The sequence below is a fragment of the Salvia hispanica genome, chromosome 5, assembly GCF_029641045.1.
Source record: "Salvia hispanica isolate PSC_SH4W2 chromosome 5, Shi_PSC_v1, whole genome shotgun sequence".
NCBI lineage: Eukaryota > Viridiplantae > Streptophyta > Magnoliopsida > Lamiales > Lamiaceae > Salvia > Salvia hispanica.
This window is the reverse complement of record NC_142696.1, coordinates 37,247,086-37,370,613: the sequence shown is the minus strand read 5'-3', so window position 1 is coordinate 37,370,613 and position 123,528 is coordinate 37,247,086. Positions and strand designations below refer to the sequence as shown.

Here is a 123,528-nt window from a genome sequence, read left to right as displayed (position 1 = left end):
TTGACCCGCTGGGGGAAAATCCTAACGAAATGAAAGTTCTTGGTTTTAAAAACAAATCTCATAGTTCATGGGAAAAAAACCGGAATTCAGGGAAAGGTTTTGGTTTAAAAAGCCAAAAACCCATTTTAAAATGTATTGAAAAAAAAACATATACACACGAGAAATGACGATGGGCATGGCATGCGTGAATACTGAAAAATGATAGTGATCTTAACGATGGTAATCGAGAGAGGCGAGATTCTTAATAGTAAGGCATAGGTAGAAGACTTTTTTTTTTTTATTTCTTTAATATATTTTTCATTTATAGGTGTGAATATTTCTTATCTATGGAAACACAATTATTTTGTAATCAATCTATTCTAGGACAATATGTAATTGTACCAATCCTAGTCAATCAATTTATTCTTCACAATTATTCTCCAATCTTCTCTCCTTTTATTATGCTTTGACACACCCCTCAAGTTGAGCAACTGTATCTCCGATGCTTAACTTGCCCAATATCTCTTTGAAGGCCTTTGGGTGAACTGGTTTGGTCAATATGTCTGCAAGTTGGTCTTTAGAACGGACAAATGGGAATTCAATAATGTCTCCTTCTAGTTTTTCTTTGATGAAGTGCCGATCAACTTCCATGTGCTTCGTCCTGTCATGTTGTACTGGATTTTCTGAGATACTAATGGCCGCCTTGTTGTCACAGAACAGTTGACTCTTCCGAGTAGGTGGGAAGCCAATTTCTGTGAGCAATCTCCTTAGCCATAGGATTTTCATGAGTCCACTTTTCATTTCTCGAAACTCGGCCTCGGCACTAGATAGAACTACAACATTCTGTTTATTACTTCTCCAAGTAACCAAGTTTCCCCCGATGAAGATAGAGTATCCTCCTGTGGATTTTCTATCTACTGGATTGCTTGCCCGGTCAGCATCAGTGTATCCTTCAATCTCTAAGTCATCTCTCTTAGCTAGAAACACTCCATAGCCTACTGTCTCTTTCAGATATCGCACGATCCTTAATGCAGCCTCCATGTGATTGGCTTGAGGTCGGTGCATAAACTGACTCACAATGCCAACAACGTACGAGATATCTGGTCTGGTATGTGAGAGATAGATGAGTTTTCCGACAAGTCGTTGATATCTTTCCCTATCTGCAAAATCGGCCCCTTCTTCCATCTTTAAGCCATGGTTGGGAATCATTGGAGTGTCTGCGGGTTTGCATTCGAGAAGACCCGTTTCTGCCAGCAGGTCTAGGACGTACTTTTTCTGTCTAAGGAATATTCCGTGTCTAAATCTCAACACTTCTATCCCCAAGAAATATTTCAGTGCTCCTAGATCTTTCATCTCGAATTCTCTAAATAAGTTTTCCTTCAGACTCTGGATTTCTTCTACATCATCTCTAGTAATGATCATGTCATCAACATAAATAATCAAACATGTTACCTTGTCACCTCTCCTTTTTGTTAAGAGTGTGTGGTCGGACTGGCTTTGCTTGAATCCATGTTTGAACATTGCTTGGTAGAACCTTCTGAACCAGATCCGTGGAGATTGCTTCAAACCATACAAAGTTTTTCGTAGTCGGCAGACTTCTCCTCCTCTAAATTCTTCAGAGAATCCTGGTGGAACTTCCATATACACCTCCTTGTTTTGCTCTAACTCTCCATGGAGGAAGGCATTAGTAACATCGAACTGATGTAGGGGCCAGTCTTTGCATACTGCCACAGACAGTAGGGCTCGCACTGTATCCATTTTCGCAACTGGAGAAAAAGTTTCTTCATAATCTACTTCGTATACCTGGGTGTATCCTTTTGCCACAAGTCTCGCCTTGTATCTCTCGATTGAACCATCTGCTCTTCTTTTTATGGTGAATATCCATCGACATCCAACTGGCTTCTTCTCTTTAGGCAATGTGCATTTCTCTCATGTGCCATTTTGGACCAGGGCATCTATCTCCTTTTTTCATGGCTTCTCTCCTATGTTTGTGCTTTCTTGCCTCTTCAAATGATTATGGGATTTCTTCCTCCTCATATAGGGCAGCTTCGAAGGCCCGTGCTATTTCAGAAAGATGGCCTTGGGCAATGTTTGACACTCCATATTTCGTTTTCCTTCCCTTCCAGTCTGGCAAGTATCTTTTAGGTGGAATTCCTCTCATTCTCCTGGTAGGCAACTCAAACGGTTCTCTCGTATCTCCACTTCTTCCACTAGTTCCACATTCTTCGTTACTGCCTCTATCAAGATTAGTGGGTTCTGAAAGTATATCATCAAAATCTGAACTGTTTACCTCAGGATTCGAGGAAGGGGTTGACGGTTGGACAGGGTCACTCTGCTCCTCGTTTTGTATTACAGGGCTTGTGACTCGACTTATTTTAACACAAGTAGTACCCGTAAGTGTATGGGGACAGTGTAGCAATTAGCAAGCAAGAGTATCGTATCCCATAAAGACAAATTTGTATCAACTTAACTACCACGAACAAATGTTGACTACTATCTAGAGAATCAGGAAAGGTTTGGTTGTTTTCTAACACTAATAAAAGCATATAGTAAGCAAATAAACAAGTAAAAGCAAGTAAACACGGACTGAAAAGATAATATGGAGAAAATTGTAGAACTCAATGATCCGATGCACAATTCCAAGCTCTTATCTAATCAAATTGCCTTACCTTTTGGTGTCTCTAGAATTACTAAGTCGACCACAATTATAGATTAAACCCCCTCCCAATGTGAGAAACCTGCAGATTAGGTGCTAGGATTGAAGTCCCCTTCTAATCCTAAAACTCCTAACTCCCAAAAGCTCGATTAGGTCAAAGACCTCACTCAAAACCTCAATTCTCCCGAGTTTTATTGCATTAATGTGTGAATTATTCTTATTTCCAGATTAATTAGTTCATCTCCCGATTAATCTAATTAATCCTACACAATCAAGTGGTGATCAAGCAATTGAAAGGAATAAACTCAAGAATAATTAAATAACTACAAGAGCAAGGTAAGAACAAAATTAATTAGATAAAAACCATGGAATCAATGCATCATCACCAAGAATTCTACAAGAAATGTTTAGCTACTCATGTTCTTCATAAAAACCATGTTCAAAACAAAAGATTCTAAGAAATACATGGAGAAAAGATTAAGATACTCCTGTGAAAATGAATCTATGGAATGGCAACTTCAATCTTCCGATTGAAGTCTTCAATCTTCAATTCCCTCTCTCAAAGGTGTTCTTGGGGGTGTGTGTGAGTGTTGGAGGCGGTAAGTGTTGAATTATGAAACCTAGGCGTTCTTCCTTTTAATCCCCCATAAAAAATCGCGTTTTTGGCATAAAAATACGCCAAAATAGCGTACCCGGCCGGGTGGAATTATAAAGAGTAATATTCACCCGGCCGGGTGGTCATTTTGGACCACTTTCTGATTGTTTTCGCGCATAAAACCGTACCCGGCCGGGTGGTTAATTCACCCGGCCGTGTGGAATTTTTTGAAACGCGCAGTGTTCTTATAACGGCCATAACTTCTTCTACCAAACTCCGATTGAGGCGTGCGAGATACCAACGCGAAGCTCTTTCGAAGACGAAGAGATTGATATGCATTAGGGGCTGATTGGACTTCAAAATCTCCAGTTAATATTGTCTCAAACCAAGGCTGCTGCACATCCATATATTTTGTACCTTTTTCTACACATTCTTAACAAAATGGTCAAATACCAAAATAATATAGAAGTAATCATAATCATATCCGATAATAGAAGAAATGTGATCAAAACCATGCAAGATTACTCTCTAAAACCAAGAAAATCCGAGTATGTCAGCTTGACTGCTGATGTGAAATTTTTCGAGCTTTATATCACTGAACTAATAACAAACAAGTATATCAAAAAGCTCTAAAATTACAACCTTTCTGCAAGAGTACAAATGTAGCTGTAGTAAAAGAGTGTCGAACCACAGGGAGACGTATGATTATTTAACAAGGTTTGACAAGATTTATAAACTAAATTTAAAAAACTAAAGTACGAAAATAGAGAAACTCAAGAGATAAAGAACATTGCTCCTAACAACATTCGGATGAATACTATTGTATTGATTTTATATTCAAGTTCATAAGCTATTGAGAACGATGTATCAATTTACACTCTAAAAGTACTGAACATACTTAAAGAATTATAGTACTAGTGCTAGCTGAACACATAGCAAAAGTACCTACTCACTAGACTATTATTTCCGTGGAAGCGCAATAAATACTAGACTAACTTCTCAAAACCAATAAAAATTATGGTTAGCTGAACACTTACAACATAACATCTTCTCATCAAACTAAACTCCCACGGAAGCATAGTAAGTATTAATTCAACATCTTAGACTTTTTACCATCAATATTCACTTATGCATTTTTCTCTGAACAAGGTAAAATTCATAAGTTTTTCATCTATGTTATCATCCAATTTCCAAGTTGAAGAGATATTAGAAAGAGGCAAATAATATACTACATTAGATGCAGATGCATCAAAACATAGCATATATAAAATGCAAACCATAGACGAAAACCAAAGCGAATGATTAAATATAAAATCTCTACAATCAATTCATCCTACTAGTGTTAGGAGCAATGAAGACAAACTAGCCACACATGCTAAAGAAGAAAAACCGTAAGACTAATGGTGTTCCTCGATAGCCGGCGGTAGTCCGTCTCCGAGATGATGAAGATTGGATGCCGGATCCTACCCCCTTCTTCTTCCTTCTTTTCTCTCTAATCTCTGTCCAAACCGTCACCCAAAGCCCCCAATCTCTAGCTATTTTTTTGCGTAAATACTCCCCAAGTCTTCCCCACATAACTGTCATTCCTCTCTCCTTTTCCATGCGTGAAACTGCTCCAATAACTACCCAAAACTGCCGATAGTTCAAGTGCTACAATTCTATCTCCCTTTTTATCTTTTCTCGCATGAATAGTCTATCAAGAATAAGAGTATTAGTTAGCATAGATAATTTAGCATTAGGCATACTCACAATTCTTTAATCTTAAAATACATTAGGAACTAAAAATATTAGCCAATCCATATGAATTCATCTTCCTTTTCCGTCTCACATTCCACATATTAGGCTCAAAAATAGGAGAATAAATATGGAACATTTGATTCGCATCAAATACCCCCAAACTTAAGTTCTTGCTCGTCCCGAGCTAGATTAACTTTTAAGCACAATAGTTCAACAAAGCTTACTCATAAAAGTATTCCACATGTTCATCACAATAATCAAGTCAAGCTGCGAATGACAAAAACTAAACCCTCAACATTTCCAATGAAAATTTCCCACTCTCAAGAACAATCACTCATCCACCTAGAACTTCAAGTCAAGTGCATGTCAAAGTAAGTCCAAGCATAAGATCTTACAACTTAAACTGTCGTCATTGACTCATCAAGCATTACTTATCATGTAGACTTGCAGATTTCAAATCAAACTTCTTTAACTCTATGATAAGGCTAATTTCATGCATCGGTTATGTGGTGAAAAACACTTTATTTTGATGGGTCTAACGCAGTTTTTAAGCCAGGTGTGTGAAGGAGACGCTAGATCCAGGAAGAGCTGGAGGCAATGGACTAGCGAAGGAAAATGAAGGAAAGTGAGCAGAGTTGAAGAGAAAAAAATGGCTAGACGAAGGAAGTCAATAGCTGAGGGCAACAAAGACTATTCATACCTCGCTAGACCCACTTCAACGCTTATAAATAAAGGAGCATGCAGTACACGACATATACATGATTTTGCTCTCAGCTCACACACTCACACACACACTTGGGAAAAATGGGAATTCTAGGGTAGTTAAGGGTTTCTAGGGGTTCATCTTCGACGAAAGTCAGTGGTAACACCGTCCTCACGGAGGGCGAAGAAACAATCTGTTTACATTCAGCTTTTCGCACCTTTATTCCGTCGAACTTCATCGTTTTGGAAGTCGATTTGGTTGTTTGCTATTACCGTTATCGATGCATTTGGTTTATGTCATGATGGTGTTTATTTTGTGTTGATTTACGTTGATTCTGAGTTTTTTGTTTGAGGTTTTATTTCGGCAGTTGAATGTTATTCTCTGTTTTGGATAATTCTGTGCTTGATCTGGGAAATAGGTTGTGGATCTGAATTGTTGTTGTCGATCGGTGGTTGTTTGGCGAATCTGTAGCTATGGGTATACTTTGGTCGGAGTTTGTGTCGGATGCTTGGATCCGGAGTGGATTTAGCATCCGAAGTTGTATCTGAACAGGGGAATCAAGTTGTGCATGGATTTCGAACTTTTTGCTCTGTTTTCATTTTACTTCGTCTAGTAGTAGCAGATCTGCTTAGTTTTAAATTGTTCTTCGTTTAATTGCTTTAAATTCAGTCTGCTTCGTTTCCGATTCACGTTCCATCTCTGGTTCTACTGAAATTTTTATGTAAATTGATTGGAGAAGATGATGTCGCTGTTAGTTGGTACTTTAGTTAGTTGTTTTTCAGCTTTTCATCCGTACTTTACCTTTTCAGCAAATGGTCCCCACCGTCAGTTCATTTCCTAGGTCTAGGTAATTTAGAAAATAGTTTCTTAGATCTAGTGACTGTCTTATTTTTCCAGTTATATGCATGATTTCTGTTCAGCCTAGATCTAGCTGTTAGCGTAGCAGATTTCACTCCAAGTTTAGTTTAATCTCCTCAACCCAAAAAATGCGTGGCAGCAGTCAACCCAAAAAATAGTCCCGAATCCTTGAGCATGTTTAATTGCGCATTCATCTCTATGGGATCGATCCCTACTTCCCTGTGCTAATTTTAGTATACGTGGTTGAGGGTTTTGAAGCGATATTCTGTGTGTCCAACGACCGAGATCTTCCAACGTTCCGTGAGTTCCTTGACCCTGTGATCTAGTGGATTCGCTGGACCTAGGAAACTTGTTATTCCTTTCTGTGCATGCAGTCTCTAAACAAGAAGAAAATTCCCAAGCTTCAAATGGCGCCGTTGTCGGGGATGGATGGCGTTAATTGTTTATGTGTTTGAGGATTTGGTGTAAATAGTTTAATTTTTGTTATTTTTTTTTTCTTGACACTTTATGAACACGGGCTTCCATCCTGGAAGTTGGGCTAGTTCATCTGGGTCAGAAAACGCCCGATACAAGTGGCAAGTCAAGGAGTCTACGTCCACCGTCACTACCAGATCAGGGTTAAGGATAGTAGACCCGTTTTCGTTCAAATCAGAAAGTGAGAAGGAGTGGAACTCGTCAGGAGAAGAGGACCCGAAGTCGTCCACAGAAACAGAGCATTCCGAGACTGAGGAAGAGGAAGACGCGAATATGGCACATTTAGTGGATCCCGATCCGGAGATAGGTTCACTCACCGCGCATCTAGACGGTGAGCCCGCCCATGCCATAGTCTCAAACCCGCGCCGGAGGTCTATCGATATCAAGACAAATGTGCTGGGGGTTTTGCCCACATTCTCTGGACGAAGGAACGAATGTCCTTACGAATTCCTAAACAAGTTTAGTAAGATGTGCAGCATTCAAAAGAGGCCCAACGAGGCGACTGAGGAGGACTACCGTTTGCGTGCAGTCCCATTTGCCCTCAAGGGGGAGGCTAATACTTGGCTGTTGAGGCTCCCACCAGACTCGATCAACACATGGAAGGACTTCAAGCTGGAGTTCTTGGACTATTTTTTCCCGTCCAACAAGACAAACGCCTTGAAGAAGGAGATCCAGGAGTGCAAGCAAGAATATGATGAGTCTCTGAGCTCTTATTGGTCCCGGTTCAAGGGACTGTTGGATGCTTGTCCGAACAACAGGATGATCGAGGCAAAGACTTACTATCTATTTTACGAAGGTGCAAACTCTGAGTCAAAGGACTTGATGAATTCCTTGAGCGGGGGAAACTTTACCAAGAATAAAGCAAGTGAAGCCAGAGAAACTTTAGGAAGATTGATCGAGGCAAAGAAGGCCTATTATAACCCGCGGAGCATTTTGAGGAGGGGATCGGCCAATGCAGTGACAGAGCAAGATGGCAATAAAGTGGAGGACAAGATAGATAAATTGGAGAAAGCACTGTTGAATGCTATTGAGAAGTACAACCCTCATGCTCCATCGGAAAATGAGAAACCCCCTGGTCCGGAGGAAAGACAACTTCAACCTTATTACAGTCAACCTTGTGAAGGGGAATACCAGGCCCAGGCAAATTCAATGGGAAGCTGGAATCCGGATGGAAGTTGGAACCAATGAAGATAAAAGGAAGCCCCATGGAGGACTCACCCCAATTTTAGATGGACTGACAATGATCAAAGTCAGCCGCCCCCACTGCAGCTCACAAATTATGCACACCCTCCAGAGAGGCAGTCCAACTGTTCAGGGAGAAATCAAGAGGGGCAACTGCAACTGGGGTACATGAATCAGGACCATACTAATTGGGGAAACAGGAATCAGAACAATTCAGGGAGCTCCTATGTGCCACCTCACCAGAGGAATAACCAAGGGAACTATCAGAATTCCCAACCAAATCATCAAGGGAATCAAGGGTCTAGCAGCCAGTACAATGACCACCAAGGAAATCAGGGGAACTATCGACAAACCCAAGGACAGAACCAAGGTCAAGGATCAAATTCTAATCAATTCAACTCCAGGCCACAAAGGAGTTTGGATGACATGGTCCATGACCTAGTGAATTCACAGCAGTTCATGCAGAATAACTTACATTCCAACAACGACGTGGTGCACAAACTGCAAGACGCTCAGTCGGAGTACAAAGCCGCCATGGACATGATGGCAAAACAGCTGTCCCAGATCGCAATTTCTTTGAATGAGATGCGGGGGACTGAAGGAAAACTTCCTGCCACGGTCAAGCCACCCGACCGAGCAAACATTAGTCATATTACCTTGAGATCCGGGAGGGGCTATGAAGGACCGACACTGGAGATCGACGAAGAAGTGCCCACACAGGCAAGTAAAGGGAAGGAGAGTCAGGTGCTTCTAGGAGATAGCCATAGACCAAGAAAAATTCATGTTCAGGATGACCTCCAGAAAGGAGATTTAGGGGGATCATTACCTCGAATAGCTGATCCATTTTTCCTAGATCCAGAGCCTGAGTTAGTAAGTAAGGAAGGAAGTAGGGAAGTTGGCGAAACCCCGGATGGGAGTTCCACAAATGCGGTGAAGCGAGCAAAGCCGTTCCCATACCGAGGGGAAATAAAGAAAAAGAAGGATGATACTGAGGACCTCATGGAGATTTTTAGCAAGTTGGAAATCAACTTGCCCTTCTTGCAAGCCCTGAAGATGCCTGTCTTTAGCAAGTTCATCAAGGAATTCATAGCAGGGAAGACCAAGCCAGACGGGAAAATTGTGATCGGGGAGAACGTGTCTGCTGTGATACAAAAGAGAAGGATGCCCTCGAATGCACAGACCCAGGTATGTTCACATTACCCATTTCTCTAGGAGATATCAGAGTCGAGTATGCTATGTGGGATCTAGGGGCGTCTATAAATGTTTTACCGCTTTCGATCTACAAGAAACTGACAGGGGTTAGGATGGTCGCCACCAAGGTGGTAATCCAGTTAGCAGATAGAACTCGCATCTGTCCTGAAGGTGTGTTAGAAAATGTCATAGTCAAGGTGCATGATTTTCTATATCCTGCTGATTTCTATGTTATCAAAATGAATGATAATGAGTATGCTGAGTCTAGTGGCGTGCTTTTAGGGAGACCATTCTTGCGCACTGCTAAGACCATTATCGATGTCTTCGATGGAACAATTTGCTCGGATTATAATGGGGAAAAATATACATTTAGCATAGATGAGGGAATGAAAAGGCCATTGGATGTTGAGGCATTCCCCAGGAAACGAATAACACAAGGAAGGAACTGAAGATACTTGGAGGAGGATGAGGCATTCCCAGTGATAGTCAATAGTAACTTGACTGAGGAGCAGGAGAAGGAACTGTTGGAAGTGATCAGGCGGAACAAGAAAGCAATAGGGTGGACCCTCTCTGATTTAGTAGGAATCAGTCCTGATCTCTGCATGCACCACATCCGTTTAGAAGAAGGTGTGAAGGCTCACCGAGACGCACAACGGAAACTGAATCCGAATATGCGAGAGGAAGTTCTGAAGGAGGTGTTGAAATTTCTCCCTCTAGGGATCATCTACTCCATTCCGGACAGTGAGTGTGTCAGTCCTGTCCATATGGTGCCCAAAAAGTCTGGTATACAGGTTGTCAAGAATGATAAGAACGAATTGGTGCCCACTAGGCTGGTGACGGGGTGGAGGATGTGCATCGACTACAGGAAGCTGAATGAGGCCACAAAGAAGGATCACTTCCCTCTACCCTTCATTGATCAGATGTTAGAAAGATTGGCTGGCAAACAGTATTTTTGCTTCCTTGATGGACACAGTGGCTATTTCCAGATATATGTTAACCCAGAGGACCAAGGGAAAACCACGTTCACGTGCCCTTTTGGTACGTATGCATACCGAAGAATGCCGTTTGGATTGTGTAACGCACCAGGAACGTTCCAGCGGTGTATGATGAGTATTTTTTCGGATTTGCTTGAAGTATTCATTGAGATATTCATGGATGATTTTACCGTATACGGAGATTCATTCGATACCTGTTTGGCTAGCCTTGACCTAGTATTAAAAAGATGCCAAGAGAAGCACCTAGTTTTGAACTTCGAAAAATGCCACTTTATGGTGACTGAAGGTATTGTCCTGGGTCATGTGGTTTCTGAAAGAGGAATACAGGTGGACAAGACAAAGGTATAAGTGATATCAAAGTTACCTTACCCCACGAACCAAAAAGAAGTTAGAGGCTTCCTGGGTCACGCCGGATTTTATAGGAGGTTTATCAAGGATTTCGCGAAAATCGCGCAACCGCTCACTCATTTGTTGCATAACGATGTGGAATTCATCTTTGACGAAGAATGCAAGAAAGCCTTTCAGTTGCTTAAGGAAAGACTCGTGTCCGCACCAATAATCAGGGCGCCAGATTGGAATCACCCTTTTGAGATAATGTGCGATGCGAGTGATTTCGCTGTGGGAGCTGTCCTAGGGCAGAAGATAGACGGAAAAATTTATGTGATCTTCTATGCATACAAGACTCTAAATCAAGCTCAGAAGAACTATGATACCACGGAGAAGGAAATGTTGGCTGTCGTGTACTCGTTCGAAAAATTTCGACCTTATCTTCTTGGGTCGAGGGTTATAGTCTTCACAGATCACGCAGCAATAAAGTACTTACTGGCTAAGAAAGAGTCTAAGCCGAGGTTAATCCGTTGGGTGTTGCTTTTGCAGGAGTTTGATTGGGAAGTGTGAGACAAAAGAGGAACGGAGAATAGAGTAGCCGATCACTTGAGCAAAATCTTTCAAGGGGAAACGAAAGAGGCCATACCCGATGCTTTTCCTGAAGAGCATTTGTATTATCTAGGGGATTTTCCTAGACGGATCAGTTGGGAGGCAGTTTTGGCATTAACCGGTCTAGGAGAATCCGACAAGGGGAAGCGAACACTTAACGCAGAACCATGGTTTGTTGACTTAGCGAATTACTTGGTCACGGGAGAGGTGCCAAGTTCAGACGAAGTTTCCCGGGCCCAGAAAATGAAAATTAAAAGCGAAGCCAAATATTAATTTTGGGACGATCCTTACTTATGGAAGATGTGTTCGGATCAAATGAATAGACGCTGCATTCCCGAATGGGAACAAAGAGATGTGTTAATTCATTGCCACACCTTGGCATGTGGAGGTCACTTTAGACCAAGGAAGACACCAAGGAAAGTATTGGACATCGGTTTCTACTGGCCAACGCTTAACAAAGATGCGTTCGAGTTTTGTCAGTGTTGCGAGAGGTGCCAACAGACAGGAGGAATTTCAAGGAGGGACGAGATGCCCCAGGTCCCGGTGATTGTCTGCGAAATTTTCGACGTGTGGGGAATGGACTTCATGGGACCGTTTCCATCATCCTGTGGGAACGCATATATATTGGTTGCAGTAGACTATGTGTCTAAATGGATAGAAGCTAAGGCCACCACGACATGTGAATCGAAGGAGGTGGCAAAATTTCTGAAGGCCAATATCTTCAACAGATACGGAGTTCCTCGAGCCATCGTCTCAGACCAAGGAACACATTTCTGTAATCGTACCATCGAGGCTCTGATGAAGAAATATGGTATTCACCATAGGGTATCTACCCCGTACCACCCTCAATCTAACGGTCAAGCAGAAATTTCTAATCGCGAGATCAAGGCAATATTGGAAAAGACAGTTAATCCGTCAAGGAAAGACTGGAGTAAGAGGCTCGGTGATGCATTATGGGCCTATAGAACTGCTTTCAAGACGCCTATCGGAATGTCGCCTTATAGGCTGGTGTTTGGCAAGACGTGTCACTTGCCCGTGGGTATAGAGCACAAGGCGTACTGGGCAGTCAAGGAGATGAGTATGAAGCCTTCAGCTTGTGAAGAAGAAAGGAAGTTGCAGTTACAAGAACTGGAGGAATTGAGGCTGGAGTCTTATGAGTCTGCTATGTGGTATAAAGAAAAAACAAAGTTATGGCATGACAAGAATCTCCGGGTCAAGGAACTCCATGTGGGACAGAAGGTGCTCCTTTTCCAATCCCGGCTCAGACTGATGCCCAGGAAGTTGAAGTCTAAGTGGATCGGTCCATATACCATCGTCGGCCTCCGCGCAAATGGAGCAGTAGAGATCCAGGGAAGTGCCTCTAACTCTGTCCCTTTTCTTGTTAATGGTCATAGAGTGAAAGTCTATCGGGATAATTCTGAGTTGTGTGTAGTGGAGGAAGTGCCACTACGCGCACTCCCTAATATCACCTAGTCAGACAAGGAGATATTCTCGATGAATTCTTGGGTCAGGTAAATCGGTTGACATTTTAAATATATACACTGAACCAGGGGATCTCGGGAATACTCGAACGGAGTGTGTAAATAGTTTAATTACGTTTAAAACATAGGAAAATCCAAAAAAATATATATAAAATTTAAATCTTCCAAAAATATTTTCGAAGCACCAGACTCCATAGAAAAACCGATGCCTTATATTCTAACCTTGACCTAGGAGTCTGGCGTCTTCATTTTTTTTAGTATAATGTCATGGTCAGGGAAATCAGCTAGGGAAGAAGAGCCTGGAGAAGGAAGTCAAGGAGGGATGGAGATAATTTGAATTTCAAATTGGCCGATATTTATGGGAGGTGTACGGTTGCTTACATCATGCCTGCAACCGCACCATCTTTTCACCAGAAAAGGCTAACCGGCATTTCTCTCTCCAATAATCCCAATCGATGAAACTGCATTTTCTCTTCATTCTCTCTACCTTGTTTCTCTCTCAAGAAACACAAACCCTAACCAAATTCGACCAAGTTTTCTTTTTGATTTCAGATTTACAGCAATGGATCCAACTCAGGCCACTAGAAGTTCGCAGCCGGTGGTGTACGACGCGGTTCTGTTGGCAGAATTGACGCAAAAATTAGGAAGCGTCGAGAAGGCGAAAGAAGTCTACGCTCTGTTCTCCACCAGCCTGATGACATCCGCGGCGGCCATACCACCACCGACGATCCCAGCGGATTTGACGGCACAACCCGCAGTTCCCCACGAAGAAAGGCCTCAAGATTCAACCAGGGTACCGGACCTGGTTCTCAACAAGCAGAAATCGCTTCACTGGAGGCGGATAAAGAAGAGGCGACGAATGAACTGCCGGCGGATGGTGAGCGGAATAACGGTGAAACGGAGTTGGAGACAGAGAGACAAGGCAGTGAAAACCCTAACTCTGAGGGTAAGAAAAAGGGGGAAACCCCTGTTCGAGAGGAGGTTACTGAGGGGAAAACCCCTGTTATGGAAGAAAATGTGGAGGGGGAAACCCCTATTGTGGAAAGGATTGCTGAGGGGGAAACCCCTGTTCACGAAGAAGTTGCTGAGGGGGAAACCCCTGTTTTAAAGTTGATGGCCGAGGGGGAAACCCCTATGAAGACTGGGGATGAAACCCCAAAGGATTTTAGGGGTGCGACCCCTGAACCCATGGAGGAGGGGGCGACCCCGAGTGATGTTAGGGGGGAAACCCCTGTTTATATTGAGGGGGCGACCCCGATGGTGGATGATGTGGGGGAAACCCCGAAAAAGCTTTTGGAAGAAATGAACCTAGATGCTACTGGAGTATCGGAGCCCGTTGAGGAAGGGCTAGATCTGATTGTGGACCTGGTGGACGACCAGGAAGAAGACGAACCACGGGTGGACGAGAGAGCAGAGAGGAGAAGGGCCAGGAGGAGTCTGCTTGACGAAGTGGATGACTTGGTCTATTCTGAAAAGGAGGAGTTCCCTGCCCGAGGGACAGAAGCTGAAGTGGCAGAGTATCGTCGCCTGGCCAAGGAGAGGGCAAGGAAAGGAAAGTCAGCTGCGACCCAGTCAAAACGGTCAAGGAAAGCTCCCTTCGTCGAGGAGGTTGAGGAGACCCTTTCCCCAGTGACCGAAGTTCCCTCGACCGATGAACAAGACAAGCCTACTCCTGGGTCCAATTCTGAACTTGGAGAATCTGAAGAGGAGTTTATCCAAGGACGTCCGGAGGTGTGGCTAACTAAGGAATTGCTGGAGTCGATGAGGCATTTCGACGATCAGAAACGGGCCACAGTGTACAAAGAGAGATGCAGTGCTGGAAAGATGGCTAAGTCTGGCAAGCAGTACAGCTCCGAGGAACTTATGACGATTGCATGTGATGAAGACTTCCGCGCATGTATCTATTCAATCGGTTTTGAGTGGTTATTGAGGCACAGCCAGGAGAAGGTGCCGGTGGATTTAGCACGGGAGTTCTTCTCAACATTCCGATTAAAGAACACTTCTGACCTCGACGCGGACTCCATCGCACTCAGGCTTTTTAATGAAGAACATGAAATGAGCATCCGAGAGTGGTCCTTGAGAATGGGGTTATTTACCAAGGCTGAGGACGATGAAGGCATATGGAATGAGAGGATGGTTGGCGTACCGAAGAACACGCCAGGATTCAAAGTACAAGCAGCTTGGGAACTGGTTACCCACTCCAAGGCAGGAGCGTTTAAGTCCAGCTACTGTAAAGCCTCTCACATCAAGGACAAAATCCTCCGTTTTGCTCAGATGTTTATCAGCTACAACCTAATGGGAACTGCAAATTCAGCTCTGACAACTACCGACCTTTATTTCACTTGGTGCATGGCAAAAGGCGTAAATGTGCATCTGGGTTACTGGCTGGCTCAAGCATGTCATCAGATGACAAGCAACCCTGCTCGACGTATGTATACCTGCCATCTCCTAGGCGCCTACCTCCAGCGGAATGTTGAAATGAAGATAACCAAAACCGCTCCCTTGGTCGTGATGTGCGAACCTCTGGAGACTTTCAGTGTTGAGTACTTTTTCAACAAGGGGTTACTCCAAGCTCACGACAAACAAATTTTCTTCTACACGGTAGGAGACAAGGTGAAAGCGGAGACTGAGGAGACTGTGGAGACTATGCCGAGTGAAGAGGTCGAGGAGCTGAGGAAGGATGTCCAGGAGGTGAAGAAAGAAATGCAAGTGATGAGGAAAGAAATGGTGAGAGAGCTTGGTGGGATAAGGAAAGAGCTGAGCGGGAGCCGTGAAGAGGTGAAGACCCTGCGGGGAAACATTGCGGACCTGGCGGTGAAGTCCGCCAAGCAGAACGAGCGGATGACGGAGGCTGTGGAGCTTATAATGAAGATGTTAAAATGGTTGGAGAAGATATTCCCCTTGACCCAGTCGAAGGTAACTCCTGGGTCCAGCAGCGAGGTCAAGCAACCAGGCCAAGGCAGCTCCGCCGTCCAGCGACCACCGCACCCGCTCAAGCAAGTGATTACCCCATCCGCGTCCAAGCCAGAGTTAATCCCATCCAGATCAAAGTCCATGATGTTAAAGAAACCAGAGTCTGATCAACCAGAGCAAGAGAAGGAAGGAGAGGAGCCGGAGCTGCCGACGAAAAAGAAAGTGAAGATAACCCGACCCGGGATCCCACCCCAATCTGGCTCTCGAGGGAGCCAGACCCAGAAGTGAATAACCCCCATGACCAAGTAACTTTTATTTTCTGCTTTCCGTTAAACTCCCTCCGTCCCAGAGAAGTTGGCATACTTTGAAAATGGCACGGGATTTTAGGAGGTTTTGTTTCGTGTGTTAAATGGAGAGAGAAAATATAATTTTTATATTCATGTGAGAGAGAACTTTTTCCAAAAAGGGAAATGTGACATCTTTTGTGGGACAAACTAAAAAGGAAAGTGTGCCAACTTTTCTGGGACGGAGGGAGTATCTGTTTTTTTGTTTGTTGTTATTATTTGTGTCTCTGTGAATTTTTGCTTTATGTGTTTACCTTCTCCCACTTAGCCCAATGCTTGATCTAAGTGTGAGAAGTTTATGTTTTCTGTTTATTGTGTGTTCTCCCACTTCGCCCGATGCTCAGTCTAAGTGTGAGAAGTTTTATAGGATTATAATTTGTTTATTGTGTGTTGAATTGACTACCCTGTTTCCCCCCTTCACGACGATGGCTTGGGGACTGGCTTGGGGACAAGCTTGAGTGAAGTGGAAGGGGGAGGGGAGTCAATGCGTGTAGTTGTCAGCATGTTATGAGTCGTTAAGTCTAGGTTTTGTTTGTGTCGCATGAGCTGGTGAATATAATACGGCATGATCTCCTCAGTGAAAGTAATTAAGGATAGGATGTATTTCAACTTAGAAGCCTTTTCCTTTAATAAGCCAAGTCAATCTGGTCGAAGTAAGAACGATAGAGGATGTCTTAGCTAACTTAGATGTGAAGCCCCACTATAAGAGCGAGTTATGAGCCTTAAATAACTTTGAGCTAACACATGTAAAGGGGCCGCCACTGAATGCTTAGGGAGAAGAGTCATGACGGAGAAAAATAGGGGAATTGGGTTATGAAGGTATAAGCTGGACGAAGTCCAGGTAAAGGAGTTATAAGCTGGACGAAGTCCAGAGGGAAAAAGGTGGGAAAAAGAAGAAAATAGAGGAATAAGCTGGATGAAGTCCAGAGAAAAAAAAATGAATAAAAAAAAGGAGGTATAAGCTGGACGAAGTCCAGGGGAAATATGTCTAAAGGCAGGAAGCAATAGTAACCTGACCCAGAAAAAAAGGGAGGAAAACGAAGGGTAGAAAGGAGAAAAATCTCATAACCCGATGCTTCAGTGGTATGGCAGTAACTTATGAGAGAATCGGTTCTAACATCCCTGGTGAAGAATGAGTGATCGAGTGAATCCAACAATTGGGGAAGTAAAGGGCTATCTTGACGAACTGACAGATTGATTAGGCAGAAGAAGGGAAGGGGCCAATTTGGAGAAATGCAGCCTGTTGGATTGACCTTAATCTTGTGGGGACGGTTGTCTAAAAGTTGAAGCTAGTTCATGCATATGTGTCTATGTTTTTTTTAAGTGTTTGTTATTTGTGCATTAGTTGTGTCTAGGTCTAGGAGTCTGTTTAGAGTTTAAAGAGTCGGTCAGGGGATAACCGTGCTTGAAATATGCCTTATTCTATTTTCTTGTCTTTATACTTGAGGACAAGTATGGTTTAAGTGTGAGCAGTTTGATAAGGCTAATTTCATGTATCGGTTATGTAGTGAAAAACAATTTATTTTACTGGGTCTAACACAGTTTTTAAGCCAGGTGTGTGAAGGAACCGCTAGATCCAGGAAGAGCTGGAGGCAATGGACTAGCGAAGGAAAACAAAGGGAAGTGAGCAGAGTTGAAGAGAAAAGAAATGGATGGACGAAGGGAGTCAATAGCTGAGGGCAACAAAGACTATTCATACCTCGTTGGACCCACTTCTACGCCTATATATAGAGGAGCATGCAGCACACACCATATACATGATTTTGCTCTGAGCTCACATACTCACACACACACTTGGGAAAAATGAGAATTCTGGGGTAGTTAAAGGTTTCTAGGGGTTCATCTTCGGCGAAAGTTAGCGGTAACACCGTCCTCACGGAGGGCGAAGAAACAATCAGTTTACATTCAGTTTTTTTGCACTTTTATTCTGTCGAACTTCATCGTTTTGGAAGTCGATTTGGTTGCTGGCTACTTATCGATTATCTATGCATTCAGTTTATGTCATGATGGTGTTTATCTTGTGTTGATTTACGTTGATTCTGTGTTTTTGAGGTTTAATTTTGGAAGTTGTATGTTGTTCTCTATTTTGGATAATTCTGTGCTTGATCTGGGAAATAGATTGTGGATCTGAGTTGTTGTTGTTGATCGGTGGTTGTTTGGCGAATCTGTAGCTATGGGTATACTTTTGGTCGAAGTTTGTTTCGGATGCTTGGATCCAGAGTGGATTTAGCATCCGAGGTTGGATTTGAACAGGGAATCAAGTTGTGCATGGATTTCGAACTTTCTGCTTTTTTTTTAATTTTACTTCGTCTAGTAGCCGTAGATCTGTCGTAGCTTAAATTGTTCTTCGTTTAATTGCTTTAAATTCAGTCTGCTTCGTTTTCGATTCACGTTCCATCTCTGTTTCTACTGAAATTTTTAAGCAAATTGTTGGAGAAGATGATGTCGCTGTTAGTTAGTTCTTTAGTTAGTTGTTTTTTCAGCTTTTCATCCGTACTTTACCTTTTCAGCAATGGTCCCCACCGACATTTCATTTCCGAAGTCTAGGTAATTTAGGAAATAGTTTCTTAGATCTAGTGATTGTCTCGTTTTCCAGTTTATATGCATGATTTCTGTTTCTGCCTAGATCTAGCTGTTAGCGTAACAGATTTCAACACCAAGTCTAGTTTAAATACCTCAACCCAAAATGCGTGGCAGCAGCCAACCCAAAAATAGTCCTGAATCCTTGAGCATGTTTAATTGCGCATTCATCTCTGTGGGATCGATCCCTACTTCCCTGTGCTAATTTTTAGTATACGTGGTTGAAGGTTTTGAAGCGATATTCTGTGTGTCTGACGACCGAGATTTTCCAACGATCCGTAAGTTCCTAGACCCTGTGATCTAGTGGATTCGCTGGACCTAGGAGACTTGCTATTCCTTTCTGTGCACACAGTCTAAACAACGTTTTTTAAAAATTGAGCTTCACCTCCCAATCAGCGCCTTTGTTTAAATTCGTTGGCTCGACTTAGTCTTCTAGCTACAACTCTGAAACAAAAAATAAAATGTTAGAAAACTATACAAAAATAAAAACAAAAATAATCCTAAATTAAATAACCAGTTGCCTCCCCGGCAACGGCGCCAAAACTTGATGTGAAATTTTTCGAGCTTTATATCACTGAACTAATAACACACAAGTATATCAAAAAGCTCTAAAATTACAACCTTTCTACTAGAGTACAGATGTAGCCCTAAAAGAGTGTCGAACCACAGGGAGGCGTATGATTATTTAACAAGGTTTGACAAGATTTATAAACTAAATTTAAAAAACTAAAGTACGAAAATAGAGAAACTCAAGAGATAAAGAACATTGCTCCTAACAACATTCAGATGAATTACTATTGTATTGATTTTATATTCAAGTTCATAAGCTATTGAGAACGATGTATCAATTTACACTCTAAAAGTACTGAACATACTTAAAGAATTATAGTACTTGTGCTAGCTGAACACGTAGCAAAAGTACCTACTCATTAGACTATTATTTCCGCGGAAGCGCAGTAAATACTAGACTAACTTCTCAAAACCAATAAAAATTATGGTTAGCTGAACACTTAACACATAACATCTTCTCATCAAACTAAACTCCCACGGAAGCATAGTAAGTATTAATTCAACATCTTAGACTTTTTAACATCAATATTCACTTATGCATTTTTCTCTGAACAAGGTAAAATTCATAAATTTTTCATCTATGTTATCATCCAATTTCCAAGTTGAAGAGACATTAGAAAGAGGCAAATAATATACTACATTAGATGCAGATGCATCAAAACATAGCATATACAAAATGCAAACCATAGACGAAAACCAAAGCGAATGATTAAATATAAAATCTCTAAAATCAATTCATCCTACTAGTGTTAGGAGCAATGAAGACAAACTAGCCACACATGCTAAAGAAGAAAAATCGTAAGACTAATGGTGTTCCTCGATATTCCACATATTAGGCTCAAAAAATAGGAGAATAAATATCGAACATTTGATTCGCATCAACTGCCCAGCGGTGCCACTAACTTCCTCAGGTGGACCAACGTCTGTGACAGGGCTTGACTCTAACTCTCCCCCTGGATGTGGTTCCTGAAGGAACTGGCAGTGGAAGCGTGCGTCGAGTTATCATAATTTAATAATTATTAATCGAACAAATAAATCACATAATAATCAAATCTATTTAGCATATTATTTAGACAAAATCTATTCACGTAATTCTCACATGTATCATGCTCATAACTTGAATTAATCATGCTTTAAGAATATTGAAACCTAAAACATGCTTTTCTACGGAGCAGAAATAATACCTAATTAATTCTCCAAAGAATTGATGATGGCTAGCGACTTCTCCACGTGACGCTTTGAATACTAGACCACAGATCTTCTCTCTGGTTCCCGAACTGTACTCAAATATCAGTGTGTGCTAATCTCACCGGAATACTAGGACTTAAATAAAGAAGATAGAAGAAATCCTTATCCAATTTGGAGAGAAATTCGAACTCCTCTTACTAGAGGGGGACAAAAATTTTAACTGTAAAAACTTATGATTTCTGTCTCCTTTATTCTCCTATTTATATTAAGTTTCTTTTGGGCCCAGACAGGGATCTATGGAAGGTTTTGGATATGTCATCCAATTTACTTTTTACTAATTAAATTGAACCCACAATTTAATATAAGCTTTAATTGGAATATTACGAGCAGTCACTACAAAGTAATATTGAACTCTCCCCATCCAAATCCGAAATTATAAGTAATCCGGGTTTCCATTTTAACTTTCATTTCCCGCGCTTAAGATAAAAAATATCCATTAATTAATTAATGTCTGCTATGGACTTAATTAATTAACTTCTTATTAATTCCAAGAGTGGACTTAGCATGAAACGCTTATTTATTATTCATAGAGTAATCAAACTCCAACTAGCTAGGTTCCAAATAATAAAACCTTGTTTCGCGCTCCTCTTGAGGACATTATCAAACGAGACTCACCTCGCGCACGATTCAACATAATAGCAATCCTAGCACCACTAGATATTAATCACCACTACCCAATATATCAGGATTATTGGGTTACGAAAAACCTGCACCATTTGATAAGTCAAAGTAATGCATTATCAATACCGTATGCTCAATGCTAACCTACATTGATTAAGAAACAAATATTTATCAAGACATCGCCTTTCAGTAGATAGCCCAAGGACAAGTCTTGCTGTTAGATCCGTTCAGTGCTTTACCACACCAATGTCATCTTATTTCAGTAAGGCTTAGAAATATGCGGACTAACATTGCAACCTTTCACGATGGATAGTCTAATTCCATCTAGGTCGTGAAATTCTTCTTTTTCTTTGTTTAGGACTGACCGTGTTACCTTAAAGTGGACGCCGCCCACAACCGGTCTACTAAAACAAAGACTTAGACTTTGTTAAGTTAACTTATACATTTAAACATGCAATTAACATCCATTAAATGTAAAACATAACAACATAATGACAAAAATAATCTGTTTTATTCCTTAGAAAATAAAATAAGAGTTTTACAGTATTCAATCACTCGCAACGTGATTTCTAGTATATAAACTCTAACAATCTCTCACTTATACTCAAAACACTTTGGAGTATATAAAAATGTGCCAACGTCCAACTCAATTTCTAAATGCATTCTCTACTACTTACAATTTAAATGTGACGATCCACTAAATTTTCAATGTTTGTTGCTTTTTTCATTAAAATATATTCGCATCTCAATCCTTTTTATGAACCTAATTAGTGCCGTCGGCAAATGCTTCATATTTACACAAATTGTCGCAACAAAATTAGAAACATAAATGAACATGGTGAAGTCTACATTAATTGACGAAGTTTCCTTGTTATGCAATTTCAACATCATGAATCTTCAAACATTTTAATAATGCTAAAATTTTCATTTTGTTGCAAAATTTAATACATTTGGTCCCTAGATAGTTGACACACCGATAAAATGATACGCAAATTAAAAGATGATGATTTCGTTTAAGACCGAAATTAGATAATTTTCGATTCAAGTTTAAGAATAAATAAATTATTAATGGATCAATGCCAAATTAAGGCTTACATAGGTCACATATCACTTCTTCTTTTCTTATTTTGTCCAACACATAATGGCGACAATTTTAAGAGAAAGACGAATAAATAATAAATTTGGTTTTTGTATATACCTATCGAACCTTTTCTCTTTTGCTAGCTTTTGTTATTCGTCTGTTCCGAAGAATCAGTTTATAGGACAAATTTACAATTGCCTTCACTTCGAAATCTCCTACAAAATATTTAATGTCTTTCTTCCAAAAAAAAAAGAAGACTAGTGTGGAAATTATTAAATCTCTAAATGCCACACATTGATATTTATTTTCGAAAAAATAAATTCAATGAGATTGAGACCTCTCAATAAATGACAATGTGACGCTGTATAACTAAGTAAAACAACAACGAAAGGCACATGGCATCAAATTAATAAAACCTATCGTTTTACTATGATTTTTGTTATATTTGAAAAACCAGATTAAAATGAAATTAAATTATTTTCCCATCTATTTCGTTATAGTAGTAATTAATATTAATGGCTGGTATTCTTTGTCGAATTCTACTTGCTCCTTTTACTGTGCCGGCAACATTTTTTTTAATTGATGATCGTTCTTTACGTATTTATACACTAATTATATTTATTTAAAAATAACTTTGAGATTAAATTATTAGGAGTTTTATTACTCATTAGTCTAGAGTTTAAACATCTTCATTAATACATGCTTTATACTTTGAAAATTTTTTACTCTTAACATAAATATGCGACAAACTCCACAAGGAATTCTGAGTGCCGTCTTTTTAATTATTTAATTTCAAATATTATGTATACATCGTCAACATATATGTATTATACAAGAAATAGTATAGTGGAGTTAGAGTGCGGTAAAAGTATGTTTATAGTTGCATCTGTAGCATATACATAAATTATAGTTAATTTACGGTGCTCTGTTTTTCTAATCACACTACATTTTTCAGTGAATTACCTTATAATGCTGCCAGTTAAATATGACTGGTATTAATTTATTGAGTGAACTAAATGAAATATCTCTAACATTTACGGTTGTTGCATCATTGACCTCTAATAAAAACAATAGCACCATTCGGATCTAACATTTCACTACAATTACAAATCAAGTAATTTTAGTCATTTTTCGGACCAAAATGCCCAAATGGCTAGTCTCATAACCAGGGGCGGATGCAACCCTTTAATAGGTGGGGCATTTGCCCCTCCTCACCTCTTTCCCTCCCTTCTATATTTATTACAAATTTTCATGTATATATGTAAAATTATATCAAATGCCCCTTCTCAAAAATGAAAATTTTATTAACTTTGCCCCTCCTGTAATGAATTCTTGGCTACGCCCTTGCTCATAACCCTCCCATACCTGCAGCAACTTGTCCCCTACTCTGTCACTGCTACACTACATGGATTGTCCCCTACTCTGTCACTGCTACACTACATGGAAGTGACTTGTCAAATCATGCAGATTTAGTAGATGAAAAATACTATATTCTAATACATTTTTAATATGTATTCGAATATGATACATATGATATTTGAAAATATAAGGATTTCCAATTTTTAGTTTAGTTAATCACAAGTAGTTTACTTTTTGTGGAATTGCTAGTATTATTGTTTTACTATTAAGTAAATGAGACAAATTTATTTTTCAAAAAAGACTTCGAATTCAATTGGACTTTTAGTCCTAGTATTGGACAATAGTATGAATACACAGTTATTGTGATGATCAAATTACAAAATGATAACACGAAGAAAACAAGTCCATGAAATTAGACAATTGACGGCGGCACGGCGCCCCTCTTTGAGCTTGGGCTCCCAGCAAAAGCTGCAGCACAGCAAACTTGAGCTCCACCTCCCTCAGCAATTCATCCTCCGTCTTCGCCGCACCCTGCTGCTGGATGATCCCTGACCCACGCACTCCAGATGCGTCCCGAAATCGCACTCCGTATTCTGTTTCTGGGACAAAGAAATCCAATTCAGGATCGCGGATGTCCCATGTTTCTGGGTCTACGTCGATTACCACCGGTGCCGTGCCGGTGCCGATGCGCGGCTAGGTTGCGTTTTCCGCCGTGAGCGACTCCGGGAGGACAACGCTCCAGAGGAATCAGCTCGGTTCCGTTTAGGAGGCATGATGAAAACAACGACTCAAATGGAACGAAAATGGAGAAAATGGGTTGAAATGGAGAAAATAGAGTGAAATGGAGTGGAGAGAGATGAGAGCGAAAACGAATGAGTGAAAGTGATTTGGAGGGAAGGTTAATTTTCGGAAAATTTCAATGCAAGTCTAGGTAGTTGGCGTGCAGGAGGCGAAGAGACGCTCAAGGTTTCTGTCTTTTACGAAGGAGAGAGGAGAGAAGACATGACATTTTGTGTCATATCATGACTAATGTGTCAGCAGCTACAGTTCATGTTGCAGTGCCATGCAGAGGCGGCGTCAGAGCAGTAGGAGTAAGTGACGAGAATGCCCTTGAAGGGCCTGAGGGTGTTTTGGTCCGAAAGGAGTACTTTTTTGTGATTGTATGAAATGTTAGACCCCTATGGTGCATTTTTTTTTTGTTAGGGGTCAATGGTGCAACAACCACAAATGTTATGGACATTTTATGCAGTTCACTCTAATTTATCTATCTATTCATTCCTGATAATTCGTATAAAATATTAGGGGTGACAAATCGTGCAGGTTGGATCTTGATTGGATCAATCTAATAATGACGCAATCCAAATTTGACCTATTAAGAAAATTCTCAAATCCGTACACAAATCCAACATGCTATTTTCAAACTTGAACATGAGAACTACCCAAACCGGATGTATACGATTAAATTCTGATGTATATTATTAAACCTGATATTACAATATTAAACATAATTTATACAATAAAATAGAAACATTTAAACAGTACGGGTTTAATGCACAATTGGTAAAATAAGAGAAAAAAAATTAGTAAACTAAAAGAGGGAGAAAAAAATAGTTGAAGTAGTGTTAGTAGATATGGGGTTCACTTCCTAAAATAGAAAGTTTATATTTTCAACGAAGGAACTAAAATGGAAATAATTTATATTTTTAAGAGGGGTAGTAATATTTTACTACTAAATAACCTTGTAACCGTTAATTGTAGTAATTACTTTATTTTGTGCATATCCTAAATGAACTTATTTATTTAGAGATCAGTTTTCCGTATATTTAAATTTTATTTTTGTGAATCATGAAAAATCGAAGATTTTAACATATCACCTGACAAATTACGTGTAAAAATGAGAAATATAATTATTTTGTCACAGAGCCATCATGGCTGTGACGAACTGAGTACTGATTTTCACACATTGCAGAATTCATACTCCGTCGCTCGATTTCTAAGATTTTATCATATGATACACCTCCATACAGTACTATATATACAAATATGAAATTGATTCCACCTTTTCAACACACATGTATGGTGTGAAAACACTTGGCACTCTCCCTCTCTCTCTTACACAAAAGCAAAGGAGTCCACGCTTCTAACAAACTTTCAATTCTCCACTTATAGAAACGGTTACTCCTTCGTACAATGGCGGTTATAGCGAAGTACAACGGCGGAACTCTCCTCTCCTGCTTCAAAACCGCTAACACCCTCTCCTTCGCATACGCCCTCATTTTCATCTCCATCGCCTACACCATCTTCCTCCTCTTCACCCCCTCCTCCTTCCCTGACGCCATCGCCCTCACCAACTCCTCCTCTCCTGTATCTTCCCACGATTCTCAAACGTCGCATTTCTCCTCAATCGTCTTCTATCACTTCCCCAACTCCTCATCCAATTCCACTGCCAATGCAGATGTTTCTCCTCAACCAATCGCTAATCACACTCAATTGAAGCGTGATCGAAATCACATTCCAATCGTGAAGAATGTTACTCGATCAAAAGTTATTTATCCGAAGCTGCTCGATCAACTCTCGGAGTGTGATCTGTTTGATGGAAATTGGGTGAGAGATGAGTCTTATCCACTGTATAAGCCTGGTTCCTGCTCCTTGATTGATGAACAGTTCAGCTGCTTCCTCAATGGCAGGCCTGATAATGCCTACCTTAAGCATAGATGGAAGCCTAAAGCCTGCAACTTGCCCAGGTTTGTGTGGCCATTGTCAATCAGATTCATAATTATCATAATTACTGCAACTTTTGTGTGTTAAGTTGTTATTGTAATCTGATTTCTAGCACTCAATTTCATCTGCATTGTGTTAAATTGTTCAGGTTGAATGGAAGCCATATGTTGGAAATGCTGAGAGGGAAACGCCTGGTTTTTGTTGGTGATTCTCTAAATAGGAATATGTGGGAATCACTCATTTGTATTCTGAAAAAATATGTCAAAGATAAAAAAAAAAAAATGTATGAAGTTTCAAGGAGGCGACAATTTCGAAGCGAAGCTTCTTATTCGTTTCGATTTGAAGTAAGTGAAATCCCCTTTTCAACTAAATCATGTTTTGAGTTTATATACTAACTTGGTTATTCAATGGTTGAAGGCATACAACTGCACGGTGGAGTTCTTCGCGGCTCCTTTCTTGGTTCGAGAATGGGAATTCACTGAAAGGAACGGGACGAAGAAGGAAACGCTTCGACTCGATCTGATCAGCGGCTTTGCTGCTAAGTACAAAGATGCAGATGTGCTCGTGTTCAACACTGGTCATTGGTGGACTCATGACAAGACCTCAAAAGGGTATATATCGAAAAAGAATCGACTTTGAGTGTGTCATTAAATTTTTGTTGGTGAAGAAATATGTTGCATTTTTCAGGCAGGACTACTATCAACAAGGTAGTCATGTGTATAGTGAGTTGAATGTACTTGAGGCTTTTCGCAGAGCTATGAAGACGTGGGGCAGATGGGTCGATGCCAATGTCGATCCAAGAAAGTCCCTCGTGTTCTTCAGAGGCTACTCAGCCTCTCATTACAAGTAAATCCCTTCACATTCTTGAAATTTGACTAAATTTTGATCATGATGAAAACATGATATGATAAGAAGTGAACATAAATTTTCAGTGGAGGGCGGTGGAATTCAGGGGGAGCATGTGACAATGAAACAGAGCCAATCAAGAATGATGCTTATCTCACACCGTATCCGGACAAGATGAGTGTTCTTGAGAGGGTTTTTGGAAGGATGAAAACCCCGGTTAGTTACATGAACGTAACGAAGTTGACAGATTATCGAAAGGATGGGCACCCGTCAATATATAGGAAGATGCAGTACACGAAGGAGGAGAGACGGTCGCCTCTGACCATCCAGGACTGCGGCCATTGGTGCCTCCCGGGAGTGCCCGATGCCTGGAACGAGATCCTGTATGCGGAGCTGCTGGTGAAGCTGAACAAGAAGCAGCAATCACACAAGAGAGCAGCATAGGTATAGACTTGATTTCACACGTATTCCTTTATTGTAATTAGTGATTCATTGTGTATTCTATATATGTGTAATGTTAGGGGTTCAAAAAAAAATTTAAAGAGGGCGTCAACCTTAAACATAAAATAATCCATCCCCACATTTATAGCTCTGTTGGATTAAGATGTGGTGATTGTGAACCTCTTAACTGAAACAAGATTTATTTCATTATAATTACATTTGACTCTATTTTATTCGATTTTGATTATTTATTTAAATTTTAAATAGTGTAGCTTGTTAAAGATGACACCTTTTCATGCTTTACGTGTTTATGAATAAAATTATTAAGTAATTGATGAGGTTATATATACTCAAATTAGAACCAAAGCAGTCATTTTTAGAATCAGTTCAGCTTAAGAAATGCTCTTCTATGTTTGCAAGATAAGTAAAGATATGTTTAGTCAGAATAACCATACTTTCAAGTGAACTAAGCACCTTATTTAACGTAATAGAATTTGATTCTATTTAATTGGTCTGTTTGAACAAAGAGGATGGAAGAGTTAGAATCAGACTTCTCACTCTACTTTGAGTATATAGTGAGCATATCCTGACATGAAAATTATAAAATCACTTAATCGAAAACTTGATATGCTCATCAAAATTTTAAAATGTATTGTTAAGAAAAAACAGATACACACGAGAATGGTGATGTGCATGGCATGCGTGAATACGGAAAAATGATAGTGATCGCTTGGAGTTGAAGCAACTCTTGCCCCTTTGACATGGCATGCGTTTCCCCAACACTCAACATCATTCTATGCCATGTGTGTATGTGTGTGTGTGTGTGTGTGTGAGAGAGAGAGAGAGAGAGATGCATGTCATTACTCATATGTAAGGGGCAAGTTGCTTGGAATTGGACAATGAGAAAAATAACGAAAATTTCACCTCCATTCGTATGATTCTTCTCATTTCTTATCTACTAGTATCATTCTACATCCACATCTCAGTCACAATCACTACAAGAATACCACAATAATTAAAGATTATTCCTAGTCTACGTACTACATAATATTTTTTCTATGATAAGAATTTGTCCCATGTCTTAGTTTGTTGTACTCCATATATCAACTTCCTGAGAAGCGCCTCAGCCAATAAGAATGCTTAACATGCAAAACTAATCAATAAGCTCATCCAGAAGAAGAAGAAGAAGAGTGATCGAGATTGATTTTGTTTATACACTCTTAATAGTGCCAAGTTAGAAGTGAATTTCTACTATAAACAGCAACGGTTTATATGTTTTTTAATCTATTGGTTCAGTCTTATGTTTTGGACTCAAAAGAAAGTGTTTTGGGCTTCAATTCTTACCTACGACGAAGTATTGGGCTATTACTAAAAAACTTAATACTTGGGCTACTAATAAAAAACTAAATAAAGCATATGATACTAGTAATAAATTCAAGATTGATAAGATAAAGTACTCAGCTGTAGACTAGACTTATAGGATCTAATCATATCATAAATCATTAGCATGAAATAAATGAAAATGTAGAGGATTTAATGATGGTTTCAAAGGGAACTACCCAAACAGTCATAATAACCTCCTTAATGAATCACTTATTAGTTTAAAAGCCACCTAAGACTAACAAACATACAAAATATAAAAAGAACAACAATAATAACTAAGTATAGATAGTTGAATTACAAAAACAAAAAGATTTTGCAAGATAATTTGCAGAGGAGCAACTGATATATCACCCTCCAATTTGCTGCTTTCCATCACAAATTTGACAAAGCTATATGATTTGATTGAACAAACATTAAATTACAAGAAAAGGCAATATCTTAAGCTAGGAACAAAACTCAGAAACATGATTGTATATAGTTAATAGTTCTCGTAGGTAAAAAAACCTCCACTGTAAACACTTAGAAACACAAATTGAATGTTAAAACATATCTAAATCCCTCTGGTTATATACCAACTCTTGAGAAGACACCATCATCACAACTTCAGTTGAGCCTCCTCCGCCTCGGGGCCCGCGAATCCCCGCTGTCAACGTCGGAGATTCTAGAAGCATCGTTTCTCCTCCTTGAAGACGAAGTCGAGAGCGCCACCCTGGAATTGATTTCTATGGCATTGTCCACAGTTTGGCTCTCAGAGTGTATTACAGCAGCAATGCTGGACACAGAATCCCTATCGTCCACCATCCGAGGAGGCCTCTCCAGATTCCTCTCCACCGGATCGCTCTGGAGAAATGACTCAAAGTCAGCGTTGATTGCAGATGTGAGATTGGACAAAGAAGCAGCTCGATGAGAACTTGATCTGCGAAGCAGCAATGATGTGAGACGACGGCTATCCCTCTCCCTCTCTCTTTCCATCTCCCTATTCCCCTCCCTGAGCTCCCTCTCCCTCATCTCGTAGCTCGGGGGGCTGCTCTCAGTCAGGTCAATCACATCATCAAGTGGGAGCGGCGGAGTTCTCTCTCTGCGAATTCCTCTAGAAGTCAAGAAACGATTGAGTAAAGCCGTACTTCTCTCAGGTGAGTCATGGAGGCCATCAGGGTGTCGGGACTGTATCTGAGCCAGCTCCCGGTTTAGGTCGAAAGCACTCCCAAGACGCCTAATCATCTCCTCAACAGGGATAGTGAAGGCTGTTGCAGTCCTCTGTATAGTCTGCCTCCAGCTCTCAATCCGCCGGGCATGGGGCCTAAGAGGGATCTTGAGGCTAGAATCAATATCTTGGTCTCGGACAATGTTGCCACGGCCATATATAGGCGTCACATTCTTAGTGGTGACCTCTCCCTTGCACACGGGGCACTCCTTGGCTTCGGAGTGATGATGCAACCAACGGTAAAGACATGGCCAGCAAAACAAGTGGCCACAGCAAGTGACAACAGGATCCTTGGCCAAATCTAAGCATATGTTGCAATCAAAGAAACCCCCCTCGTCACCATTACTCTTACCACCATCTTTCTTCTTACCAAGATCCTCGTCCTCAGGAGAACCAGTCGTGTTCTCACATATCTTAGCTGCCTCAATAGGCCTATCCTCAGAGGCTACACTACCCTCACCAGTCTGTGGTGCATTCCCACTAATCAATTCCAAAGCAAGGTTCCTTGTTTCCGGGGGGATTGGGAGTTGCCTCCACAACGGCCGCCACCTATGATTTCTCTGCCTTACGGCATCCCTAACGCGATGAATTGGACTTTCTAACCAATCCTCCAAGTTCATCGCAACAATAGGATATGATCCCGAGAGAGGCTCACCACCATCACTAGAATTATCAACCGGCTCCAAATTGAGATCGAGGTTCATCGTATTAGCATTCTCTTCAGCCATTGCAGAATTCACCCAACACAACAAAAAAAATTCAACAGAACAACCCAAAACTCAGGCACCCAGCTCTCAAACAAATGAAAGGAACGAATTTCCCCAAATCATTGAAACCCTAATTTCAGCCAATAACACGCACATACATCGAGTCTAGATATACGATACCCAGAAATCAAACTGGTCAATTAAACAGTTTGGTACAATCAAAACCCTAACTTCAATTGCAAAAAATGCTCAACAATAATCAAAATTGATTTTCCGGTCAGCTGATGAACTTATCCGGGTCAACCAAATCGCAAAAATCTAGTGAATAGGGGAGGAACAAAACAAGCTACAGAGATTGTAACCGACGAAAAATCCACCAAAAAACAAAAGATTCAATAGTATAAATGGACACTGCAAACCTGCAAGCAAATTACAGCTTCCCTTTCTGCAGGTAAAGATGCAAAATTTATGCGGAAAACCGAGAAATAAGAAAATTTAGGGATCTGGGTTGTGTATTTTGGGGGGTTTTCAGGAAGGGATGAGATGAATTGGGTTCAGCTCAGAATGAAGCTCGAAGCGAGAAAGAGGGAAGGGAGAGAGAGGAGAGAAATATTCTCTGCAAGTAGTAATTCTGGCGTAGCTGTACAGCAGTGCGTGTGGGACCGGCTAAGCCCCACGTCAGCATTAATATACTGGGCTAAATGGATGGGCTCACTATTGGGCCAATTAAGCTTATTAGAAAGCTAATCAATGGACCAGTAGGCCCAAATAATTATTAATGGAGAGTGTATGCATACGAATATTATCCGCACAGTTAAAAAAATTACTAATAAATGATTATTCATGTATAATCCATAGTTTCAAAGCAAAAATGGCTCTGTTTAGCTTCTATCCAATACACACAAAGTTCTCACATGCATAATTTACCAGTATCAATACAATTTCATTAATAATATAATTACTTTTCAATCATACAATCAAACTTTTATTTTTATCTCGTAATTTTTTATCATATGTTATCTATTTCAAAATTACCCGTTTTGTTATTCATTTTGTAATAATCTTGCAGAGCAAATGTGCTATTACATAGTCAACTTAATCATTTCATATACAGACCATTTGCTATTTACTTCGGACGATAGATTATAATCAAACAAAAAATATCCAATCATTCAGTAGATTAGTTCGCCGCGTATACTCCTCTCTCATAGTATTTGAATAAACGAATATCACATGATTAATTTTGCATATATTCAAGCCAAATTACCTAACTATATACTATAATATATTATAATACTGTATCAATTAACAAACAATCCAAGTCATTATTCCCAAACTTAAATACAACAAATCAAATCAATAAAACCATGCTAATTAAGAAACACTAATCAATGCACATCTCCAAACCCTTACAATAAAATCAATTGGAATTTAATTAAAACAACTAGCTAGCTCCCATTAACCCTACGGCAATTGGACCTAATCTCTCCATTATTCAATCCAATCAAAGGGCCAATGTTCCCCATCTTGATCATCGATTCCACAAATTTCTCAAAGAATGCACTCTGATTGCTGCTAAAAAGGCCGACGATCGGAGCTGTCGGCGCCGAGGCCGTGGAGATCAGCTCTTGATCGGACTGAAGCACCCCTCTATTCATCTGCAAGTTTGAGAAGTAATTGGCGTCGAACGTATCCTGCGTAGTTGGATCCAGATTCGCCAACGCGGATCCGCTGCCACCTTGTGGGCAGATCTGGCGGAGGGCGGCTAGGTCGGTGGCGTTCAGTGTCGGATCGGGGCTGCCGGTGCCGGAAAAGTTGTAGAGACGGTTGATGAAAACCCGGCATTGGGCACGCCCGAACGTGTGAGCACCTAGTGTTGTATAATAAATTGAGTCACGAAGTTTCAATTTTTTCTTAATTTTTAGACGACTTAAAAGGCTGGCATATAATAAATTAAATATATATATAGTCTAGTGAAACTTAATTCATTAAAAATTAATAATCATGTGAAAAATCATAACAACTGAAAGCCCGTATATTTATCGGGTGAATGTTCGATTACGTTACTCCTAAGTAATTAATAATATGGACTCAAAATTTTATACACTTGATTTGAATTACATATAACTCTATAAGTATGCACATTGAGTAAATTTTACAAAATGAAAGTGTAGAAACAAAAATTTACCAGATAATGCTACTAGGTCAGTAACATTTAGACCCATGGCATTAAACTTAGCAGTGAGATTGCTCAAGTTTTCAAATGGGGCTGGAATTGAGGTATTTGCTAATGTTTGATATGCACTTGTGCTATCTCTTCTCCCTAATAACACATTCCAAGAAGGACCTCCTGCCTGCCAATATAAACAAAAAATTTAATAATCTTGATTATTTATATTTTAATAGGGACGTGATCAAATGCAAACTCTAAATATTGTACAAACTCCAAATTATGATCTGAACCGTTAGAAAATATCAACAGATCATGAAATAATAGCAACAAAAAATGTCAACACAATGTCAACGGTTGATGTTGTGTTGACATTGTATTGATATTTTGTTGATATCAGAATCTTGAAATTTTATACTGTGTTGACATTGTGTTGAAAAAGTTTGGAGTTTGTACAATATATGAGTTTGCATTTTATCACTACCCTATTTTAATATATATATACATGTGATAAGGTATTAAGAAATGATGCCAAGAAATTATTATATTAAGTACCAAGGAAACAGCAGATTCTGCGGCGAGGGCTAGAATGTCCGCACAAGACACCACACCCGGGCACGAACTCTCGACTGCAGTCTTGATATTGTCCATGACATCAAAACCGCGGGTTGAGTTCGCATTCGGGGCAGCATCCTTCTCACTCTGGATGCTTCTATTACTATTGTTGTCTAGCAAAATTGATCCATCACAACCCTAATGAAAAGAAAAAAGATTAGGGTTTTAAAGATCAATTCATCCTCGAATAAGACAATTAATATAGGAGAAATCAGAACCTGTACAAAGCAGTCATGAAAATGAAGTCGAATGAGGCTGGCACCAATCCTAGGATCGGACTGTAAGGCTTGTTGCATTGCGGTGTTGACAATGGCCGAGACGTTAGGGCAAGTGAGGGAGTAAAAAGTCGAGTTGAGTTGAGCTCGAGCTAGAGGAAATAGGCTAAAGGCAGCTAAAAGAATCATGAAAAATGAAGTATAAGAAGATGACGAAGAGAACATCTTGCCTTAATTTGATGATGAGAGCTACATAAAGTGTTAATAAAATCACAAGGGACTGAAATATATGTGTGTATATATAGTGAAAAATAATTACTAATATTATAAATATATTAAGCCGTGTTTCTTGCACACTTGATTTAAGCAAGCTAGCTCCAAGCAAAATATGTGATTCGGTCAAAGACTATACAACGAGAGAGTGTAAAAGATTACAAATTAATTACTTTTATTTTGAATTTTGATAATGTTTTGTTTTCTTTTAAATAATATCCAGGCATGTTTGGCATTTTTAAAAAAAAATTCTCTCAATATCATAGTTATGTCACGTATCAAGTGAAAGTAGCATAGCATGAATTGTTTTTAATCGTTGTTGATCAAATTCAAACACTTCTCAAATAAGATAAATTAAAAATTTCTTAACTTCGATAGATATCTTGTAATTTTGTATGCTGAAAATGTGCGCAATCGAAGGAAAGAAGAAACTGAGATTTGGGGATTATTTTTGACTTAGTGGAGGAAGCGGACAAGTTAAGAGATTTCTGTATAAAGTAAAAAACACTAAAATCTTGCACTATACATAATTGATGGTAATTTTTCAAGAAAAGTGAAACAAAATTCAAGCAAAAACTAAAGCCTACCTGTGCAATGACGCGTTCAGACAAAAGAATTAGACGTTGTATATTAATTTCACGTAAAATAATAGTAAAAAAAATATGAAAATTAATAGATTTCATGAAAAAGTTATAGTATGACATTGATAGGTTGTTTTGGTGAGAGTTGTTGAAATTGTTGACAAATTTATCTAGAAATTTAGGGCACTACCAAAGCCCAATTAATTTTTTGACCATTTTATAATTAATTAATCACCGACTCCAGTGATTGAGAAAAAATTCTCTAGTCAAGGAATACCAAGGTGGCAATCTTATTAGGTATGTCATACTCTTAAATTTTTGACAAATGGAAATATATTTAACCTCAATTCCAACTAGATATATAAAATATGGAAACAATCTAAATATAAATGCACACCATTTTATATGGAAAATTTATGCATGTTCTACTATATAATAGACACACTATATTTAAACACTAATATACCTACATAATATATAGTAATTGAAATGACGAGCAACTTTTTTTTTAATAGTAGTTTTAGTTTATAAAATTTTTATGCAACAATCATTTGTCTTATTTTTTTTATGAAGTTTTTTCATGATATATTGAGAATGATTAATGTAATTAAATTAGTTTTTTTAGATCATCTTATAGCTATTATTACTAATAAAATTAGATTATCTTATTATTACTAACTATTTTTATAATTTAACATAATGTATAAAATTTATACAGTTAATATATACGGGGAGTGATCAATTGCTAACTCATCACTTAATTGCTAACTACAACTAATTTTAGGCCATAGGATTTTAGAAAACGTGTGGTCTACAATTTGCCACGTGTAATTTTCGTTTTTATTAATAAAATCAAAAAAGATATAAAAAAACGCCAAATTAGGCTTTTAGATGAAAATGTCAATATAGTGTTTCGGAAATATCAACACAATGCTTTGAGAATGTCAACACAATGCTTTAAGAATGTTAACTCATTGCTTATATTGACATTCTACATGTATTATATTGACATATTTTATATAATATGTTGACATTTCTGCTTTACGAAAAAATTGAAAAAATTTCGAATTTTTTTTCAAATTTTGACGTCGGAACATATGCATGTATGATATCGTTGGAATCCTTATAAAATTATCTTTAATTTGATATATGTTATATGAATTTAACGTTTTGGGATTTCTTTTAAAAGTTAGTTATAACTAAACATGTAGTTAATTGACATTAATACCCCTATTGATATTTTATGGAATTAATCCTATGGCTTTATTGACGTTTTTTGTTGATCGTATTGACATTTCGTGGTTGATGATCTAGGCCCTTAATTTGAATATCTAATGGCTATTATTTAGTTGTAGTTAGCAATTAGGTATTGAGTTAGCAATATAACACTCCCCTAATATATACACTATATAATTATATAATTACCCATATAATTATTTAATTTATACACTACATAATCATTTGCATGTATTAATTTAATTTATATAGTATTTAATTCCATCAAATTTGAAGTTATAATTACACTTTTTATCTGTCTACATTTTTTTTAATTTATAAAGAAAAAAAGTAATCTCCTAAAAACATAAAATGAGTGATGTAATCTTTTTTTATATATTAATTTACGTCAAAGATGTCTGAATGAATAAATCATTTAATAATTTTAAATTCATGAAATGATGAATCCTATATGTATATTTAATATAGTATATGCGTATATAGTGTAGTACTCCATAGAATGTGCAATCTTTCCGTATAATAAATAGTGTGCATTTATATTTAGATTGTTTTCATATTCTATATATCTAGCTGGAATTAAGGTTAAATATATTTTCATTTGTTAAAAATTTAAAGGTGTGACATACTAAATAGGATTGCCACCTTGGTATTCCTTGACTAGGGAATTTTTTTCTCCCAGTGATTGGCTTAATCACATGAAGAACAATTTTTTAGTTAATAATAAAAAATTTAATATAAAATTAGCAATATAAGAGAAAAAGAAAAAAAATATTGAAATATTATTAGTAGATAATAGCGTTCATCCCAATAGAAGACCTCATTGAAAAGATAAACTTGTCGAAATATAGAAGATGATCAAATTTATAGACGGATATATTTTCACTGCACTTTCGTCACTACTGAGGTTTGAGGTCTATAATAGTGACACTTACTGACGGATATATGACTGTAAAAAACAAAGTGAAATAAAGAAAGGGTTTATCGAAATTCTCTGATAGTCACGTCCATCAAAGATACATACATTTTTTATGTTTCATTTGTGTTTGATAATAAAAATTAAAAGCCGATCGATTAATCCATGCATCGTCATTGGCATGTATGCTCGTCGATAGTCCATCAATAAGTTTTAATTCAAATTTTAAAATAAGCGTTTCTTCTTGGACCTTAATTATATAGAATATCTCTCCTTCTCTTTCAATATCTTTATATAAACCCTAACCATGTCATCCTCTCCCTCTTATATATCCCTTCAATAGTTATTAGTCATGATTGTTAGTATTATATTGATCAAATGTATCCTGAGAGATGTTAGGTTGATTATAAGTACCTTTTATGTGTTTAAAACTAAGATTTTATTGCACACGTGTTTTAGTCTGATGGAAGTTAATTCAATTAAATAAATAGTTACCTTGAATTAGACAAGTCTTGATAAAAACAAGTTAATTACTTAAATTAAATCACTAGGAGATTTAATTAATTAAAAGATATTGGATGTTAAACATGAGGAAATAATAAATGAAAAGATAGCTTAGACTATATAATTTGACATTGAGCTTAGAGATCATATTAACTTCAATTGTGGCATAAGTTATTTGTTTGAAGTACGACTAAATTGGGCTCACTTTAATCAGTTATTAGCTCGAGTAGTAAGCCCAAGCTCAAATCTCTTTGGTCCCTAACTTAGCAACGATTAGTTATTAGCTAACAGGTAAGAGAGAAAATTTATTTTGTAGAGAATTAATAGTGTAACTACAAATCTACAATGCAGAAGAAAATAAAGCGTTTTCATAAATTGTTTATGGTGAAATTGATGGTTTCCTTATAACCACCGCCACTAATAATTGTAATGCAATGTAACTTTGCCATATAAACTAATTGATAGTAGAGAATTATGCATGGATCAGTAAAAGAAGAAAATTTGGTAATATCGATTTCATAGACTCAATTAATCACTTATGGATCTTATTTTCAATTATGGCTCATGTTTCACTAGAATGATCATTATTATTACTAAATTCTCGTATAGATTATTGATTACAATTTGTCCATGAAATAATATCTCAACTTGTAATTTTGGAATATAATATCCATAATTTAAATACTTATTTAATTTTTTTTTAGTTTAGGTAGTAGATCCCCACACTCCACTAAATTCTTACATTCACACTCTACTACAAAATTAATAAAGTACATAAAAATGAGATACATTCCACTAACTTTTTCCTTCACTGACCTATAGTAATTAACTTCAACAAACTATAGACTTTCGTTACTTGATTCAACTTAAAGTATTTGAAAGACTAATTTGGAAGCAAATTCATAAAGAATGGAAGTTTCAAGTGAATAGACTTGCTAAAAACAACGCATATACATAAAATACTGCTACAAATTATCCCTCGTGTAAAGTGAGTTGTAAGAAAGTGAGAAATTTAAACGTAATCCAGTTAAGAAATTTAAACGTAATCCAGGGTGTAAACTGTAATCTAATCAAAGATATACGTAAGAAATTTAGAGGCGTAGTAAAAGAGCTTCGTAGAGACTAATTAAATATTTACGAACTATATTATTTTATTTTATTAATAATAAATAATAGTATTAATTAAATACTTTACATACTCGTCTCTAATTATAAAGTATAAAAGAGTCGACAATAAGTCAAGTTGTCAAACTCAAACTTGACTTAATAATCACGTTAAATAAATTAGGTGTACAAATTTAGTTTTCTTTTTTCCTTGATATAGATAAGATATGTTTTTCGACTCAGTCAGCAAGATTAGTATATCATCTCTTCCGGCATGAAAAATTATCTATATTAATTATTATCTCGAATTTTATACATTCTTATAGAAAGCAACAAATGTCAAAGCATTATGTATTACATGATCAGTTCAAAATAATTAAGGCAGCAACACTTTGTTCTTACATGGTTTGGATATAATGACGAAGAGCTTCTTCTGCCGCCGCGACTGTTTCAAAGATTCCTAAAATTTTAAGACACACTGTGAAATCTTTCTATAAATAGATATGATTCCTCATCATCAATTGCATCACTCAAATTCATAGCAACTTAATACATCTCTTACTATATTCAAGCTAAATTTTGCAATGGCGAAACAATTCTCTCTCTTATTGAGCACAGTGGCTCTCAGTTTCTGTTGCATTGCATTTGCCTTCGAGCCTAGCCCGTTGCAAGATTTCTGTGTTGCAGATGCCTCTACCTCAGGTACAATCATAGATAAACAATTTCATGAAAAGGAAATATCTATATATAGAGAGAGAGGTGTGTAGCCACTTAAAAAAAATCGCGATTTAGTTCATTAGATTTATACGTTTAGTGTAGCATCGTCATGAAAACCAACTTTTAGCACCCTAGCAATAGGTTTTGGATATTTTTATTTTAGCTTATCCAAAATAATTTTTTTGGATTCACCCTTAATTATATTATTAATTATTAATGTTTTTCTTTTCAGCAAGAGTGAATGGTCTGGCATGCAAGACCCCTGCATCAGTCCAAGCTAGTGACTTCTTGTTCAGTGGGCTCCACATGCCAGCCGACACAAAGAACCCCTTTGGTGCCACGGTCACCCCAGTGACCGTGACCCAACTGCCTGGGCTCAACACCCTAGGCATTGCACTGGCCCGGATCGATTATGCTCCCTAGGGGGTCATCGTCCCCCACTCCCACCCGAGGGCCTCTGAGATCATCACGGTCCTCGAGGGCTCTTTGGAAGTCGGGTTTGTGACCTCAAACCCTGAAAATAGGCACATCACTAAGACCCTCCACAAGGGTGATGTGTTTGTATTCCCAATTGGGCTATTGCATTACCAGAGGAATGTTGGAGATGGATATGCAGTTTCTATTTCTGGATTGAGCAGCCAAAATCCCGGTGTTATAACTGCCACAAATGCTATTTTTGGATCCAAACCAGATATCACTAGTGATATTCTTGCTAAGTCTTTTCAGGTTGATCAGAGCATTGTTGAAAATCTCCAAGGAAAGTTCTAGAAGGAAAATCTTTGAATTTTATATCTTTTGATCATGATCAAAGCATTGTGATTTAGTGTTTCTTTGTTTGTCAAATTAGCTCAACGTTGGAGTTTGAATGTCATCTTTTATTTGTTCCTTTTTTGTTATTTCAGTTTTCAATTTTATTGTGTAGAGTGAGATGTTTTATTGCAAAAAGATGAAGGAAGGCCTTGTGTGATTTGTTTGAGATTTTATGAATTGTTATACCAGTGGATCAAACAAGCGAATTTATTATAACTGAAAAAACATTTAAAGTACTCAATATTCATCATGAAGAGTAATAAAAGAATAAATTGCAAACCCAACATACAACAAAAAGAAAAAGTTTTTTGAAAAGAAACAATACTTTCACTTGAAAACTCACACAACAAAAAGTTCATGATCGAACTTATTTCATTTTTATTCAGAATGTGGTGCAATACTATTTGCATACATCCAATCCATCCTTTTCCAAAATTTAATAATGCAAGTTAGCCTCTCACTATTTGATTTTCCGCCAAATTCCTCCAGTTTCTTCCTCAATCGGACGACCGCTATTCGCCTATCATCTATAGCCGTCCGATTAAATGACCTATGACACCAGCCACCGTTGACGCCGAAGCGCCACCGCCGTCCTGTTCCAACGCTCAGATTTTTCTATCCGCATTTCGAGTTATTCAATTGTATCGTCGGCGATAATAGGTTTAGATTCTACCGGGTTTTTGGATCGAGATGGATCCCGGTTTCGGGTTTAGCTCTTCGTCGAAGCCCGCCGGCCTCCGCGATTGACCAAGCTCCGGTAACCGCCCCAATTTGTTCCGATCCGTATCGAAGTTGGGCGTGGGCCAGGAAGATCCTGGCTTTAGCGGACATGGTTTTAGGTCGAATGATGGTTTTGTGAATAATAATTTGGAGGAGGAAATGTCAAATGAGGAGGATGAAAATTGATAGTGAAATGGGGTATTCAAAAATATTGAAATAAATATTAGTAGATAATAGCATTCATCCCAATAGAAGACCTAATTGAAAAGATACATTTGTCCAAATATAGAAGATGATCAAATTTATAGAGGGATATATTTTCGCTGAACTTTCGTCACTATCGAGGTTTGAGGTCTATATTAGTGACACTTACTGACGGATATATGACTGTAAAAAAATAAAGTGAAATCAAAAAAGGGTTTATCAAAATTATCTGATAGTCACGTCCATCAAAGATATATATTTTTTATGTTTCATTTGTGTTTGATAATAAAAATTAAAAGCCGATCGATTAATCCATGCATCGTCATTGGCATGTATGCTTGTCGATAATATATCCATCAATAAGTTTTAATTCAAATTTTAAAATAAGCGTTTCTTCTTGGACCTTAATTATATAGAATATCTCTCCTTCTCTTTCAACATCTATATATACACCCTAACCATGTCGTCCTCTCCCTCTTATATATCCCTTCAATAGTTATTAGTCACGATTGTTAGTATTATATTGATCAAATGTATCCTGAGAGATGTTAGGTTGATTATAAGTACCTTTTATGTGTTTAAAACTAAGATTTTATTGTACATGTGTTTTAGTCTGATGGAAGTTAATTCAATTAAATAAATAGTTACCTTGAATTAGACAACTCTTGACGAAAACAAGTTAATTACTTGAATTAAATCAGTAGGATATTTAATTCATTACTGTAAAAGATATTGGAGATTAAACATGAGGAAATAATAAATGAAAAGATAGCTTAGACTACATAATTTGACATTGAGCTTAGAGATCATATTAACTTCAATTGTGGCATAAGTTATTTGTTTGAAGTACGACTAAATTGGGCTCACTTTAATCAGTTATTAGCTCGAGTGGTAAGCCCAAGCTCACATCTCTTTGGTACCCAACTTAGCAACGATTAGTTTAGCTAACAGGAAAGAGAGAAAATTTATTTTGTAGAGAATTAATAGTGTAACTACAATGCAGAAGAAAATAAAGCGTATTTCATAAATTGTTTATGGTGAAATTGATGGTTTCCTTATAACCACCGCCACTAATAATTGTAATGTAATGTAACTTTTTTGCCATACAAAACCATTTGATAGTAGAAAATTATGTATGGATCAGTAAAAGAAGAAAAATTGGTAGTATGGATTTCATACTCTCAATTCACTTATAGAAGTGTTTTAAAAACCGGTTTGGACCGGCCGGTCTAACCGGTCCGGCCGCGAACCGGCAGGTTCGGTTCACCATATTGAGCCGCCGAGAGGTTGAGTCGTTTTGAACTGGATGAACCGGCCGGTTTGACCGAAAACCGGGAACCGGTTGAACCAGTTTTTTGACATTTTAAGCTTTTTTAAAAAAACTTGTGTACAATGGGATTTGAACCATAGACTTCATGTATATAAGTCCAACTCCATTACCACTCCACCACTTCAATTATTGTGGTATAACAATAACTTTAATTGTTCTTATAATCAATGAATAAATTTTCATTCCTTCTATGATTAACTATTATTTTATAAATTGATTAATTCATTATAATTAATTATAAATAAAATATGTTAATTAAATTTGTTATTTAATAAACTTTAATAGTAATTTATTACACTAAATTTCAATGTTGTCATATATATTTAATTAAATTTAAGTTTTAATTATACTTATCTTCAATTAAGTTTAATAATATTTTATTTTTCACTAAATTATATAAAAATATATATGAATTTGATCAAAACTACATTTTATTATATAATAAATTTGATATATTTATAAAATATATATTTAATTATATATGCTGCAGTAAAACGGTCCGACCAGTGATTGGACCGATCCAACCAATTAAACCGTGAACCAGTAGCTTCACCGGTTTGCTTGCCGGTCCAATTTTTAAAACATTGCTAATGGATCTAATTTCAATTATGGCTCATGTTTCACTAGAATAATCATTATTATTACTAAATTCTCGTATAGATTATTGATCACAACATTGACTCTATATATTAAAGGGTAGTGATATAATGCAAACTCATATATTGTACAAACTCCAAACTATGATCTCCACTATTAAAAAATATTAATAAATGACAAAATAGTAGCAACAGAAAATGTCAACACAGTGTCAACACAATATCAACACAACATCAACCGTTGACACTGTGTTGATATTTTTTGTTGCTACTATTTTTCCATTTATTGACATTTTTTAATGATCTGGATCATAGTTTGGAGTTTGTACAATATTTAGGGTTTGCATTTGATCACATTCCATATATTACAAGTGATAAGTATTCTACTTCCTTTGTCTATGAAATAATATCTCAATTTGTGATTTTGGAATGTGCATAATTTAAATTCTCATTTACTTTTTTTTTCCACACTCCACTAAATTTTTACACTCACACTCTACTACAAAATTAATAAAGTACATAAGAATAAAATCTACCTTCCACTAACTTTTTCCTCCACTAACCTATAGTAATTAACTTAAATAAACAGAAGACTTTCGTTACTTTGATTCAATTTAAAGTATTCGAAAGACTAATGTGGAAGCAAATTCATAAAGAATGGAAATTTCAAGTGAATAGACTTGTTATAAACAAAGCATATGTACATAAGACTACAATTCTACAAATTATCCCTCGTGTAAAGTGAGTTATAAGAAAGGAAGAAATTTAAACGTAATCCATGGTGTAAACTGTAACCTAATCGAGATATACGTAAGAAATTTAGTCTTACTAGAGGATTAGTAAAAGAGCTTCGTAAAGACTTATTAATATTTAGATTTAGATATTCACCATTTTTATAAATAAAATAATAAAGATTCAATAATTAATTAAATATTTACGAACTATTATTTTGTTTTATAAATAATAAATAATAGTATTAATTAAACACTACCTAACATACTCGTCTCTAATTATAAAGTACTCCATAAAAGAATCGACAATATACAGTATAAATGAGTTAAGTTGTCAAACTCAAACTTGACTTAATAATCACGTAAAATAGATTAAGTGTACAAAATTAGTTTTCTTTTTTCCTTGATATAGATAAGATATGTTTTTCAACTAAGTCAGCTTGAATATAAATCATCTCTTCCGGCATGAAAAAGTATCTATATTAATTATTATCTCGAATTTTATACATTCCAATAGAAAGCAACAAATGTCAAAGCATTATGTATTACATGATCAGTTCAAAATAATTAAGGCAGCAACACATTGTTCTTACATGGTTTGGATATAATGACGAAGAACTTCTTCTGCCGCCGCGACTGTTTCAAAGATTCCTATAATTTTAATACACGCTATGAAATCTTTCTATAAATAGATATGATTTCTCATCATCAATTGCATCACTCAAATTCATAGCAACTTAATACATCTCTTACTATATTCAATCAAAAAATTGAAATGGCGAAACAATTCTCTCTCTTATTGAGCACAGTAGCTCTTAGTTTATGCTGCATTGCATTTGCCTTCGAGCCTAGCCCGTTACAAGATTTCTGTGTTGCAGATGCGTCTACCTCAGGTACAATCATAGATAAACAAAATGTCAATTATTAATTTCATGAAAATGGAATATCTATATGTATAGAGAGAGATGTCGAGGTTCAAATGTGAAACCTTATTAAATTCATAACATAAATATCATTTTCAGTCCTTCGATCGCGAAGATCTACAATGAAAGGCTGCAATTCAATTTTTCATTAGATTTTTACGTTTAGTGTAGCGTTGTCACAAAAACCAACTTTTAGCACCCTAGCGATTGATTTTGGATATTTTTATTTTAGCTTATCCAAAATAATTTTTCTGCATCCACCCTTAATTATATTATTAATTATTAATCTTTTTCCTTTCAGCAAGAGTGAATGGTCTGGCATGCAAGACCACTGCATCGGTCCAAGCTAGTGACTTCTTGTTCAGTGGGCTCCACATGCCAGCCGACACAAAGAACCCCTTTGGTGCCACGGTCACCCCAGTGACCGTGACCCAACTGCCTGGGCTCAACACCCTAGGCATTGCACTGGCCCGGATCGATTATGCTCCCAAGGGGGTCATCGTCCCCCACTCCCACCCGAGGGCCTCTGAGATCATCACGGTCCTCGAGGGCTCTTTGGAAGTCGGGTTTGTGACCTCAAACCCTGAAAATAGGCACATCACTAAGACCCTCCACAAGGGTGATGTGTTTGTATTCCCAATTGGGTTATTGCATTACCAGAGGAATGTTGGAGATGGATATGCAGTTTCTATTTCTGGATTGAGCAGCCAAAATCCCGGTGTTATAACTGCCACAAATGCTATTTTTGGATCCAAACCAGATATCACTAGTGATATTCTTGCTAAGTCTTTTCAGGTTGATCAGAGCATTGTTGAAAATCTTCAAGGAAAGTTCTAGAAGGAAAATCTTTGAATTTTATATCTTTTGATCATGATCAAAGCATTGTGATTTAGTGTTTCTTTGTTTGTCAAATTAGCTCAACGTTGGAGTTTGAATGTCATCTTTAATTTGTGCCTTTTTTTATTTCAATTTTCAATTTTATTGTGTAGAGTGATATGTTTTATTGCAAAATGATGAAGGAATGTCTTGTGTGATTTGTTCGAGACTTTATGAATTGTTATACCAGTGGATCAAACAAGCGGACTTATTATAACTTTAAAAACATTTAGTGTACTCAATATTCATCATGAAGAATAATAAAAGAATAAATTGCAAACCGAACATATGAAAAAAAGGAAAAGTTTTTGAAAAGAAACACTACTTTCACTTGAAAACTCCCAAAACTCACATAACAAAAAGTTCAGCATCGAACTTGTTTCATTTTTATTCGGAATGTAGTGTAATACTATTTGCATACAATACTGCATACATCCAATCCATCTAATTTTTCCAAAATTTAATAATGCAATTACTAAGTTCTTTTTTAGATTAAGAATATAAGATGAATATATCTAGTTGAATTACTTTTCCACTTTTTTTTCCTTTATCTAATTGTCATAAGTTGCTTGCCAATAGTAACCAAAAAAGAACACCATTATTCACATGGGATGATCAATAATTTTTTTGACTTTATTCACATGGATGCATGGCCAAGAAATTTCCAGGTTCTTATTCCGCCTTTTCAACTTAATTACATCTTCAACTAGAATCTTTCTGAATATTACTATTATAAAATAAAAAATCGTCACGCTAGTCAGCATAGAAATAAAATTCTTGAAAATAAAAAATAAAAGGTTTACCACTATAGAAAATATCATTTAAATAACAATTTATTTCTTAGGGTCATAATATATTCATACTTACTTGAAATCAATATTCCATTATATCGGCTTCTCCACACATCAATCATTACCCTCCAAATTTTTCTTATTTTAAGGTTTTTATACATAAAAGTCAAATTCAAGAAAAAATATATAAATAGTTAGTAGGAGTAATTTTTTTATTAATTTGAAAATTATGCAAGTTGGCCTTCGTTAACTTTTTCCCCCCTCTGTTTTCTCTCTCTATGTTAATACTTACTCATATTTATGATGCAAAATACCTGAATTTCATTGTGTGAATTCAAACCCCAGATCCATTTTTCTCGCAGTTTCTGCGAAACTCTCTTCATTTTACATTAAATTTTGAGCTTCTCTACCTTTTCCGCTACTTTTGTTTGGCAAATCTCTCTTTAAATCACACATCGTTCGCAATCTCGCGAGGAATCCCCTTCTTGGGTTACTTAAAAGTCGAGTCTTGGCTTCAGATTGTGGTGCATTGATCATTTCCTTTTCTGGGTTCTCGATCTTAGGGATTTTCACCTGCTATAGCTGTGGATTGATAATTCCGGTGAGTTTCTTGAGCTCAATTTCTCACTCCACTTAATTTCTTAGAATTTCCCTCGAACAATTTGGAGTTGAAGTTTGTTTCTGCGAATATCTTGATTTAAATTTCCCCTTTTTGTGAAAGATCGTCGGTTTTATTGTTCAGATGGGATCCATTGTTTTGAATTTCATCAGTTATGCTTCATTATTTGTCCATATGATTAGAATTTGAAGATGTGATCGTGTTCATCACATGTCTCTGCTTTAATCTGAATTGAATTATTGCCTTTTACCCCCAAAATTCATGTTTCTTGCTAGTTGCGTTGTACTCGAGCTCTCTGTTCTATCGATTCACTAGTCGTCTAGTGCTTGGCATCTTTTTCCTTTTTTGTCATTTTGTATTTAACCTGATTCTTTGACCATTGGTCCTCGAATTTTCATCATGTTGCATTAGCTATGGGACAAATTTCTAGGGTTCCTCGATCACTTGCTGCCCTTTGTAGCCGTCGTAATTTGAAAGTGTTCTCGTCTTTGATTCACATTCAGTGTGACCATAAGTTATTGTTTATTGTAGTAGCTGCAAGTGGAATGCACAAAAGCTTGTCTCTTTTGCTGTCCTTTGTAATTTTCCAGTCTTCGTTGATTAGTACACTTTCGAAGTTTTATGGTCTTTGATTCTGATTCAGTGTTGTTTGTTGTTGTAGCTACAGCTGTAATGTAAAAAATCTTGACTCTCTTATTGCCCTCTGTCATTTCCAATCTTCATTGAATAGCAGTCGTTTGAAAATCATTGTTTATTATCACGCTTTTGAAGTATTCTCATTATTGATTCAGATTCAGTGTGAGCATAAGTTCTTGTTTGTTGAAGTGTAAAAGATCTTGACTCTTTTGTTGTTTTTCTACATGATAGGGCATAAAAAAATCTGTGGTTTGGTGTGGTTTCGTATTCTGCATCAACCTCAGAAACTTCTTTGATCTGAACTGACAGGAAATGAGGGATGTTCTCTTGGCTTGGAAGATTGGTGTCCTCGTGTTTGCGCCCTTTCAGTCGATATGCCCGTATGAACAGGGATGATGATGGAAGCGCGGGAGGTGATGATGATGGGCTTCTGTGGTCCAGAGACCTTGAGAAGCATTCCCATGGCGAGTTTTCTTTTGCAATGGTCCAGGCGAACCAAGTCCTTGAGGATCAAAGCCAGGTCGAGACAGGCCGCAGTGCCACCTTTGTGGGGGTCTATGACGGCCATGGTGGGTGTGAGGCCGCAAAGTACATCTCTGATCACTTGTTTCGTCATTTTCTAAGTAAGTCTTGTTTCCCTTCAATCACTCTACTCCAAATCTCATGTGATGTAGGAGTATTATCTGTCTTAGTTTTCGTGATCTGTTTCGTGGCTGACAGATTCTTTCATATCATTGCGTAGTTTTAGGAATATAGTTTCAATAACTGAGAATCGGAGGCTTTCATATCGTGGTTGGAAGCTTTGATGTTTGCTGAACTAACATGAAAAAAGCATTATCCTCAAGTAGGTAACGAAAGTTGGCTGTTGCTTATTTTCTTTACAGAACTGGCGAAAGAAACTGGAACGATCTCCGGCGAAATCATCAGAAGCGCAGTATCCGAAACAGAAAACGGTTTCCTAACTCTTGTCCGGAGAGCTTACACAATTAGACCAGATATTGCAGCAATCGGATCATGCTGTCTCGTCGGAGTTATCTGGAAGGGAACACTATATGCTGCTAATCTAGGCGATTCAAGAGCCGTGATTGGCTATCTGGATCGACCAAACAAAATTGTGGCGGAGCAGCTGACCAGAGATCACAACGCCTCTCTGGAGGAGGTGAGGAAAGAATTGAAGATGTCGCACCCTGAAGATCCGCAGATCCTAGTCCTCAGGCAAGGCGTCTGGCGCATCAAGGGCATTATTCAGGTTTGCAATCACCGCTTGGTCGCAAGTGTTAGCTTCAATCACTTAGGACTCGTTTCTCCCCTTGATGGTTCTTGGTCGATATTGATGTGAGGATGGTGTTTTGCAGGTGTCGAGATCGATTGGGGATGCGTATCTAAAGAGGCCGGAGTTTGCTCTTGACCCTACGTTTCCTAGGTTTCACCTCCAGGAGCCTCTCCGTCGTCCGGTCCTAAGAGCTGATCCAGCCATGTTCATCAGACTCTTACAACCCAAAGACAAATTCATCATTTTTGCATCTGATGGTCTTTGGGAGCACTTGACCAATCAAGAGGCTGTTGAGATTGTCCATAACAATCCAAGGCTGGTGAGCTCTCTCTCTATCTCTCTCTCTCTCTTTCTCTCTCTCTCTCTCTCTCTCTCTCCATTCTTGACCTGATCACTGTTTTCTTGGACTATCAGGGTATAGCCAGAAGGCTCATCGTGTCAGCTTTGATGAAGGCAGCCAAGACGAGGAAGATCCCATATAATGAGATCAAGAAGCTTGATCAGGGCACCAGGAGACGGATACATGATGACATCACAGTTGTTGTGCTCTTCATTGATCACGAGATGATAGAGAGGAACGAGGGTGGGCCTGAGCTGTCGATACGAGGATACACGGACACTGCTGGACCATTGAATTTTGATTTCTAGTGAAAGTTGGATTGCCATCAAGATTTGCAACACACCAAGTTTAGTGTCTTCGAGTCATCTTCTCACTTCAATTTCTAACAGCTGCTCTGTGATTTGTCATTACCAGATTTGATGAGACAGGATCCATATACTTTGATTTTGCATCAATGTTTGTAAGAAATGTTTGAGATATGTGCAAATTTTCTGTTTAATTGGTTAATGCATCTGCAAAGAATGTTGAGATGGCTTCAAATGCAAGCTGTGTTTTTTCATCTCTTTATGCACCATGCCCACCTATTTTTTATATACTCCTATAAAATTTCTGTACAGAAACTTTAGTGATAAATTGTGGCTTAATACTTATTTACAAGCAATTAATAAGCATATTTTGGTGAAATGTGGGCTTTCATCCAAAAAACATGATGATAGATACACAAATTCTTCTACAAATTAACATTAATATAAATGGGAAAAATGAATATCGCCACCATGTCCAAAGCTTAAGAATTTAAAAAGCTCATAGCAAATAAAAAAACACAAGAAGCTAACAAGGAAAAGCAAATAGCAGCATCCCAAATCCCTTCACCAGCCAAGATCTTCTTAGAAGCACTTTCTGTGGACAATCGAGGGCCCAGATTCGTCGTACTCTGCCTTGGCAATCCACATCTGCAAATTTCAACAATAAAATCATCAGTTAGTATCAATTCTTGAAGTTTTCTAGTTTGTAAATACTTAAAACTATAAGTAGTTGAACAGCCCCTGTATATTGCATTACCTGCTGGAAGGTGCTGAGAGAAGCCAAGATGGAACCTCCGATCCAGACACTGTACTTCCTCTCAGGAGGAGCCACCACCTTAATCTTCATGCTGCTCGGTGCTAGAGCGGTGATCTCCTTGCTCATCCTGTCAGCAATACCCGGGAACATGGTCGAGCCACCACTGAGGACGATGTTTCCATACAGATCCTTCCTGATGTCAACATCACACTTCATGATAGAGTTGTAAGTGGTCTCATGAATACCAGCTGCTTCCATTCCGATCATTGATGGCTGGAAGAGGACCTCAGGGCACCGGAATCTTTCAGCACCAATGGTGATCACTTGTCCATCGGGAAGCTCATAGTTCTTCTCCACAGCGGAGCTGGTCCTGGATGTTTCAATCTCTTGCTCGTAGTCCAGAGCAATGTAAGCCAGCTTCTCTTTAATATCCCTAACAATTTCTCGCTCTGCAGTGGTGGTGAAAGAGTAGCCTCTCTCAGTCAATATCTTCATGAGGTGGTCAGTCAGATCACGCCCAGCCAGATCAAGACGGAGGATCGCATGAGGGAGGGCATAACCTTCATAGATGGGGACTGTATGGCTCACACCATCACCAGAGTCGAGAACAATACCTACAACCAATCCATCAATATCATCAGATTTTTCCTCTATTATGCTGTATAACAGGAACTTTGATCTTAGAAAGCAAATGCTTGAAGAAAACTACGTAGTATAGAACTAAATCGAGATACCTCCTCTACTGATACATCTTCTAAAGTTACTCGATAACAATATAGCAATTGTTATCAGTGAATCATTGATGCTACAACAAATTTACTTTACCTAAGATAATTTACTTTATTAAGTTAAGGGCTGATAGCTGGTCCACACAATAGTAGAGTTCTTGAAAAGAAAGGAACTATTTTGTCATGAAGAGGAAAAATAAAATGGTTTAGCATTTGCTTACCAGTTGTACGACCACTGGCATAAAGGGAGAGAACTGCCTGAATGGCGACATACATGGCAGGGGCATTAAATGTCTCGAACATGATCTGAGTCATCTTTTCACGATTGGCCTTGGGGTTAAGAGGGGCCTCTGTCAAGAGAATCGGATGCTCTTCTGGGGCCACACGCAGTTCATTGTAGAAAGTGTGATGCCATATTTTCTCCATATCATCCCAGTTGCTGACAATTCCATGCTCAATTGGATACTTCAATGTCAAGATACCCCTCTTGGATTGAGCCTCATCACCAACATAAGCATCTTTTTGGCCCATGCCAACCATCACACCAGTGTGACGAGGACGTCCAACAATGCTAGGGAACACAGCCCTCGGAGCATCATCTCCAGCAAATCCGGCCTGGTAATATTCAGATCAACTAAAATTTAGGCATTTGCACATTGACTAGATGTTGATAAAATGAGTTTTTCGTTTGTTCAATCATAAGGGTTACCTTGACCATTCCGGTTCCATTGTCACAGACAAGGGGCTGGATATCCTCGGTTTCGGCCATTTCTTAATGTTCTGTGGAGAAACAACATAACAACTACTATTATTCAACTTGTTTTATTACATTGACACAACACAATGTGACATCTTCTTGCATCCTGTGCCGATCTCACCAAGATCAGTTATTCAGGCCAAATAACAAATTTATCAATCTCATCTAATTTAAATTTGATCATTAGGTCATCCACAACTCAATCCCTATTTTTGCAAAACTGTATTTTTCAGTTGTCACATCCGACATTTCACTTTTCAGTCACAGCACCAACAATCCGACCCCAAATTCAACCACAAATAAGTTTTCATTTTTTTATTACTGTATTCTCTAATTTCATGTGTTTATTATAGTGTACAATATTTGTAAAATCAAAATAAAAAAAATTGAAAATTTTGATAATTTCATGTAACATTACAGAAATAAATACAAAAGAACATAAATTTAAATTGTGATATTAGTAAAATGAAAATAAATAATTAAAAAATCAAAAATACTTAACTAAAATTTCCAAATTACATAATTAAAATACTGAAAATTTTCATAAAATCGATAGTGCAATTGTTGAGTTATTTGATTGTTACAAGATACTCCTATATACTTTCATTGGATATATTTTTGTGCTTAACATAACAAACAATCATACAACATCGTTTTTGTCACCTGATTAATTTATTTTTATTCTATATGTCACGCTAGCACGAATTTTCGGAATGCTCAGTCAGTTATGCAATGCAAGATATGAAAAACTAAAAAATAAATTGGCAACAAGATATATCGTATAATACTTATTCATATATGAACTATGATACTTCTGTGAACAAGATCATAAGAATGGAGTAAAAAAATTGTTGAGTACAAAACACATAACAAAGATCAATTGGGTCACTGAAAATAATGTTTTTAGCTACAAAACAAATTTGCATGCACAAGAGACTGTCAATCATTATCCTTTTGCCATTTATTTTAACTACAATAACACTCCATATTCTGAATCCAATCCTTCATATATGTATTTAAGCTCGACTATATAATCCTATAGCCTTCAAGATTGAGTGCATATAACTTTTCATTGTAAAAAGAGAATATAGAAGAAATTAACTCATTTTTAAAAGTTTGGGCATTATTAATTTTTTTAAAAAATAATTATACAAATAACTAGGCCTGTCAAATTGGGTACCCGCGGATACCCGATCCGAAATTTTCGGGTACCCGATCCCGAAATTCCCAAAATCAAATACCCGATACCCGACTCGAATTTGATTTCGGGTACCCGGATACCCGACTCGGGTATCCTGTCCCGAAAAATCGGGTATCCAGTCCCGATTGTAATTTTTTTTATTTTTTTATTTTTGGAAATTAATTACAAACTTTTAGAATTTATTTAATATTATTTAATTCGAATTTAATACAATATTGAAGTAGTTCTAATTTTTAGAAATACTAAGTCTTATAGTAGTTCTAATTTAAAAGAAATAACTACAAACTTTGAACAATATAAAATTCATAAGTTATACTTACTACATATTAACATCTTTCATCCATCCACAATAAGTCAATAACCATCAAAATTCATAAGTTTAAACATTCATCCCTTATAAACATCACAATTCAATCATTCATAAGAATCTAGATCTAAAAATAACATCATCAAAGATTCAAAATTCAAAATATTACATGTCAATGAAATTAAAATGTAATTAAAAAATTAAATTACATATATTAAACGCTAACTCTTAAGTATTAATTATCCGATTTTTTCGGGTTCGGATATCGGGTATCCAATACCCAATATCCATTTTGACAGGCCTACAAATAACAATGGATTTTTTAGAAATTAATCTATTTTTATAAATAAAAATTAAAACTTGCGGCCACAATAAGCATCCACGCAAAAGAAAAAAGCATCTTACAATGCTGCCACCATGTTAAACGATCAGTCAAGTCAAAATCAGTCAATCGGAAACTCAAACTACTCCTCAACAAAATCTCAAAAGCCCTTTTCCAGATCCACGCATCACAATCCACCAAACAGCGAAAAAATCACAGATCTCATTAGCAAAACCACATCCCCTCACAAATCAAAATAATCAAAAAACGGTACACAAAACCAATCATTTCACAATCCATCAACGGATTAAACCCATCCAGAAATCAAATGGACAACTAAAACCATACCTGTGAAGTCTCTCTGCAAATGAATCACCTCCTTCCTCGCTCTAGCTTCGAATATCTCTCTCTATCAGCAGAGAATAAAACCTCTGTTTTCCCCTTCTCCGAAATAGTGGCGCCCCTCTCCTTGAAATTAAAATGGAAATGGAGTTTGAAGGAATTGAATGAAATTCCCCTTTTAATGAACCCAAGATCCACGCCTCAATTAATCCTAGCCGTTGATATTCAAAAATGTGCGTGGGGCCCAACGACAGCAATACATTCCCAGCTTTTCGTTTATGTCGGATTTGCCCCTCTATTTTAAATCAGTCCCTGCGTTATCTACCCGGGTCTCTCGAGGTCAATTTCGGGCACACACTCTTGGACTCTCACAAAATAAGTAAAGAATTTTAATTTGATTTACAAACAATAGTATTGTCCACAAAAAGTTGTGAAAATTCTAAATAAATATATACCTATATGTGTGTGTTATTTTTATTATCATTTTTGAATCATATTCAAAAGTATGTGAACCACATTATTATTTTCATCTAGAACTTTCCAAAATAAATCTATTGCATGTACTATTTTTCTAGTTAGTAGTAATAACTGAGGAAGAAAATACAGTTGGGAATGTAATTGTAAAAATTCATAATTTGCATTTAATATGAGAAGCGCAATAATATAAAATAATTAGTGCTGTTTTCTAGTACTCCCTCCGTCCCATAAAAGTTGAGTCGTATTCCTTTTTAGTCCGTCCCAATAAAGTTGAGTCATTTCCTTTTTTAACAAAAAACAAAACATCTAATCACTCTTATTTTATTCCATCATTTACTTTACTCTCTCTTATATTCCTACTTTTTTCATCTCTTCTATTTATTTAATATAAATTCTTAATCTTCGTACTCAAAAGTTGTCTCAACTTTTATAGGACGGAGGGAGTACTTCCTAATTTGACACTAGGGGTACAACGTGTCCGATAATAATTTGTTGAGGGCAAATTTGCCTCAACGCAAATAAATTATAAAAATAATTTATTCCAGACTTTGTTTCTCCTTAATTGATTTTAAATTATTTATGTTTAGTGGGTAAGTTGATCAGCAATGATAATCAACTACGTGCAAATTGGGGTGTGCCCACTCACCATCATTCATGCCAACATTCTTTACAAATAAAATAGAGTGATAAATTGTTTAGAGTAACCAAAAAATACAATTGAATAATTAACATATAATATAGTCCGACGACAGTATTGATGATTCATTTTGTATTTTTCAACCTCTCGTGAAAATATATGTTGTTATTTAACATTAAAAAGAAAAAGAAAATGCATGAAAACTTGAATTGCAACCTCTTTTATTATTCTGCATCTTAACTATTAGCTATAAAACAGGGTTAAGTATAAAGCCATACTCAAATTCATCATTTTGCCTTTGTGTTTCTCAATTTTTTTGTTTTATTTCTTTTTTGACGTACCATCGAACAATATGTCAAGTTACAAAAAATCGAATATTAAGTTGCCTCCCTTTACAACTTTAGTTTATCATATCGTAAAGGTCTAATAAGAATTTTTAAGTTCATTTTGTCTATGAATGGTACAAACTTTTTTTTTTAATTATTAGCATTTCTTTGACTATACTGAATACCGTATCAATATAATGGAGTAAAACTTATTTGAAGAAATTAAAAAATTATAAATTTGATCTAATTTCGTTGTCATGTCAAACATCAATATAAAATGAGTTTATGTATCTACAATTTTTTTAGGTATTACTTCAAAAGGTTCATCACTTTTAGAGTTTTACTTATTTATGTATTGTTATTTCTAGTAAATCCCCATTATTTTAATAATAGTATGGATGGGTCATGCACGAAATAACATTTTGAGTGAAATTGATTACTTATACCATTTATAATGATACTCTAAAACCCAAATTGGAGTTGGCAATTCAATAGTATTTCAAATCACTTTTTTGTGTGTAAGAATAAATAATAGATAGAGATATTCTTTTAAATTTGAGTTTAGTATAAATGATTGATATAAAATCAGTAAATCACTATTTGATATGATATTTACACTATAAATGAATTTAAATGTAGTGTAAAATGGTTGTAGATGGTCATTATATATGATTCAATTATATAATTGAACTCTCAACCTATTGGTGAACGTATTATTAATTAAACTTATCTATTGGCTTAATAGTTTGTCATTTTTATGAGATTGAACAAATTTGAATAATATAATCAATATATACTTGTATAAAAGCAATAGGTATGTTATAAGTTTGATATACCAAAACCCAATACCAAGTGGCCGCTTATTGATTACCAACTTTGATGTCTCATAAAGAAGTGATTACACAATTTGTATAAAGAGCTTTTGGATCCAACTTTAGATAAAGAGGAAGAACAACAAAATAATCTAACTTGCTTTGATGGAAAACATGTGATGCATACCTAGATACATATGCTTTGCATCTTTTATCTAGAAACCATGGTCATGTGCTTCAAAAGTAAGATTTCTATTTTAAGATTGTACTTCAATATTTTACTTCATTATGTCAATTATTGTTGTTTTTCTTGCCTTATAAGATTTGGATATCCCCCATTTTCTATTGTGCAATAATGTTATATGATTGAAACTTGGGTTTTAATTCATTTTCATCTCAATGTCGCTATGCAACTATCAATTTATACATATTCAGCCAAAAAACATTGGGTCAATTGATGGAAAAATCATAATCCACACATATAACTATAGTTTTCATTTACATTTTTTATGATAGAATATGTACTTCTAATATTACAGAACTTTCAAAATATTGGATTTTTCCCCGAATTTTCAAGTTGGCAAATAATATCAGGATTTTACCCGAGTTTGTTATTTTTACTGGCGAAAAAAATCCGACAAATAATATCATGATAACGATTTTTATTCTTAATTTTTCGACAACAACTTCGAGAGCTTAAAGTTTTTCAATAATTGAGAATAGTTTTTCTTGAAGCACGTCCTCCAAAATTATTCTTCAATCCATTAATACAGTCGGAATTTTTTCACTGCTGGAAAATAACAAACTTTGGTAAAGTTCGTGATATTATTTGTTAAGTTGAAAGTTCGTGGGAAAAAGTAAAAACTCAACTTTTTGTAAATTCCATGATATTAGGAGCCAATATCTCATAAAATAATATTAATTCCTACATCTTTTAAAAATAGAAATTATTTTTATTTTGATTTGTCCTAGAAATTATAAACTTTATAAGCAGGACTTTTCTACTATCACTTTTTTTACCTCTTAGAGCATCTCCAATGGCAATGGGCTAGCAATAGCCTAGCCAAAAATTCCTCCTGCCACATCGTCAGGACAAGAATTAATTAGAATACAAAAAAATTACATAATTAATTAAAATACCTAAAAAAAATATAAAAAAACTGCTAGCCGATAGCCGATTTTGGAGGCTGCAAGGGAGGCTAGCCGGTCGTGTGAATCGGCGTGAGCTAGCCGATGGGCTAGCCGAAATCGCGCTGGCCGGTCGCAATGGAGGCTAGTCGATCACGGATCGGCTAGCTTATTCGCTAGCCTCCATTGGAGATGCTCTTATTTTGCGAATTAGACCATCTCCAAGGTACACTAATACCTAAAATGAGATAGGTATTTAGCTCCAATAGTACTCAAAAACCAATCCTATTTTTGGTTTTTGAGAAAAAAAAATACTTATCTTTAGGTTTACACTAAACCAAAACCTAAATTTTTTTCAAATTTTGTGAGTGAAAAAGGCATATTATAGAGAATACTCTTTTAATTTTTAATTTAATATAAATAGTTGGAATAAAATCAATATTTAGCATGAGATTTACACTAAAATGAATATGTGTTTAATGGAATGGTTGGAGATGCTCTTAGAGCAACTCCAAGAGAGAAGGTAAATGGGAAGGTAAAGTGTGATAACTGCCAAATTTGCCTCTTTTTGATGGAAAAACATACTCCAAGGGGAGAGGTAAATGGGAAGTTATTATTATACCTTTTTCCATTTTGAGGAAGTATCTTTACCTCTCCATGAAGAAGAAGGTAAAATGGAAAAAATTAGTTATGTGCTTGGCGGGAGATGAGAAGCAGCAAAATATTTACAATAAAATTGACAATATATTGAATTCTCTGAAATTGATTGTTAGTTTTATGAAATTAATTCCACCAACAAGAAATAGATTACCTTGAATTCTAACCCTAATTTTTGAAATAAAAAGACACCAAGAATAGAGTTTCACCTCATTCATCAGACAAAAGAAAATCAAAGGTACAAATCTAGAAAAGAAGATAGGAGAAAGAGATTTGTGTTTAAGAGATTGGGCTAGTGCTTCGGTTCTTGGCTTGAAGATTGCGGTTCTTCTGTAGAATAGACGGCATTCTTTTTATTGGCCTTTATATCTTTTTAGTTTAGGGTTTTTTTTAATGTTTTAAATCTTTGTTTAATATATTGTTTAGTACTATATAATATTTTATGTTTAGATTAAAATTTAATATATCTTTTTTAATTTGTGGATGGATTTTACTTGATGCGTTTGGCGTTTATATTTGATTAGTTTAGGATTTTTTATGTTTTAAATATTTGTTTAATACTCCCCCATCCTGTTTTATCAATCTCATTGACTTTTCTGCCTTCTTTTTGTAAAAATGATAAAAAATAGTTAAAGTGGAGAAACGGTAAAGTAAGAGAGACAATAATGTAGATAAGACTCTTCTCTATATTATTCTCTCTTAATTTACCATTTCTCCTCTTTAACTATTTTTTATCATTTTTACAAAAAGAGGATAGAAAAATCAATGAGACTACTAAAGCAGGACGGAGAGATTACTATTTTATATCATTTGCTAAATATTTGGAAAAGGAAACATTTAAGTAGAGAATGAATTGTACATATACCTCTTTCCAATATATCTTTTATCTTTGGAGTTGATTGCTCTTTGAAAAAGTATATTACATTTTTTGAAAAAATATAAACACGATATCCTTTTTGTTTACCCTCTCCTCTTAGAGTTGCTCCTGTGCGCTAAAAGCCTAAAACTCGTATAGTAGGAGTAACAAAAAATTCTAGTGTTAGAAGACGCAAGAAGTAATGTGACACTGACACAAACTCAAACCCCAACTGGTCCATCAATTTTTTTCTCCAGATTAAGTTTAATTTGATTTATATTTTTCCAAATCATTACAGTGAGGATTTCCCTGATAAAATATCACCATGGTTAAATGCAGCTACATCAAATCCTTTGAACAGTTGAAACTACACAAGGAAGAAACTAGAAAAAGTCAACCAAATATTAATTGGGAACTTCAATAATGATGAAAACCATACAAATTCTTGGTTCTTCATCTTCTTCATCCGGATGTTTTTCTCTACCCCACAGATTAAAGAAGCCCCATTCGAATTTCAATTTGATTTCAAGAAATCCCATTTTAGCAGCGGTTTTGAAATCCCCCAAATCACACTTTTGCGCTTTCCAAATTCGAAAAGGTCGCTTTTTTAGAGCTTTTCAAATGTCGCAAACTCATTCCGAGTCGACCCCAGATGGGGGGCCATCGCCCCCTTCATCCTCAACGTCTACAGCAGTTCACTCAGCTGTGAGTTTTCATTTTAGTAATTCTTTGACTTTGAATTGTTTTTTTTACCTTTTATGGATAGTTTTCTTGTTATTTGGTGGATTTTAGGTTATACCACTGCTTCTACCATGTTTTGTAAATTGGGGAATTTCCAGTTTTTTTTTTTTTTGCTTGCTAATCCATAGTTTTAAGTGTTAATTTTTGGTGATTTAGTTTGTTGATTTGGTGTTATGAAGAATTAGTTAGGTGGTGATAACAGTTCAGGGCATTATACTTTGTTTAATCCCATCTTATGATGCTGCATTGGCTTAGCTTAAGTTGTATACACTTGGTTTTGAGCTGTGAAGATTGATGCATCTAGTTTAGTGTGTATTTGAATGAATTAGTCGGGGCATATAAGAGAAATGCCGATGGTTGCAACAAGAATTCAAGAGAACATATAGTTAATGTGGAATAATTAGCAATTGAGTTGATTATCGGTTTCTGACATTAGCAGGGCTTTACTAGGAAGATCAATTTCTGCCAATTGTGCGGTGGCCCAACCAAGCACGAGGTGCCTGATGGAGAAGAAAAGACGAGAGCTATCTGCACACGGTGTGGGAAAATTGCTTATGAGAATCCAAAAATGGTAAGAAGAGAAAAATGTTTACATGCATGGAATATACTTGGCTTTTATGGAACTCTTCCAGTATACTCTCGTCGTTGATGTGAGAATGTGTTATTTCCAGCCAGATTCCATTGACTAGTGAAATTCCAGATTGCTATAGCCTTAGTTTATCGTTTGTGTTTAGGATGGCAACACCATCTATATTGATTATCCGATGTAGAAATTGAGAGCTGAGAATTTTTCTTGATTACAGTTGTAACCTTTTTTCTCGATTTATAGGTAGTGGGTTGCCTCATTGAGCATGAAAACAAGATACTGTTGTGTAAACGGAATATTCAACCGTCTCATGGCCTCTGGTATGCTTTTCAGCGTGAAATTTCCTTTTAAAAGTATCATCATAGATTATGTCAAGGTGCTATTTTTACTGCGCATGAAGGACTCTTCCTGCTGGTTACATGGAGATTGGGGAGTCTGCCGCTGAAGGGGCAATTAGGGAAACATGGGAGGAGGCGAATGCAGAAGTCGAGATCCTTTCACCATTCGCCCAGCTGGACATCCCCCTTATTGGCCAGGTAAGGAGTATTCGTGATATGAATTATGTACATCAGTTATTCTTTGTGTCTATAACGCGTGCTATGCTACTTATCTGCATTCTTGGTGTTTATGGTTATGATTGGCTCCATGTTCATGAATGGTGTTGACAGACTTATGTTATATTCCTGGCGAAGTTGAAGAGACCTCACTTCTCACCGGGTCCAGAGTCATCAGAATGCAAGCTTTTCGCATTTGAGGATATTCCATTCGATTCTCTGGCATTTTCTTCGATGCTGGTCACCTTAAACTTGGTTCGTACGCCTACAGATTATCTCGAACAACCATCATCATCCCTTCTAATTTACCTAACATTTGATTCATCTATGATGGTTTTTACAGTACATGGAAGATAAGAAAACGGGCCGAGCCAAGTTTCACTACGGCATCATAAACAAACGGTAATACCCTTTAAACCTATGCAACAATGGACCAAAAAAGTCTCTATTGTTAGGCCACCAGCACATGTTGTCTCTTATCCGTCTCTTATCCATCTTTTCCTTTCACTACTCATGGGCCCTTACGTGGAAAAGTCTCAATGTCCACGTCTTCATTTCCTCCAACAAGCATAACCATTCTCAAATAAATTCACATATCACTCTTGTCTTGAAAATTGTCATCCCTAACCAGCAGATGATTGTCGACAGGCCTGGTACGAGCCCGTCTGAGATCCGTGAGTACACTCTGGATAGCCATATGAGGTGTTGAAAACGGGCCCGTGCGGAGAAGGGTGGAATGTAAAGTTTGTTGTAGGAAGGTACTTAGTTCATTCATGTATATCATGTATGTATGTCTAGTGCACGGACGATCTTCCTGTTTGATGATTTAGATTCTTGACATTTTTTTTCACTTTGATCCTCATATCATGTGTTTGATTGATGAATATCAATGACAATTAATTCAGTTCAAACAATGCAGTCGATTATCTATTCAACAACTTTAGTAAATGTTGGGAAATATTTACCGAAATTTGGTGTTAATACGTCTCAGAAAATGATAGTAATTGGCTATACGACTTATAAAGAACATGATATTTTTTTTTTAAATGTTGAAAAACAATGCAAGTTTCCTTAAATTGTTCAAAATTTGTGGCTCGGGTTATTCGATTTTGCATGAAGATGCTATATTTTGTCAAGGTCTTCCCTTAATGGGCTACTGCGTACCCTGATTGAACCCCCTCACGTGATGTTGAACGTTGAGGACTACTGCTTACCCTGATGTTCACTCCTCATATGATGTTGGATGTTGAGGGCTCCAAGGCGACGGAATCGTCTTTTTTGCTGCAATGCTATTTTGTTGTACTATTTTAAATACATTACACTAAATATATCAAGAATATAAACATAAATTTCAAATGGTCAGTGATGTTTCGTCTAAGAGCATTCCCAATGCTCTCCCTAAAAACTCCCTTATTTCTCCCTAAGTCCTGCCACATCAGCGCCACGTCAGTACCAAAATTTATCCCCAGTTTTTAGCCAACTTTTAGCCAACTGCTCCAATGGTTTCTCCCTTATTTCTCCCTTATTTTTCCCTAACTCAACATTTCATTTTTACATCATCACTAACATTGTTTAATTTTCCCTACGAATGTGTTTAATAAATAGATTTATAGTGAACAATTCATCGTTGTATTAATCATTGCAAAATATAATACAACGAGAAAAAAAAAACTACAAATAAAAAACCATAAAAAACAAAGATTTAAAAAACTAAGAGGGAGGGGCATCCGGCGGGAGGCCCATCAGGATCTTCGAATTTTGGATGGTCGACCAGAGGGACTGCTTCTCTTCTGGGATTCCGCCGCCGGTGAAGTACAGCGTGTACAACTGCGTCAGATTGGCGACATTGGCAGAGAGCGTGGTTTGTTGTATGAACTGGGGTTCCGACTGGGCATCCGATGATGCGCCCTTCCCCTTCGCCTTCTTCGCTCCCACAGGGCGCTCGTGCGGGGCATCCGGCGGGAGGCCCATCAGGATCTTCGAATTTTGGATGGTCGACCAGAGGGACTGCTTCTCTTCTGGGATTCCGCCGCCGGTGAAGTACAGCGTGTACAACTGCGTCAGATTGGCGACATTGGCAGAGAGCGTGGTTTGTTGTATGAACTGGGGTTCCGACTGGGCATCCGACGATGCGCCCTTCCCCTTCCGCCTCCCCTTCGCCTTCTTCGCTCCCACAGGGCGCTCGTGCGGACCATCCCCAGTCAAGTCGATGGGGGACGCGCTCCCCTCGCTCTCCGCACCGCTAAGTCGCGAGCACACCGATTTCCCGTGCAGCGCGCTGTGCATCCCCGTCCGGAATTTGGGGAGATCCTTCAGCCTATCATAGATGTTCCAATACTTGAAGCCCTTCAACAAGAACTGGCCACTATACCTCTGGATGGCCTCATCTCGGACCATGTGCTCGTTCTGGCCACTCGTCATGTTCGTCATCAAGTTAGAATATATACCGTTGAAATGGTCGCAGTCCCTCATGAGGCGCTCCCAATGCCGGCGGATCGCCTCGCTGCCATGGTCCTTCATCGAGGCAGTCTTGTTGCTCGTGTACTTCTCCGCAACCCGCTCCCAGAACATGATCTCAGTCTGGTAGTTGCTGCGCTCCGCGTTCTGCGTCATGTCCGCCCAGCAGTTGGCTATCAGCTCGGACTCTTCCAGAGTGTAAGTAGTACTTACCCGCTTCGGCTTCTCATCGGAAGCCGTATCAGTCGCAGCCGTCGACGCCGGCACCTTCCCCTTCCTGCTCCTGGAAGGCGGCTCGGCGGGCGTTTCTTCCACCTCGTAGTCGTCCGTGCTAAGTGTCGGATCCGTTGTGTACGTCGCGGCCTGAGATCCTTCGTCGCCTGGGGTTGATCCAGGGTGTCGAACAACGATGTGACTATCTGGGGGCGATACACATCGTCGGCTGGAGAGGGCATGCTGAGGGCAAACTGGAAGTACGGAGAAAGTCTGCGCACCGGAGGAGTCTGCAATGGGGACGGACCCGCATATGGATATTGGTCGGGAGGAGAACCCATCGACAACAACGAGTTCATCCACTACTGATTTGTTTCATCAGTGGGGTTGGGAATTTGCGGACTCGGCTCTTTGCCCTTACCTTTTCGGGAATTTTTCCTATTTGAACTCATAATTTTGAAGATTGAAGATTGAAGATTGAAGATTGAGATAATGAGATTGAAAAATTGAGAGAATGAAGATTGTATGTGATGAATGGAGGAGGAGGAATTATATATAGGTTTGGAATTATAGCCGTTGGAAAAAAAAAAAAAAAAAAAAAAAAAAAAAAAAAAAAAAAAAAAAAACGCCGATTTATCGCCGAATCGCGCCTACAGTGGGCACCGATGATTCGGCGATAACTCGGCTTACCGAATTAACGCCGAAACACTCCCAACGGTCGGCGATATTCGGCGAAAAATCGCCGAGTGTTATCGCCGGACCATTGGGAATGCTCTAAGCTAACTAACACGCCACTTATTTTTTTTTGCGGAAAAACATTAAATTAAATAAATTTCTCAAATTTGGGAAACAACAAAAAATATTAATCGTCAAATCATTTCATATCTTCCGAAATCGTTTCAACGATGGCTTCATCAATTTCAGTACAGAGCCCATTATTGTCTTGTAAATTCCAGTCTTCTTATTTCCAATCTTCTACAGAATCTTATTTTCTCGAAAATAGCTGCAAAAATGAGAGCTCTGCGAAGTTCAAGACTGGGAAAAGGAAAATTTTCGGAGTGGTGATGCGGCAAACAGTGCAAGGGCCTTCAGCTGCTTATGCCAAGGAAATCGAGAGATTATCTGCTAAAGAATCTCTGCTTCTTGCTGTACGATTACGATTCTAACTTACTTATCTTTTCCCCTTTTTGGGAATTTGTCAGTTGTTTGGTGATTCCTTGGGGATAGTTTGATTTGTTTACTTTTAATTTTAGGTTTATGGTCATAATTAACCAAATTGATTAACTTAACTAGCCAAAATGAGGAATTTGTTTGCTTTATTAGTTGCCGGCTAAAGAAGTTAGTTTATTTTTATGCCAATTTAAAGCTAATCATTTTCAGGTGTACTAGCTGTTTGAAGGATTGTACCTTGATTTGTAAGAGTGTGCTAATTGTTATTGTTGATTCTGTTATGTTCCCATTACTTTGTGACATTTTCTTTCAAATAAATAAATAAATATTTGTTAGAGGGCATTTACTTTTCATGATTGATAAGAGTGTTTTTCTATGATGCATATCAAATCTTGAAAAGTCAAAACAATTCTTGTATGATAGATAGAAGCACTACATATGAAGGTTCTTGATTATTGTTAACTGAATAATAGTGGCTGGATGGTGTTTAGTTCAAAGATGCTGGAGGCTTTGAGGCACTGGTTACTGGAAAAACGAAGACTTTGCAAAGCATTGACGTGAACGAGAGAATTGTTAGCCTTGAGCGGCTGAATCCTACGCCTAGGCCAACAACGTAATGTCTCTATTTTGTTGAAGTGAAGTTAATTATGAGATCAGTTTCGGTTGAGGTTTTCATTTCTTTTTTGCCAGATTTCAGGTCTCCTTATTTGGAAGGCAAATGGAATTTCGAGTGGTTTGGATCGGGAAGCTCAGGACTCGTTGCTGCTAGGTCTTTGTTTGAGTGAGTTTCGTCTCAATTTCGTGTTATAACTATGATATATAGCTCGTTTGTTTAACCTATTTGTGATGCTCAATACAATTTGATGTTGATGATATATTGATAGTTGTGGTGATTTTGCAGGAGGTTCCCTCCGGAGCTGGCAAATTTGTCGAGACTTGATGTGGTGATCAAGGATTTGTATGCGAAAAATTCAGCAAGTTTGAAATTCCTAAATTCGGTAATGCACTCAAAATTGAATCTTGTATCACGGCACTACATGATTCTCCTTCATGTTTTGCTGATCAAGAGATCTGGACACAGATACATATTCTTGTTCAGAAGTGTCTCGTTGTTATAGAATATATAGAGCAATTGTGAAAAGACGTGTTTTTAAAACACTTTTGTTGCTAGTCTTGGTTTTTTCTCATTTTCTTGTCATCTATGCTCTTCCTGAAATGCAGATAGAAAGCAAGTTTATAATCTCGAGCAAGTTAACTGTGGAGGGTCCGCTTCGGATGAAGCAGGAATTCCTTGAAGGATTGTTAGAGTCCCCAAAAGTTAATGAAGAATCTATTCCTCAGCAGCTAAGAGGCGCTCTTGCCCAGGCTACGAACGCTGCCCAACAGCTTCCTGCTCTTATTAGGGATACTGTGTCTGGTGGATTAAGGATTCCTCTCGGTGAGCATTTCCAGTTTCGTGAAACTATGCATTCAAATAGTTGATCAATATGAACACTAGAGGCAGTACAGCACGTTTGATCTTTTCCCCGTTCTACATTTGGATCTATACGTACATGGTTTTATATCAAATCTTGGTTGCTGGAATCACTATCTTGTTCGCTTACAACTGCAGGTGGATCTTTCGAGAGATTCTTCATGATCTCGTATCTTGATGATGAAATCCTGGTAAGTGCTCCCAGCTACTAAATGCAGTCTTTTTTGAGTTTAGCTCTTGTTATAGATGGTCCATGAACAGAGTCCAATCACTATAGAACCCGAAAAAAATTACAAATATGCCATTGAGTACGAGCTTGAATCTGATTATTCGACCTGTGAGACTGCTTACACAAGTTCTTGAGTCGCGTTTTGCATCTATATATGCAGATAATACGGGATGCTGGTGGAGTTCCCGAAGTTCTCACAAGATTGGATCCTGGTCCATCGCCATTGGCTGAGCCAACAACCGAATACGAGAGTTGAAATGAAGAAGCCTCAACTGTTGCTGTATTTTATGTACACTACAAACTCCGACAGTTGCACCCTAACGACATAACAAGAATGAACGAAGCTCAAGCGACGTCTGCTTCACCTCTCTCGTCTCGTTTCCTTGCTGATGTAAATGATGAAGTGAGCACCATGTACACTTGCCCATTTGTTGACATTAAGTTAAAACCTTTTTGTAACACACATTAGTTCAAATGTTGATTTTACTTTTTTTTTTTAGATATAATTGTGCTAAATTTTCTAGCTACATACCATATTTACGAACTACTATTAACTTTAATTGAATGACCATTTCATTTTTTTTCAGTTCAAGCATATTTGGTCCTTCTCTTTCAATGCATCATAGACATTGCCTATTACTACTCTATCATAAATAAGTCGAGAGCAAAACATGAAACTCCACCAATGTGTAATTTAGAATTTTTTTAGGGGGATTTGATTTGATTTGATTTTCTATGACAGTCAATATTTTAGTTACAACTACAGTCTACATGTATATACTCATATATCAGTAGGTATGTAATCCATTTTAATCTAATTTTGCTAGCTAGAATTCCCGTCAAAGTTTGCTATTCAAAGGAAAAATGGGCTGCAGCCACTATTAGCATCAAGCCTATATTTTTGATAAAATTTTGAGTTGGTCGTAGATACATAAAATTATTTTCAAATTATTCTTGGAATTATCTTACTCATTACTTTAGGAAATTATCTTCTTTGGCACCGTGATCTTACCTCAAATCTTTATACAACTAAAAATAAACGAAGTACTTATAAAACTATAAAAGTGGTACACGAAACCTATCTTTTCATATTGAACCCTAATTCAATGAAATAGTACTATTTCTCAATTATATAGTAGAATCTATTTCTAAGTGACATTAACGATTTTATAATAAAAAGAACACAGAGTCCCCTCACCCCCTTACAAGTTACGATTGGTTTGAAAATTAAAACAGAAATGAATTTATCTGTATAAAATGAAGCAGTTATCCTATCCGTATATAGATAATAATGATAATATTATTAACGAAAAATGGTGATATTAATATTAAAGGTGACACATAGGGGACACATGTTAGGCTAAAGTAACTAAGGGAGCTACGTGTCCGCGACTCAACTACCTTTAACCGCCAAAGCCACCTTTTAAATCCTCCTTCCTTCCCAACACCTCAATCTCAATCTCAAAGCAAAAGAAATCAGAAACCAAAAAGAAAAGAGAAGAAAAGATGCAATCTGCAAAGGACGCGGCAGCTTCAGCCAAAGCTGGCATGGAGAAAACCAAGGCCACACTCCAAGAAAAGGTATCTCTCTCTCTCTTGATGATATGTTACAGAATTAAGAGTTGGATATGAATTGGTATGAATTATAATTTATACGTATAGGGTGAGAGGATGACGACCCGCGACCCGCTCCAGAAGGAGATGGCGACGGAGAAGAAAGAGGAGAGGATCGACGAGGCTGAGCTCCGCAAGCGCGATGCCCAGGCTCAGCACGAGGCTCAACGCCGCCACACTGGTACCGGCACTGGCGCTGATACCACTGGCTTTGGAACCGGAGGCACTTACTAAATAATAGTGTTAATAACTATATATCTAGCTACCTTGTAATAAAATGGGTGAATGTGTCTATATCAACACACTCCTTGTATTGTTTATGTATGTTGATTTGCAATGAATTCTCCCTCCCATTTTAAATATTTATGCTTCATTTTTCTGATTGAGTTAGTCTATAACAAAACTGCAACCCAATTAGGGGATTCTGGTATGCCTCTTTTGCGAGTATCCATAGCCACAAATCCAATCCAAAAACAGTAGCAAATTATTGGGGGGACTAGCGAGTAAGAAATGTAGAAGCTAAAAAGAAAGTAAATAGTGCTACCAATTAATTGATCCAACCTTAATACTACGCCTAAAATAGGGGTTTGGTCGTCGCTGGAGATGCCACTTTGTTGACGATGAAAGGGGGCTTGCAACTTAATATCGATAAGATTGTGGGACAATATTTATATTATGCCATATTTCTGGGTTCTTCTTCCATTTATACACTTTTAAGTGCGCGCTCAAATTGAATTTCCGTCACGTGATCTTGGAGCGCAGTCACGTGCACAACCTCTCAATGGACTATGCTCATGAGATCATATGAATATAGTTTCAAAGCGAACCAAATTATGAAAAAACAGCCCCTCCAAACGAAAACTAAAGTGGCAATTATCAGTTTGTTTCACAAAATAATTAATTAATTGCGTAAATCAATTCATAATTATGTATTCATCAATTATATGTACACCAATTTAAATCGGGACGACAATTGTGTTGACATGTTGTAATCAATCCAAAAACATATAAGAAATGCACAAATTGTGTTGTAAATTTGCAATCAATCCGAAAAACACAAATTAAAGAAAAGGAAACATACTGGAGTAACAATTTTACATGCCAAGATAAAAATAGTACTGTAATTTTTTTTTTATAGAGATGAATCATCTTTTGATTTTATGATTCAAGACTAACGTGTAGACTCAGTTGTTGATTTTATTTTCAAAATTTATATTTATTCCATCTTAGGCTATCCCAACAAGAATATATTGTAGACTAATTAAATTGTCCATACTTTGTGTAGGGAAATTTTCTTCAACAAAGTGTAGAGCATCATGACAGTACATGATGGTTTAAAGCACAAGATGATGCAAAAGAACTCCATAGTCAAGGCAGTTTTCCCAGAATTTCAGTAAACAGTTATTAGAAAATTTTTTATTCTAAATTATACATATCACAGATTGCCATTTATCCCTTCACTGCGCACAAAGGAACCCCCAAAGTAAAATAACATAGCATCCTACTAGACATTTCACTTGATACAAAAAGAACGTTTTTGAAGATAAATCAGGTACGAGTAAGACTAAGAATATTCTACAGCAACTAAAATTATTTAAAGAAAATAGTAACTCAGAGATCAAAATTACACCGAATGAAACACAAAATTAACTGAAACAAGATGCTCCACAAGCCAATTATCCGTGAATTCGCGAAATTTGAAGTTCTAATAGGTGACTCGCGATGTAGAGTACATAAATAGAAGAAACAATACAAATTACAAATTGATTGGTCAAGTTCAAATCTAACTGAAACAGTGAAGAGTAACGAATACTCGTAATAAAACAAAAAACGGGGATGTAATTGTAAATACCAAAAGTCCCGTTAGATGACTCGATTTCGATGCGATGTCACGTGCTCCCCGAGAGACCCATAAGGAATCACGTGCTTATGTAGATGGGCTTCAAATGGGCTTGATATTTAACAAATGAGCTCGGTCGTGATAAATTGGCCTGGCCCAAATCATCAATTAAACTGGATTGAAAATTAGATAATTTCTTGTGGATCATTTTTAGAGAATTTTATTTTGTCCAACTTTTGTCATCTTAATTCTTGTGTGTTGACCTTAACATGTAGTTAAACAAAAAGAATGGGGTTAATTACTATAGTTTAATTTCTTTTCCATGATGATGATTATAATCAACCATTTTTTGGTTTACTTTACTACTCCATACTTTAGAAGCATCTTTTGCGCTTTAACTTGAGATTAGATTGTTCGGATTAGTAATTCGTTTAGAAGATGATCTACTGAGAGATAAAAGATAAGCTAAGGAAGTCGATTTTATATTCTTATGCATATTTAAAATCGATAAACATACTCAGTAGTTGAGGGTTTAACTAAATCTAAATTAGTTAATGTGACATGTGAGGAATCTTTGCTTATTTTGATTCATATGGGATAGATTTAGCTATAGTAAAACTAAAACTAAACGTGTTTAAGGATGTTGTAAGCAACATAAATTACATAATCGATCTTGTGATTAATTTTTTGCCAATAGTTTTGTTATTTAAGGAGTAGTATATTTAGTCAATAAGTAGAATTATTCCCATCATAATTTATTTTGTAGAATTGAACAAACATATCCTCTTTATGGATCAACACTTTTATCACTACATTTAAAATTATAGTCTTGCAAAATAGTTATATTATTATTATTATTACATTATTTAACATGAATAATTTTTATATTAAAATACATGCTCTAATTTTACACATCAACGATCACAACACCAACAAGGTTAGAGAAGCAATTGTGATTTCAAAATGAACTGGCATTTTGTGCTGCATATTGAACCAATCACAACACTTTAGAAATTTAACCATTCAACAAAGACAACACTTATTTCCTTACCTGGATTATAGGATAGGTCCTTTCCACTTTACTACATTTTGCTAACAATGAAATCAATCACACCATAAGTCTGCATAAAATTAATGCAAAGGTAAAATGTGTGGTACTCATCTAGTCACCTAGTTCCACGTTGGACTGAACTGAAAAGTCCAATATTGCGTTTCATAATCAGGTATTAAAAAAAGCATCTGTGATTCTATAGCCATTAGACCATGTTTATCAGCAACCATTCAACCCAACCCAATCATCCACTTTTTCAATATTTAATTCATTTCTATCTCCTCCACATCATCTTCCACATCATTAATATTCATCCAACCCAACCACACCTATTTTCATGGTTTATCAATGACCACCCAACCACACTATCATACATTTATTTTTATATCATTTTTTAAATAATAATATTATTACATGAATATTTATTATTGCATAATAAAATTTATAAAAAAACGCAATCAATGACAAACTAAAAATTATAGAGACAAACTTAAAAAAAACATAAATTACAATAATTGAAATACGAAATTGAAACTACATAATTAGTACTCATACATAAGATGAAAACTAGACATTCAATTGGAATTGCCGAATTTCGCCGATATATGCTCAACCAAATCGTTTAGCAGAGCTTTGTGAGCTTCTCTGTTTTGAAGTTGGGCTTTATTTTTCATGTAAGAAGCTAGACTCGCGATCCTATTCGTAGAATATATGAAATCATTATTCGCATCTCCACCTTCGTTCTCACGACTACTTCGTCCAAGTCGATCTTGAATAAATTCGGCTGGATCACAATAGTTTGAATACGTGCTTCTTTCATCTTCCACTATCATATTATGCAAGATTATGCAAGCAATCATTATTTTCCCCATAATATCACGATCCCAAATAAGACATGGGCATTTGATAAAAGCAAAACGAGCTTGCAAAACACCAAAAGCTCGCTCAACATCTTTTTGCGCGGACTCTTGATGTCGAGCAAACAACTTGTGCTTCATCGTTTGTGGACCCGGAAAATAGATTTGACAAATGCCGCCCATTGAGGATATATGCCATCAGTAAGATAATACCCCATATTTTTTTCGTGGCCATTTACTATGTAATTGACCTTCGGTGCTCGACCTTCCAAAATATCATCAAAAACAGGAGATTGATCAAGCACATTAATATCATTTTTCGAACCTGGAGTTCCAAAAAAAGCATGCCAGATCCACAGATCTTGAGATGCTACTGCTTCCAAGATGATTGTCGGACTCCCGCTTCTTCCCGCATATTGTCCAGCCCATGAAGTGGGACAATTTTTCCATTCCCAATGCATGCAGTCAATACTACCCAACATGCCTGGAAACCCACGTTGTTCTCCAATATGCAGAAGTCTTGCCAAGTCTTCTTCGGTGGGCTTTCGCAAGTACTCATCGCCAAAGTTAGAAATTACACCTTCAACGAACTTGATGAGAGATTTGCGAATGAGTTGTGCGCTCATTCTCAAATATTCGTCGTGCAAGTCGGCCGCCGTCCCGTAGGCCAACACCCTCATCGCTGCTGTACATTTCTGAATGGCAGACATACCAAGCCGACCAGTAGCATCACGCTTTTGCAAAAAAAAGTTGTCGGTCTCGACGAGCTTGTTCATTATTTTTTCGAACAAAGGTTTTCGCATGCGATACCTTGTTCGGAAAAAATCTGGAGGATAGATTGGATCTTCAGCAAAGTATTGCTCGAAAATAATATCATGACCCTCCTCGCGTTTCCTTTCAATGTATCTCCTTCTAGCTCTAACCGTCTGGGTTGTAGGTTGTGAAGACAGGGTTGTTGGCCAAATAGCTACATCCTGGATTGGTTGATCGAGTTGTTGATTTTGTTCAACAATTTTTTCTTCCCATTCATTGTCTTCGAGAAGATTGAAAGGTTCAAAATTAGAACTTGATGACATTTTTTAGGGAGAGTTGGCTCAATAATTGTGAGAGGATTTGTGTGTAATTTTCGTGAAGCATATAGGTAAATATATAGAAGTTATTTGTTGAGCATGTGCTTCCACTACTATCATTTGTGAGCACATGGGTTTTCCTTGGATTCTACCACCACTTGTGATAAAAAAAAATGACTTGTAATGTAGTCATACTTTGATTTTCGTGATCACATGGGTTTCTATTGGATTCCACCACCACTTGTGATGGAGAATGATACTTTGATTTTCGTGATCACATGAGTTTCTATTGGATTCCACCACCACTTGTGATGGAGAATGATACTTTGATTTTCGTGATCACATGGGTTTCTATTGGATTCCACCACCACTTGTGATGGAGAATGGCTTGTCATGTAGTCATACTTTGATTTTCGTGATCACATGGGTTTCTATTGGATTCCACCACCACTTGTGAGTGGAAAATGACTTGTCATGCAGTCATACTTTGATTTTCGTGATCACATGGGTTGAGTAATGGATTTCACCACCACTTGTGAGTGGAAAATGACTTGTCATGTAGGCATACTTCCATTATTCGTGATCACATGAGTTTCTAATGGATTCCACCACCACTTGTGAGTGGAAAATGACTTATCATGTGTGCATACTTCCATTATTGGTGATCACATGGGTTACTAATGGATTCCACCACCACTTGTGAGCACATTTTATCTATTCATGCTTTGATTGAAGGGCTTATCACATAAACTGGAAATTACATAAGCAACCGAAATTGGAGATTACATACTAAGCAAGCGCCAAATAAAAGTTACATACTAAACAACGGAAATTGGAGATTACATACTAAGCAAGCGCCAAATAAAAGTTACATACTAAGCAACAGAAATTGGAGATTACATACTAAGCAATAGAAGTTGAAAGTTACATACTAAGAAACATACATTGAAAACAGATAAACTACGATCACTTCCCAAACAATTCTGCTATTAGATTGCGTTTCAGCGTTTCTTCTTCTGGAGTTAAGTCCCTCCTAGCCATCAGCGGAGTAAGGATAGCTGCCTTGATGTTCCGTTCCTGAATATCACTAGCTGCCTTGATCTTCCGTTCTTGAATATCACATTCCCTTTCACGTGTGACTCTCATTTCACGCAGTGCTGCAGTGAAATCATTAGGAACCGTATATGATGGTGTTGCAACTTCTTTGCCTTTTCTTTTAGCCTTAGCCTTAGCTTTAGCTTTATCTCTTCCAATAGGACGTTGTAATGTTGAAGAAACACTCCCAGGTTTGGAGTTGATTTGAGGTCCTCCCTCCTCACTAGTCCTCGACCTTTTTGAGCTTCCACGACTTTCTTCAAGGCTGTCGTCATCTGGCTGGTATCGCGATGAACCGGTGCTATTCAACTTCAATTCCCACTTGGGATAGTGTCGCATCACGCTCTCAAACACCTTATGGTGAGTAAATTTACCCTTACCATAGATTTGTTGAGCGGCTTTCTCAATGTCCTCATTAGATTGGCCGCTTGTAGCTCGTTCGTGTGCACGCTTGTATGCAGCAATCCACTTGGAGACATTTTTGTTGAGTCGTCTGTAGCGCTGTCTCAATGACTCCAAACTCCTTTGTTCGCCCATTGTTGGATTTTCTTTTCTTATTTGTTCATATTGAACAAGAATATTTTCCCATAGATTCGCACTAGTTCGGTTGGTGCCAACACATGCATTTGTGCTGATGAAACACCAAGCAGACATTAGCGCATTGTCTTCTTGCTCATTCCAACCATGTGGAGCGTTTGAAGCATTCACATTAGTTTCAAATTGGCTAGAATTTGGAAAATTATCAAAGCTAGGGATATAATCTTGGGAAGGATTGAAAGTTTGGGAAGGATTGAAATTTTGGGTTGAGTAGAAATTTTGAGAATCAGAGAATATCTCATCATCATCCATGATGAACAACAAAGAGGACCAAAAAATAAGAAATTATATCAAAGAAAGGATTATAGAATGAGAAAAGATAAGATTTTTTTTTTCAAATGTATAGCAAATGTGGTCTATATTTATAGAGAATGAAAAATTATGAATTTTGATATAATTTTTATAATTATTTAACATTTTATTTTCGAGATATATTAATTACAGAAAAAAAAATAACAACCAATGAGAATGTGCCATTTGGCACAATCTCATTGGCTGAATCATTAATAAATTTGACCAACCAAGAGGTTGGTGGTTGCCATTTGACCGACCATTGTCGAAGAGAGAGACCCTTGAATTCATTAATTTTTTTTTTTTTTAAATGCATGGTGACGTGGCGGTCGACCATGCAATACCGATAAACGTGGTCTTAGAGCATCCGCAATGGTCGGCTAGCGACCGGCTAGCCGATTCGTCGCGCTGGCCGATCGGCTAGCCGAACCATTGCAGTCGGCGAGAGCAAAATCGGCGAGCCGATGCGCTGGCCGCTATTGTGGCGGCCCGATCGGCCAGCGCCGAATTTTTTTTTTTTTTAATTCTTTTTTTAAATTTTTTTTAATTCTTTTTTAAAAAAAATTCAATTTTTTTTTTAATTTTTGAAAAACTATATAAACGCGATTTTCTCTATCTCTAAATTTCTGTACAAGAGCAACATCTAGCGATGGACAACAACAACTAACCCAATACAAAATTAAGACCTAAAACAGAAACATGTCATACCGTCGGGCCGGGGGCCTCTCCGCGCCCCCGGACCCCCATGGCAAGGGGGCGTCGCCCCCCTTGACCCCCTGACTCGCTGACCGACCCCCGTTCGGCTAGCGGCAAATTATAACAGATTCAAGGTGGCTCGTGTGTGGAAGCCCGAATTTTTTTTTATTATGTTATTTTTATGATTTTTAGTTAATGTACTTTTTTTTATTTAAATAAAATTAATGAATTTTCCCGTATATGTGTCGTAAATTTAATTCCGTAATTTAATCGTAATTTTAATTCCGTAAATGTAGTATATTTTGAATTATTTGTATTGCGGCTGGCCTATGGCTGGCCTAAATCTGATGTGGCAGGTGGATTTTTTAGTGTTGCTGACGTGGCAGGGGAGAGAATGGCTGGCCTATGGCTGGCCAAAGCACCATTGCGGATGCTCTTAGTACTAAATAAATTATTCAATAAATTATATTATAAGTACTGTACTTACAATAAAATATTATATCAATAATACTTGTAGTACAGTAGTACTATTTTTTATGTTAGATTTTTGATAAAATTTTAATTAAATAACCGTAAAATATCATCGGAAAATCGTCGGTTTGGAACCGAATCCGCAAAACACCCTCGCAGGTCGGTTCCGGTTTGACAATTTCCAAAACTGGAACCGGCGGTTCCAGAACCGTGGGCACCTCAAAGAACATCCACAGTGGGGCGGACGATGGGTTAACCATCGTCCGTGCCCGATCAATTGTCCGTCGCATCGTCCGCCACTGTGACATTGCGGACGATGCGAAACGTTTTTTATTTTTAATTTTATTTAATTTTCAAAACCTATATATATTCTCACTTTTTCCACTCATTTTTCACTTCTTTCACTCTCAAATTCACACTACATATTCTACACTTCAAACAAAATGAATTCCGGAGATTACCCATGTCCGAATAGTCCGATGTTCGGTGGTGCACGATGGCCGGTTACAGAACCCGACGACTACTGGCCATTCGACACCAACGCCTAGTACGATCCCGAGTTTAGCACGGACTCGTACGGGCTGTCAGACATGGAGCCTTCTCCGAACCGCACACCCGCCGCTGCTCCTCGCGGCCGATCCACCGCCGACGAATCCTTCGTCTTGACAAGATGTTGGATTGATGTGTCAGAGGATCCGGTGTTCGCCAACAACCAGAAGGTTACGGCATATTAGGAGCGCATCGCCGAAAAATACAACGAGGCCAAGCCGCCCCACCCCCACGCCTACAAGCGCCATAGGGAGCAGCTACGCAAGCACTGAGATCAAATAAAGAAGCAGGTCAATATGTTCGCAGAGGAGTACGACAAGTGCGAGAGGGAGCGGGCCAGCAGCAGTGAGAGTCTGTCGGATGTGCGCGACAAAGCGGTGAGATCGTACACGTCATTGTACGGCGAGTTCAAGCACTACCAGTCCTGGGTGATCTTGAAGGAGAAGCAGAAGTTCGTTGGTGGTATGATTCCCCAATCGACGACGGCGAAGAAGAGGGCGTCGAAGCGCACTTCGCTAATTATACAAGCAGCGAGAGCGGCGCGTCTCCAATGGACCTCAACAATCCGGTGTTCGAGGATGAGAGTTCCGGCACTCCGATCTCGGCGTCCCCCTGTCATCAAGGCTGCCAAGGCCAAGGGCAAGGCGACCACATCCGCCGCGGTGCCACCTGACCATGCCGCAAGCCCGGCCCCGAGCGCGACCCAAAGCGAGACTTCGGTTGCGTCACATGCCTACACGGATTTGGTGGCCTCCTCCGACTACAGGACGTTGTTGGACGCGCACAACGCCCTGATGCAGGCGACCAACCCGGCTCAAATCGAAGGCATCATGTGGATGATCGGTGGCCTCAGCCGCAGATTGGGACTACTCTAGACCGGATTTAGTGCATTTTTTTTTAATTTCTTAGTTTGTAACTTTTTTTTAATTTCTTACTTTGTAACTTTTTTTTTATTTCTTATTTTGGAACTTTTTTTTAATTAAGTAAATGTAGGATTTGCGTTAATTGTGTTGTTTTTATTTATTTATTTTTCTTGATATATTTGCTTAAATTGTATAAATACAAAATAGAAGTAAAATGCTTAGGGCGTGGCTTGGGGCGGGCTATAGTCTGTCCCATTGCAGGTGGAAGTAGCGGAGGATAAAATGCTGACGTGGCGGTGCATAGGGCGTCGCTTAGGGCGTCCCACTGTGAATGCCCTAATACAATTCACTATATTATTTGAAAAAAAAATTTGTTTCCTATTTATAGTTATGGAGTATTAAGAGCATCCACAGCGGTGATTTTTTTGGCGTTCGTCAGTCCGTTCCGCTGAGCAGGCGGCGTCCGTCCGCCGCTGGAGCTCGTCTGTCCGTGCCAGCGGCACGACGCTGCTCTTAGCTAAGAGCACGTCCGTGCCGGTGAGCACCATTACGTGGCAGCTTCTGATTGGCCAACGACATAGCCGTTGGCGAATTCGATTTTTTTATTTTTTTTAAATTCAAACTTTATTTAAAAAAATGTTTTTAAATAAAAAAATATTTTCCCACTTCCCAAAAAATTATATCCGTTTTCTACCCACTTTTAATTTATTTTTCAATTTTTCCCCCCCAAAATTCACATTTTCATCTATAAATACCCCCACTTCAACACAAAAAATCTCATTCTCATCTATTCTATCATCTAGATTCTCTCATCTTTTTTCTCATATTCTCTCATCTAAATCCCCACCACACTACACAATGTCCGGCTCCGGCGACCACCCCTCATGCAATCGCGGTTGGAACCACGATTGGTTCGACTCCGGCGAATTCCCTAGTCCGGAAACGCAATTTACGGCCCCTCCTCAAACCCAAGGTTCGCAATTTTCGGGTGGCTACCGTCCTTACCCGGTGCACGACCAAAACGCCTCCGGGTTCGGGTGGGAACACGAACCCGGATCTGGAGGGAGCAGCAACTACTCCTACTACTACTTCTATTCCTACTCTTACTCCTCCTGTTCGTGGCACCCGCACCCCGTACACTCCGGGTGAGATGATGGCGATGTTCAAAGCCTACTTGGCAGTCTCCGAAGATCCGGACGTTGGCACGAACCAAACCGGGGATATGTATTGGTGGCACATCACTCGCCTTTACAATGAAACCCGCCCGGCAGGAACCATCTATCGCAATGAGAGTATGGTGCGCAAATGCGTCTACAGATGCAACTTAACAATCGGTAAGTTCCAGGGGTATTTCCAACAGGAAGAGCAGGCGGCGGGGAGCGGCACGAGCGAGCTCGACATCATCAGTGCCGCCTTGGCGTCATACCAAAGCTTGGAGATGATACCGTTCAAGTACCTCGATTGTTGGCAGGAGGGGCGCCGGCATCCGAAGTATAGGGGCGACGTAGTAACATCCTCCTCCAGCTCCTCCAGCAAACGGTCGAGGTCGGTAACCCTATCCGACGACGCCTCCGATGATGTGACTACCCAGTTTGCCGGAACTAACTTGGGTAGCCTGACGCTGGCCCGAGCAGCACCCGCCGGCCGCAAGGAAGGAAGAAGGCGACGGCTACCCGCTGTCGCGCCCCGACTCCAGCTGCCCCCGCCCCCGCCCCCGCTCCCGCTCCCTTTGTGCCTCCTCCACCCCCGAACAACTCGTTGTGGACCCTATTGGGTCAACTCTATTTGAACGATACGTCTAAGATGACTCCGGATCAACTTGCAACACATGAGCAAATGATCCGGGGTCTCAAGAGGCAATTGGGGTTAGAGGACTAGTCTTCCACGTGTGTAATTTTTAATTTGTAGGATTTTAATTATGTATTTTTTTATTTTCTAGGATTTTAATTATGTATTTTTATTTTTTAGTATTTTAGTATTTTAATTATGTAATTTTTATTTTTTAGGATTTTAATTATGTAATTTTTATTTTTTAATATATTTTTATAATGTAGAAATGTTTTTAATAATTGGAGTATTTAAATTGAATAATCGAATAGTGGGATTCTTGAGCTTGTCCTTAACTAAGAGCACGGATGTTGGTGTTGTGCTCTTAGCTAAGGACAAAGAGTAAAAGTGGATTCGGGCCCACTTCCATACTCTTAGCTAAGAACATAGATGAGGATACTCTAAAATTGTGTCATATCCAAAATAATCTATTTCTATAGATGGACAAAAGTATTTAATAGTACTCCTATATCATTATTATGAGCTAGGGTAGAATTGGTAAATCACGAGGTCAGGAGGACACTCGCTCACTCTCTGCGGCGGCACTGTCAAAGCTTCTCAACAGCCTCAATCAACTCTACTACTAGTACATTACATAGTTTTCATCGAACCCTCACGCTTAATTACCAACACATTTCACACCATCGCGCAGCGCAAGAAAGAACTTTTTCTCTCTCCCATTGTTTTTCAAGAGAGGTGAGTGAGAAAATGGGCTCGTAGAATGTGGCTTATGCTCTGTCAAATTGATCTGTTTTTTCGCACTGTGAATCTGCATTTCTTGGACTTTGTTTGTTTTCTGTCTTCTTTCGGACATCTCTCGTTTCTTCCATTGATTGGTAGTGTTAGGATTTTTGTGTTTTTTGCCTAATGTTAGAGGTTAACTGAGGAAGACAAGCTATTTGTTGATTTAAGTGCAAAATGTGTGCTGTGATTTGGCTGTTGAATCCGTGAATGTGTGAGTTTTCATGTTTTTCTGATTGATCGATGCAATAATCCAGAGTTCAATTCGTCTACGAAGTTTCAGTTGAAGGGCGAGGTTTTGGTTGTGGAAAGTAAGGACATTGATAGATTAATTTAATTTGGGAAATTTTGAAGATTATAAAATGCTATAAGATGTTTTTTGTATCCTAAATGAGCTATGGATGTATTTTTGATGAAATTTAATGAGATTAGAAAGCCTACTCTCAGTTTGGTTTTGATGTTGATATTGTTTGTGGAAAGGAAATATTGTGTTTTTTTAAAAAAATGCTACAAGATGTTGTCTGAAATGAGCTATGAATGTATTGCTGATGAGATTTGATTACATTAGAGAGCTTAATCTCAGTTTGGTTTTGTTGTCGACATTGGTGTTGATGTAATTTCTTTGGGAAAATGTCATGTAAAGTTAAGCTGACTCTGCGAAAATCATATGCAGCATCTCTAACTTAGAAGGACATGGCTGCGGCAGCAACTCATATCACACAACTTTTGGTTGCAAAGCCCTGCGTTTCCGCTTCCCACCAAACTTCTAGATCGAGCATACCATGTTTTGGCAATGAAACCAAAGGCGCGTCTTGGACAAAGCTTAGGAGTTCGGCGTTTTTACCTGCTACACACACCTTCTACCAAACCTGCCACAGCAATGCTTCAAATTCTAAAAGGCATGCTGTAAAAGCAATGGCTGCTAGAGGTGATAAACCATCTTTGCCAGGATTGCCCATTGATCTGAGAGGTTGAACCTTATCTTTGTTTTGCATCGACTGTTTTCTTTTTGGGGTCTCATATTTATGGATTCTCTTTGTATACATCTACGAATGATTCAAGCTAGCACATTAGGTTAGTTGCTAACATATGTTGCATTGTTTGCAGGGAAGAGGGCGTTTATTGCTGGCATAGCTGATGATAACGGGTATGGATGGGCGATTGCAAAATCTCTTGCTGCTGCAGGTGCTGAAATTCTTGTCGGGACATGGGTTCCAGTAAGTATTTGGACTTAGTGTTTCAGCGTTGTTTTTACTCTCTGAAGTTAAAGTTTATTACTACTACTAATGATCACCGAATATTTTAGGCACTAAATATTTTTGAGACCAGCCTACGACGTGGAAAGTTTGATGAATCGCGCGTGTAAGAAATGATCTCCTATGTCTGTCAAGAAATACTTAATCTTCCTTTGCTTTGTCTATTGACCCTTTCGGGATATTTAAATTTAGGCTGCCGGATGGTTCTCTGATGGAAATTGCTAAAGTCTACCCGCTGGATGCTGTCTTTGACTCTCCTGAGGATGTTCCTGAAGATGTAAGAAATATTTTATCCGTGATTCTTTTGAGTTAAACGTGTTGGAATTCTCCTATGTACTAACATAGCTTTACCATGGTGCAGATCAAAACAAATAAGCGCTATGCTGGCTCTTCTAATTGGACTGTGAAGGTTTATCTCCATTGCATTTTCTTCATCTTTGGTTTTACCATAAATAATTATGTATAACTAATAATTATTTCTTTGGTCTATTTGAACCTGTACTCTTTTTCCTGTTCTAGTGACATTGTCATGGTTCTTGATACTATTAACAAGAAGTTTGAGTTTTGTCTCATTTTACCAGTTGCGTAGATTACTAATGACGTTTCATAATAATTAGTTCACTTGATTAAATTGGAATTGTCTTGCAGGAAGTTGCCGAGTCAGTGAAACAGGATTTCGGCTCCATTGATATTCTTGTGCATTCTCTTGCCAATGGCCCCGAGGTGATTATCGCTTAGCCCTCCTTTTTTCTGACTTTTATTTTATTTTTCCTTTCTTGAAATCACTGTTTATCTTAATATGTCGCGTAGGTTACTAAGCCTCTTCTTGAAACATCAAGAAATGGCTATCTTGCTGCCATATCTGCATCAAGTTATTCCTTTGTTTCCCTTCTCAAACATTTTCTTCCCATCATAAATCCGGGTATGTCGCATCTTTAGCCCTTATTTCTTTGACTCATTTCATTACTGTTACTGATTTTTATCCCTTTGGCAGGTGGCGCCACGATTTCTTTGACCTACATTGCATCTGAGAGGATAATACCAGGGTAAGAATAACCCTTGACATTCGAGTGTAATATGGTCTCTCAACGACTCAGATTGTTGGATTACATTGTGCCTTTCTTGCAGATACGGCGGTGGCATGAGCTCTGCTAAGGCTGCTCTCGAGAGTGACACACAAGTTAGTTCTCCGAACTCTTAGTCTTGTCTTATTCGTTTCGACTTACCGCATCATGATGTCATAGCAACCATTCACTCCGATTAGGTACTTGCTTTTGAAGCTGGGAGAAAGCACAATGTGAGAGTGAACACCATATCCGCAGGTATTGAATCAAGCGCTATCTGATTTTGTCGAGGAGTGTCGCAATCTGTTGGTGCATTGTATAGTTACTCGTTGTCGTTGAGATGTTTCAGGCCCATTAGGAAGCCGGGCTGCAAAAGCCATCGGTTTTATTGACATGATGATCAACTACTCATTAGAGAACGCGCCCTTGCAGAAGGAGCTTACTGCCGGTGAGTTACTTTCTTGTGCCCAGAAACGAGACATGGCGTTAGCTGTTAGTCATCTAATTCTTGAATTTGGTTTGAATTGAACAGATGAGGTCGGTAACACTGCTGCTTTTCTGTCGTCTCCTCTGGCATCGGCCATCACTGGAGCTGTTGTCTATGTCGACAATGGACTTAACGCGATGGGAGTTGGAGTTGACAGCCCCGTCTTCCGGGATCTTGATATTCCAAGAGCCCCACAGAATTGAAGAGAGTGAGAGACCTACATTCATTCAGCACTGTGACATTAAAAAGACTTGATTTTTAGTTTTGATCTTCAAATTAACTGTAGGGGGCTCAACTTTCTTGCCAGTTTCTGTGCTCAGAGAGTGTTAGTGAGAGACAAGATATGGAAACACATTAACATAGGAGTACTAATAAAAATGTTGAGAAATTCAAAATGTTAATGAAATTGAATGAAGAAAAATAAACGTCTCTGGTAATATATACTCTAAGAGCAACTCCAAGGAGAGAAGGCGAATGAAAAAGGTATATCATGTTTATACATTCTCAAAAAGTGCAATATACCTTTCTAAAAATCAATCAACTCCAAAGATAAAAGATATATAGAAAGGTATATCATTTTAAAAAAATAAAATAATAGTACAAAAGCATTAAAAAAACATAAAGTGTAATATATTCCCAAATACCTTTCTTCTTAGAGAATGATTTTTATGAAAAGAAGGTAAATATGGTGATTATATGATTACCTCTTCAAAATGGGAAAAGGTATAATTCCTTCTCAAATACCTCTCCCCTTGGAGAATGATTTTTCATGAAGAAAAGGTAAATATGATAGTTATATTAGTTTACCTCTCCATTTACCTCTCCCTTGGAGATGCTCTAATAACCTACCAATGATGATACCATTTCAACATATTAAATTTACGCTATATTTTTCGAAATTTTAGCTATGGAATATACTTTATACTACTCGTTCTATAGTAATAGAGTCATTTTGCCATTTTGGTACGTTCCATAGTAATAGAGTCATTTTTCTTTTCAGTAAAAGTCAACACATTTTTCCACATCTATTTTACTTTCTCTTACTACTTTTTTTCTCTCTTCATCTTTTTATCTTTTCCATTTTCCACTTTATTCTCACTTTACTTAACTTACCTAACACAATTTTTCTTAATTTCCGTGTCGAAAAGAAACGCATCTATTACTATGGAATGAAAGGAGTACAATATAGTGCATATACTTAATAGGAAGTAAAAGAATGTTCACTACATTTTTTAAGAAACGACTGCTATATGATACTCCTCAACTAAAAAGTGGGACATGTTTTTTTTTATTATTATATTTTTCCCTGAAAGTGAGCATAAATAAATTATTTAAGGATGTAAGTAATCTTTTCATATGCATTTCAAATCGTAACCAAAAATTCAAACAATAAGCGGCATACCAGGTAAGCATATGACGTTACATATTTTAAAATTTTAACCAGTTAAAATACCATTACGACTTACGGAGTACTAAATTTACACTACATCTTTTTCTTAGAAAATACGAGTACTACCATATGATACTCAACGAAAAAGTGTATTACATATTTTCCTTAAAAAACATTCTGAAATTGAGCATAAATAATTTATCTTTCCAGTTTTGAAAGGATGGAAATAATCTTTTCCTTGTGCGTTTCAGATCTTAAGCTAGAAATTCAAACAATAAGCGGCATACAAGGTGGAGTAATATACTAGTAGTTACATATTGTATTTATGTTAAAATTTTCAAAATTTAACCATGATTAAATGGATCCAAAACAGTTTGAATTTGGAATTGGTTCAACCAAAACATATTCAAAATTTTATAAGTAGCTATAATCACACTCATTAAGGCTCCAAATTCCAACTTCACCCCCAAATATCTAATCAATGCCATAAATCTCAAGGGCAAAACAGTCATTCCCGTTATAAATACGCCAAAATTTGCAGTCTTAAACAAATTATCCCCAATTTCTCTTCACCTTCCCAACTCTCAATAAAACCAGAGAAGAGAGAGAGAGAGAGAGAGAGAGAGAGAGAGAGAGAGGCGCAGTTCAGTATGAAGGCATCAATAAAATTGAGGGAGGAGCGGACGCCACTGCTGCGAGCTAAAATCCCCATAAACATTCTCAATTACCCCTTTCAATCGGGTGTTGTCGCCGGAGAATCCAAAGAATTCTCCCTAAACCTGAGCACCTATTTCCAATCCGGCCCTTCCCTTAAATTCGCCTACCGCCCAAACGATTCAGAGACCCCCTTCAGCTTCATCTTCAAGACCGGAATCGGCCATTACGGCTCACCGATCCGGAGCCCCCTCACCATGAGCGCCGAGTTCAACGTCATCGGCTGCGAAAACCCTAGCTTCTTCATCCGATTCAAGCCCGATTTAGGCGATTTCTCCGCAAAGAAACTCATCTCCTCCGCCATCGTCAGGAAATTGGGGGGAAAGCCGGCACTCGAAGAGGGTAATATCGTCAAAAAGTTCGCCGGACTCTTCCCGGCCGTCGAATCGAGGGCGGGGTGGATGGTGAATGCAATCGTCAGAGGCACGGACCTGACCGCCACGACGGCGCTCCCGCTGCGAGATTTCGCGTTGCTTAATTTCCGGTGGGGGCTTAGGGTTCCGAAAAGCGGCGCGGCGGCGGGTGATTACGAGACGGCGGCGGGAAGGCGGCGGCGGCAGACTGATCGGGCGGCGGGTGGTTATAGGCTGCCGCAGCTGGTGATGGACAAAATTGGGATCGAACACGTGGCGAAAGCGGATTCGAAGGCGGAGAAAGCGGATGAGTTCGGCCAGCTGGCAGGGGCGTGTTTGGAGGTGAAGAAACAGCTAGAGGTGGTTCAAGCGGAGAATGGGTCGTTGAATAAGGCGTTGACCGATTTGAGATCGGATTTGGCCGCCGGGAAAATGGAAACCGAGCCCGAAAACAACCGGAATTCGAACATCTCGGGTTTGGGTGAAGGCAACAAAGGATTGAAGGTTGCATAATCTTGTGATATGTGGTTTTTGGTTTGATTAAAGTTTGTTCATTGGATTTTCACTTTTATTGATAAAATCATGAAAGTGTGCTAGTTTTTTAAGGTGTTTTTGTGTGGTGGTATGTGATTCTGTAAATTTCTATGCTTTGAGAATGATTTTGGTTCGATTTTCATGCATCTTATTGTAAATGGTGTTTGAGTTTTCCTCCCATACCAAGATTTGTGATATGAGTCACTCGTGTCATCTCTTCTACTCCATACAAAATAGAGAGTAACAGAGTAATCAGTTCAATTCCACCAAGACATTGTTTACACCTAACAATTAGACCACCTAACCAAATAGTACTAGTACTCTTAACTAATCTTTCCTAAATATTAGTACTTCAACCATTTATGAATATTAGAGTATCCACCCTTTCTCATGGACACTTCTCTTTTTTTTTATCCGTAGCCACTTCTGATTTGTCCACGGTCACAAAAAAAGGTTTCCGCAGCAATAGTGGACACTTTTGTTAGCCACGTTTCACTTTAAAATGAAACTTGGTGGGATATTTATAAAAATAAGCAAAAAAAATAATTAAAAATTCGAAATTAAAAAAAATAAAATAAAATTGGAAATCGGCGACCGCCGCAGCGGTTTCGCCGTGCAATAGATAGCCGCGGCGGCCGCCGCGTTTCTCTCTCCTCCTGCTCGTCCTCGGCGCATTGGGGGCGAAAGCCCTTCCGCCCCACAAAAGTTGTCCGCCTCCGGGGCGGCCTCTTCCCCCACAATACACGATCGGGGCGCCCGCCGCAACGCCCCTACCGTAGATGCTCTTATGCGGTCTTTAAAATTTGAGTGAACTATATCAAAAGTCCCCGACCTTTCCAGTTGTGACACTGCATGTCACTCAGGAAAAAAAAAATATCTCCAAAAGTGCATGACCTTAAACATAATCACGTATCATGTTTTTGTAGCCAAATTTCGGACCAAAATACCTAAATGCCTTCAATGGCATTTCAGACATATTAAACTCAAACTGCAGACCTACTCTGCCTTCATCTGCAGAACTTGCAGGCCTTACCCAGTCACTTTTGTCAAATCAAAGTTGATATTTCCCACGCTGTGCATTTACCTCTATTTTAAGGGTTTGAAATTAGAAATTCATTTCTCTTCTTTATATTTCGTATTTCACTATCAAAACATAACACAAAAATGTCATTCGTTATGGCATCCTCAAATTCAAAACAGAAAATAGCAATATGTTAATAAGTCATGAACATCTTTACGAAGATAACGATAAGGATCAAGTCATAAAAATTAGTATAAGATTATTTCAAAAAAATTAGAGATTACATATATATAGCATTCACGATAATGTTTTTCCATGGGAGTTCTACCAATACACAAGAACTTCGGCGGCTGCGAACACAACAGACAGAAGCACAATATAAACCGAACATCTATACACAAAAATGTCTATATTGATCGATCCTCGAAAGAGCAAACCATGGAGAAGACTTAGAGCTCGATGAGAGCCACAAAGAGAGAGAGAGGGAGGGGGGGGGGGGGGGAGCCGGTGCTGCAACCTGTCAAATCGCAACAGGATGAACAGTGACCAATGTGCAGCATGCAGGCCGCCACTGCAGGATTTTGCAGATTCTGTGATAGCTTTTGTCCAAAATGCTCTTTAAGGGCCGAAGGGTCTTTTAGTCAAGAAAAACATGATAAGTTATTATCATGTTTTTTTTCTGAGGGATATGCAGTGTCACAACTGGAAAGGTAAGAGACTTTTGAGATAGTTCACTCATAAAATTTTTGAAGAAATGAGAGCTGAAATTTTTTAAGGAAATGTAATTTCTACTTTTAATACAAAGGATAAAAAAAAATTATCCCAACTTTTTCATATTTCACAGTCCATCGTAATTAGTCTTATGCTAAAAAAAAATGCTATTCCCAATTTATTAATGTTCACTTTATATTTTTTTTTCTCTTGCACCACTTTTATGTATTTCTGTTTCATATTTAATCCACTTTATTTATTCCTCTAATTTCATACTGAACCATTTTCGTATTAAAATCAAAATATTGTCTACAAATGATTTTTTTCTTAGAACGAGGAATATTAGTTTGATAATAAAATGAGTTTTGAAGAAATGTGATTTGAAATTTTTTGTTGAGATATAAATCTTACTTTTTTTTATAATATGAGCGTTGCGAGTAAATAGAAATGTGATCGTGTGATACATACTTACATTTTATAGTAAAATCGAAATGAAATTTATTGATGAATAACATAAAAGTAGTATTGGAAAAATGGAAAATAACGACTTATTTTGAGTGATTGTGTCTTCAACAATATCTTGTGATAGTGTGGAATTTAATTAGTAACACCATTATCGCTCTATCTATTTAAGTGATTTAATGTGTATGATTTTGGACGTGTTTATTGGGTGCGATTGAGTGTGGATACACATGAGTTCTTACTTTAGAAAAATAAAAATAAGGGATACCATTCTGCAGAGTACATAGTTTAAAATTTATTTTGAATTATTCCATTCATAATAGCACCAAATCAAAAAGGTATCTAAAAGTGACTTATTACTAAACTAAGCGATGACCTTTTTAATTTATAATCATAAAACCTATATTTCTTAATATGCGTAGCAATGAACCATGTTAAATTGGAGAGATGGAATTTTAGTAAATTAAGGAATTCCTCATTTTATTGGATTTTCGAAGCTAGATTGGTCCTTTGATTTAAAAATTAAGAAAAAACGCTATTGCATTAAATGTTTTGCCCACTTATGGTAGGCATGTAACGCATGTTCCATATATAATGAGATGCAACGTTCATTGCACATTTGCACTAAATCTACAAAAAATAAAAGTTTCATGCATATGCACTTTCAATGCATTTCTTTTGGTGGTAATTGTTTATAATTTCCACGTGGATAATGAATAGACTTTTGAGACCTTTTGCTTGCACTCATCTTCCAACTTTGAACAAACCAAACAATTTAGACAATTTTTTATGGGACTTTTTCTTTGATAAAGTAGGTTGCTAGTCTTCAATAATTACTAAAAAATATTATTAGTATAGTTTAATGTAGGTGATGACTAGCCTTGACAAGTTTACACAATTCATATTCTAATCTACTCGATGCAAATATTGATGTTACATCTCGATATAGACAATATGGTGAAATATTAAATCTGTGAACGATTCCTATGGAAGTGTTGCAAAACATCCAGTTAAAATACTATGGTGAAATTTAAATTTGTTTTCTTTTTTCACAGTTTCACATGATCGTCACTCCAATTCTTTTTATTTGATGTTTATTTTTAAAAAAAATTGCAACTATATAAATCTGTCAAATTGTAAAAAAAAAAAACAAACATAAAATTTAATCAAATTATAATTAATCCCACAGAGTCCCATTATCCATAAATCCACTCTTAAAGACCGAACCACCGAACCCTACCAAATTAGGGCTTTTAGATCTAGTTTTTTATGGATAAGAATCATAAGATACATAAATTTATAAATTATTTTCGCCTTCATCACGAGCCTATTTTAATTCATCTGACTATTTTAATTCATCTGAATGGTAAATAAGTCATACTAACATGTTACGAAGATTTAACTTCGTTCCAGAATATATTAGTACTTCATTCTAGTAGGTTTTTACTTCATTCTAGTAGGTTTTTACTTCATTTCAGTACGTAAATGTGGTTTCGCCGTCGCGTGCCGTTCTTTTTCTCTACAATATCTATCACCAACGCCATGACGCTAATATGGTTTAATAAACACATGGAATAATGTAATAAATTATTGGAATGAAGCATGTGTAGAAGCATTTGAAGTCCTACGGGAATGAAGTAAAAATCTTATCCAATGTAGTAATAACGTTTCTAAATGAAGTAATAAACTCACTTGAATAAATTGCATTTTTAAATGTTAATCAAGCAAAAACCCACGTCATTGAATTTGAATGAAGCATATGTTGAATCATTTCAAAACCTATTGGAAGCAAGTAAAAACATGTTGTAGTTTCAAGGTATTACGTACAGAATGAAGTAATAAACCTATATAATGGAGTAAAATGGGCTTGTAATGAAGCCGAAAAAATTTTCACAGCAGCACATCTCATCAAAAAAACTAGATCTAATGGCCCAGATTTGGTCTCTAGTTCGATCTTTAAAACTGGTTCGACATTGATCACAACTCTAATCCCAGAACTTTAAAAGTTCTGTTGATCACAACTTATATTATAATTTGGATGCGAAGACATTTTAGCCTAATACAATTAATTCTATATTTCATATTAAAATAAATTATATTTTGAGAACATACAAATTTGCAAAAAAAAAAAGAGATGGATTTCAACATCCACGTTATACACAATATAAATAAGCGGGAGGATTGATATAAAAGTCAAAGTTATAGTATGATTAGTTTAATATTTTTTAAATTACAAAATTGACCAAAACTCAATCAAATATAGTGATTTTCTAGACAATATGCCCTTATAAATAACTCCAAACATTAGATCATGTTGTTTTAAAGGAGGATAATGAAGCTTTTCTTCAAGAATAAACTTGTAGTACTCCACATGCTAAAAAAACAAGTTAATCAGTTAATAAACTCACTAACATTAGTAATATTATAATTCAGTTCATATGTTCCAATAATAAAATTGTGCAAATACTACGTATCGTGTAAGAGCACTCCCAATGGAGTTCCCTAAAAACTCCCTTATTTCTCCCTAACTCCTGCCACATCAGCGCCACATCAGCACCAAAATTTATCCCCAGTTTTTAGCCAAGTGCTACATTGGTTTCTCCCTTATTTCTCCCTTATTTCTCCCTAACTCAACATTTCATTTTTACATCATTATTTTTTATATTATTTAATTTTCCCTACAAATGTATTTAATAAATAGACTAATAATGAACAATTCATCGTTGTATTAATCATTGGAAAATATAATACAACGAGAAAAAAAAAACTACAAATAAAAAACGCAAATAAACAAAGATTTAAAAAAAAAAAATCTAAGACGGAGGGGCCGGAGGGGCGTCGGGATCGAGCCCCAGCGTACTCTGCAGGTGTTGGATGCATTTCCAGAGGGCCGCCTTTTCTTCAGGGGTCCCGCCGCCGGTGAAGTACAGCGTGTACATCTGGGTCAGATTGGCGACATTGCTCGAATAAGTGGCTTTTTCTAAGTCGATGACGGATTCCGACGCGACTTCCGACGTTGCGCCCTTCCCCTTCCGCCTCCCCTTCGCCTTCTTCACTCCCTCCGGGCGCTCGTGCGGACCATCCCCACTCAAGTCGATGTGGGCCGCGCTCCCCTCGCTCTCCGAAACGCTAAGTCGCGAGCGCACCGATTTCCCGTGCAGCGCGTCGTGCATTCCCGTCCGGAATTTGGGGAGATCCTTCAGCTTATCGTAGATGTTCCAATACTTGAAGCCCTTCGTCGACAAGTACTGGCTACTATACATCCGGATGGCCTCATCTCGGACCATGTGCTCGTTCTGGCCACTCGTCATGTGAGTCATCAAGTTAGAATAAATACCGTTGAAGTGCCCGCAGTCCCTCATGAGGCGCTCCCAATGCCGACGGATCGCCTCGCTGCCATGGTCCTTCATTGAGGCAGTCTTGTGGCTCCTGTACTTCGCGGCAATCCGCTCCCAGAATATGATCTCAGTCTGGTAGTTGCTGCGCTCCGCGTCCTGTGACGTGTCCGCCCAGCAGTCGGCTATCAGCTCGGACTCTTGCAGAGTGTAAGTAGTCCTTACCCGCTTCGGCCTCTCATCGGAACCCGTATCAGTCGCAGCCGACGACGCCGGCGCCTTCCCCCTCCCGCTCCTAGAAGGCGGCTCGGTGGGCGTTTCTTCCACCTCGAAGTCCTCCGCGCTCAGTGTCGCGGCCTGAGATTCTTGGTCGCCTGGGGTTGATCCGGGGGTGTCGAACTGGGGCCGATACACATCGTCGGCTGGAAAGGGCATTCTGCCGGCAGAGTTGAAGTACGGAGAAAGTCTCCGCGCCGGAGGAGTCTGCAAAGGAGACGGACCCCCGTATGGAAGTTGGCCGGGAGGAGAACCCATCGCCAACAACGACTGCATCCACTGCTCGTTTGCTTCATCCGTGTTGGGAATTTGTGAACTCGACTCTTTCCCCTTACCCTTATCCTTACCCGATCGGGAACTTTTCTTCCAAAAGCTCATAATTTTGATGAAAATTGAAGATTGGGAGAAGAGATTGAAAATGGAGAGAATGAAGATTGTGGGTGATGAATGGAGGAAGTGGAGGAAATATTTATAGGGGTGGAATGTAAAATAGCCGTTGGGTTCAAAAAAAAAAAAAAAAAATTTTAATTATCGCCGATTATCGCCGAGCGTCGCCACAGTGGCCGGCGATCGCTCGGCGATAATCCGGCGTTAGAACGCCACTCGGCGAAGCAACGGCAACATTATCGCCGAATTATCGCCGACTTCGCCACAATGGCCGGCGATAATTCGGCGATAACCGGCGATTTATCGCCGAGAATTCGCCACCTCCATTGGGAATGCTCTAAGACTAAATCATTTATTTTAATTTCTATGAAACTCATAAAACCTTCCAATTAAATTAGAAACGACAACCTACTTTTGTTTGTTTTCTCCCTCTCAATTGGCCCTGGAAATTCAAAAAAGATAATCATTATTCTGATGTCTTCATAGCTGTTGTTCAATTCTCCTTCCAAATCTTAGTACTCCAGTTAGTACTACTCCTATTAATCATTCTTCTGAAATATTCAATTTTTCTTTCAATAATCTCGGATACATGATTTTTATTTTCTATTGTTTAATTTTTAATGTGACTTCCAATAATATCGTGACTTAACAAAAACACATAAAAGTGCAGTTGTTTTCCATTGCAACATACTTCTTTCATCTGTGAATAGAAATCTCGTTTTTCTATTTTAGCTCGTCCATAAATAGGAGCTCTGATTCATAATTACTATAAATTGTAAAGAGACTCAATTTTTCACTAATTCATTCCACTTTTATACTATATGAGATTCATATTCCACTAACATTCTTCCTCCACTTTTATTTGTAAGTAATTTTTTTTAAAATCCGTTCTATAAATAAATGAGACTCCTATTCATGGACGGACGGAGTATTAAAAGCAAGGACAATTAAAAAATTTCTACTAATGAAAGTCCTTGTATTGTCCCTTTCTTTTATAAAGCTATTTTTGAAAATTAAAATATTAGAAGAAAAGGTATTGAAACATGAAAACAAAACTTAATATAACGTCAGTCGTGGGGTAATCATAAACTACATCGTTTCCGTTTAGGTCATATAAATATTAGCATTATTTGTATATTTTATATATTTATTTTGATTCAAACAACTCTAACATCATTAATTTTACAAATTACTCCACATTCCATAACTTTAAGCAAACCAATAAAAGAAAAAAAAAAGAACTTTGGAATTTAAGTATTTTTTTACTAATATAATGCCAAATATAAATTTTAAGATATTGTTATAAAACTAAATGTATCATAACATTTTTCTAGACATGAAATATAATTTATAAATTTAAAAAACACCCAGACTACAAGAAGAAAATATTAAATTCGTTTAAAAATAATTTAAATAATTGAGAGGAAAACCGCAAGAAAAGGAAAATAAGTTTGTACTCCTATATACTATTACTATGTATAATGATAAATTCCTATATACTTAAAAGAAAAAAAGTTGGTATATAGGAATATTTCCTATATACGATAAATTCAATGTCTCAATCATAAATTAGATCTATATTATCTTAAATATATACTACGAATTCCATTTATAATACATTTAATTTCAAAATGATATTCTTAAGGAAGAAACACTACATGATCCTACAAACAATTCCAATATTAAAAAGAAAGAGTCAAAACACATCAATTCAGAAGCAAAACATTAGGATTATCGACATACACAAAATGGAACATGGAAAGAGGCCCAATTAAGAAACCCTAATTACAAAGAAAAATGAAATCCAATTATCTCCCAATAGAAAAAGAAAATAAAAATGAAAATAAATGCATTGAGCCGAAAGAGGCAACGCCGCGAGCCAAGAAGAAGCCCACGACGACAAAAACTATAAATTGGACGCATAATAAATAATTTAGGAAATGAAACATTTTGGTTTTTGTGTTTGAAATAACAACCCTAGACCTTTGGTATCACCTGTATAAATATAAATCTGTAACACCATCCTGTGATGAAATTTTATTTAAAATTTTATGGAATAAAGTCATAAATCTACGGGAAACTAAATTCAAACTGTACGCACCGCACCGTACCCTACCACACCCACCTTCTCTCATGACCAAACCGGACGGCCTCGCGCCGGAAACCACAAACGACGACGTTTCCCCCGCCGCCTGGGGGACTTGGGAGGAGCTCCTCCTCGCCTTCGCCGTCAACCGCCACGGCACCGCCGCCTGGGATTCCATAGCTTCCGAACTTCAGAAGAGGACATCGGACCCTAACCTATGCCTCACCGCGCATAACTGCAGGTCAAGGTATCTCGACCTAAAGCGGCGTTTTGTCGTCACGAATGGCGATTTGGAGGGGGAGGACAAATCGAACGTCGAGGAGTCCGCGCCGTTGCTGGAGGAGCTCAGGAAATTGCGCGTCGCGGAGCTCCGGCGAGAAGTGCAACGTTACGATCTCAACATCGAGTACTCCTTTACGGTTTTCGTATACACGATTGAATGAATTGTTGAGAGATCTGCACGTCGCGGATTTGTAATTTTTCCTGTTTGAATGAGGCGAGGCGATTCGATTTCGTGTTCCCTGATCTGGTGTGTTTGTACAGGTCGCTGGAGTTGAAGATGAAGAGGATGGAAGAGGAGAGGGAAAAAGGCGTCCGGAGAGAGGAGAGCGAGGCGGATCTAGAGGATAACGCCAAGGAGAGGAGAGATTGCGAACCGGTGGCGGCGCCGCCTGCCGGAGGAGAACCGGCGGTTATTGGAGAGTCGGAGAAGGATCGGTTGTCGGTGAACGAATCGAACTCGACAGATCCGGGAGCGGAAAAGTTGAGAGCCGGCGAGGAGGCCTGTGAACCGGCCAGAACCGGAGGAGATGAGGAGAGAAACGATCGAACCGGACAGACCAGCGGCGAACCGGCTGAGACGAAACCAGAACCGGATCACAAATCGGTGCGGGAGGATTCGTGCAACGGTAGCTCGAATAGCATAGATGAGCCAGACCGGAAGGCGAAAGCCGAACCGGTGGCCAGGTCGACCGAGTCGGAGGGCGAGTCCGACGGCGGAGGCGCGGGGGCGATGAAGGAGAACTCGGATGTGCAGAGCTCCGCAAGCAGATCGAGAAAGGAGGAGGGAAGTGATAAGGTGCGGCGCGGGAGCATGAGTGGCGATGAGCGTGAACACGAGGATCAATCTCGTGCCGTGAAAGAATTGTCCGCCGAATCGCAGCCGTTGGTTGACTTTCTACAAGCTATTCGCGCGCCGAAGATCGGCTCCATCTTCCAACGGCGGCTTCGGAGCCAGGTGATTGATAATTTTCACATTAATTTTAGTTTTCTTTTTCCGATTTACTGGTTTCTTAATTTTTTTCGTCAATTTTAAGGATTTGAATTTTATTTATTAAATACTACTACAACTTTTTGGTAATTTCCTTTTACTTTAAGAAATTACTAGAATATATACTAAATTATTCAATCATATGCCTTCGAATTTATTCAAATATGAACAAATGAATCAAAATATTCTTATTTGAATCGAATTAGATCCCCGGTTTTCTGTTATCTGTTTATTTTAAGGCTTTATTTAGAAACTTTTATTTTATCAACCAGTCAATTCCCCAATTGTCATTTATTATTATTACTATTATTATTTATTTTTATTATTATATTTGAGTTGGCCAATCCCACAATTTTTGTTTTCTTTTGATAAAACAAATCAAGAATGGCAAAAAAAGGAAACCCACTCACATTCCCCTAAAATAAAGTAAGGTCGGTTTTTTTTCCCAAACATTTTATTATTTGACTATTATTTTCATAAGTGGAACGATGACCTTATTTTAGAAATTTTTGATTTTCTTAAAATAATTTAAGGTATAAAAATAATATGTGTCTGGTTGTGTTTTGCTGTCGGACAGCTTATTAACGTGATAAATACTGTCTGCCTAATTTGGTTATCTTGACAAATACATTAATTAAAGGTTTAATCATATTTTGTTCCTAATTATGAATCTTTTTTGAAAAACGCATTCAATCTTAAGTTAATTTCTTTAAAGACACTTGTTTTTACTAAAAAAAAGTTGATTTATATTCCATGTTTGACTGATTAATTGAGGAGTGATTTTTGGTGCATCGCGCAATGGGCTACCGTTACTCGTAGCATATTCGCACAAGAATCTGTCTACTATACTCATCATTTGATAGATACATCTAACCCTCATATAAATTTTATCTTGCAAGTAATGGTGAATGTGTTTCGTTTTTGCAGGAGACGCCAAAGTATCAGAAGCTGATCCATCAGCATATGGATCTCGAAACAATCGAAACCAGATTGAAGGAAGGCTTCTACACAAGGTCCCGCACCAAGTTCTACCGCGATCTCTTGCTGCTCGTCAACAACGCCCTCGTCTTCTTCAGCAAGAACTCCTCTGAGGCGACTGCTGCCCTTGAGATCCGACGCCTCATCTCTAAGGAGTTCTCTCCCAAACACGCAAAGTCCGATTCTTCGTCTGGAAAGCAGGCCTCTTTGCAGTCTCTGTCCATGCCAAAGAAAGATGATGCCGAGGCTTCCCCTTCGCCCTCGTTGATGTTGAAGCAGAGACTATCTGGGTCCTTGATCGTGTGTCGAAAACGCAGCTCCATTACCAAGGCTACGGCCACGGCCTCATCTTCGGGGACGGACAAGAAGAAAGAGCTGGTTCAGTCGCCAGCTGAGGACAAAGACGCCAAACAGCAGCGGTCTGGTGATGCCGAGGAGCCTAAAATCACGAAGAAACGAACACGGGATCGGTTCCCTGCAGCGTCGTCGGCTAACTCAAAGAAAAACGGCAAGAGTCAAGCCAACGCCAATGTCAGCAAAACCTCCCCGGCTGAAACGGTGAAGCAGGGGAAAGGAGGAGGCTCGTCTTCCTCGCAAGCGGAGGCCAAGGGCGACGCCAAGAAGACTCAGTCGACGTCGGACTCCAAGAAACGGGGCGCGGCTGGCTTCTTGAGTAGGATGAAGCAAGGCTCGCCGTCGTCAAACAATGGCGTGTTGCTTGATGCGTTGAAGAACACGCCTTTGACTAGCGAGAGCGCCACCGGGAAGAAGAGCGAGACTGCAAAGAGAGGCGAAAAGAAGGAGCCGGCGGCCACTAGGAGGGGCGCGGAGACGAGGCAGACGAAGGAGAAGAGCAGCCCGGGAAAGAGGAACGTGGGGCGGCCGCCTAAGAGGGCAGCTGCTGCAGCACCTCCGGCTGCCGGGAAACGCAGTAGGGATAGAGGTGACCCGGAACCGGCAGCGGCTTCGAAACAACCCAAGAAAAGGGCGAGGAAGTTGTAGGGAAGGGATAGGGCACATTTGTACGTAGCGGTAAGGATTCTTGGTTCTTTGTTTTTATAGATTTCCCTCTGTTTCACTTTTGCAGCAAGTGTGTTTGTATTTTGTCTAATGGAAAGCTAGGGCAAAGTTAGAGGTGGTTTCATTGACTTCTATTTAAGGCAAACGTGATAGACTATAGTTGAAATGCTTAATATTTACTTGACAAATTCAACGAGTAATTGTTTGGATTTTACATATACCAAAGTAGGGGTATTCGTCGAATGTAAAACTGAGTTTGCTTATAATTAGGTCAAGTATTTATTGAACTACTACAATGTTTTTCCTAAAAGGATTTCGGCTAGTATATTCACAAGAATCAACACTTATTTTTTATGTTTCAATAGTGTTGAGTCCTATTTATTTCTAGAATTGTTACATTATATTTAAGTTATTTATGTTTTTTACAAAATCCAACATATTTAATCTCTCTTATATTATTAAGCATTGTGTATATCTTAATATTAGAAGAAGAAAAAAACAGAAAACCCTTCATGGGAGGAAAGAAGTGTACTTTTTTTTTAGTGACAACCCAAATACACGCTCCAGCGACTGGAATGTCTTGCTAATGAATGAAGGTTGGTGGCGATTGGAAATTTACAAAAGGGAGTAAATTTAAATATTTGAATTTTGAATGATGCAAAAGCCAGGATTTCAATTTCGCTAGTATAACAATAAATCTTGGTGCCCACAATGTGGCTAGCCACTGTAGCACTGCGGTCAATATTGTTAAAAATCAAACAAGAAATTAGTACTCCATTAGTTAAATTGGCTCTCACGTGTTTTTAATAATCTCCTCCTCTTCTTCTTCTTCAATTTATAGAGAGATTATATTTTAAAATACAAATTTAAATTTTAAAAATTTCTCCCTTTCTCTAATACTCCCTCCGTCCCCAAAGAATATACACTTTGGGGACGACGCAAGTTTTAATGTAAAATTGGTAAAATAACAGAGATGCAGAAAGAAAAAGTAAATAAAGTATCGTTAGTGGAGAATGAGTTTCACCTCACTAGAGAGAAGAGTCTTTTTAAAATTAGAAAGTGCATATTCTTATGGACGGACTAAAAAGAAAAGAGTGCATATTCATATGGGATGAAGGGAGTATAAATTTACTTTTTTAACAAAGTTTATATCAAATCCTTTTATACACAATTTTAAACAATTTAAATTCTGTATAATATTTTATAGTACTATTAGTTATATAGATTAGAAATAGTCAAAATACCATACATACTGAGAGGTGTGTCAAATTTTTACAATCAATTTGAATTATTCCATGTTTTAACCCAATAAACATTTAATTTTAATCTATTTTTCATTCATACATTTTCCTCGTTAATTAAAGAGCTCGTAAAATAAAATAAATATAATTAAGACTTAGGAGTATGATACTACCTTACTTCTGTCATACCATTGTCATTTCTAAACGTAGCTAGAGATATCGAAATGGGTATGAGTTTTATCTGTCAGTACTACCTGATATCCAATAGATATTGGTTATCCGCTACCCGTAATTGCAATTGCTGGAGTTGGTGGCTTGCGGGCATGAGTACCTCATGCATACAAAAGTTTACGAATCAATTTCAATTGGAATTTAATTTAAGTTCTTTTAAAGTTTTCACTTTCATTTTTTTTCCCACTTCTAGATCACGCCACCACTGACCCCGCTCGTTGCTCACCTGAACCTCACCCCAACAGTTAAATTGTTGAATTATGTATTTCTAATATATTCAACTGTGTTATGAATTGTGAGGAATTTACACGCCTAAATAGGCTAGAGATTAATACATAAGGAAAGATTTACCCTAGCTACAAATCAGGAAAAATATTCACTAAAATCAATCTTCAATTAATCTCGTGATTTCTTCCAATCTCCTTGATTTATTTCCAACACCCCCCCTCCCCCCTCAAGTTAAACAATGGGATCACCCATTTTTAACTTTGTCTAATACTCCGTGGAAGCTCCTCGAATCAACTGCTTTAGTGAGGATATCTGGCAACTGGTCCTCTGATCTAACAAAAGGAAGATGCACAATTTTAGCCTCTATATTCTCCTTAATGAAGTGTCGATCCACCTCGACGTGTTTCGTCCGGTCATGTTGTACCGGATTTTCAGATATGCTGATAGCTGTCTGATTATCACAGAAGAGTTTGCACGGATGTTGTGATATCAGGCCAAGTTCTGTCATAAGCTTCCTTAGCCATAGGATCTCTATTAGATTACTCCTGATTCCTCGAAACTCTGCTTCGGCACTAGATAATGCTACTACTTTCTGCTTCTTGCTACGCCAAGTGACAAGATTTCCTCCAACAAAAGTAAGATACCCTGCCGTTGATTTTCGATCATTTGGATTCCCAGCCCAGTCTGCGTCTGTAAACCCCAATATATCCATATGTCCGTGATTCTCAAATAAAACTCCATATCCCGGAGTTCCCTTCAAGTATCGCACAATTCTCAATGCTGCCTCCCAATGATCCGTTTGGGGTTTGTGCATAAAATGGCTAACCACTCCAACTGCGTAGGCAATATCTGGTCTAGTGTGGCAAAGATAGATAATCTTACCCACGAGGCGCTGATATCTAGTATGGTTTGTGAGTTCTACCCCCTCAATTAATTGCAGACCGTGATTCTGCATCATCGATGTTTCAGCAGGCTTGCAATCCAGCATCCCTGTTTCAGCTAGAAGATCCAAGAAATACTTCATCCGGTTTATAAATATTCCTCTCTTAGATCTCAGCACCTCAATTCCCAAAAAATAATTGAGAAGTCCCAAGTCTTGAAGGAACTGGCAGCGGAAGCGGTGCGGCGAATTAACAATTATTAATCGCACAAATAAATCACATAATAACCAGATCTATTTAGCAGATTATTTAGACAAAATCTATTCGCGTAATTCTCACATGTATCATGCTCATAACTTGAATTAATCATGCTTTAAGAATATCGAAACCTAAAACATGCTTTTCTACGGAGCAGAAATAATACCTATTTAATTCTCCAAAGAATTGAAGATGGCTAGCAGGTTTTCCACGTGACGCTTTTAATACTAGACCACATATCTTCTCTCTGGTTCCCAAACTGTACTCCGATATCAGTGTGAGCTGATCTCACCAGAATACTAGGACTTAAATAAAGAAGACAGAAGAAATCCTTTTGGGAATAAGACAAAAATTTTGAGCTCCACTCTATAGGGGGGGACGAAAATTTGAGTATTAAAACTTATGATTTCTGTCTCCCTTATTCTCCTATTTATATTAAGTTCCTTTTGGGCCCAGACAGGGATCTATGGAAGGTTTTGGATATGGGCTCATCCAATTTACTTTTAACTAATTAAATTGAACTCACAATTTAATATAAGCTTTAATTGGAATATTACGAGCAACCACTACAGAAGTAATATTGAACTCTCCCCATCCAAATCCGAAATTATAAGTAATCCGGGTTTTCGTTTAACTTTCATTTCCCACGCTTAAGATAAAAATATCCATTAATTAATTAGTGTCTGCTATGGACTTAATTAATTAACTTCTTATTAATTCCAAGAGTGGACTTAGCATGAAACGTTTATTTATTATTCATAGAGTAATCAAACTCCAACTAGCTAGGTTCTGAATAATAAAATCTTGTTTCGCGCTCCTCTTGAGGACATTATCAAACGAGACTCACCTCGCGCACGATTCAACATAATAGCAATCCTAGCACCGCTAGATATTAATCGCCGCTACCCAATATATCAGGATTATTGGGTTACGAAAAACCCGCACCATTTGATAAGTCAAAGTAATGCATAATCAATACCGTATGCTCAATGCTAACCTACATTGATTAAGAAACAAATATTTATCAAGACATCGCCTTTCAGTAGATAGCCTAAGGACAAGTCTTGCTGTTAGATCCGTTCAGTGCTATATCACACCAATGTCATCTTATTTCAGTAAGGTTTAGAAATATGCGGACTGACATTGCAACCTTTCTCGATGGATAGTCTAATTCCAACTAGGTTGTGAAATTCATCTTTTTCTTTGTTTAGGACTGACCGTGTTACCTTAAAGTGGACGCCACCCACAACCGGTCTACTAAAACAAAGACTTAGACTTTGTTAAGTTAACTTATACATTTAAACATGCATAAACATCCATTAAATGTAAAACATAACAACATTATGACAAAAATAATCTGTTTTATTCCTTGGAAAATAAAATAAGAGTTTTACAGTATTCAATCACTCGAAACGTGATTTCTAGTATACAAACTCTAACAAGTCTTTCATCTCAAACTCGGTAAACAGATTTTTCTTCAATTGACTTATTTCTTCTTCATCATCTCCTGTCAGAATCATGTCGTCCACATAAATGATCAGACATGTAATATTCCCTTCCTTCTTCTTTAGAAATATTGTATGATCCGAGTTACTCTGTTTGTATCCAAACTTCTTCATTACTTCAGTGAACGTCCCAAGCCATGCCCTTGGAGATTGCTTCAATCCATAGAGGGTCTTCTTTAGTTTACACACTTCCTGTCCTCTAAAGTCTCCACCAAAGCCAGGTGGGGCTTTCATATAGATTGACCTTATTAGTTCACCATGCAAAAAAACATTTGTTACATCAAACTGGTGTAGTGGTCAATCTTTATTCGCAACAATTGAAGAAAGAACTCGAATGGTGCTCATCTTGGCCACTCGTGAGAAGGTTTCTGTATAATCAACTCCATAGGTCTGAGTGTACCCTTTCGCCACTAGCCTCGCCTTGTAATGCTCAATAGAGCCGTCTGGTCGTCTTTTGATTGTGAATACCCAACGACATCCTACTAGTCTAGATCCCTCAGGTCTCAGACATACCTCCCAAGTTTTGTTCTTATTAGTGCCTTCATTTCCACTATCATTGCCTCCCTCCAGTGCTTAATTTTCATAGCTTCTTCGGCAGTTCCAGGAATTTCTTCTTCCTCATACAGGGCAGCAGTGAATGCCCTTGCCATCTCAGTGAGATTTGCCTTCGACAGGTTTGCCACCGAGTACCATCTACCGCTGCATTCTCCACAACATTCTCAACGGTTTCTGCAGATAAGTCATTAGAAATAATTGTACAATCTGATCCAGTGCCAGGAATTACCTCAAATATCACTGGAAGAGGATTGTCGGGAAGTGGCGGTTGAGGAGGCTCTACATGTGGCAAGACGAGCTCGGCGGAAGAACTAGCTTTCTCTGTTGGTTCCACGTTCGAGTTGCTCGGTGATGACATAAACCAACTTAGGGGTCCAGATGAACAATTAATATCACTACTCTCCCCCTGACCATTGAGGCTGGTATAGTAGTATTCACATTCCAAGAAATTACAATTCATTGAGGTTATAATTTTCCTAGAAGAGGGATCAAAACACCTATATCATTTCTGATTTATCTCATACCCCAAAAAGACACACTTTATAATGCATGCGGAAAATTTATTTCTCTTGTGCTTAGGGACATGGACATAAACAAAACACCCAAAGATGTTCAAAGGTAGAGTAAGAGGTTCTGGTACCTGGGCCAGTGTAGATAAAGTCTGAAGAGGAGTTTTCATGTTCAGGATTTTTGTGGGAAGACGATTGATAAGTACACATAGGTGGCAATTGCCTCGTCCCACAAGAATTTTAGAATAAAAAAAATAAACCTCGGGTAATTTCCAAAATAATTTTATTTTTCCTCTCCACGACTCCATTTTGTTTGGGGGTATAAGCGCAAGAAGTTTGGTGAATTAAACCCCTTTTTTGAAAAAATCTCTTTATTAACAAATTCTCTTCCATTATCCGATTTAAGGGTTCGAATAGTGGTTTGAAACTGTGTTCGAATCATGTTAAAAAAGAGAACAAATTTTGCATATACGTCATATTTGTTTTTCAAAAAATACACCCAAGTCATTCTAGAACAATCATCCACAAAGATTAAAAAATACTTAAAACCTTGATCACCAACAATAGGCGCAGGGCCCCACACATAAGCATGAACCAAGGAAAAAAGAGTTTTAACACGAGTTCCACTAGATTTAAAAGACTGTCTGTGGCTTTTCGCCAAAACACAAGACTCACAATCAATATCTTGGAGATGAGTTAAATTCGGGAAAAGTAGTTTAAAATAACCAGGTGACGGGTGACCAAAACGTCGATGACACAACCAAGCTTCTCGAGATGCAGATCCATGAGCTAGCATCGCGGCACTGCCTTGGTGAGCCATCTCATCATCATAGTTGAGGCCTTGACGCTCAGTGTCACGCTCAATTATCCTCGTCGTCCTGATATCCTGTAAAACACAAAAATTTGGATGCATCAGTAAAGTACTTCCTCCGTTCCATAGTAATAGAGTTATTTTGTCATTGCCCGCAGGGGCTTAGCGCAGTTGGTTCCGGGGGAGCAGATATTGCTACAAGAGTTATTTTGTCATTTTGGTACGTTCTATAGTAATAGAGTCATTTTCCTTTATAGTAAAAAGTCAACACATTTTTCCACACCTACTTTACCCTCCCTTACTTTTTCCTCTTTTCATCTCTCTACCTTTTCATTTTTCACTTTATTCTCCCTTTACTTAACTCACCTAACATAATTTTTCTTAATCTCCGTGATGAAAAGTTTCGCCTCCATTACTATGGAACGGAGGGAGTACAATTGAATTCTTTTGTTACATGACTGATGGACATCAACTTATGTGATAATTTTCGGAACATAAAGATAATTGGACAACTTTAAAGTTGGTGAAATTTCGATTGTTCCACTTTTCTCTATTAATATTAATTTCCCATCTGCGATCTGAATTTGACTTTTCATAGCCCCACTAAAATTGACCCCACCACTGACCCCGCTCGTGGCTCACCTGAACCTCACCCCAATAGTTAAATGATTGACTGGCCTAATTAACCCTACTCTAAACAATAAGCAGAAATGATTATTCGAATTAGTATTAGACATATTCATTAATTTGATTGAGAATAATTTTTATTCACCAAGTTTCCTAAATTGAATTCCCAACTTCCCAAGCAACCACCATCTTCATTCACTTCTCAATAATCAAAGCTCTCTCTCTCACACAACACACACACTCTATCATAATTTGAACTCATCAACTGAGCAAAATAAGGGAGGAGAGAGATGAGTAGCAGAGAGAATCATACAATCGAGTCAGTCGGCGGCGTGACCCTAGATGCCCGCGTCTACCCGGCGGCGGCGGATTCAGATTCGGAGCATCGGAACGATGGATTGGTTGCCGTTTTGGTGCACCCCTACTCCGTGCTGGGTGGATTCCAAGGGCTGATGAAGGGCATGGCCTCGGGGCTTGCCAATAGCGGCGTCACAGCTCTCACCTTCAACATGCGCGGCGTCGGCAACTCCACTGGCCGCGCCTCTCTCACTGGCTTTGCCGAGGTCGAAGACGTCGTCTCAGTCTGCAAATGGACCTGCCAGAATCTCTCCGCCCGCCGCATTCTCCTCATTGGATCTTCAGCTGGTACATATCTCATTCTCCGCTTCTAGGGTTTTGGAAGACGTGAATTGACTGTGAATTATCTCAATTACTGATTGAGTTTCAAAACTAGGTTTATTAATTTGACTAAATCTGGCATGAATTGATTGTTAATTGCCTTGATTTCTGTTTGGGTGACTAAATAGACGGATTGTTCACTATGTGTGAGTGTGTGAAAATGTGCAATCAGGGAGATGCATAGATGCAGCTGTTTATGCTAAACCGGAGCACATTGATCACATCTCTCCAAACTTGAGCGTAATTTGATTGGAATTCATAGCATTTGCAACAAATGATTGTTCGTTTTTGGTAATTTACAGCTATTTTGGAAAAAGCACCGATGAAATCTTGACATAGTATCAATTTTGTGGGTGAATAACAAGGATGAAAATCTTAACTATGCTAGTCTTTCATGAAATTCTTGTTGATTTTTGGATTTTGAATCGATGAAGTTTGTCAAGTGTTTTGACTGAGCATCCAATCTTGAGTTAAACTTGGAATGACATTGCAAGAAAATGTTGCATCTTATCTCACCATAAGCCTTGATTTGTCCAGTGCTTGCACCATGGATAAATATATGCATTTATTTCTCTCATCTGCCGATTTAACACGTTTTTGAGTGTATGAACAAGCAATGCACGTATACACAACACGAACCTCGCCAATCTGTAGCGACAGTGATTTGGATTATAACTTCGTGCTTTCATGCAGGTGCTCCGATCGCTGGCTCTGCTGTTGACAAGGTTGAGGAGGTTGTCGGCTATGTGAGCTTGGGTTACCCGTTTGGATTAACTGCTTCCATTCTCTTCGGAAGGCATCATAAGGCCATATTACAGTCTCCAAAGCCCAAACTCTTTGTGATGGGCACCAAGGATGGTTTCACGAGTGTTAAGCAACTCGAGAGTAAGCTGAAGAATGCAGCCGGAAATAATCAAACGCATCTGATTGAGGGAGTCAGCCACTTTCAGATGGAAGGGCCAGCCTATGATGAACAAATGGTGAATCTCATCTTACAATTCATTTCATCGTTGCGAGGAAAGTGAATCTACTTTGCAAATGGTGTGTTCATTAATTTTTAGTGAAACAGCTTTTCAGCTTTGTTTTGCTGTATCTGTGTGATCTCTATTTTTGTCTGCGGATTATATTGTTTTTGCTAATTGTAACATGCTTTAACACTCTATCTACGGATGATTGTCATGTGTGATTTGTGAAGGAAAATGAGAAATTTATTAATTTGTTTTTAATAAAATACAGTTCTTTTACTATACTAGTCAAAAGATAAATTAACCGTGAAAATGAGAAAATTAAATACTAGTACTAGAAAATAGGTAACGATTATTTAATTTATTCTATACAAAATGAACCCATGAAATGAGTAAAACGTAAATTAACCAATCATACATTGCATCAAGGACATATTTATCAATCAATATTTCTTGATATACAAGAAAATATCTAACTTACTACATCCAAATCAAAGAAGAATATGGAAATTGATCTGTTTACATGAAAACTAAACTGCTAACATACCCTAAAAATGACTTTTCCCCATCAGGCAAACTAATCACAACACCTAAATTAATCACATGCATCTAAAGAGGCTAAAAACACAAGGAAGTTCAGGGTTAAACAATTGACAACTATTAGAATCTTCTGCACCACTTTCAACCTCTAGCCAATTCATAACTCCCAGCCCTTCCAGCAGTCTCAAGCTCATTGCCCGGGCCACGATAATCGTTATCCTGTTGTTGTTGCTCGTCGTCTGATGCAAAAATGGAAATGCAGTGAAGAGTTGAGATGTGCAAGCAAGTAACAATGTAAAGTGTAAACCATAGTTGGACGAAAGCAGAAACACCTACAAATGGAACAAAACACTCAAAAACAATGATTAAATGATCTTCTTACCACTATCGCAGGCATCCACAAGTTTTTGAATTACTTGAACCAACGTTTGTTCGTGCTCCTGCATAACCAATTTTACAATAGGAGTGTTAGTGCGAAAGGATTGACATGGTAACTTGATAATCTTTCGATCATATCAACATAAACCTTGAGCATTCTCTTAGCCTTGTCAATCTCTAATGCATCAGGATGACTTGCTTCAAGCACCTTCTCCACCTGCCATAACAACAGTTCTGTAAACTTGCAAAGACCAACAAGATTCCAAAAAGGTCAATATGGAATACCTTCTTAATTAATGTATCAGTGTGCAATATCTCGATTTCCTCAGAATCGTCTTTCGCAACCCCATTTCGTGAAGGCTGCATTTCATTGGCATACGGGTTCATTGAGGATGTTCTCCCTCTTCCAGAGTTAGGTCCACCCGCCTCGCCTAGTCGAGATACTACAGGATCCTCACCCACCCACCGAATATCCTCAGGGGGAACCTGTATCAAGGTTTAATTTAATCAGGTAGGACTAGATCAGCAAAATTAGCACAATTAGGCTCAAACTATCAGGCAGGGAACAAGAATAAGAGGTGCTCTTATGTCCTAAGTTCGGCCTTCAACCACCTAATCTGGTTCGAGCTCAAAGTTTTGTTTTAGAATACCAGGAAAAAAGTCTGGAGATTCCACTTGAGTTGGACATTGGTCGGTATAAAAAATATAACAAAAAAGCATCTCACGCAAAATGAGAATCGTCTATTTGCCTACTCTATGATCCATATAACAAGCTATAAACCACATGAGGAAATATTTCAGACGTAAAAGCAAACATAAAAATATAGGAATAATGTCTTGACTGCTTGACATAACCATCATCACATTTATGTGTACTGTGTAGGACATATATGGGCTACAAGTTAAAAAAGACAACTACCTCTTTTATGTTAACCCATTCCACAGTCTCGCTAGGCAGATTGCTATCATAAACCAGAGAATGTCGGCCCTGAAAATACCAGAAAGACCAGAAGTTAGAAGTGATTTTTCGGGATAATTGAGTACATCTTATCAAAGCCCAAACTCATAAATGGGAAACAATTGCTTTTCCATAATTACCACCAACACGAACATACGACATTAAAGTGCGTGCAATAAAGCATATTACAGGAATGTCACAAAGGTTGAGAGGGTAAAATTACGTACTATTTTCAGTATAGCAGTAGCTAAGGTGATTCATAATCATCGTTAATAGAGGAAGCAAACACTGTCAATAAAGCCTCTCAAATATAAAAATTGTTTCCTTTTATCACAACAAAATGCATTATATAGCATATATTCCAACAAAGGTAGGTCATTACATATAGAAGGTAAAAAAATTCAAAAAATTAGGAGATGAAATATAGGGGGTATTAATATCAATATCACCTTTGGCTTTAGAAATTTAGGAGTATATTTTATGGATTTTTCCAAATTTTACACTTGTTATTTGCCATTGCACTTCTCATGTATGACATTGAGGGTACAGCATAAATTTCACCAGATGAGTTTCCAGCCATAGATTATCCCTATGTACACCAAATAGGACAAAGAGATTCTCCAAACCAATAGGCCAAAGAGGAACAACGAGGAACAGAACATACATCTACAGGATTATATTCAGATATGACAGCCTCATAGAAGTTACTGTCTGCAGGCCATCTTATCATCACCCGCCTACCAATTAAGGACTCATGGATGCTTTCAGAATTATTATCCATAGGAGCCCCAGTAGTAACATGATCACCATATTGATATTGCATGGGTTTCCCTGAGGTGAATGCTGGCTGACCCTATGGAACAATGAAACATATTTTATAAATTGAGAATTTAAATTAAATGTAACTTCCACTAATCCTCATTATAAAGGCTAACTTACAGCATTCATCCTTCTCCCACCAATCCCTGAAGAAGGTCCTCGTTTCACAACCGAATTGAATGGTAAGGTGTTACCAGCCACTGGCTGAGGAAGCAAAGACTGAGAAAATGGATTTCCTGACAGGGAATTTTTATGCCTTTTACGAGAAGCTGAAATTGTAGGACTTGGTAACTGGTTGTTCATATGAAGGGGGACATTGGGGGCTAGATTTTGGTTACCACCTGCCTCTCTCCACTCTCTGATCCTGTGAATGAGGTCATCACCATTAACCTGACTAAGTAGTTCTCTGTGCTCATCATCTGACACCCTGAGTTCCTTTCTTAATTCTGTTATGAGGCCCTCTTTCTCCTGAGCAACAACCATATCAAAACAGCCAAATCTAATCAGATGAGAATTATTTCTTCAAACATAACAAATAGTACTATAATAAATACACATGTAACAATCTATACCCATGTAAGTGCATCAGATTGTGCTTTGAAAGCTCGTAGAACAGCACCATATGCAATCTGTTCCAGATTATGTATTTCGTATTCCATATCAACTTGAATCCTTTGAAATGGGGCTGATGGTAAAAATGATCTTCCGTTTCCTGCCACACGACCTCCTGCTGCGCCTCTAGTATACACTATTTGAGGATTATCATCATCAGTGCCTGCATTAGTTTTAACTAACTTATTACTAAATTATAAGTATTCTAGTAGTTGTTCAAATACCAAAACCCTTGGTCTTGAAAGCACTTGACCGAAAAAGTTTTAGCCAGCAAATAGTACACTAACAGCGGAAGAAAGAATTGTACTAATAAGCCAGTCAAGTAGTTAAATTGATGTATTGTGATCCTAATCACGGGTTGTAAGGGCAATCGATTCTACATAGTCATAAATTAAAAACTAATCAACAAGACGAATCAGCTGTGCTGCCAGAAAAATATAAAAGCTTTGGTATTCATGCTGTAAGAAACGAATAGTCGAAAATAATTTATGATGGTCATTGCTCGAACCACCGATTTAATTTTGCTCTCGTCACAAACTCGACATTCACACGATAAAAGGGGCACCGGAGAGGGGGGGTAGAATTTTTTAAACAAATTAAAGTGGAGTAATCCCGATTCATAGAAACCGAAATAAGGAAAAGAACCAAAATCCGGAAAAATCAAATTATTCGCGGTTAAGATGCGGATTCAAAGCCCTAAACCTAAAATGTCCAAGGCCAATTTCACGACCGGCCTCTAAAACCAGAGTCTCTATGTTCATACCATACATTGCTTTCCAAAACCAATGAATTCGACAAATTATACCTAAATTTGACCTAAGATCTAAAATTCTTCAACAACATGGACGTCCATATCCTCGAAGAGAACATAATTCAACCAAGAGAACGGATAATTCGATGTCAGAGAAGAAGAAGCACATGCTTCCACGAAGAAGGAGTAATTGAAAATTGGCAGAAATTACACTCACCGCTGCTGTCTATGAGTCCATATTCCATAGAAAAGCCAAGTCAATCCAACTTGAACGATTCCCCAGACTGGCCTGAGAGATTTTTCACGCCACTAATGCCTTGGGAGAATGACAAAACGTCTCCAGAGAGATTCGACGAGGTCGGGGAAGAAGGTTTTTAGAGAGAGAAAATGCGAGGGATTTTGTAGATCGTAAACCTCTTTAACGACAGGGAATGCAATCGGAAATTGAAGGGTGGGTGGAAGAGAGTGGGCCTGGACGCTGAGAATTTTAATTTCTGGCCCAATATCTCTGTAGCCCAATAAAATCATTTGTGGTCAAGTATCGAGCACATTTCCAAATGTTCATTGTTTTGTTAAGCATATTATTTGAGATATATTCACCACACATATTTCAATTTAAATTAAACATGTTCCTTTTGGGATTGATCCCATAGAAAATGAAATATTTTCAAAAATAGAAACAATACCATCTTTATTTTTCTTACTTTATTTCTCTTTTCCCTTAACTAACAAAACAACACTGATAAAAGCATGTGCCCAAAAAATAAATGTTTTATATTTAGTGGGGAGTGGAAGTATAACATTTACTACAATATTTATTTGTTTAGCATCAACTCTTAAAGTTTTAAGGGGTCTACACTCTACACCAAAGTTTAAATTATTTTTATTTGATTGGGATTTTAATGATATTACGATTAGGTACACGGTATATTGTCATTGATAATAAAAATACTATCGAATTTGCAAATATTGCTAGATTTGCTGAACTAAATCTAAATGTCCTTATTTGACGAAAAGTCCTGCCCATGACTGGGCCCACTCCTTTCATTTCTGTTGAGGTAAAACTTACCTACAATTTATGACAAGTCTATGCATATACTATGCCTCCATACAATAACGTAGTATAAATAATAGTACTCCATATATGTCATAGATTGAAGCTCTATAGCTAATTTACTTTACCACCTGATCAATTAAGGTGGTTTTGTATCCATTTGTGTGTGTAAGAGAAAGAGATGTTGGCCATATATAAGTGGCCAAACTCCCCATTTTCATTTATTACATAGTCTCTACTAAATCTCACTACACATACACTACTCTCTTTCTCTCTCTCTTAGCTTATATATGGTATATATGATCTATAGTTGACATGAAGATCAAACTCAAACCATCTCTCTCTTTATTTCTGGCTTTGCTCCTATTAGAGTTTGTTTTCTGTCATTCCATTCACAAACCTGCAGATGAAGAAATGATCACAACTTCAACATTTGAAGTGAAAAATTCAAAGGCAAGAAAATCAATCTCTTCAAAATACAATCACCAGCCCAAGAAAGCTATGGATCAAAGCTTGAGGGCCAGGCCGCCCAGCCTTCCCAACCCAACTCAAAACTGATGAGTTTTGTCGTCTCGTCTCGTCCAACCCCGGCCACCTTCCAAGCTAGCTAGCTAGGATCATATAATATAAATTGTACACAAGTAATGTATTTTCTTTTCAAGATGTGATTTAGTTGTTGATGGTGATGGAATAAATTACTTAAATTACTACTAGTTTGTTTGATTAAGTGCTCGTGTTGAGATTTGTTTGTAGTGTATGGCTGTATAGACTTTATGAAGATCATGGCTAACTGCTCCATGTGATGTTATGGAAAAAGGCAAGCATTCAATTAGGTGCATTTCATGATTTGATATGAAACATTGAACTTAGTTATGTATGTTCACGCGATAATACTGACGACACAGTTTACGTGGCCCTATTATAGCATCACTAATGAATTATTTTCGAAATATATATATATATATATATATATATATATATATATATATATATATATATATATATAGATAGGGATGTATTCAAATCCTTTTCATATCTTTTGTCCTTTTTTTCCTTCTTAATCCTAGCCCCACGATTTTGTCATCTGACGGTTAGATTAATGCCACGTGTCATTTAATAATGCACATTTTCATTCTAATAATGCACAACGGCTAATAATGCAACATTATAGACTAATAATGCACATGTTCATTCTAATAATGCACAACGGCTAATAATGCAACATTATAGACTAATAATGCATTGATCACAACCATCCAATTCAAGGATCCAAGGGCTGAGATTAATATATATATATATATATATATAGAGAGAGAGAGAGAGAGAGAGAGAAGTGATCAAGGTCTAACTAATTTTAAGTGTATAACTAGAGAACAAATCTCAACCACACATCTTAATACTCCAAATTAATCCTATGGTTTAAACAAACTTTCAAATTTTTATGAGAAAATACTTGTCTAAGGGCATTTTGGAAATTCAATATTTCAACATGAATTAATCAAATTTATAATCATCCATCGTGAGTTTATCGTCAAAATCTTCCCAAATCATTCTCCAATCTGAACCAAATTTAGCTTAGGATTTCTTCCAAAAATATGAAATTCCCGATCTGAATCAAATTCAAGCGCGATTTCTCAGATCTGAACCAAATTCAGCTTCGTTCTAATTGAATTCAAGCGCGATTTTCTCAAATCTGATTGGATCGATCAGCACGAATTAGTTTGGATCGATCAGCGTGATTTGATTCTGATTGAATTCATCACAACTGATCAAATTCGCTCCGGATTAACCAACGCAATTTGATTCCTTCATCGCGACGTCTGGACTCCTTCAAATGGATTCAATTCCGATACATTCATCGGAAGATTATTTCGATTCTGATTCTTCTTCATCGGGAGAGGAAGGAGAAACTGAATCTAAAGGTAATTATCAATTATTATCAATTAAGTGTTGTTGCTCAGCATGATTAGATCGTGTATGATGTGAAAAAACGTTAGAGTGAACTATATGTGACGAACAGTGAAGTAAATATGCTCTATATTGAAGTAAATATTGTTTGTATTGAAGTATATTATTCATTACAGTGAAGTATAACATAATTAAAGTGAAGTATTCCAGTGTTAGCGTAAAGTGTTTGTGATTCATGGTTAAAGTGAAGTAAAACATGGTTAGAGTGAAGTATTCATGTGTTATAGTGAAGTGTCTGTCATCTATGATTGTAGTGCTCTGTTTTTCCATTCAGTGAAGTAAAACATGGTTAGAGTGAAGTAAAACATGGTTAGAGTGAAGTGTCTGTCATCTATTCTTGCAGTGCTCTGTAATTCCATTTCAGTGAAGTAAAACATGGTTAGAGTGAAGTAAAAAATGGTTAGAGTGAAGTGTCTGTCATCTATTCTTGCAGTGCTTTGTTTTTCCATTTCAGTGAAGTAAAACATGGTTAGAGTGAAGTATTCTAGTGTTATAGTGAAGTTTCTGTCATCTATGATTGTAGTGCTCTGTTTTTCCATTCAGTGAAGTAAAACATGGTTAGAGTGAAGTAGTCCATGGTTAGAGTGAAGTAAAACATGGTTAGAGTGAAGTAAAACATGGTTAGAGTGAAGTGTCTGTGTAGTGCTTTGTTTTTCCATTTCATTGATGTAAAACAAGGCTAGAGTGAAGTATTTGTCATCTATGCTTGTAGTGCTTTGTTTTTCCATTTCAGTGATGTAAAACATGGTTAGAGTGAAGTATATTTTTGCTCACAGTGAAGTATATATTTCTTACAGTGGTTTACGTACCAAAATGTCCCGATGATTTGAAACCAAAAATTGGACAAAGTTTCATGACCCTTGATCGTGCATTGGACTTCTACAACAATTATGCTCGATATGTTGGGTTTGACACCCGTAAGAAGGGATCAAAAAAGGAAAAAGATGTCATTACTTGGATTTATGTGGTGTGTAGCCGAGAAGGTACAAAGCAAAGAAAAAATGAACAACATGAGGTGAAACGCAAGCGTTCTTCTATTTAGTGCTTTTGTAATGCTAAAGTGTCTTGGAAGTTTTTTATGGGTGTTGGTTATGTTATACAAAGTTTTGTTGAAGAACATAATCACGAGATGGTTGAGGAACGCCATAAGCGTTTTATGAAGTTGAACCGCAATTTGGATTTAGTCCATCAGAAATTCATACTTGATTGCGCTAATGCAAATATCGGTCCAACTTTAAGTTTTAGCTTACTCAAGGAAGTACTTGGTGGATTAGATTATGTAGGGTGTACTGTTTTAGAAGTACGCAACTACAGACGCGACCTTAGAGCATACGTGGAAGGAGCTGATGCACAAATGCTATTAAATGAGATGCGCAGGAAAAAGGAACTTTGTGGAGCATTTACATATGAATTTGAGGTCAACTCAAAGGATAGACTGACACGTTTGTTTTGGTGTGATCCAACTGCCAAGAGAAATTATCATATGTATGGTGATATTGTTTCTTTTGATACGACATACTCAACAAATAGGTACGTGCACACTAATTACATTCACATGCCTTGTTCTTTATTGAGCATTTAGTGAACTACAATAAGCTTACAGTGAAGTATATTGAGCATGGCTTATATTGTACTGTTTTTATTCATTTTAGTGAAGTATAATGAGCATTTAGTGAACTACAATATTTGCTTACAGTGAAGTGTATTGTGCATGCTTGTATTGCTTTGTTTTTCCAGTTCAGTGATGTAAAACATGCTTGTAGTGAAGTATTCCAGTGTTAGAGTGAAGTGTCTGTCATCTATGATTGTAGTGCTTTGATTTTTGATTGCAGTGAAGTAAAACAAGGCTAGAGTGAAGTATTCTAGTGTTAGAGTGAAGTGTCTGTCATCGATGATTGTAGTGCTCTGTAATTACATTTCAGTGAATTAAAACATGGTTAAAGTGAAGTAAAACATGGTTAGAGTGAAGTGTCTGTCATCTATGATTGTAGTGCTTTGTTTTTCCATTTCAGTGAAGTAAAACATGGTAAGAGTGAAGTAAAACAAGGCTAGAGTGAAGTATTCCAGTGTTAGAGTGAAGTGTCTATCATCTATGATTGTAGTGCTCTGTAATTCCATTTCAGTGAAGTAAAACATGGTTAGAGTGAAGTAAAACAAGGCTAGAGTGAAGTGTCTGTCATCTATGATTGTAGTGCTTTGTTTTTCCATTTCAGTGAAGTATTCCAGTGTTAGAGTGAAGTATTCCAGTGTTAGAGTGAAGTATTCCAGTGTTAGAGTGAAGTGATTATTATTTATGTCTTATAGTGATTTTAACATGTAGGTACTGCTGATACGCCCGGATTTTGCACTATTTTAAGGCCATTATTTGGTCCGTTTTTGTTATCAAAATCACTCTACATGTCCATTATTTGCATATTCTATACATTTTGGTATTTTGACGTGTTTTGTGAGAAATGTGCATATTTGAGCCGAAAAGGGGAGTAAAAACGCATAGTCTGGAAATCTGGAGTCAGACGGCGACCAGCGACCGCCGCGAAGTTGTACGGCGACCGCCGGCGCCCGGCGGTCAGAGCTATGTGGCGGCCCGCCTCGGAAATTTACGCTAGGAGAAGAGTCTCGCCCGGCGACCGCCGGAGGACATGTGGCGGTCCGCCACCGAAGGGTCAGAGTCTCTGGACTCCAACGCGGCGACCGCCGGCCAAGGCGCGGCGGCCCGCCGGAGAAAGGCGGTGAATCCGACCAGCCCTAGATTTGCTCCAAGATTTACCAAATTTTGAAGATCTTTTCCTTCTATGATGAGGAATAATCTTCCCCTATAAATAGGACCTCAAGCTTCATCAAAAGAGAGTTTTTTTCACACAACAAGAACACATTCATAGAGATCAAAAGCTAGAGTACTTCAATTGTGCAAGGAGTTGGAGAAGGATTTCAAGAACATCAAGAACGACAAGGATTCAACCTACGGGTTTTATTTGCTTTAGTTTTATGTTCAAATTGCTTTCCCTTCAATCTATGTTTTTAGTTTATTCAGTCATGTGTAACTAAACTCATAGGATTCTAGGGATGTGTTAGTAGCAACTTTGGTTATACAATTCCGTTTTCTATTTAATATCCGTTTTTTTTTTACTTTGTTTCTTCCCTAAGTTAATCATGATGCTTCATAATTGAGTGACACAATTATGTATGATTCAATACAACTTGCTTCATAACTGTGACAGAGTTCTAGCGAGTTAGATCCACTTAGTAGACACTACAGTTAGCTTCCTTTAAAACGGCACTGTTAATTGAGAGTGGGGACTTTTCAAGGGTCTTAGGAGCTTTTTGGAGTTACGTGTTAGGATTGACAACCCTAATGTTAGTAATCAACGTTTGTATCGCATGAGCATAAGCTAGGTGACTCGTCCTTTCAAAGTATTAACTGTGCTAGGATATTGTAGTTTGGAATTTGTATAACCATAAAAGTGAAAGCACATCCCTGGAATTCCCCTTATCTCTATACTTTTCTCTCCGTGATTTGCTTGCATTTAGTTGTTTACTGTTTTTAATATTTACTGTTTTCGAAAAGTTTCCAAAAATTCTTGTTTATCCAGATAGTAATTGAGTTCTAGTAGAAGATAGACACTTTGTGTACATCTTCCCCGTGTTCGATACCCGGTACTAACCTTTTGCTATACTATACCTACTCTGTATACTTGCAGGTATTTATAGTGCAAATAAAAAGTGCATCAAGTTTTTGGCGCCGTTGCCGGGGAAGACAATTCACTTTGGAGTGATATCTTCAAACAGATAATTTTACTACTTTGGATTTTTATTGCTTTCTGTTTTAATTTTTATTTTTTATTTTTTTATTTTTTAGTTTAATTTGTTTTTGTTTTCGAGTCTTGCAGGTTTTGTATGCGAACGCGTTCTGGGAAGTACATCTTAGAGCCGCTTGATTTAGAACTTGAAAGAACTCGTAGAATAATAAGAAGTGAAAAAGGATCAGGAACAATGGGTGACTGAACAGATATTGAGAAGCTGCAGGAGATGGTGAAGTTGCTGATGGATGAGAGAGATGCGGAAAGAGCAGCCCGAGAAGCCATGGAAAAGAAGAACAGAGAAACATTACCTGTGATGAACATGTTCAATCATGGGAATATGATCACTTTTCCTAACGGCCCTCGTATTGATGCTAACAATTTTGAGTTACGCATGCCCCTTATCCAAAGGGTCGAGCAAACTCCTTTTGTAGGTAGGGCGACTGAAGATGCTAACCGCCATCTCTCCAAATTCGTGGAAATCGCAAACACTCTGAAATTAAATGGTGTCGACGACGATGCCATACGGGTAAGACTTTTTCCATTCTCATTGATTGATTCTGCTAAGGAGTGGTTTGAGTGTATGCCACCAGAAAAGGTCTCCACATGGAAGGACATCGTAGCTACCTTCCTCGACAAATACTACCCGCCAGGCACTATTTTGAAGCTCAAAAGTGAGATCTTTCAGTTCACACAAGGCCATGACGAGCCCCTCTATGAGGCATTTGCTCGTTTCAAAGCTATTCTTCGAAAATGCCCAAACCATGGTTTTTCCATAGACCATCAGGTAGGAATCCTCTATAATGGATTTAACGAGAAAATATGTGCTATGCTTGATTCAGGGGCAAATGGAGGATTTCTAAGAAAGACAGGAGAGGATGCCATGGCGGTGATCGAGGAGTTCGCCACCAACAGTCGGGGTTGGTCTAAGGAAAGGCATGCCACGAGAAGAGTAGCAGCCATAGAAGAGGCCGAAGAAAGTTCTTTTGCTAGGGAGTTAGCAGAACTTAGAGTCAGGATTGATCAAATGGACATCTCGAGGAAGGAAGATCCAATTCCAGAAACTTCCATAGTGGCGGTCAATGCACCCGAAACTGCCATATCAACTGTGGAAGAAATCAACTACGTGCAAGGAGGCGGTCCCAGAAACTACAATAACAATTATCGCCCTAATCAGGGGGGCGGTAATTTCAATAATTATAATAGGAACCGTCCGCACCCAAATCTTTCTTATTCTAACAATAATTACTTGCAACCCCCTGCAGGATTCAATGTTAGCAAAGGAGGAGTGGTTGAGCCGATGAAGAAGGAAGACAAGTATGAACAAGGAATCACGAAGATCTTGGAGGTAATTACGCAAGATAGGAAGATTAATGACACCAAGATCGGAGTGGTCGAAGCAAGGATAAACAACCTCGAGCAAGGAATGAACACAATCTCGGCAGCTGTAACCAATATTACCACTCAAATGGAGCAAATTTAGAAGAAGTTAGATGAGGATAGAGCAAAGGCAGCAGCAAGAGTGGATGATATTAACAAGAAGTGGGTGGCAAAGCAGAAATCTGGGGACTGCCCAGTCGCCGGCGGACCGCCGCACACCCCGCAGCGGCCCGCCACTGACAAGGCAGAATCGTCCACTAAGCAGGAGCTTGTGCGGCACAACGGGATTGTACTCCCTTTTCAGCCAAAGAGGAAGTTCAAGCTTGAAGAGCAGTTCAAGCAATTCCTTAACATGTTTTGCAAAGTCCATACTAACATTCCACTTGTTGAATCGTTGCAGGAGATACCAAAGTATGCGAAGCTACTAAGGGAGGCGGTAATGAGGAAAAAAAAGCCGACTAAAGCCGACCTTAAGCTACCGCATCATTGCAGCGAGATCATCCAAAAGGAACGGGCAGTGAAGCAAAGAGATCCGGGCCAGTTCATCATTAGGTGCCGAATTGGAGAAGGGAAGGTTGACAAAGCACTGTGCGATTTAGGATCGTCCATCAATCTCATGCCACTGAAGTACTACGAAAAGCTCAACATCGGGCCACTCAAATCTTCAGATGTAACACTCAGGTTGGCCGATAACTCGTCCATCAAGACTGTAGGTATGATTGAGGATGTCTTAGTTAAAGTCGATGATTTTATTTTTCCTGCCGACTTTATTGTGCTCGACATGAAAGTAGACAAGAACGTCCCTCTAATCTTAGGGAGAGATTTTCTTGCCACTTGCAAAGCTTTGATTGATGTAGGTCGTGGCGAGATCACAATCAGTGATAATCATGGTCAATCCACCTATAAGATCGAGAGCGAAATGCTAAAGTTTGAGGAGGCAAAGCGGGCAAAAATGGAACAACAGTGCAGAGCAGTCATGGCTACCGACTTGACCAAGTCCAAAGATCCCTTTGAAGCGGAGGATCCTTCTACCTCCACTATCTACATTATCAAAGAGGTAAGACACTCTTATAAAAAGGGTGATGCTAATTCTTCTACATCTGCTCCACAGAAGAAGAAACAGAAGAGAAAGAAAACACCCAAAGAGGACCCCGAGATATACGTCATCAAAACGAAAGAGGGGAAGTACAGGTGGTGGAAGAAGCTAGGGACCAAATTGCTCCCTATGCCAATTTTCAACACTCGAGTTATTGATCCGCCCAACTAGTGGGCCACTTCAAGTCGAGCTAACGACTTTAACAAAAGCGCTTATTGGGAGGCAACCCAATTTTCTTTTTTTTTTATTATTTTATTTTATTTTCTCGTTTTTTTTTTATGTCTGTTAAAAAAATATATATATAATAAAAAAAAATTTTGGTGGCGGTCGCCGCACTTAAAGCACGGCGGTCGCCACACGTGTGTTAACATGTGCAGGAAGGATCGGGCTTAGGGCGGGCCAGAGTAACCGCTGCACGGGCCGCGGCGGCCCGCCAGGATTGCTGTTTACGAAGGCCCGTGTGGCGGCCCGCCACGAGAGACGCGGCGGTCGCCACACGCAGTCCAGAGACGGGATTTCCACCATAAAAGGTATGTTTTCCATTCCTTTTCACATTCCTTCTCAAATTCCTTCCTTGCACACAACCCCCACCTATATAAATCACCAAATTCACACACCCACACTATCATTCTCTCAATTCTCTCAAAGTCTAGAGCTCTTCTTCTACAAATTCTCTCCACAAAAAGGTATGAATCATAACTCAATTTCTGGGTTTTTTCTTTACTTCTTCCATGGATTGTGCTTTATTTTGGGTGAATTGTTCGGTAGAATCTCTTAATTCATGATGGGGGATGATTATGTGTATGAATTTTTGAATTCTATGGTTTAAAAATTTGCTTGATTGGTGATTATTAAGTTGTGAATGATGATTCTCTCTTGGTTTTTAGAGTTTAAAAGTAGCAATCATGTTCATAGCATTGTGAGGCTATTATTACTTCCATGAATTGCAATATATGTGATTTTGTAGAGATTGTTGGTTTTTATGGATATTTGGTTGATACGTCTCTGCATGGGGGATGAATTCACATTGGGGGATGATTTTTTTTGTGTCCTAATTTGGTTGTTTTTGCTTAAAATGTTATTATGCTAAAAATTAGGATGCTATTTTACCCAAGCTTGCATATAAGTTCTTATCTCTTGATTTTTACTTGGTTGAATGCAAGTTTGGGGGAACTTTTGATCTCCCACTTGTTGATGCTCTTTTAAGAGTGTAATTTCTTTTGTAGGATAATGGGATCAAAAGGGAAACCGGAGAATGCAAAGAACTTTGGCATTAGCCTTGCCACGGAAGAGCAAAAGGCTATGTGGAAGAAAGTGTCGGCCCGAGAAACGGCACCTTCTAGATATCCCCACGATTTCCCTCTCCAAACTTTGGGGATCATGGAAGATTTTTTGGAAGTTGTGCGACGTGGGTGATGGGAATGGCCTCGTCTACATGTTCCAAAGGAAGTGGCCATCGTTTCGAAAGTATACTCTCGAGTTCCTCAGCTCGCTAAAGGTCACTAAGGATCGCCGCCAAAATTTTCCACTTAGCATCGATTTCCGCCTAGGGAACCGTTGGCACTCGCTCACCATGGAAGAGCTTAGTGGGATCTTCCATTGCTTCGACCCCAACCCCGAAGAGGACAATGAATATGAATTTTCAGAGGTTTGGGGGGCGATGACAAATGAGCAAGAGCATGCAGCGGGCTATGCCAAGTCTTCATCAATTCGCAACCCCGTCTTGAGGTACCTCCATCGTGCTATGACTCAGCTTATGTTTGCTCGTATCGATGGGGGAAGTGTCTCCCAAACGGAGCTCAACGTGATGTGGTGCCTACTCAACAAGAAGGGAATCGATTATGGGACCCTCTTTACTTACTATGTGGATAGGATCACGAAGAAAGACGGGGGCGTCATTTGTTGTGGGGGATTGATTACGGCAATTGGCGAACATTTGGGGGTCTCTTTTGCCGGTATGACGGAGGATGGTGGAGAAAAGTTTATCACTTATGAGGTGCTATTTTCGGTGGGGCTTTTGAAGACCGATCATTGGGGTCAAGGGTATTTTATGCAAGTAGCGGGGGATCACTTTCCCGTTCCACTCCCGCAATTGACCAAGGTCGATGTTTGGGCAAACCAAGCCAATTGGAAGCTCGACACACCCGCCCACCGGAGAGCTATCGAGGCTAACCCCTTCAATGGGGAATTTAGAAAGAGGAACATTCCCTCTCGCATTCCTCAATTTGAGCCCGATGAGGATTCCGCATTTGATGCCATTGATAACTATGAAGAAGGCGCGGAACATTCACAAGCTCAAAGGAGTGCAGCACCGCCACCACCGCAATCCCAACCACGACGAGAAGAGGAAGAAGAAGAAGAGGAAGTGGAAGGACATCGCCGCCGGACACGAGTGAACCGCCGCCGCGGGAGGCCAAATCCGGAAGAGGAGTTTCAAGTCAACACCTCCGCCCAATTAGGAGAAATTTTCTCCTATATGCAAAATATGTCCAACGCTTGGGACAATCGATGGGCGGAGCAACAAGCGGAGAATGCCTACAACCGCCAAGGGGGACGGCTCAAGGCGATTGGCGCACGGCGGAACAAGAATTTTGGGAGCAACAACGTTTGGAAGACGCTCATCGGCGTCAACAATATGAAGAGCTCCGAAGGATGGCCGCCGAAGCTAGAGAGGAACGAGAGACAATGAGGAGTGATATCACGTACCTCGTTGGAGCTTTCGAGGATCTTAGCGCCCGTTTCCCTCCACCTCCTCAAGATTGAAGAAGTCAAGCTCGATGACTTTAAATGAGCATTTGTACCATGTTTTTGGATGTTTTTTAGACGATTTATTTCCTTGATTTAACAATTTTTGCTTTAATTTTAAGTATTTTTGGTTTTGGTTTAATTTTGTGCTTTGCAAAAATTTTCGCAGGTTCTGACCTCTCCGTGGCGACCGCCGCAAACTCTGCGGCGGTCCGCCACCTGAACGCTGGAAAGCATCTTTGACGTGCGGCGACCGCCGAACAGCTGCGGCGGACCGCCACCTGGGTACAATTTTCCAGCACGATTTTTCGAAATTCTTCGAATTTTCGCCCCGCTCAACCTCTACGCGAAATTTTTCAGGGTACGTTTTTGTTTTCAGTAGTATACTCACGTCCCTACCGACTCTACAAACTTATTTTACACTTTGTTGTAAATAAGTTTGGGGGGATGAAGTGGTGGACCGTGAGTTTAGGGTTTTCTTTTTGTTGTTAGTTGTTTTTGCTTTAATTTTCCAAAAACCCGTAGGAGATTTTTTTGTGTTCTAAAAATGTTTTCTTGAATCCATGTCATGAACATAACATGAAGAACTTAGAAACACGCATGCTTAGGGACACATTAGACCGAGTTGCCAATGATATTATATTCCATCTATGTTTAAGTGTGGCTTAACGTTTTGATATGATGGTTGGGTGAAAAGGTGCATAATTAGTGAATTGCTTGTTCGCCTTGAATCGTGCTTCTACCTTGTGAGATTTGAGCCTTAAATTCTTTCTTGTGTGATTTATCTGTATGCATGTATATGTTTCTAGAACTTGCTCCTAGTCTGCCTAAGTTTACATAGTGTTTAAGTTGATTTAGGAGGATGTTAGGCCGTCTTTTCTTAGCTACTTTTATATCCAAAATTTTCGACCCTCTCAATTTTTTCCTTTGGAGCCAATTTTGAGCCTTTAAGCCTTTTCTTTGGAAGCCAAAATAAATGGGGGGACAATTCCTTGGGTTAGTATAGTTTTTGTTATCTTTTTTTGTAAAGGAATTGGAGAGATAAGGAGGAAAGTATAAAAAGTAGTGTGCTTAATATTAAGAAAGTACAAGTTGTGAAATTGAGAAAAATTCCAAATATGTGCTTGATCTTAGAAAAAAAAGAAAGGATGTGTAAAAAAAAAAAAAAAAAAAAAAAAAAAAGAGAAAAATGTGTGAAAGGTTGTGAAAAGAAAATAAAAATCAAAGGATTGAAAGTAAATTGAAGGAGAAAAATAAAGTGTTAGAAGTGCCTTAAGTTTTAGAAAAGTGGAGTCATCTTAACTCTACTTGGGATATTTTTATATTTGAGTCACTTTTTAGCCAAATATTCCTCACCTACCAACGAGCCTACGTTACAACCGAAAAGAAAGACCTTTCGGACTTTTGATGCTTAATCACATTGAGTAGAGGAGGGATTAGACTTTGAGCAAGCCTATGGTAAACTTTGCATGATGCATGATTTGAGTGATTTACACTTTACCTTTATACACTTTGAGAGTGAGAGAAAGAACACTTCCCATCTTTGGAAGTTTGCCACATGTGAGTGCTTGAATTCAAGGTGTTCCACGAGTTAGTAATGAAAGTGCACTATTAAGCCTTGCTTGATTTGATTGTGTTAATCCATGCTTAATCTATTCTTTCATCTTTTGAGGCAATTATGACGTCTAGTCCTTGTGCATTCCGTGCGTCTATTCTTGTGTCTTTAGTGTTTTGTTCGAGGACAAACAAAAATGTAAGTTTGGGGGAGTTGATACGCCCGGATTTTGCACTGTTTTAAGGCCATTATTTGGTCCGTTTTTGTTATCAAAATCACTCTACATGTCCATTATTTGCATATTCTATACATTTTGGTATTTTGACGTGTTTTGTGAGAAATGTGCATATTTGAGCCGAAAAGGGGAGTAAAAACGCATAGTCTGGAAATCTGGAGTCAGACGGCGACCAGCGACCGCCGCGAAGTTGTACGGCGACCGCCGGCGCCCGGCGGTCAGAGCTA

At 38.1% G+C, this 123,528-nt stretch overlaps 14 protein-coding genes, 1 long non-coding RNA gene, 1 other non-coding gene and 1 pseudogene across 20 annotated transcripts; 11 read left to right on the top strand and 6 right to left on the bottom strand.

Annotated features, from left to right (window-relative positions):
* The first annotated feature begins 25,463 nt into the window (after positions 1–25,463).
* Positions 25,464–27,747, top strand: LOC125188911 (protein trichome birefringence-like 1). The gene is made up of 5 exons (XM_048086010.2): positions 25,464–26,247; positions 26,373–26,568; positions 26,642–26,835; positions 26,912–27,070; positions 27,157–27,747. Exons 1-5 carry the CDS (start codon positions 25,694–25,696, stop codon positions 27,512–27,514), a joined length of 1,461 nt encoding a protein of 486 aa, XP_047941967.1. The 5' UTR covers positions 25,464–25,693; the 3' UTR covers positions 27,515–27,747.
* Positions 27,748–29,338: 1,591 nt separating this feature from the next.
* Positions 29,339–31,411, bottom strand: LOC125190201 (uncharacterized). Its single transcript, XM_048087425.2, has one exon. The coding sequence runs from the start codon at positions 30,824–30,826 to the stop codon at positions 29,498–29,500; it is 1,329 nt and encodes a 442-aa protein (XP_047943382.1). The 5' UTR covers positions 30,827–31,411; the 3' UTR covers positions 29,339–29,497.
* A 699-nt stretch (positions 31,412–32,110) lies between these two features.
* LOC125191101 (peroxidase 15-like) lies at positions 32,111–34,058 on the bottom strand. The gene is made up of 4 exons (XM_048088562.2): positions 33,809–34,058; positions 33,531–33,728; positions 32,994–33,159; positions 32,111–32,675 (listed from the first exon to the last, which is right to left on the bottom strand). Exons 1-4 carry the CDS (start codon positions 34,028–34,030, stop codon positions 32,254–32,256), a joined length of 1,008 nt encoding a protein of 335 aa, XP_047944519.1. The 5' UTR covers positions 34,031–34,058; the 3' UTR covers positions 32,111–32,253.
* Positions 34,059–38,749: 4,691 nt separating this feature from the next.
* Positions 38,750–40,080, top strand: LOC125191222 (putative germin-like protein 2-1; annotated as a pseudogene).
* Positions 40,081–44,248: 4,168 nt separating this feature from the next.
* Positions 44,249–45,507, top strand: LOC125191147 (putative germin-like protein 2-1). Its single transcript, XM_048088630.2, has 2 exons — positions 44,249–44,417; positions 44,749–45,507. The coding sequence occupies exons 1-2, from the start codon at positions 44,300–44,302 to the stop codon at positions 45,282–45,284; spliced, it is 654 nt and encodes a 217-aa protein (XP_047944587.1). The 5' UTR covers positions 44,249–44,299; the 3' UTR covers positions 45,285–45,507.
* An 849-nt stretch (positions 45,508–46,356) lies between these two features.
* LOC125188410 (putative protein phosphatase 2C 43) lies at positions 46,357–49,541 on the top strand. 2 transcript variants are annotated; one of them, XM_048085234.2, is made up of 5 exons: positions 46,357–46,715; positions 47,679–47,992; positions 48,254–48,618; positions 48,725–48,961; positions 49,057–49,541. In XM_048085234.2, the coding sequence occupies exons 2-5, from the start codon at positions 47,689–47,691 to the stop codon at positions 49,288–49,290; spliced, it is 1,140 nt and encodes a 379-aa protein (XP_047941191.1). In that variant the 5' UTR covers positions 46,357–46,715; positions 47,679–47,688; the 3' UTR covers positions 49,291–49,541. The 2 variants fall into 2 exon arrangements, with proteins under 2 accessions (XP_047941191.1, XP_047941190.1); XM_048085233.2 differs by having other exon boundaries at positions 47,601–47,992.
* A 166-nt stretch (positions 49,542–49,707) lies between these two features.
* LOC125188411 (actin-like) lies at positions 49,708–53,864 on the bottom strand. Its single transcript, XM_048085235.2, has 5 exons — positions 53,708–53,864; positions 51,482–51,552; positions 50,994–51,387; positions 50,045–50,658; positions 49,708–49,935 (listed from the first exon to the last, which is right to left on the bottom strand). Exons 2-5 carry the CDS (start codon positions 51,539–51,541, stop codon positions 49,870–49,872), a joined length of 1,134 nt encoding a protein of 377 aa, XP_047941192.1. The 5' UTR covers positions 51,542–51,552; positions 53,708–53,864; the 3' UTR covers positions 49,708–49,869.
* Positions 53,865–58,897: 5,033 nt separating this feature from the next.
* Positions 58,898–61,389, top strand: LOC125187533 (nudix hydrolase 23, chloroplastic-like). 2 transcript variants are annotated; one of them, XM_048084140.2, is made up of 7 exons: positions 58,898–59,299; positions 59,772–59,906; positions 60,165–60,241; positions 60,322–60,457; positions 60,590–60,730; positions 60,819–60,877; positions 61,124–61,389. In XM_048084140.2, the coding sequence occupies exons 1-7, from the start codon at positions 59,018–59,020 to the stop codon at positions 61,182–61,184; spliced, it is 891 nt and encodes a 296-aa protein (XP_047940097.1). In that variant the 5' UTR covers positions 58,898–59,017; the 3' UTR covers positions 61,185–61,389. The 2 variants fall into 2 exon arrangements, with proteins under 2 accessions (XP_047940097.1, XP_047940098.1); XM_048084141.2 differs by having other exon boundaries at positions 58,902–59,299; positions 59,775–59,906.
* A 2,616-nt stretch (positions 61,390–64,005) lies between these two features.
* Positions 64,006–66,515, top strand: LOC125186738 (putative plastid-lipid-associated protein 13, chloroplastic). Its single transcript, XM_048083182.2, has 7 exons — positions 64,006–64,293; positions 64,807–64,928; positions 65,013–65,096; positions 65,217–65,313; positions 65,537–65,753; positions 65,928–65,980; positions 66,179–66,515. Exons 1-7 carry the CDS (start codon positions 64,051–64,053, stop codon positions 66,272–66,274), a joined length of 912 nt encoding a protein of 303 aa, XP_047939139.1. The 5' UTR covers positions 64,006–64,050; the 3' UTR covers positions 66,275–66,515.
* Positions 66,516–67,446: 931 nt separating this feature from the next.
* LOC125186941 (protein LE25-like) lies at positions 67,447–67,994 on the top strand. Its single transcript, XM_048083428.2, has 2 exons — positions 67,447–67,599; positions 67,681–67,994. The coding sequence occupies exons 1-2, from the start codon at positions 67,525–67,527 to the stop codon at positions 67,864–67,866; spliced, it is 261 nt and encodes an 86-aa protein (XP_047939385.2). The 5' UTR covers positions 67,447–67,524; the 3' UTR covers positions 67,867–67,994.
* Positions 67,995–79,328: 11,334 nt separating this feature from the next.
* LOC125187061 (enoyl-[acyl-carrier-protein] reductase [NADH] 1, chloroplastic-like) lies at positions 79,329–82,682 on the top strand. The gene is made up of 13 exons (XM_048083574.2): positions 79,329–79,535; positions 80,254–80,550; positions 80,688–80,797; positions 80,887–80,942; positions 81,029–81,113; positions 81,198–81,245; positions 81,485–81,559; positions 81,647–81,758; positions 81,831–81,882; positions 81,965–82,016; positions 82,101–82,158; positions 82,250–82,348; positions 82,433–82,682. Exons 2-13 carry the CDS (start codon positions 80,274–80,276, stop codon positions 82,588–82,590), a joined length of 1,182 nt encoding a protein of 393 aa, XP_047939531.1. The 5' UTR covers positions 79,329–79,535; positions 80,254–80,273; the 3' UTR covers positions 82,591–82,682.
* A 1,667-nt stretch (positions 82,683–84,349) lies between these two features.
* LOC125186296 (uncharacterized) lies at positions 84,350–85,524 on the top strand. The gene has a single exon (XM_048082650.2). The coding sequence runs from the start codon at positions 84,428–84,430 to the stop codon at positions 85,355–85,357; it is 930 nt and encodes a 309-aa protein (XP_047938607.1). The 5' UTR covers positions 84,350–84,427; the 3' UTR covers positions 85,358–85,524.
* An 8,010-nt stretch (positions 85,525–93,534) lies between these two features.
* On the top strand, positions 93,535–97,048 carry LOC125188464 (uncharacterized). The gene is made up of 3 exons (XM_048085313.2): positions 93,535–94,062; positions 94,200–94,893; positions 95,854–97,048. Exons 1-3 carry the CDS (start codon positions 93,704–93,706, stop codon positions 96,904–96,906), a joined length of 2,106 nt encoding a protein of 701 aa, XP_047941270.1. The 5' UTR covers positions 93,535–93,703; the 3' UTR covers positions 96,907–97,048.
* Positions 97,049–103,906: 6,858 nt separating this feature from the next.
* On the top strand, positions 103,907–105,663 carry LOC125187104 (alpha/beta-Hydrolases superfamily protein). Its single transcript, XM_048083628.2, has 2 exons — positions 103,907–104,415; positions 105,142–105,663. The coding sequence occupies exons 1-2, from the start codon at positions 104,061–104,063 to the stop codon at positions 105,471–105,473; spliced, it is 687 nt and encodes a 228-aa protein (XP_047939585.1). The 5' UTR covers positions 103,907–104,060; the 3' UTR covers positions 105,474–105,663.
* A 139-nt stretch (positions 105,664–105,802) lies between these two features.
* Positions 105,803–109,889, bottom strand: LOC125191358 (protein EMSY-LIKE 1-like). Of its 3 annotated transcripts, none has more exons than XM_089057908.1 (9): positions 109,689–109,889; positions 108,681–108,883; positions 108,229–108,576; positions 107,954–108,136; positions 107,251–107,319; positions 106,617–106,817; positions 106,480–106,548; positions 106,336–106,393; positions 105,803–106,192 (listed from the first exon to the last, which is right to left on the bottom strand). In XM_089057908.1, exons 1-9 carry the CDS (start codon positions 109,714–109,716, stop codon positions 106,095–106,097), a joined length of 1,257 nt encoding a protein of 418 aa, XP_088914034.1. In that variant the 5' UTR covers positions 109,717–109,889; the 3' UTR covers positions 105,803–106,094. The 3 variants fall into 3 exon arrangements, with proteins under 3 accessions (XP_088914034.1, XP_047944864.1, XP_047944863.1); XM_048088907.2 differs by having other exon boundaries at positions 107,954–108,142; positions 108,681–108,856; XM_048088906.2 differs by having other exon boundaries at positions 107,954–108,142; positions 109,689–109,888.
* A 1,000-nt stretch (positions 109,890–110,889) lies between these two features.
* Positions 110,890–111,240, bottom strand: LOC148926772 (uncharacterized). The gene is made up of 2 exons (XR_016130143.1): positions 111,012–111,240; positions 110,890–110,925 (listed from the first exon to the last, which is right to left on the bottom strand). It is a non-coding gene; the product is annotated as an uncharacterized LOC148926772 (long non-coding RNA).
* A 5,714-nt stretch (positions 111,241–116,954) lies between these two features.
* On the bottom strand, positions 116,955–117,061 carry LOC148926771 (small nucleolar RNA R71). The gene has a single exon (XR_016131880.1). It is a non-coding gene; the product is annotated as a small nucleolar RNA R71 (small nucleolar RNA).
* Between the last annotated feature and the right edge of the window lie 6,467 nt (positions 117,062–123,528).

What these genes read in the sequence shown, in the direction of transcription:
- LOC125188911 (XM_048086010.2), top strand. Translation starts at nt 25,694, where the DNA reads ATGGCGGTTATAGCGAAGTACAACGGCGGAACTCTCCTCTCCTGCTTC. An exon ending in AAAGCCTGCAACTTGCCCAG is followed by an intron (nt 26,248 to 26,372) that starts GTTTGTGTGGCC and finishes TAAATTGTTCAG; the next exon opens with GTTGAATGGAAGCCATATGT. An exon ending in CTTATTCGTTTCGATTTGAA is followed by an intron (nt 26,569 to 26,641) that starts GTAAGTGAAATC and finishes CAATGGTTGAAG; the next exon opens with GCATACAACTGCACGGTGGA.
- LOC125190201 (XM_048087425.2), bottom strand. Translation starts at nt 30,826, where the DNA reads ATGGCTGAAGAGAATGCTAATACGATGAACCTCGATCTCAATTTGGAG.
- LOC125191101 (XM_048088562.2), bottom strand. Translation starts at nt 34,030, where the DNA reads ATGTTCTCTTCGTCATCTTCTTATACTTCATTTTTCATGATTCTTTTA. An exon ending in TTCATGACTGCTTTGTACAG is followed by an intron (nt 33,729 to 33,808) that starts GTTCTGATTTCT and finishes TCTTTTCATTAG; the next exon opens with GGTTGTGATGGATCAATTTT. An exon ending in CAGAATCTGCTGTTTCCTTG is followed by an intron (nt 33,160 to 33,530) that starts GTACTTAATATA and finishes TTATATTGGCAG; the next exon opens with GCAGGAGGTCCTTCTTGGAA.
- LOC125191147 (XM_048088630.2), top strand. Translation starts at nt 44,300, where the DNA reads ATGGCGAAACAATTCTCTCTCTTATTGAGCACAGTAGCTCTTAGTTTA. An exon ending in TGCAGATGCGTCTACCTCAG is followed by an intron (nt 44,418 to 44,748) that starts GTACAATCATAG and finishes TTTTCCTTTCAG; the next exon opens with CAAGAGTGAATGGTCTGGCA.
- LOC125188410 (XM_048085234.2), top strand. Translation starts at nt 47,689, where the DNA reads ATGTTCTCTTGGCTTGGAAGATTGGTGTCCTCGTGTTTGCGCCCTTTC. An exon ending in CTTGTTTCGTCATTTTCTAA is followed by an intron (nt 47,993 to 48,253) that starts GTAAGTCTTGTT and finishes TTTTCTTTACAG; the next exon opens with AACTGGCGAAAGAAACTGGA. An exon ending in TCCATAACAATCCAAGGCTG is followed by an intron (nt 48,962 to 49,056) that starts GTGAGCTCTCTC and finishes TTGGACTATCAG; the next exon opens with GGTATAGCCAGAAGGCTCAT.
- LOC125188411 (XM_048085235.2), bottom strand. Translation starts at nt 51,541, where the DNA reads ATGGCCGAAACCGAGGATATCCAGCCCCTTGTCTGTGACAATGGAACC. An exon ending in ATGGAACCGGAATGGTCAAG is followed by an intron (nt 51,388 to 51,481) that starts GTAACCCTTATG and finishes GAATATTACCAG; the next exon opens with GCCGGATTTGCTGGAGATGA. An exon ending in CTCTCAGCACCTTCCAGCAG is followed by an intron (nt 49,936 to 50,044) that starts GTAATGCAATAT and finishes TGAAATTTGCAG; the next exon opens with ATGTGGATTGCCAAGGCAGA.
- LOC125187533 (XM_048084140.2), top strand. Translation starts at nt 59,018, where the DNA reads ATGATGAAAACCATACAAATTCTTGGTTCTTCATCTTCTTCATCCGGA. An exon ending in CTACAGCAGTTCACTCAGCT is followed by an intron (nt 59,300 to 59,771) that starts GTGAGTTTTCAT and finishes TTCTGACATTAG; the next exon opens with CAGGGCTTTACTAGGAAGAT. An exon ending in TGCTGGTCACCTTAAACTTG is followed by an intron (nt 60,731 to 60,818) that starts GTTCGTACGCCT and finishes TGGTTTTTACAG; the next exon opens with TACATGGAAGATAAGAAAAC.
- LOC125186738 (XM_048083182.2), top strand. Translation starts at nt 64,051, where the DNA reads ATGGCTTCATCAATTTCAGTACAGAGCCCATTATTGTCTTGTAAATTC. An exon ending in AAGAATCTCTGCTTCTTGCT is followed by an intron (nt 64,294 to 64,806) that starts GTACGATTACGA and finishes GATGGTGTTTAG; the next exon opens with TTCAAAGATGCTGGAGGCTT. An exon ending in ATCTTGATGATGAAATCCTG is followed by an intron (nt 65,981 to 66,178) that starts GTAAGTGCTCCC and finishes CTATATATGCAG; the next exon opens with ATAATACGGGATGCTGGTGG.
- LOC125186941 (XM_048083428.2), top strand. Translation starts at nt 67,525, where the DNA reads ATGCAATCTGCAAAGGACGCGGCAGCTTCAGCCAAAGCTGGCATGGAG. An exon ending in AGGCCACACTCCAAGAAAAG is followed by an intron (nt 67,600 to 67,680) that starts GTATCTCTCTCT and finishes TTATACGTATAG; the next exon opens with GGTGAGAGGATGACGACCCG.
- LOC125187061 (XM_048083574.2), top strand. Translation starts at nt 80,274, where the DNA reads ATGGCTGCGGCAGCAACTCATATCACACAACTTTTGGTTGCAAAGCCC. An exon ending in CTGAGGATGTTCCTGAAGAT is followed by an intron (nt 81,114 to 81,197) that starts GTAAGAAATATT and finishes ACCATGGTGCAG; the next exon opens with ATCAAAACAAATAAGCGCTA. An exon ending in TCTTCCCATCATAAATCCGG is followed by an intron (nt 81,759 to 81,830) that starts GTATGTCGCATC and finishes TCCCTTTGGCAG; the next exon opens with GTGGCGCCACGATTTCTTTG.
- LOC125186296 (XM_048082650.2), top strand. Translation starts at nt 84,428, where the DNA reads ATGAAGGCATCAATAAAATTGAGGGAGGAGCGGACGCCACTGCTGCGA.
- LOC125188464 (XM_048085313.2), top strand. Translation starts at nt 93,704, where the DNA reads ATGACCAAACCGGACGGCCTCGCGCCGGAAACCACAAACGACGACGTT. An exon ending in CGTTACGATCTCAACATCGA is followed by an intron (nt 94,063 to 94,199) that starts GTACTCCTTTAC and finishes GTGTTTGTACAG; the next exon opens with GTCGCTGGAGTTGAAGATGA. An exon ending in AACGGCGGCTTCGGAGCCAG is followed by an intron (nt 94,894 to 95,853) that starts GTGATTGATAAT and finishes TCGTTTTTGCAG; the next exon opens with GAGACGCCAAAGTATCAGAA.
- LOC125187104 (XM_048083628.2), top strand. Translation starts at nt 104,061, where the DNA reads ATGAGTAGCAGAGAGAATCATACAATCGAGTCAGTCGGCGGCGTGACC. An exon ending in CCTCATTGGATCTTCAGCTG is followed by an intron (nt 104,416 to 105,141) that starts GTACATATCTCA and finishes GCTTTCATGCAG; the next exon opens with GTGCTCCGATCGCTGGCTCT.
- LOC125191358 (XM_048088906.2), bottom strand. Translation starts at nt 109,716, where the DNA reads ATGGAATATGGACTCATAGACAGCAGCG. An exon ending in CTGAATATAATCCTGTAGAT is followed by an intron (nt 107,320 to 107,953) that starts GTATGTTCTGTT and finishes TGGTATTTTCAG; the next exon opens with GGCCGACATTCTCTGGTTTA. An exon ending in AGGCTAAGAGAATGCTCAAG is followed by an intron (nt 106,394 to 106,479) that starts GTTTATGTTGAT and finishes TTGGTTATGCAG; the next exon opens with GAGCACGAACAAACGTTGGT.